Source organism: Meles meles, chromosome 3 (assembly GCF_922984935.1).
Source record: "Meles meles chromosome 3, mMelMel3.1 paternal haplotype, whole genome shotgun sequence".
NCBI lineage: Eukaryota > Metazoa > Chordata > Mammalia > Carnivora > Mustelidae > Meles > Meles meles.
This window is the reverse complement of record NC_060068.1, coordinates 101,323,612-101,467,790: the sequence shown is the minus strand read 5'-3', so window position 1 is coordinate 101,467,790 and position 144,179 is coordinate 101,323,612. Positions and strand designations below refer to the sequence as shown.

Genomic DNA, 144,179 nt, shown 5'->3' with positions numbered 1-144,179 from the left:
GTTCTGTGTATTTAATTCTGTTCATTTTTTGTTTCCTTCCTTGTTCCGTTCTTTAGATTTCACATATAAGTGAAATCATGTGGTATATGTCTGTCTCTGAGTGACTTATTTCACTAGTATAATACTTTCAAGGTCCATTCATGTTGTCAGAAATGGCAAGATACCATTTTTTATAAGGTTGCGTAACATTCCATTATAAAGATACAGATTATATAGATAGATCTTACATCTTCTTTCATTTATTGATGGACACATAGGTTGCTTTTTTTCTAGGCTATTCTGAATAATGCCGTAATCAACATGGGTGCATATGTTTTTCAATAGAGTTTTCATTTTCTTTGGATAATTACCCATTAGCGCAGTTAGTAGGTCATATAGCAGTTCTATTTTTCCATTTTTGAGAATCCTTCATACAATTTCCCACAGTGGTTGCACTAATTTATATTCCCAACAGCAGTACACAAAGGTTCCATCTTCTCCATATCCTCGTGAACAGTTGCTACTTCTTGTCCTTTTGGTACTAGCTATTGTGATTAGTGTGAGGTGGTATCTCATTGTGGTTTTGATTTGCATTTCCCTGATGATAAGTGATGTTGAGCATCTTATCCTATGTCTGTTGGCCATCTGTATGTCTCACCTGGGAAGATTTCTATTCAGGTGGTTTGCCTATTTTTTATAATTAGATTATTTGTGGCTTGATTTTGAGTTACATAAGTTCTTCATGAATTTTGGATATTAACCCCTTATCAGGTATATCATTTGCAAATATCTTTCCTCATTAAGGAGGTTGCCTTTTTTTCATGTGTTGATGGGTTCTCTTTGCTGTGCAAAAGCTTATTTTGGTGTAGTCTAATAGTTTATTTTTTATTTTATTTCCCTTGCCTCAAGAGACAGATAAGTATCAGTGCTTAGGCCAATGTCCAAGAGATAATTGCCTGTTTTTCCTTGTAGGAGTTTTATGGTTTCAGGTCTCACATTTAGGTTTTTAATCCATTTTTAGTTTATTTTTATTTATGGAGAAAGAAAATGGTTTATTTTCATTTGCATGTAGCTGTCCAGATTTCCCAACATCATTTATTGAAAAGACTGTTTTCTTCTCCTTTGTATACTCTTGCCTTGTTTATTACAGAATAATTGACCCTATAGACATGGTTTTAGGCTTTCTATTCTGTTTCATTAATCTCTATATCTGTTTTTGTGCCAGTACCATACTTTTTGATTACTGCAGATTTGTAGTTTATCTTGAAATTTGAGAATGTGATGCCTCCAGGTTTGTTGTTCTTTTTTAGGTGCTTTGGTTATTCAAGGTCTTTTGTGGTTCCATACACATTTTAGGATTCTTTGCTCTTGTTCTTTGAAAAATAGTACTGGTATTTTGATAGAGATTGCATTGAATCTGTAGATCGATTAGGTAGTATAGATATTTTCTCTGAAGAATTAGTAGTAATTTTTCCATTCCATAAGCATGGTATATTTTTCTAATAGTGTTATCTTCAATTTCTTTTTTTATAGTTTTTAAAAATTTTTTAAATTTAAATTTATTATTCGTGTGTTCTAAAATTCATTGTTTATGCACCACACCCAGTGCTCCATACAATCTGTGCCCTCCTTAATACCCACCACCAGTCTCATCCAACACCCACTACCCTCTCCTTGAAAACCCTCAGTTTGTTTATCAGAGTCCACAATCTCTCATAGTTTGTCTCCCCCTCCAATTTCTCCCAACTCACTTCTCCTCTCCTTCTCCCAATGTCCTCCGTGTTATTCCTTATGCTCCACAAGTAAGTGAAACCATATAATTGACTCTCTCTGCTTGACTTATTTCACTCAGCATAATCTCCTTCAGTCCCGTCCATGTTGACACAAAAGTTGGGTATTCGTTCTTTCTGATGGAGGCATAATACTCCATGGTATATATGGACCATATCTTCTTTATCCATTTGTCTGTTGAAGGGCATCTTGGCTCTTTCCACAGTTTGGCAAATGTGGCCACTGCTGCTATGTACAGATGGCCCTTCTTTTCACTACGTCTGTATCATTGGGATAAATCCCCAGTAGTGCAATTGGAGGGTCATAGGGAAGCCCTATTTTTAATTTCTTAAGGAAACTCCACACTGTTTTCCAAAGTGGCTGCACCAACTTGCATTCCCACCAACAGTGTAAGAGGGTTCCCCTTTCTCCACATCCTCTCCAACACATGTTGTTTACTGTCTTGTTGATTTTGGTCATTCTAACTGGTGTAAGGTGGTATTTCAATATGGTTTTAATTTGAATCTCCCTGATGGCTAATGATGATGAACATTTTTTCATGTATCATCTTCAATTTCTTTCATCAATATCTTACACTTGATAGGTCTTTCAGCTCCTTAAATTTATTCATAAGTATTTTATTATTTTTGGTACAGTTGTGAATGGAATTCCTTCTCTTTTTGCTACTTTGTTACTAGTGCACATCAATGCAATAAATACCTATATATTAATTTTGTTTCCTGAAACTTTACTGAATTTATCGGTTTGAATAGTTTTTTGATGGAGTCCTAGAGTTTTCTATGTATAGTGACATGTCATCTACAAATAATGACAGTTTAACTTCTTCCTTACCACTTTGGATTCTTTTATTTCTTTTTCTTGTCTTACTGCTGCAGCTAGGACTTGCAGTACTATGTGAAATTAAAGTGATGAGTGGTAATGTTTGTTTTTTTCCTGATCTAAGAGGAAAATCTCTCAGTTCTTCACTGTTGAATATGAGGTTAGTTGTGGGTTTTCCATGTACAACTGTTAATATGTTGAGGTATGTTCTCTCTAAACCCATATTGTTGAGAGTTGATGTCATGAATAGGTGTTCTATTTTGTGAAGCACTTTATCTGCATTTGAGATGATTAGACAGTTTTATCTTTTCTCTTGTTGATGTGATATATCATATTAATTGATTTGTGAATATTGAACCAGCCTTGAATCCAAGGAATAAATCCCCCTTGATCATGGTGAATGACTGTTTAAGATATTGTTGAATATGTATTGTTAATATTTTGTTAAGGATTTTTGCATTTATATTCATCAGAGATACTGGCCTGTAGTTTTCTTTTCTTGTAGTGTTTTTGTCTGCTCTTAGTAACAGGGTAATACTGGCCTTAGAGAATAAATTTGGAGGTTTTTGTTGCTCTTCTTCCCCCCCCCCCACTTTGGAATAGATTAAGAATAGGTATTAACTCTTATTTAAATATTTGGTAGAATTTACCTGTGAAGGCATCTGGCCTGGACTTTTGTTTGTTGGGAGATTTTTTTATTCCTAATTCAATTTTGTTACTAGTAATTGGTCTGTTCAAATTTTGTATTTCTTATTGATTCACTTTTGGAAGATTTTATATTTCTAGGAATTTATCCATTTCTTCTAGGTTGTCTAATTTGTTGGCATATAATTTAAAATAATATTCTCTTATAATCCTTTGTATTTTTGTGTTGTCAAAGTCAGTTATTCATCCTTCATTTTGATTTTATTTATTTGGGCTCCCCCCATTTGATAAGTCAGCATAAAGATTTATTTTTATTTATCTTTTAAAAGACCCAGCTCTGGATTTCATTCATCTCTTCTATGTTTTGTTTTTTTTTTTAATCTGTGTTGTATTTATTTCTGCTCTAATCTTTATTTTTATTCCTTTTTCTGGTTAGCTTTGGGCTTTGTTTTCTTCTTTTTCTTTTACTTAGATGTAAGTTTAGATTGAGAATTTTTTCTAGTTTCTTGAGACAGGTCTCTATCCCTATAAATTTCCAACTTAGAATTGCTCTTGCTGTGTCCCAAAGATTCTGGACTACTGTGTTTTTTTTATTTGCCTGCATGTATTGCTTCATTTCCTCTTTGATTTGTTAACGCTTTCATTGCTTAATAGCATGTTTTTTGTAGCCTCCATGTGTTTGTGCTTTTCCCTTTTCTTACAATTGATTTCTAATTTTAGAGAATCAAAGGCAGAAATGATGCTTGATATGATATTAATCTTCTTAAATTCATTAAGACCTGTTTTGTGGTCTAAAATGTGATCTATCCTGGCGAATGTTCCATGTGTACTTTAAAAGAATGTGTGTTATTTTGGGATGAATATTCTGTGCATATCTGTTAGGCCCACTTAGTCTGATGTATCATTCAAAGCCAATATTTCTTGTTGATTTTCTGTCTGGATGATCTATCCATTGATGTAGGTAGGATTTTAAAGTCCCCTCCTATTGTATTATTGTCAATATGTCTTTTAAATCTGTTAATATTTGCTTTATATATTTAGGTATTCCTATCTTGGGTGTATAGATGTTTACAATTGTTACATCCTCTTGTTGGTTTGATCTCTTTATCATCATGTAATGCCTTCCTTTATCTCTTGCTGCAGGCTTTATTTTAAAGTCGTTTCATCTGATAATAAGCATTGCTACCCTGGTGCTTTTTTTCTTTTTTCTTTCTTTGTTTGGTTGCTGTTGTTCTTGTTGTTGTTGTTTTTGGCTATCATTTGCATGAAATATCTTTTTCAATCTGTTCACTTTCAGTCATGTGTTTTTAGGTCTGAAATAAATTTCTCCAGTATACAGAAGGATCTTCTTTTGTTTTTTGTTTGTTTGTTTGTTTGTTTTTAATCTATTCAGTCACCCTATGTCTTTTTAAATTTATTTATTTATTCATTTCTTCAGCATAACAGTATTCATTGTTTTTGCACCACACCCAGTGCTCCATGCAATGCGTGCCCTCCCTATTACCCACCACCTGGTTCCCCCAACCTTCCACCCCCGCCCCTTCAAAACCCTCAGGTTGTTTTTCAGAGTCCATAGTCTCTTATGGTTTTCCTCCCCTTCCAATTTCCCTCAACTTCCTTCTCCTCTCCATCTCCCAATGTCCTCCATGTCATTTGTTATGCTCCACTAATAAGTAAAACCATATGATAATTGACTCTCTCTGCTTGACTTATTTCACTCAGCATAATCACTTCCAGTCCTGTCCATGTTGCAACAAAAGTTGGGTATTCATCCTTTCTTTTCTTTCTTTCTTTCTTTTTTTTTATAAACATATAATGTATTTTTATCCCCGGGGTACAGGTCTGTGAATCACCAGGTTTACACACTTCACAGCACTCACCATAGCACATACCCTCCCCAATGTCCATAACCCCCTCCCCCTCTCCCAACCCCACCTCCCTCCAGCAACCCACAGTTTGTTTTGTGAGATTAAGAGTCATTTATGGTTTGTCTCCCTCCCAATCCCATCTTGTTTAATTTATTCTTCACCTATCCCCCTAAGCCCCATGTTGCATCCCCATGTCCTCATATCAGGGAGATCATATGATAGTTGTCTTTCTCCGATTGACTTATTTCACTAAGCATGATACCTTCTAGTTCCATCCATGTCGTCACAAATGGCAAGATTTCATTTCTTTTGATGGCTGCATAGTATTCCATTGTGTATATATTACCACTTCTTCTTTATCCATTCATCTCTTGATGGACATCTAGGCTCTTTCCATAGTTTGGCTATTGTAGACATTGCTGCTATAAACATTCGGTTACACGTGCCCCTTTGGATCACTGCGTTTGTATCTTTAGGGTAAATACCAAGTAGTGCAATTGCTGGGTCATAGGGTAGCTCTATTTTCAACATTTTGAGGAACCTCCATGCTGTTTTCCAGAGTGGTTGCACCAGCTTGCATTCCCACCAACAGTGGAGAAGGGTTCCCCTTTCTCCGCATCCTCGCAAGCATCTCTCATTTCCTGACTTGTTAATTTTAGCCATTCTGAGTGTGTGAGGTGATATCTCATTGTGGTTTTGATTTGTATTTCCCTGATGCCGAGTGACGTGGAGCACTTTTTCATGTGTCTGTTGGCCATCTGGATGTCTTCTTTGCAGAAATGTCTGTTCATGTCCTCTGCCCATTTCTTGATTGGATTGTTTGTTCTTTGGGTGTTGAGTTTGCTAAGTTCCTTATAGATTTTGGAGACTAGCCCTTTATCTGATATGTCATTTGCAAATATCTTCTCCCATCCTGTCAGTTGTCTTTTGGTTTTGTTAACTGTTTCCTTTGCTGTGCAAAAGCTTTTGATCTTGATGAAATCCCAATAGTTCATTTTTGCCCTTGCTTCCCTTGCCTTTGCCGTTGTTCCTAGGAAGACGTTGCTACGGCTGAGGTCAAAGAGGTTGCTGCCTGCATTCTCCTCAAGGATTTTGATGGATTCCTTTCTCACATTGAGGTCCTTCATCCATTTGGAGTCTATTTTCGTGTGTGGTGTAAGGAAGTGGTCCAATTTCATTTTTCTGCATGTGGCTGTCCAATTTTCCCAGTACCATTTATTGAAGAGGCTGTCTTTTTTCCACTGGACATTCTTTCCTGCTTTGTCGAAGATTAGTTGACCATAGAATTGAGGGTCTATTTCTGGGCTCTCTATTCTGTTCCATTGATCTATATGTCTGTTTTTGTGCCAGTACCATGCTGTTTTGATGATGACAGCTTTGTAATAGAGCTTGAAGTCCGGAATTGTGATGCCACCCACTTTGGCTTTCTTTTTCAATATTCCTTTGGCTATTCGAGGTCTTTTCTGGTTCCATATAAATTTTAGGATTATTTGTTCCATGTCTTTGAAAAAAATGGATGGTATTTTGATAGGGATTGCATTAAATGTGTAGATTGCTTTAGGTAGCATAGACATTTTCACAATATTTATTCTTCCAATCCAGGAGCATGGAACATTTTTCCATTTCTTTGTGTCTTCCTCAATTTCTTTCATGAGTACTTTATAATTTTCTGCGTATAGATTCTTAGCCTCTTTGGTTAGGTTTATTCCTAGGTATCTTATAGTTTTGGGTGCAATTGTAAATGGGATTGAGTCCTTAATTTCTCTTTCTTCTGTCTTGTTGTTGGTGTAGAGAAATGCAACTGATTTCTGTGTATTGATTTTATATCCTGACACTTTACTGAATTCCTGTACAAGTTCTAGCAGTTTTGAAGTGGAGTCTTTTGGGTTTTCCACATATAGTATCATATCATCTGCAAAGATTGATAGTTTGACTTCTTTGCCGATTTGGATGTCTTTAATTTCTTTTTGTTGTCTGATTGCTGAGGCTAGGACTTCTAGTACTATGTTGAATAGCAGTGGTGATAATGGACATCCCTTTTTCAGCATCTATGAAGAGTATCATATGGTTCTTGTTCTTTCTTTTATTAATGTGTTGTATCACATTGATTGATTTGCGGATGTTGAACCAACCCTGCAGCCCTGGAATAAATCCCACTTGATCGTGGTGAGTAATCCTTTTAATGTACTGTTGAATCCTATTGGCTAGTATTTTGGCGAGAATTTTTGCATCTGTGTTCATCAAGGATTTGGTCTGTAGTTCTCTTTTTTGGTGGGATCCTTGTCTGGTTTTGGGATCAAGGTGATGCTGGCCTCATAAAATGAGTTTGGAAGTTTTCCTTCCCTTTCTATTTTTTGGAACAGTTTCAGGAGAATAGGAATTAGTTCTTTTTAAATGTTTGGTAGAATTCCCCTGGGAAGCCGTTTGGCCCTGGGCTTTTGTTTGTTTGGAGATTGTTGATGACTGTTTCTATCTCCTTACTGGTTATGGGCCTGTTCAGGTTTTCTATTTCTTCCTGGTTCAGTTGTGGTAGTTTATATGTCTCTAGGAATGCATCCATTTCTTCCAGGTTGTCCAATTTGTTGGCGTAGAGTTGCTCATAGTATGTTCTTATAATTGTCTGTATTTCTTTGGTGTTAGTTGTGATCTCTCCTCTTTCATTCATGATTTTATTTATTTGGGTCCTTTCTCTTTTCTTTTTGATAAGTCTGGCCAGGGGTTTATCAATCTTATTGATTCTTTCAAAGAACCACCTCCTAGTTTCATTGATTTTTTCTGTTGTTGTTGTTGTTTTTTTTTTTTTTTTGGTTTCTATTTCATTGATTTCTGCTCTGATCTTTATGATTTCTCTTCTCCTGCTGGGTTTAGGGTATCTTTCTTGTTCTTTCTCCAGCTCCTTTAGGTGTAGGGTTAGGTTGTGTACTTGAGACCTTTCTTGTTTCTTGAGAAAGGCTTGTACCACTATATATTTTCCTCTCAGGACTGCCTTTGCTGTGTCCCACAGATTTTGAACCGTTGTGTTTTCATTATCATTTGTTTCCTTGAATTTTTTCAATTCTTCTTTAATTTCCTGGTTGACCCATTCATTCTTTAGAAGGGTGCTGTTTAGTCTCCATGTATTTGGGTTCTTTCCAGCTTTCCTCTTGTGATTCAGTTCTAGCTTCACAGCATTGTGGTCTGAAAATATGCAGGGAATGATCCCAATCTTTTGATACTGGTTGAGACCTGATTTGTGACCCAGGATGTGATCTATTCTGGAGAAGGTTCCATGTGCACTAGAGAAGAAGGTATATTCTGTTGCTTTGGGATGAAATGTTCTGAATAGATCTGTGATGTCCATCTGGTCCAGTGTGTCATTTAAGGCCTTTATTTCCTTGTTGATCTTTTGCTTGGATGATCTGTCCATTTCAGTGAGGGGAGTGTTAAAGTCCCCTACTATTATTGTATTATTATTGATGTGTTTCTTTGATTTTGTTATTAATTGGTTGGTATAGTTGGCTGCTCCTACGTTAGGGGCATAGATATTTAAAATTGTTAGACCTTCTTGTTGGACAGACACTTTGAGTAGGATATAGTGTCCTTCCTCATTTCTTATTATAGTCTTTGGCTTAAAATCTAATTGATCTGATATAAAGATTGCCACCCCAGCTTTCTTCTGATGCCCATTAGCATGGTACATTGTCTTCCACCCCCTCACTTTAAATCTGAAGGTGTCCTCATATCTAAAATGAGTTTCTTGTAGGCAACATATTGATGGGTTTTGTTTTTTTATCCATTCTGATACCCTGTGTCTTTTGATTATGGCATTTAGCCCATTAACATTCATGGTAACTATTGAGAGATATGATTTTAGTGCCATTATTAGCCTGTAAGGTGACTGTTACTGTATATTGTCTCTGTACCTTTCTGAGCTACAACTTTTAGGCTCTCTCTTTGCTTAGAGGACCCCTTTCAATATTTCCTGTAGAGCTGGTTTGGTGTTTGCAAATTCTTTCAGTTTTTATTTGTCCTGGAAGCTTTTTCTCTCTCCTTCTATTTTCAATGATAGCCTAGCTGGATATAGTATTCTTGGCTGCATGTTTTTCTCGTTTAGTGCTCGTAATATATCATGCCAGCTCTTTCTGGCCTGCCAGGTCTCTGTGGATAAGTCTGCTGCCAATCTAATATTTTTCCCATTGTATGTTACAGACTTCTTTTCCTGGGCTGCTTTCAGGATTTTCTCTTTGTCACTAAGACTTGTAAATTTTACTATTAGGTGACAGGGTGTGGACCCATTCTTGTTGACTTGAGGGGGTTTCTCTGCACCTCCTGGATTTTGATGCTTGTTCCCTTTGCCATATTAGGAAAATTCTCTCCAATAGACCTTCTGCTCCCCTCTCTCTTTCTTCTTCTTCTGGAATCCCAATTATTCTAATGTTGTTTCGTCTTATGGTGTCACTTATCTCTCGAATTCTCCCCTCGTGGTCCAGTAGCTGTTTGTCCCTCTTTTGCTTGGCTTCTTTATTCTCTGTCATTTGGTCTTCTATATCACTAATTCTTTCTTCTGCCTCATTGATCCTAGCAGTGAGAGCCTCCATTTTTGATTGCACCTCATTAATAGCTTTTTTGATTTCAGCTTGGTTAGATTTTAGTTCTTTTATTTCTCCAGAAAGGGCATTTATATCTCCAGAGAGGGTTTCTCTAATATCTTCCATGCCTTTCTTGAGCCCGGCTAGAACATACAGAATCGTCATTCTGAACTCTTGATCTGACATAATACCAATGTCTGTGTTGATTAGGTCCCTAGCCTTCGGTATTACCTCTTGTTCTTTTTTTTGTGGTGATTTTTTCCACCTTGTCTTTTTGTCCAGATAAGAGGATATGAAGGAGCAAATAAAATACTAAAGGGGTGGCAAAGACCCCAGAAAAATGCACTGTAACCAAATCAGAAGAGACCCCAAATTTTGTGTGTGGGGGGGGAGGGGATAAAAAGAGGTTCAAAAAAAAAAAAAAAGAAATTTAAAAAATAAAACAAAGAAAAAATATAAAAAAGAAAGAATATATATATATATATATTAGATAAACTAGTTAAAAAACGTTAAAAAAGAAAAGGGTAAACGTTTCAAAAAATTTAGCAGAAGAAGAAAAAAGAAAGAGAAGTTTTGAAAAAAAAAATTGAATAAACCGCAAGACTAAAGAATCGTGGGGAGAAAGCCATGAGGTCCGTGCTTTGCTTTCTCCTCCTCTGGAATTCCGCTGCTGTCTTAGGTATTGAACCTGCTTTCTTTGATAGATGAACTTCGTCCTGGCTGGATATTTTGTTGATCTTCTGGGGGAGGGGCCTGTTGTAGTGACTCTCAAGTGTGTTTGCCCGAGGCGGAATTGCACCGCCCTTATCGAGGGTCGGACTAAGTAATCGGCTCGGGTTCACTTTTGGGAGCTTCTGTTCCCTGAACGCTTTCCGTAGAGTTCCGGAGGACGGGAATGGAAATGGCGGCCTCCTAGTCTCTGGCCCGGAGGAGCTGAGAGCCCAGGGCCCCACTCCTCATTGTGCCCCCAGAGGACAGCGCCCAATCACTCCCGTATCCCCAGCCTCCAGCCGCACTCTGAGCTCACCCAGCCCGCGACCAGCTCAAGGTAATGCCGAGCTGAGAGTTCAGTCCTCGTCTCTGTCTCTGTAGCCGGCTTCTCCATTCTAACACCTGTAAGCTCTGCGACACTCTGATACCCCCGATCCTTCTGTGACCCTGCGGGACCTGGGGCCACGCTGACCCCACGTGGGCTTCACCTCGGTTCAGCCTCTGGAGCAATGTCCCTCAGTGGAACAGACTTTTAAAAGTCCTGATTTGTGCTCCGTTGCTCCGCCGCTTGCCGGGAGCTGGCCCCTCCCCCCCGCGGTCTATCTTCCATCGTTTTAGATTCACTTCTCTGCCAGTCCTACCTTTCAGAAAGTGGTTGATTTTCTGATTCTGTTTCTAGAATTGCTGTTCTTCTCTTCTATCTCCCATTGGATTTGTAGGTGTTTGCAATGTTTAGATAAGCTATCGAGCTGATCTCCTGCTACCTGATGTAGTCTCAGCCTGCTACTTCTCCGCCATCTTCACCCTATGTTTTTGATTAGAGTATTTTGTCCATTTGCATTTAAAGTACTTATTGGGGGGTGCCTGGGTGACTCCGGTGGTTAAGTGGCCTATGCTTGATTTTGGCTGAGGTCACAATCTTGTGGTCCTGGAATCAAGCTCTTGACTCAGCCAGGAGTCTGCTTTGGGATCCTCTCTCTCCTTCAGTACTCCCCCCCCCCAAAATCAATCAATCACTCTTTTAAAAAAAGTACTTATTTGGGGGTGCCTGGGTGGCTCAGTGAGTTAAAGCCTCTGCCTTCGGCTCAGGTCATGATCTCAGGGTCCTGGGATTGAGCCCCGCATCAGGCTCTCTGCTCAGAGGGGAGCCTGCTTCCCCCTCCCTCTCTCTCTGCCTGCCTCTCTGCCTACTTGTGATCTCTCTCTGTCAAATAAATAAATAAAATTATTTTAAAATAAAAGTACTTATTTGCAGTTATGTACTTACTGCCATTTTGCTAATTGTATTCAATTTGATTTTATGGTTCTTTCTGCTGCTTCTTCTCATGCTTGTTTTCTTCCCTTATGATTTGATGACTTTGTTTAGTATTATGTTTGCTTTCTCTTGGTTTTGTGTGTGTGTGTGTGTGTGTGTGTGTGTGTGTGTGTCTATTGCTGGTCTTAGATTTGTGGTTACTTCTGGATTCATATATAACATGCTATGTGTGTTGTAGTGTATATTAACTGGATGGTTGCTGAAGTCTGTACGTATTTTGTGTGTACTAAATACTACTCCCCCTTCCACATTTTATATATATAATGTCTTAATTTACATATTTTTTGTATCCCTTGACTGTTTGTAAATATAATTGATTTTTAGGGCCACCTGTGTGGCTCAGTGGGTTAAAGCCTCTGCTTTTGGCTCGGGTCATGATCCCAGGGTCCTGGGACTGAGACCTGCGTTGGGCTCTCTGCTCAGTGTGGAGCCTGCTTCCTCTCTCTCTCTCTGCCTGCCTCTCTGCCTACTTGTGATCTCTTTCTATCAAATAGATAAATAAAATATTTTTAAAAATAAAAAAATTGAGTTTTATTATTGTTTTTATGTTTTAAGGTACATATTATTTTAAACTGGTTTTTCTACTACCTTTTGTATATGTTTGCTTTTACAGATGAGTTTTGTTCCTTTCATAATTTTCTTTTTCCATGGCCTTTTCTTTCCACTTAATGAGTTCCATATACCATTTTCTATAAGGGTGATACAGTGGTGATGAAATTCTTTAACTTTTCCTTCTCCAAAAACTTTTCCTCTCTCCCTGTGTTTGGATGATAATCTTTCCTGATAGAGTATTCTTTGTTGTTGGTTTGCTTTTTTTCCTTCCTTTCAGCACTTTGAATATATCATGCCATGCACATCTAACCTGCAACGTTTCTGCTGAGAAATGAACTGATAGCTTAAGGGGTTTCCCTTGTATGTAACTGTCTTTTCTCTTGCTGTTTTAAAAATTCTCTATCATTACTTTTTGCCATTTTAATTAACATGTGTCTTGATGCAGGCCTCCTTGGGTTTATCTTGTTAGAAATTCTCTATCCTTTTGGACTATCATTTCTTCAAATAAGTTTCCAGCCCTCTTCTCTCTCTTCTCCTTTTAGGATCCTTATAATGCAAATGTTATTACACTCGATGAAATTGCGAAGTTCCCTTAACCTATTCTATTGATTGATGGATGGATGTTCAGTTTGTTTGCTCTCCAGTACCCTGTCTTCTAGATTGCTGATCCATTGTCTGCATTGTCTTATCTACTGTTAATTCCCTCTAGCTTATTTTTCATTTATTGAATACTTCAACTCTGACTGGCTCTTTTTGATATTTTCTCTTTGTTGAAGTTCTCAGTTCATTAGCTCTTTTTTTCTAGTCTATTGTGTATCTTTATGAGCAGTACTCTGAACTCTTTTTCCTGTATATTACTTGCCTCATTTCATTTAGCTCTTTTCCTGTAATTTTTTCTTATTTATTTTTAAGGGAGATATTCCTCTCCTAATTTTATCTAACAATCTGGGGTTTTGTGTGTGTATTAGGTAGGTCAACTAAACCTCTTGGTCTTGGAAGTACTGACCTTGTGTAGAAGAGATGTCATATTACAGTGCTTCCTGGTAACATGAAGAAGAACCAGGTACATGGAGAGTGTCAGTACTGACTTTCTTAAGTATCCAGTTCTTTAGGATGAGGGAGGGAAAAAGAAATGACACCCACAAGCACTTTTTTTTTCTGGAGAAAACTCCTGCAGCTTTCTGCCTCTCCAGCATACATTCTAAGATTGGTTAATAAGTCTCCTTCACAGATACCCCAGGTGTTTTACAAAGTGATGCTCCTCTCCTGTGTGTTGGGCTGAGTTATTTAGTATGCTAGCTCTTTAAGGGTAGGGTCTTGGCTTTGTGTCACCCTCTAGCTCTCCTGAAATTAAGCTAACTGGTTTTTAAACTCCCAGAGTTAGGCCCCACTGATTTTCAAAGCCAAAAGTTATGGGGACTCTTCCCAGTATAGTTCACCAGGACCAGAGATGCCCAGTGTGGGGGTCTCATCACATGTTCCTTTCTGCTAGTGATATCCCTCCTTTCCATGATTAGCTGCACCAGAAATTTGATTCTCAACCATGTCGCTGTCTCTCCTACCCATTTTGATGTGGCCTTCTTTCTATAACTGACTTTGGATGATCTGTTCTGCCAGTTCAGGTCATTTTCAGAGTTTGTTATATAGATGTAGTTGTTACCCCAGTGTGTTCATGTGACAAGGTGAGCTCAGGATCCACCTACTTTGCCATTTTCTGTTTCTCTAAGGCAATGCATTTAAAATATTTATCTGTGATGCAGAAGCATATCATCAACAATTAAATAGGGAAGTATATGAATATTTAATTAATAAATGAAATTTTAACTAATGTGTCCTTTTATTGAAAGGCAGATAATGCCTATAGTATGCCTGGTTTGATTGTCATTCAGTGTACCTCAGGTTAAACTTGTTCTGCTATTGGGACACCTGGGTGGCTTAGTCAGTTAAGTGTCTGCCTTTGGCTCAGGTCATGATCCCAGGGTCCTGGGAGGAATCCTGCATCAGGCTCCTTGCTCAGTGGGGAGCCTGCTTCTCCCTATGCCTGCCACTCCCCCTGCTTGTGTTCTTCCTCTCTGAGAAATAAGTAAAATCTTTTTTAAAAAAATTGTTCTGCTACACTAAGAAAATGCTCTAAATGCATATCTTGTGTCTTCCCAAGTAAGAAGGAAGTTGCACACTACAGAAGGCAAGCAGATGATAGAAATGCATGAAGCAGTGGAGATGCATGTCTAGTTGAAAAAGACCCTAACTCTGAGTTTTAGGGAATTACAGATGAGTTTTGCTCCTTTCATAATTGTAACCCAAAGATGTTAGATGTTCATCTTTGTCCTAAGGTTTTAATGTGAAATCATTAAAAAAAAAAAGTCCTTTATTAGACCAACCAAGACAGTCTACGGGTTACTAGTTTGACCCATGTATCTAAATTTTCAAACCAGGAAGGTATTATAGGTTAACGACTAGGAACCCAGACTTTTAACACAACCTAGTTTGAATCTTTCCTCCATGCTTATTTATTAAGTGATCTTGGGAATTTACTAAAATTCTCTGAGCCTCAATTACCTCAATTGTGAAAAGAATATAGTCCTTAAGTTTTAGGGGTGCTTGGGTGGCTCAGTTGGTTAAATGTCTGCTTTCAGCTCAGGTCATGATCCCAGGGTCTTGAGATGTAGACCCACATTGGGCTCCCTGCTACTCCTTCTCCCTTTCCACCTCTCCCTCACCTCAGGCATTCTCTCTCTCTGTCAAATAAATAAAATCTTTTTAAAAATACCTAAGTTTTAGAGTTGTGAAAACTGAGATTACATATGTCAAGAGATAGTGGTGATCAACAAATGTAACTTCAAAATTCTTGATACTCTGATTGCTAGAGTTTTATCACCTCAATCCCAGCAGGCTGAGTGTTACAGTCTTTTGAAAAATATATACTGAACACATTCCACAAAGGGAATTGTACAAAGTCTTTGTATATGAATTCTCTATGCAGAGTTTATTCCTCTTAACTTTTAAATAGGTGCTACTCTAGTACCTGTTCACAGGTGAGAATATGGAGGCAAAGCTAAGCATTTTCCACAAACTTAAAAAAAAAAAAGGAGTTGCAATTCAAACCCAGTTTATCTGACTACAAAACAGAACTCCTACTCACAGCCTTATACATAAAGTATCCATATATTTTCGGCCTGTATAAAGAGGAAACAATAAGTGTGAAATTAGAGAATTTAGACATGAGAGAAGGATGAAGAAGAAAGTAGCAGACAGTAATTACCACAATTAAGGGACTTCGTTACTTCTGGCAAACAGTGTGATGGGCACAATATAAATGAGTTCGTTATTTCTAATATCCAAACTGAACATTTTAACTTCCTTTTGGGGACATGTGAAAAAATAAATCCTTATAGAAATTTATCTCTGTATATATCCTAAAACTCAAGACTTTTTTTTCTACAAAGAAACCACTCTATAGCCAGCTTATCCAGCAGAAATACCTGGCGAACAAGGAAATGCCCACCTGAAATGAAACTACAGGTCAAAGCATTCTGGCTAGCATAGCAGCTAGATGGGAAGTAGAAACAGTCAGATGGGATATACTGTAAAATTGCGCACACTGTATCTGGTTGCATGTAACATTACAGTGTATAGAGATTAGAGAGCTAAATTCATGGAGCTGTAAATTCCTTGAAGAACTTGGCAGGATTAGGTTTAGTTGTGGGTGTAAGTTAATGCACCAGAACAGTGAACAGACCTTGGAGGCAGCCACAGTCACTGAAAAGAGATTTTGATGGATGTCTCAGTTCTGGATGCATGGTGTTCAGAGGTGCTCATGCACTTCGGAAACAGAATCGGGCCAGAAGCTCAGCACATTCCAGGTACTGTGTGGGTGTTCCCTGAGGAGATATTTATTAGGAGTGGAGAAGGAACCAGGACTTGGAAAAGCTGACGGGAGAGGTTAAGAAAAATGTTGGTGTTTTTTTTCCTGTAATGACTGGAGCAGGAGGTAGACATGATGCACGAGTGTTTTTCTATGGTAGAAGCTAATTCCTGTTCCAAGAATGACCACGATGTTGATGGGAATCAGGAAGAACCAAGAAGACTTCCTGTTCCCCTGTCCTTCTTGAGCCTGTTTTGATACCCAAATCTCTTACTGTTGCCTTTATTATTCTTAGCTAATCTGTAGCGAGAATTCTTTTTTTTTTTAAGATTTTATTTATTTATTTGACAGACAGAGATCACAAGTAGGCAGAGAGGCAGGCAGAGAGAGAGAAAGGAAGAAGCAGGCTCCCCACTGAGCAGAGAGCCAGATGTGGGGCTTGATCCCAGGACCCTGAGATCACGACCTGAGCCAAAGGCAGAGGCTTTAATCCACTGAGCCACCCAGGCACCCCTGTAGCAAGAATTCTTAATGTGGCAAATGCTATGTTAAGGATATTACATTCTTTATTTCACATTTTTACAGAATCCTTGTGAGGTACACCCACAAAGTTAGGTGAGAAAATGAAGAGTCTGAAAGGTGGTCATTTGCTCAGGGCTCCCATCCAAGTGGCAAACCTGAGAGTGAAATCCAGAATGATTTTACCTCAACCTTCCTGTTATTTGCAGTCCCTTATGTTGTACTTGATTTTCTTAAGAGAAATAGATCTTTGAAATCTTTGAGATCTGTGACATGATCACAGATGATCAGAGATGGCATGTGTTGTAGAAAGAGCATTAGCTGGGAGGTAGAACATAGGTTATGTATTTTTCTTCCTTCGTTTAGCCCTTCCCTTATTGAGCTGTGGAATCTGAGGTCTCAGTTTTCTTCTCAATAAAAAAGACTTAAAGTAGGTAACATTATAGTTTACCCCAATTCTGACTTCTCCAGTCCTCTCTATAGTGTACAGGTCAGTAAATGGTGGGAGATATCAAGATGTGAAAATAAGAGGATACATTAATTTTAAAACATTTTTATTATTTAATATTAATGATGTTAAATCCCATTTTAAGTATGATAAAACATTATCTATTTTTACTCCATAAATTTCCTGTGCCATAAGTATATTAGCACTATATTGCCAGTTAGGAAGCTGAATGATAGGCAGGTTACCTTTTCCCAAGTCTGTACTGGATAAACTAGTGCTCAGGTCTTGGTCCTTCTGATTCCAAACTTCGTCATGTTTAGAACCGAACGATAGCTTTCCGTTTCTATTTGTAGGCATAACAGTGATGATCCTTGTAACTAATCATTTTATCCTGGCAAAAGTAAAAATATATCCTGAGAAATATACTTGGTAATGGAAAAAGCACATTGTTTTTAGAGCTTCAAGGACAAATCCTAATGAAGAGAAAGCTCAACTTGGAATAATAGGGCACAGCCTTTTCTTCAATTATTTGTTATTATTTTGATTTTGTTGATTCCATTTTGGGGGCCCAGGAAGGAAAATGATGGCCAGTCATTGAGAAATCAATCATTTCACACCACGGTTAGTTAAGTTGTTCTAAAATTAGCTCATAACCAAACAGAACACAGTCAGTTTGATTGATAAAGTGACAGTCAAAACTTGATTATGGCCTCCTCTCTGTGGCAAAATAAATAGAGTCCAGCCTCAGATTCAGTGTTGGAGGCTTTTTTATAGCATCTGGTTGGATCAACTGCTTATTACTAATTATTCCTAAATTATTGCTTGCCTTAATCTCTCTACAATCTCAGACTGTTATTTATAGTACTTGATAAATTGCATGGCAAAGACTATATTAACTCATGAAGCTACTCAGTTCATTTTTGGTAACCAGTTTTGATGAGTGTGGAGTTTTCCAGAATGAACTGAAAGCTATCTCCCTATCTCTCATAGGGACCATATGGAATCTTTACCCCTTCTTCTTCAGAAATGAATTACAATTTTTTGGTGATTTTTTAAAAATTGTCTTTAAAATTGAGGCTATGTTGTCTTACAGTTTGTTAGATCACTACTGGTTCCTATTTTTCCTTTTAGACCTGGTACCTACAGAAATATACATTAGGAGGATGATTATTTCATTTTGTCTGCTGAAATAAATATTTGTGTTTTTACCCCCAAGCCAGGAATTCCCAAATACATTACAGGAATTTTCAGAACAACCTTGTGATTTGCCGGTATTATTTGCCTTCTCCAGGTAAACAAACCTGCAAGTCACACAACTAATAATAAAATGTTATGGCATTCACATCCAAGTGCGTAGAATTCCATGGAAATTGTGGGCTTTATGCGCTGCATGTTCTGCTTTCTTCCAGACTGTGAGCCTCTTAAAGGCAGGTCGGTGTTTATTGATCACAATATCCCAATAGTTAATAAATCATCATGTCATGTCATTTGGCACAAATGTCTATTTAATTAAACTGGACTCTAAATTTCAAAAGTATCTATTTGGTTCTTATCTTATAAATGTTTAAATCAGTGAATTCAATTAGATTCTTTGCTATTATCAGTGTTCAGTTATATCAATGTTGAGATATATTACTTCCTTAATCTCCCTCTTTTTTGTTCTCTGTAGAATATTTTGGAACACTTGGGGATTTTTATAAGACATTTATTTGGGAGATATTTTGAAATAAATAAATATTTTGCAGTACTTGGGATATTTTTGCAAGCCTCAGGTCATACAGGGTCATAGCTTCTTTTTACATGCCACTTTCCTATATTTGTTCTTGCTAAGTCCTTTCTAGTTCCTTGAGTACAGGTCCTTTACCTCTTTGGTTAGGTTTATTCCTAGGTATCTTATGGTTCTTGGTGCTATAGTAAATGGAATCGATTCTCTAATTTCCCTTTCTGTATTTTCATTGTTAGTGTATAAGAAAGCACTGATTTCTGTACATTGACTTTGTATCCTGCCACGTTACTGAATTGCTGTATGAGTTCTAGTAGTTTGGGGGTGGAGTCTTTGGGGTTTTCCATATAAAGAATCATGTCATCTGCGAAGAGAGAGAGTTTGACTTCTTCCTTGCCAATTTGGATACCTTTTATTCCTCTTTGTTGTCTGACTGCCGTTGCTAGAACTTCTAATACTATGTTGAACAAGAGTGGTGAGAGTGGGCATCCTTGTCGTGTTCCTGATCTCAACGGGAAGGCTGCAAGCTTTTTCCCATTGAGGATGATATTTGCTGTGGGTCTTTCATAGATAGATTTTATGAAGTTCAGGAATGTTCCCTCCATCCCTATACTTTGAAGCGTTTTCATCAGGAACGGATGCTGGATTTTGTCAAATGCTTTTTCTGCATCAATTGAGAGGACCATGTGGTTCTTCTCTCTTCTCTTATTGATTTGTTCTATCACATTGATTGATTTGCGAATGTTGAACCAACCTTGCAACCCAGGAATGAATCCCACCTGGTCGTGGTGGATAATCTTTTGAATGTGCTGCTGGATCCTGTTTGCTAGGATCTTGTTGAGAATCTTTGCATCCATATTCATCAGTGATATTGGTCTGAAATTCTCCTTTTTGGTAGGGTCTTTGCCTGGTTTGGGGATCAGGGTAATGCTGGCTTCATAAAAAGAGTCTGGAAGTTTTCCTTCTGCTTCAATTTTTTGGAACAGCTTCAGGAGAATTGGTGTTATTTCTTTGAAAGTTTGGTAGAATTCCCCAGGGAATCCGTCAGGTCCTGGGGTCTTGTTTTTTGGAGGTTTTTGATCACTGCTTCAATCTCATTACTAGATATCGGGCTATTCAGGTTGTCAATTTCTTCCTGGTTCAATTTTGAGAGTTTGTAGTTTTCCAGGAATGCATCCATTTCATCTAGGTTGCTTAGCTTATTGGCATATAACTGTTGGTAATAATTTCTGATGATTGTTTCTATTTCCTTGGTGTTAGTTGTGATCTCTCCCTTTTCATTCATAATTTTATTAATTTGGGCTTTCTCTCTTTTCTTTTGGAGCTAAGTCCTTTCTAGAATTGGAGCATATTGCAATTATGACGTGAGAAAGGAAATATATTTATTTAAGAGTTTCCCTAAAAGGATTATAGGCTTTGGCAATTTTTTCCCCTAAAATCACTGTCCTTTCACCAAAACTCTTCATAAGGTAATAAAAAAAATGCTTATTATCATCATCAAAAATAACTTCATTAAAATAGAAAACAAACATCTATAACCCCATGGTAGAGCAGCCACATGAGAAGGAATTAGCTGTTTAAAAGCTATTGTGTAATATAGGTATCATACGAATTATGTATATGTTTTGTACTTTTGAAATAGGTTTCCCTAACCAACATGCATTGGATATGATGGTAGGCAGGTCCATTTGGAATAACCACAATATGATTTCTTATTGATGTTCTAGAGTCATGGACATAAATTCCTTTGTACTAATATTGATGATTCTTATAAGAAGGCATTATAACATTTTTTCCTTTTAATTAAGGCAAATATCTCTTCATAGATTGTGTTTGCACTCATTTATCAGTTTTTATATTAAAACCTACACTGTATCAGGCAGTCTTCTAGGTATTGAAGATACCAGAAAGAAAGAACTTGGTCCTTAGGAAGTCTACAGTTTGGCAGACAGACAGCACATTATAATACAAAATGATAGTTGCTACAATGTAGCTACTTACAGTGTGGATGAGATTGTAAGGACTATGTCCCAAAATTTGGACAAGGTAAAAGAAAGCTTCACAGACGCAGTAAGTTTTAAGACACAAAAATTAAGAAAACACACTCAATTACTTGGAAGCATAAAAGAGCTCAGCATCTTTGAAGATCAGCACAAGAATTGATAAAAGTGTAATGTAAGGAAAAGGAACGAGGTCAGAAAACTAGACTGTGGCTGAATCTTGGGGGAGCCAAAGATCTTTCCAAGGAAATTGTATTTAATCCTGTGAGCAACAAGAAACGGCTGCAGAATTTTGAGCAGAGGAATGACTTAATTAGATGTGAGTGCTCAATGCCACATTCATTTCAGAGAAATGACAATTGTGCTATTGACAATAAGTCAATCCTAGCTCAGTTCTAGCATCTCATGAGGCTTAATGTCCAGGGTTCCCTGGTTCCATGTCTTATGTTCTGTAACCAGGACTGGACTGACCAAAAAAAATTTTTTTTATCTAGAAGGAGGCATGGGTATCACTGTAGCTGTTACGCAATATGTAGGTGGTAGTTCTTGGGGCCTTCTGTGAGCACATTCTCCTTAGATTGTCATGCAACATGATTGTTATTTTCTCTGAGTAGTTCATGGAAGTGTGGGTGCCTACACGTTGTCCATTCCATGCCAGAGTGCTGATGTTTGAAGACAGAGAGGTAGACAGCTAATTCTCATCTTGATCTGTCTAGAATCCTGATTACTGTTTGCTTTAAAGAAGACCATTGTGAATGCCTGGGGGAGATATGTCAGATGTGAAGCAGTAGCAATAAATTAAAGCAACATTCCACATGTCAAAAGAACACAGTAAATAAATTTGAGAATGTCATGACATGCACCGTTTTATTGGTACCCATGAACTTGAGGTTCCACTTTCAAGCTGAGCTCCAGAGCCCATTTTCCAAATGTTCTCTTTTTTTAAGAAAACCTTTTATGTTGAATTCATTTCAGACTCTAAAGAAGTTGAAAAAATAGCCCAGAAAGTTTCTATGAGCCCTTCTCCCGGGTTCCTCTAATGTTATCTTCTGTAATTATAATACTTCATCAAAACCAGAAAACAGACACTGGTACAACACTACAAACTGAACCATGGATCTTACTCAGATTTCTTTAAGGTTTCAATCACCAAAATTCACCCACATTTTTTTCCCCTCAATTCTTCACGTGTTTCCTAATCCTTTCTGCTTTAAAACCTCACACATGCTGTTCCATCTGCTTTGGGTACTTCTTCCTGTTTTGACTACTCAACTCCCATGGATATTGAATCAATTTTCTAATTTGGATATCTGCGTCTTCTTTCAGTTTCAGTTCATATATCATTTCTTAAGGGAAGCTTTCCAGAGCCCCCCCCCCCTAAGGTGTATCTGCCTGTGGTGTGTCCTCATAGCTCTCTGTCCTTCTCCTTCTTGCCATTTATTATAATTAAAAACAAATAGTTCTCTAATTATTTCCATGGCAATATGTCAAGTTTGTGATGGTTAATTTACAAGGCAACTTGACTGGGTAATGAATGCCCAAATAGTTGGTAAAATATTCCTGCACTTAGGTGTCTCTGGAAGAGGTTAGCATCTGAATCCATAAACTAAATTAAGAAGGTCATCCTCAGCAGTATGGGTGGGCATCACCCAATTCATTGAAAGCCCTAGTAGAACAAAAAGTAGGAAGAAGGGTGATTTTGCTTTCTCTGCTTGAATAGAGACATTCATCTTTTCCTGTCCTTACACATTGATGTTCATGGTTCTTGGGCTTTTGGACTTGGACAGACACCATCAACTCCCCTAGTTGTTCGAGTTCATACTCAGACTGGATTACATCACTGGCTTTCCTGGTTCCCCAGCTTGCAGATGGCAGATCATGGGACCTCTCAGCCTCTGTAACCATGTAAGTCAATCCCTATAATACATTTCTTCACATCTATATATCTGTATCTAGATATAGCTCCTCTTGGTTCTGTTGCTCAGGAGAACCCTGATTAATGCACAGATGGAAAAATTATGTCTTGTTTAAGGGGCTTTTAGTTTATCATGAAAGAGTAGGATGTTTCCTTACTCTCCAAGGGAAGTGGGCAGGGCCCTCCTGGTACTTACTGATTTCAAGTCAGCTCTCCCCTGAAAATCTATAAATACATTGGAACACAACTGGATCAACTATAGAGGTTGACTCATAGTGTTTAATGTCTTTGGTAAAGAAAATGTTTCATTACTTTCTTTGACCTGAAAGCCCCTTAAATACAAAGGAATCTCTCTTTATTCAACATTTAGAATTTCTGTAACATTACTGGAGAACATGGAATAAATACACATGGAAGGATATTTGTTCTCATTCAATTTCTACTGATGAAGTAAAGAGAAGGCAAGTGAATGAAATTAACAAATGCATTATTCATTCTTGTATTCACCCATCCATCTGTATTCAGCAAATCCTGTTACAGCAGAAGTTTTGGTTTGTGTGTTCCAAGGAATATATGAATAAAGTAAAACTCATGGCCACGTAGAACTTACAACATAGAAAGAATATAAAAAATCATGTGGAGTGATGGGAAGGTGAGTAGCACTGGAACCACTAGGAATTTAAAAGTACACGTAAAAGTTATCATCACACATACACATACACACATCTGTGACTATGTATAGTGATGGATATTAACTAGATTTCTTGTGACTGTTTCCAAATAAATACAGATATTGACTCACTGTGTTGTACACCTGAAACTAACATACTGTTATATGTCAAAAACACCTAAATTGAAGAAAATGAAATCATAGCCAAAAAAAAAAAAAAAAAAAAAAAAAGCAAGCTTGTGAATACAGGTTGGTTGCCAGGGGCACAAGTGTTAGTGGAATGGGTGAAGGGTGTTAAAAAGTACAAACCTGCAGTTCCGAATAAGACATGGAGATGCCATGTATGGCAGGGTGACTCTAGTTACTGATATTGTACTGTGCATTTGAAAGTTGCTGAGAGAGTAGATTTTAAGTTTTCATCGCAAGAAAAAAATTGTAGCTGTGAGGCAACAGAGGTGAACTTCCTATGGTGCTCATTTCACAATATATACAAATATCATGTCACTGTTGTACACCTGAAACTAACTTAATGTTATATGTGGATTATATCTAAATTTTTTACAAGGGAGGAAAAGGGGACAGAAGGTACATATTTGGGAGTTAGACATACCTTTTCTCGTATCTTGGCTCTGCCTCTCTCACTTTAAATGAAACCCTCTGAGCTTTGGTCTCCTCTTCCACTAAATGGACTTATTCATATAACTTAACGGTGGGGTCGTGAGGCTCCAATAAGATCGGAAATATAAAGCGCTTTTTTTGTGTGGTGCTAGGCAGACAGTAAAAACCTAATGCTACCCCAAAGACACAGATGTAGTGAAAAGAAGGGCCATCTGTACCCCAATGTTTATAACAGCAATGGCCACGGTCACCAAACTGTGGAAAGAACCAAGATGCCTTTCAACGGACGAATGGATAAGGAAGATGTGGTACATATACACGATGGAGTATTATGCCTCCATCAGAAAGGATGAATACCCAACTTTTGTAGCAACATGGACGGGACTGGAAGAGATTATGCTGAGTGAAATAAGTCAAGCAGAGAGAGTCAATTATCATATGGTTTCACTTATTTGTGGAGCATAAGGAATAACATGGAGGGCATGGGGAGATGGAGAGGAGAAGGGAGTTGAGGGAAATTGGAAAGGGAGATGAACCATGAGAGACTATGGACTCTGAAAAACAACCTGAGGGTTTTGAAGGGGTGGGGGGTGGGAGGTTGGGGGAACCAGGTGGTGGGTAATAGGGAGGGCACGTATTGCATGGAGCACTGGGTGTGGTGCAAAAAACAATGAACACTGTTATGCTGAAAAGAAATTTTAAAAAAATAATAAAATAAGTTTTGGGAAAAAAAAAAACCCTAACGCTATCTTTTGTTATTATTTCTCCTGAGTCTCACTATTGTCGAAACTTTTCTACGAATAGCCTGACACCCCCAGTTCATTACTACTACAGTTTTCACTAAAATGTTCTTAGTGGCTTCAACAAAAATAAACAATTTTGATCTTACACAAATGGCAAATGAGAACAGCAGAGCTGTATCGAGGGGAGATGCTGGGTGTTTGTCCCGCCTCTTGTATTCGCTTTCTTTTACCCTAGCTCAGAGCAAGTGTGATTTAACTTCCTAACACAATGGTATGACAAATTTTACAAATCATGGAGCTTTCAGGGTCACTTAGGAAGAGTTGAAACTGAAAATGTTATGTTCACAACAATGCCAAGGATCTGTTTGCACATAATTACATGTAACTCCAGCACACAAGTGATAAATGCCAGTCAAGGGAACTGACTGATCAGGTGTGCAGGGAGTCAGAGGAGGGAAAGATTGCGTTTTCAGAAGCTGTTCAAGGCTGCAGCAAGAATGTCCTTCTCAGAAAGCACATATTTATCTCTTACCATTTGAGGACTGAACTCACTTCTAATGGAACTGGTTTGAGTCCTCAGAGTTGTATGAAATAGAAACTTGTAAGGTAAAGTTGTTTGTCTTTTGGTTTCTGGTGGCCCAAGAGAAGCGGCGAAACCTCTCTAAGAAGCAGATTTGAATAGCAAACAGCCATCACTGTCTACTAGCCAAACAGTACTAGTGAGAATTAGCATGTTCTGGATACTTACTATCCCAAAGTGTGGTATCCCAGCCTTTTGCATTACACGACCCACTACAACTAAAGATAAATTAATGAGTTTTCCCCAAGGAGCATTTCCAAGATTTTAATTTTATCACAGAAATGTGTAATTTGTTAAAGCTACAATTACTATTGCTGTCAACTTTTTTTTTTAAAGCAGGAAGAACATAATCTGTATAAATAAAATGAAGTCATTCTTTATATGCCATTTAATGCATTGCACACATGTAAGCATACGGGTTTTCAGAATATGAGGAGTATATGTGTAGGACAATCTGATTTAAAGTATAGACTGGTGTCATTGATGTTGGGAGAGTGGGGGTGCCCCTCAAAGAAACAGATGCCTCCTGAGCACATGAACCCGAGCCTACAGGAGACACCTTCCTGATGGCTGGTGGAAAGACACAGGCCTTGCATTCTGAGATTGTCAATGCCTCAGAGAGAGAAAACAGCACTGATTTAAATAGGAACCCCAGATTGAAGCCAGAAGGGCAGATGTTCTAAATTACAGGCCTTGATTACAGTCGTGATTTTTCTCAGGGTATGTAGCCTGCTGTAAGCTAGGTGTAGCAGCATTTTATTTAGTCAATGGTGGTTAAAGATTTTCTCAAGTATTTCATGGGAGGATGGCTGCTATCAGAATAAAGGACAGTTTTTATTAAATCGCCAAATTTGGATTATGAAAATTTTGCTACTTTGACTTTATTTTTCTCATGATCTTGAGGACCAGAGAAAAATTTCTGAAACACTCTGCACTGGTTCTTGGAGGGAACTGGACAGCAGACACCTCTTCAGAACCATGGAGGCCTAGAACCCACGCCTCACGGGGCCTGATTGAAATGGTCGTGAAAGGTGTCTATGCTTCACAATTTCTAAAATGTTCTCCTTATGAGTATATAACGCAGCCGGGGTTGAGAACCACAGGTCTATAGTAGTGCAACATTTCTCTCCCTCTTTCACTGTTTCCATCTAGAAACTGTCCACTGCTCAAAGCTGTGTCTTACATGAGTGCACCTGGACGCTTCCTTTCCCAAGCAGCGTGCGTATTTAGTGCCACACCGTCTTAGACTTGAAGAATGTCTCCAAAATAAATTCAGTAGTCTCTTTCTTGTTTGCCTGGCTGTTCACTGAGGCAAGAGAGAATTTTCTATGGGGCAATGAGAGAGCCACTTCCCACACTGTGTAAGTAGACAGATGACTGTTACCCAAAGGGTTAAAATATGTCCCAAATGACTACTGGCCATACTCCCTTCAAAGCCGGCAGCTGGACGAGACTTAAGAGGCAGCCAAGGCATTATGTTCGCAGTAATTTAGAGCTCCCCATTTGAAAACAGGACATCAATGGCTGCAGTGTGAATCTGCTGAAAGAATAACAGAAAAAAACTTAACATCTGGCATGTTTTCCAGAAGCTATAAAATGGAAACATCATTACCAGAAAATATGATAGAGCTTGGCAGGTAAAAGGAGTATAAAAAATCTGAAAAGGAGAAAAAAGGATAGGAAATGAATCAGTAAATTCTATAAATTGAGGATGGTGATGATGATGATGATGATAGTGGTGATGACATTCTTTTTAATTTATTATTGACATACAGTTGACACACGCTGTTTCTTTATTTTCAGGTGTATAGCATTCTGACTTGATAATTCTATACACTACTCAGTGCTCACCACTGTAAGCGTAGTCACCATCTGTCACCATACAATGTTATTAGAGAATTACTGAATATATTCCCTATGCTGTATTTTTTCATTTTTGTGACTTATTTTGAAACCGGAATTCTGTATCTCTTAATGCCTTTCACATATTTCTCCCCTTTTCCTCACCCACCTCCTCTCTGGCAACCACCAGCTTATTCTCTGTATTTAAGGGTATGTTTGTTCTTTTGTTTTTGTTGTTGTTTTTTATTTTTTAGACTCCACTTGTAATTCGAATCATAGGGTATATGTCTATCTCTGTCTGACTTATTTCACTTATTAGTACCCTCTAGGTCTATCCATGTTTTCACAGGTGGCAAGATTTCATTCTTTTTTATGGCTGAGTAACAGTCTATCACTATGATATGATATGACTATTACATATATATGAGTAAAGAAGATGTGGGGTGTGTGTATTTGTATGCCTGTGTACATATGCACACAACAGACTATATGATATATATTAATAGATAATATATATTTATATAGATAAGTAGTATAAATGTGTATATATATATACACAATAGAATATATGGTATATGTTCTGAATAAATAAGGTGTGTGTGTATGTGTGTGTGTGTGTGTTGAAATATATAGTATATCTTCTTTATCCATTCATTTATGAATGGATATTTGGGCTGCTTCAGTGTCTTGGCTGTTGTAAATAATGTTGCATATGTTCATGGCAGGTGCATATATCATTTCAAAATAGTGTTTTTGTTTTATTTGCACAAATAGTGGAACTACTGAGTCATAAGGTATTTCTTTTTTTCATTTTTTAAGGGAAACTTTATAGTATTCTCTATAGTGGCTGCACACGTTTGCATTCCCACCAATAGTGTATAAGAGTTTCCTTTTCTCCATATCCCTGCCAACTCTTGTTATTTCTTGTCTTTTTGATCCTAGCCATTCTGACAGGTATGAGGTGATATTTCATTGTAGTTAGATTTGCATTTCCCTGATGATGAGTGATGTTGAGCATCTTGTCATGTGTCTCTTGGCCGTCTATATGTCTCTCCTGGAAAAATGTCTATTCAGGTCCTTTGCCCATTTTCTAATGAGATGGTGTTTTTGTTTCATTTTGTTTTGTTTTGTCTAAGTTCTATCTATACTTCAGATATTAACCCCTTATGAGATACATTATTTGCAAATATTTTGTTCCATTCTATAGGTTGCCTTTTTGTTGTTGTTTGTTCCCTCTCCTGTGCAACAATCTATTATTTTGATACAGTCCTAGTAGTTTATTTTTGCTTTCATTTCCCTTGCCTGAGCAGACATACCTTAAAAAAGGCTGCTAAAGGGGCACCTGGGTGGCTCAGTGGTTTAAGCCTCTGCCTTCAGCTCACGTCATGATCCCAGGGTCCTGGGACTGAGCCTGGCATCAGGCTCTCTGCTCAGTGGGAAGCCTGCTTCCCCCACCCGGCTCCCCGTGCTTGCCTCTCAGCCTACTTGTGATCTCTGTCTGTCAAATAAATAAATAAAATCTTAAAAAAAAAAAAAAAAGCTGCTGCAGTTGATGTCCAAGAGATTACTGCCTATGTTTCCTTTCGGGAGTTACATGGTTGCAAGCCTCACATTTAGGTCTTTGATGCATTTTGAGTTTATTTTTGTGTTATGGTACAGGAAAGTGGTCTAGGTTTATTCTTTTGCCCAGAGCTGCCCCGTTTTCCCAACACCAATTTTTGAAGAGACTCTCTTTGTCCTACTGTATATTCTTACCTCCTTTATCATACATTAATTAACCACATAGGTGTGGGTCTATTTCTGGGTTCTCCTTCCCATTGATTTACATGTCTATTTTTGGGCCAGTACCATATTGTTTTGATTACTCTAGTTTTGTAATGTATCTTGAAATCTGGTACTATGATACCTCCAGCTTTGTCCTTTCTCAAGATTGTTTTGGCTGTTTGAGGTGTTAGTGGTTCCATAAAAATTTTGGGATTATTTCAGTTCTCTGAAAAAATGATATTGGTATTTTGATAAGGATTGCATTGAATATTGTGATTGGTTTGGGTAATAGGACCATTTTAACAATATTAATTCTTCCAGACTATGAGAGTGGTATACTTTCCATTTATTTGTATCATCTTCAATTTCCTTCATCAGTGGTTTATCAGAAGACAGGCCTTTCACCACCTTGGTTAAATTTATTTCTAGGTATTTTATTCTTTTTGGTACAATTATAAATGGGATTATTTTCTTAATTTCTCTTATTTCTACTTCATTAGTAGGGTACAGAAATGTGACTGCTATCTCTATATTCATTTTATATCCTGAAACTTTACTAAATTTGTTTATCAGTTCTAATAGTTTTTTGATGGAATCTTTAGGGATTTTTTTTAAAGATTTTATTTATTTATTTGATAGAGAGAGATCACAAGTAGATAGAGAGGCAGGCAGAGAGAGAGAGAGGGGGAAGCAGGCTCGCTGCTGAGCAGAGAGCCCGATGCGGGACTCGATCCCAGGACCCTGAGATCATGACCTGAGCCGAAGGCAGCGGCTTAACCCACTGAGCCACCCAGGCGCTCCTCTTTAGGGATTTTTAAAAATATATTGTATTACATCATCTGCAAATAGTTACAGTCTAATTTCTTCCTTATCAATTTGGATGCATTTTATTTCTTTTTCTTATCTGTTTGCTTTGACTAGGACTTCTCGTACTATGTTAAATAAGAATGGTGAGAATGGACATCCTTGTCTTGTTCCTGATCTGAGAGCAAAAAATCTCAGTTTTTCAGCATTGGGTAGGATATTAGCTGTGGGTTTTCATATATGGCCTTCGTTATTGAGATGTTTCTTCTAAACCCACTTGGTCAAGAGTTTTTATTACAAATGGATATTGTATTTTCTCAAATGAATTTTCTGTTTCTGTTGAATGATTATATGGTTTTTATCCTTTCTCTTGTTAATGTGATGTATCATGTTGGTTGATTTGTGACTCTATAGAACTACCTTGCCTTCCTGGAATAAATCCCACTTGATCGTGGTGGTGAGTGATCCTTTTAATGTATTGTTGAATTTGGTTTGCTAACATTTTGTTGAGGATTTCCACTTCTATATTCATTGGGTATATTGGCCTGTAGTTTTCTCTTTTTGTAGTGTCTTTGTCTGCTCGCACTGTCAGTGTAATGCTAGTGTCACAGAATGAATTTGAACATTTTCCTTCCTTTTCCATTTTTTCGAATAGTTTGAGAGAAATAAGTATTCCCTCTTTTTTAAACATTTGGTAGAATTCACCAGTAAAGTGATCTGTTCCTGGACTTTTGTTTGTTGAAAGTGTTTTGATTACCAATTCAAATTTTGTGCTATTAATAGATCTGTCCAAATTTTCTATTTCTGTCTTATTTTGTGGTTAGTATATTCAAATAACAGTAAAGTCAGTATTTGTGAGTTCCTTTGATATAGGATTTACCTATTTTTATTCACTCATTCCTGGATATAGGAATGCACCAGGTAATAAAGATAAGCTTGACTTAATCAAGCTTATATTCCAATTTGGGAAATTACTAATTAAATTCAACTTTTATGATGTAGCCGCAAAGTAAGAATCAATCGATCACCCCGATTTAATAGGAATTTAAAGCTCAAGAAGGTTGTTACCATACTCTAATTGATTAATACCTATCATCTTGATGAATCAGGACATGTCAGAGGAATTATTATTTGCAGCGTTAGGCATATATCTCTTTATTGTAAAAGGAAAAGGGAGAGAGGACAGGGACTTTCTCACATTTGAGACCATTTGCATGAGCCTAAAGACCTAGATTCAGATGTTCTCTTGCCCATTAATACGTGCCATCGTCTTGAGCAGATTCTTTCCTTTTCTGAGTTTCAGTTTCATAGAAACAAAGTGAGGCAGTTGGACTAGATACTTGTTCTCAAAATGTAGTCATTAGATAAGCAACCTTACCACTACCTGGGAATTTATTTGTAATGCAAATTATCATGGTAAATCCCATATCTACTGAATCAGGTCCCCCAAGTGATTCTGATATACTAAGTTTGAGGACCACTGGACTGAAGATAAAATATAAGGATTAAAATTTAAGAGCCAAACAAACCGGGGTATGATCCAAGCTCCACCACTGCTAGCTCCATGAGTATTGGAAAGTCACTGAACCACTGAGAGCCTCTGTTTTCTGAACTATCAAATGGGAGCAATAATAGCATCTTTCCTTTTTTTTTTTTAAATACTTTATTTATTCATTTGACAGACAGAGATCACAAGTAGGCAGAGAGGCAGGCAGAGAGAAAGGGGGAAGCAGGCTTCCTGCTGAGCAGAGAGCCAGATGCTGTGGGGCTTGATCCCAGGACTCTGAGATCATGACCTGAGCTGAAGGCAGAGGCTTAACCCACTGATACACCCAGGCACCCCTAGTATCTTTCCTATTGGTCTGTTATGAATGAGATAACACACATAAACTACACCAGGAAATGCTTGACATTTAAGTGATAATCAACATCATCACTTTTGTGATATTAAACATTTTGACACTAATATTCTAAGATTCTGTCATATTTGAAGATGGCATCAAGGATACTGACTAGTCCAAAATAATGCCCAGGTGATTAAAAAAGAAAGAAAAAGTTCCCTTTTTAACAACCTAAGTGTAGACTAAAACTCTCAAATTGCAGCTACAAATGATTCTGCTGCAAGAGGTAGTAAGCATTATTATAAACAGATGTTTCATTTTGCATCCAGAGCATTAGCAAGCCATGTCTGTCTGTGTCAAAGCAGCCTGGTCACATCATGAGATCCATTGACTTGCTATCTAGACAAATGGAACCTTGGGTGTAAATCCAGACATGTATTAGGCTGGTGATGATAAATGAATTGAACAAAAGGAGAAGAATATCAATCCAGTCAGCAGATAGAAACTGAAGGAGAGATGCCATTTGAAATGTGTGGATGTGGCACCCTCCTCTCCCCTACTACCTTTTCCTTGTATCCCCTGAACTCTGCAGGCAGCAAGATCTAAAAGAGAACTTTAGGTTCTTCACAAAAGATGTTAAGCCACTGGGAATGGGAATGGGAAGAGATGAATGGTGACCTGCCACCCACAAGTAATTGTAAGGTGGGTTTAATGTGGTATAAATCCACCTACCCCCAATAAAGGAGTCAAGTTGAAGTTTAAGTCCAGAAGAAGTGAATTCTCCAAGATGTTTTATTTTCTGAGCAAGCCTAATTATAGTAGCTCCCTACACCCAAAAATTTTAGAGATGATACACAGCACTGACTAAGATCTCAGTCCTTGGAGTTAGATAGCCAAGCACTGAATCTCAACTTTGCTATTTACAAGCTGGATGATCTTGGGCAAGTTTCTTAATAATTCTCAGCCTCATTTTTTCCTACCTCAGTTTTGATGAAATCTTTGTGTATCTATGGGTTGCGCATGAAACTGTACCGAGCCAACATGTGGATTCACTAGTTCACAAGACTGAGAACTCCTGAAGTAGATGGTATTTCAGGCATGACTGGCTTCAAAGCTCACACAATAGCTTCAGGTCTTGAATTCTGCCATGATAGCTTTAAGCTTGGTCCCCAAGAATAGGCAAGATGTCTACAGGACCCCCACATCGATAACTCTCACTATAGCAGAAGACAAACCACTTCTTGCATTGGGTCTGGGGGGTCCGGTGCTTTTCTCTGATTGGTTCAAGCTGTCCAAAGCAGGTCCAATCATCGCACACAGCAGGAATCTGGTGTGTTGATTGGCTTGGTGTTATAACACACGATCACCCCATGGGTGGCAGACAGTGCCACCAGGGACCAGGGTCCCAGAGTGAGGGATGGGTGAATGGGCGCTAGAAAAATTGGCGCTGTTGCAGTGCCGGAGAATAATATGTAGAGAGTCCAATCCTACCCCCCCCCCTTTTTTTCCCCACTCAGTTCTTTTGTTCTGCATGCATGTTTAGTCCCTGACTTCGAGGCATTACTGAACTCCAGGTAAGTTTTTCATAAAATGTCGCTAGTGGACAACTTAAATCAGAATTTTCCATAGTGTTGTTAAAATGAACCCGCCACCTGAGAATTATGTCCACACATCTGCCTTTTTAATAAGTTCCAAAGTGATTCTTAAAAATACTAAAGTTTGAGAATCATTGAAACAGATAATGAAGATAATTTCTCCTATAATAAAGCATTGATTTAATATATTACATTTTATTGTCACTTCCTTATGTCTGTCTGTAGAGACAATAATATATGACCTCAGCTATCTCAAAGAGCTCTTTGAGAATCAATAATTTCTTTAATGTAAATTTTTTTCTGGTTCCTTAGAAATAGTGGTAAAATACGTTTTATTAATTTAGCATGCTAATGATACTAAAGTGATCTCTTAAATAGAGAAGTAATGCATGTCATTTTTTAAAATTACGATATTGAGTTGATAAAATCTGTGTCTAAGTTTACTCATCCATAGAAAGGGAAAAAAATCTCAAAAAAATCATATTTTAATGAGAATAAAATAATTCACATAAAATCCTTGGGATTTTGACCCACAGTAATGGTTCAATTGATAGTCCCTTACTGTGTATTTTCTCACTTAATCCTCATATATCCTGGTATTTATTACTGAATCTATTTACAAATGAGACTGAAGGCTCAGAGAGGTTTGTTCACTTGTTCAAGATCACAGAGCTGGTATGGCAATTAAGTCAAAATATAATTGAAATTCACAAGTATTTAGTGGATGCCTTTTAAAAACTACCCCTGATAAATTCATGATTTCTGAGTCATTTATGGGTGTTACAATTTTATTGTGTGAAAGGACCAACCAGTAGAGTACTCTGGCTGGAATGTAGACCATAAGTCTTTGTTACATCTGAGCATATAATACTACTACTATTACTTTCTATTGTCCATCCTACCAGACTAAGAAAACAATACTGAAACTTCTGATACATAATCTTGACAGGGTATCCATGAGAATTACTTTCTTCAAGACTTAGCTCTCCGAGTTAGGGAGTGAAAGTTACCTAAATTACTCCTAAAGACTCATTTACACAACAGGAAAATTAAGCTCAATATGTTGTTTATTTTTTGCAGGGGAGTTTGTTTATTCTCAGTTGTATTTTTTGTCAAGATTTATTTGTAGACTGTTTCCATTTTTTTATCTAACTAAAATTACTGGCCCAGCTATATTTAAAATATAAGAAATGTGAGCACTTGATAAGCCTAAGATAACATCTGCTCTTAAGAGTAGGGGTTTTGTTTGTGTGCCTGCTCCCCATCTTGACCCTGTGTGCTCAGATAATCACGGATTTCATCTCACCATAATGTGTCATCTTTATCCATGCCGGTTTCCTCGCAGTCTTCCACACAAGTTCACTTTACCTGTAAACTTGCCCATGCTGCTCCCCCTCCTGGAACGCTAGTCCTCCTCTGCTGCTGGCAGCTCAGCCCCTCCCTCCTAGCTCTGCTTGGGTCTGACCTTCTGTGAGACTCGTTTCTTGACTGCTGCACCCTAAAGTGATCATTCTTCTTTCTCTTATCTTTACTTTCACTTTTTCATAACTTGTGGTTCTCCTGAGAAATTGCTTGGAATTGAGCTGGAAGACCCTGTGCATGGGGTGAATCAACAGGTTGTTTCCTTGAACTGCCTGCTGGGAAGCTTAGGAACAACTCTCAGGGCTGCCCAGAGCAAGGGAAAAGCCTTCAGAGTAAGCATTCTTACCTGAGCACGTGTCCCCCCCCCCCCCACACACGCACACACATCCGACCCTTTCTTAATCATATTGGCCTAAATCTCTGTTTCATTTTTGCATTCTCTGTAATTTACTAAGCCTCCTTATGTAATTGTTCCAGGGTGAGTGCAAATTGAAATACAAATGGACAGCCACAAGAGAGATGTCAGAAGTGTTTGTGTTGCAAGTGACAAAACGTTACCCATCTTAAACTGGCTCAGCTGATAAAGAAAATTTGTTGGTTCATCATGAAAAAAAAAATCTAGAGGCTTTAGCTGAAACTTGATCTAGAAGTTCAAATTTTGTTACCCAGTGCTTGGCCACCTTGTGAGTTACTGTTCTCTGCTTCCTGCAGCATGGGCTTTCTTTTCAGACCTCACCATCATGGCTCTGAGAGGTTCCAACCTCTCTCTCCCCTGGGGAGCAAAATGAAACTAAGCATCCCAAACATCCAAACCTCTAAATTCATAGGAGGAAGGAAGGTTTCTTAGGATTATTTCTGTAGGATAGATAGGATGATTTTCTCTTAAGAAATGAAGGTGTCTTATCTCTTCATTTCAGATTGGGGCATTCATCTTTTCTTGAGCAGATCATTTACCTCCAGGAGTATATAGGAAGTGTTACAATCACTGATTGAAAGAAATCTTGTTTAAAGTGGGGGAAGGGTGACTTTAAAAAGGAATTTTGGGGGGGCACGTGGGTGGCTCAGTGGGTTAAGCCTCTGCCTTAAGTTTGGGTCATGTCCCAGGGTCCTGGGATCAGCCCTGAATCAGGCTCTCTGCTCAGCAGGGAGCCTGCTTCCTCCCCTCTCTCTCTGCCTGCTTCTCTGCCTACCTGTGATCTCTGTCCGTCAAATAAATAAATAAAATCTTTTAAAAAAATAAAATAAAAAGGAATTTGGGGATACTGTCAGGAAGTTGGAGTTAGAAGCCTAGGTGCCAGAAACTTGACAAATATTCTCTACATAAAAAGTTTTGGAGTTTTCCCCGTAATTGTTTTAATGATGTCTAGGTGCTAGCACGTCTTCTGCAAGGTGATGGCAAGATCCTTAAGTGTGGGGACGGTCTTGGGCTTTTCTCATAGTTTTCACAGTAGCCAGCATAAAATCAGGCTCCCAGCTGGTACCCAGCCCACCTCCCTGTGGCCTTAGGTGTAATTTATATTGTAGTTCACTTGTACAGCTGGGCTCTACATTGTATCTCATCACCATGAAAAGAGAGCTGGAGGAATTATCCTTGGGGATGAATTTATGCCGTGGGGGAACAGGCCCAATACAATGTTGACTGTCCCAGGGACCCTTCAGTACTTGGCAGTTCTGGATGGAGATACAATTCATCAGAGCTCGGTTAGAAGATAAACGGTGTTCTCCTTATACTTTGTCATAATTTCACTAGGACTATTTTCTCTTTTCTCTCTCTCTCTATCCAGAACCGTGAACTCAGGGATGGGGGATCGAACAACTGAGACGAGAACTGAATTAAGGCCTCTTCCTGCTTTCACCATGCGGATATCCTGCACAGCATCAGAAACAGGTAATGTTGCCAGATTTAGCACACCCAGTTGCATTTGAATTTCGGATAATCCACAAATTAATGTTTTTAATACAAGTGTGGCCCATGCAATATTTATAGCAGCGATACTAGTAGTGCTAAATCAGGCAGATTAGTCAAGACTGCCACTGAGTTTTGATGTATCTCACTTGGCACGATGGCTAGCAGTTTTCGTGGTACATCAGTGTTTGTGCGAATCAGGTGTGGGGTGGAGTTCCGTTTCCATTGCTTACAGGCTACGTTACCTTATGTAAATTTCCTAAGTTCTTTGCTCTACAGCTTTATTATCCCCCAAATAGAGAAAATAATTGCCCCTACCTCACAGAGTGGTTGTGAGGATTAAGTACCTTGGAAATGTAAAAGTTCAATTTAGGGCCTGGCATACAGTCAGCCCTGCGTAAGTAATAGGCAGCAAGTGTGAAGGTGTGTGTTTGCAGCGCTCAAACAAATCTTTTGAATTCTGCATAGTAATTCATTTCCCTACTGGCGCAACGTGGAACAAAAGGATATTGATGCTTAATGAGTAAACGTTTAACTCATGCTCTGTTACTCACTCCATGAGTATTCACTTAGGGCTTGCTTAGAACACAGCAAGCATGATGGCATGCTGGTAATAGGGGTAAAAGTGTGCACTCGGCCACTGTTCTCTTGCAGCTTTAGTTAAGGGGGAGGGAATATACAGAAAGATAGGCCATGCCTGTGGGATTTAAAGATTCCAGACAGAGGGTGAGTTCACATAAACTTTCACAGATGATCTGCCTCCAAATAAACTGGTATCTTCTGAGAGAGCATTTTCTCTTCAGTGGCCTTCACTACACATGGCATATAGAGGGATTCAATAAATATTTGCTAAAACAGAAGTAGTATTAAATGAGAATTGTTTTCCATCCCTTGGTAGGCAGGGGAAAGATTGTGTAGCTTCCAAAGCAAGTAGAAATCCAGAGAATCAGCGTCTGTCTCCTATTAAAAGTTCACCCACATCATTTTTCATCCAAATGGAGACCCTTCTAGAAAAGTGAAATAGGTTGCTGGTAACAACTGGACAGAACAACCAGCATAAAAGCGGGGCTTTCACAGGCAAGGAAGGATATATGTTCACCCTACTACAAACATCACCTAGCAGCCAGTGGCTGAAAAATGTGAAGGGTTTCAGGTAAAAAAAAAAAAATGTATTCTCCCTTTGAACAAATACATAATTCTGATATGAACAGAGAATGTGGTTTCCTAGGTATATTTTTTGCCATGGTCTAAGCCATGCCTAGAATTGATATTTAATTGCTTAATTTTTTTTCTGGTTGAGAATCACTAAATCGTCTTCAGATAAGGTACTGGGATGGCAACATATAATCTTCAGCCATCATTTCTGGAAAGAGCCTAGAGGTCACACGATCTCATGGTTTCCAAGGATGTAGTGTAACGAGGGTGAAGCAGCTGGGATAGAGTGAAAAGAATACCGGACTTTATAAAAAAACTGTTTTCAGTATTTGCCAATTATACCTTTAAAAAGCTGAAGAAAAAAAAAAGGCAGCATATAAATCTGTCTGCATACAAATTTATAAATCATATAAAGTCTCTGATCCAAGTGCCAAACTCTGGCCCAAGAGACAAACGCTGCCCAATACTTGTAACTAGAATCTAATCGGAACACACCCGTTCATCCTTGTATTATAGGTGACCACTTGATTAGACGACAATGGCAGAATTGAGTATTTGAGAGAGAACCAAAAAACCTACAGTATTTACATTTACTATCTGACCGACAGCATATAAATCTGTCTGTGTAACTCCTTGCCCTAATCTAATGATACTGGTCTACCTCATGCCCTACCTCATTGTCTTCTGATTCCTCCTTCTCTTCCTTTTAGTGGCTAGTCACTGAATGCCGCACAACAAACAGCAGACTAAGTGCCCCACATGCATGCATGGGTTTGCTAAATTGCTCCAAACTCCTGAAAGGATAGAGCTATGCCTGGTAGTCGTTAGCACAGACTCTTGAAGCTGACTGTATGCTTTGCATCCCAGTTCCATCACTAGCCAGCTCCAAGAACTTTATCTTGTTATTTAATCTGCCCACAACGTCATTGATTTTCATCTTAAACCTCTAAAAAGTATGTTCCCTAATTAGCCCATATTTCACAGCTGAGAACATTGAGGCTCCCTGAGGTTAAGTTTCAGACCCTGGATGTCCAAGCAGTCTGACTTCAGAGCATAAGCTTTTAAACCATGCTATATTGTCAGTATAAAGCTAAAAGAATACACTAGACATTAAATGCCATTTCAAAACACAACAAACAGTGCCAACATGAGAAGCACACTGTGGTTATTCCTTCATAATTATTATTGTTCTACACTCTACAGTTAGGGAAGTCCCACATTTTGGGATTGATTCCCAGCCAAATTAACTCATGATCTTGGGTCATTGTTCATTGTTGCTCAATATCAGGTATTGATGACAATAATGGTAATTAGTGTGACTTGCGTCTAGCTCACACTCTTCTTCCTGTCGACCTAATTTGGTTATGTACTTTCCAAGTTGGTTTTCCATCTGCATCTCTTTGCTCTGCCATGAGCCCCTTCCTTGCCTGACTCGGATTAATTTCACCAAGTAGAAAAAGTAATCTTCCTTGCATTGCTTCAAATTAGCTTCGCACAGCATTTGGATAACACTAATTGGTACAATTATTTATAATAAGAGTGGATGGAGAAGCCACTGAATTTGTTTACCTGTTGGAGAATAATTATGTCATTTACCTTCCCTTAGACCACACTTTGTGAATAATAGGTATCTTGGTTTTAATGATACCCTCTTTTTACTAAATAGATCTTGGTATTTGGGTCAGGGAATTGTAGTTTACGCTGGAAGTAAATCACTAGACACTTTGATCAATCACTTTCCCCCTGGGTGCATAAGAGTAGCTTTCCTTAATTGCAATATGCTGGCACACCTGAGGTGGAGGCTACATATTGCTCGCCTTCTGCCAACAATCATCACCGAAATTAAAAATGGAAAAGAACCATGCCATGCCTAATCATTTCCTCTATCCTCTTGTTGAAACAACATGTTTCTGGAGGCTAGTCTTCTGTTTCTTCTTGAATAAAGGAAACTACCAATTCAGTGGGAAAATAAAATTGTTGAGCTTATGAAAACATTGAGCAATTGAGTAAATTTTATAGTTTTCAACTCATCATTTTGGGTCAAGAACCTACAACCCAAGGTTGAATCATCATTATGACAAATAATTTGTAGATAGAGAAGCATGTAGAGTGTTACTAAAAACGAGTTTTCCAGCTGAACTTTAAACTTGCATGCCTTATACTTAGTAAAAGATACAAGAGTATGCAAATATATTCCACTTTGTTCTTACTCATCTCTCCCTTGAAGCCTCAGCCTCTTTGAAAGTTTACTTCTTTGTCCTTAATTCAGTAACGCATCTCTGCCCTGCTTAGAATGCCTCTCCCTACACAAGGGTCAGGAAAAATGTTTCTAAGAAGTTACCTGGGGTCCTCGGGGCGCCTGGGTGGCTCAGTGGGTTAAAGCCTCTGCCTTCGGCTCAGGTCATGGTCCCAGGGTCCTGGGATCGAGCCCCACATTGGGCTCTCTGCCTGGCGGGGAGCCTGCTTCCTCTTCTCTCTCTGCCTGCCTCTCTGCCTACTTGTAATCTCTGTCTGTCAAATAAATAAATAAAATCTTAAAAAAAAAAAAAAGTTACCTGGGGTCCTCAAAGGGCTCATTTTATGTATTGACCTTATTTCAAGGAATTCCTAATGGCTAATATTTTAGAACAGTTACTTCATATATATTGTCCACTTTTTTAGCTTTTTATGGTAGAAAGATTAAAAAAAAAACAACCCAAAGTTCAGTATCCCTCATAAGTATAGATCCAGAGATAGTTAACAAAACATTAGCAAATTAAGGTCACCTATATGTGCAAAAAATATTACATCATGGCCAAAAAAATTATCCCCAGAATGCATGGTTGGTTTAAAACACAAAAGTTCCTCAGTGTAGCTGACCATATTAAGGGGATAACAGAGAAAAATATATGTTAACATTTAATATCTTTTTATTATGAAAAAATTCTCAGCTAATTAGGAACTGAAAGAACTTCCTCAGTCTGATAAAGGACAACTCAAAAAATCTAATTCTATACTTTATGGTTAAAACAGGGAAGGTTGCCAGTACTCCTTACTTCTGTTGAAATGTTATTGGATGCCCCAGACAGAACAGTAAGACAAGGGGAAAATTATGTATATATATATACGTGTATATATATATATATATACACGTATATATATATATACATAATTTAGATATATATATACACACACACACGATAGATATATAATAGGTATTTAAATATTAGCATATATTAGTTAAAATATATATAATTAAGATATATCTTAGATAGACAGACAGACAGACATAGAGATTGTGACCACGGCTGAGTGTATACTTAGTGATACATGATTATCTCAGTTAGAGGCAATAAAATGCAAGAGAAAAATGCAGAGAAACAAAATGAGAGAGGATTTTGAAGAATTCCCGTAGTTGGCAGGATATGCCCACTCTAGAAAACTGGAAGTAATCATTGCCTCTTCCTCTTGTTTCAGGTATATAACTAATTAGAGTAGCAGGGGCCTGGCAATACAATTTTTCCCCCCTGGCAATGCCATTTTTAAATTGCCCTAATTTGTTCACTTTTCTCCATCCCCACTGCAGTCTCCCCACCTGGAATTTCCATCTTCTTTTGCCTTGAGAATTGGAACAGTAGTCTTCAGTGTGATGCCATTCCCACATTCACATATCTATTACATATAATTCAGCCTAATCACTCTTTCTAAAAGAAAATATAATCCTATTAATTAATTTTAAGCCCTTTAATAGTTCTCACTTCCCTTTAAGTAGCACCAAACACCTCTGTAACTTTTAGAGCTCTTCAGAACTTGATCTTATTCTCAAGCTCCTCCGGTATCTCTTGCCCCTTTCCTGCTAGCACACTACTCCCCCCTCCCTCTTAGCTCTTTCAATTCCTTCCTAGTCCCCTGCACTCCAAAGAGCACTCTCCCTCAAATCCTGTCATGCATCCAGTTTACTTTCCAAATTTATCCTAACCATTGCAGTATCAGCTCAATATGACTTCCTCTGAGACACCATCCCTGATCGCTGAAGTATGGGGCAGGCTTTCCTATCCTGTGTTCTTATAACATTCTGTAGACTTCCCTCCTCCTTCAAAGGTACTTTTCACACCATAAGTGATTGTTTCATTGATACTTTCTACACTGCCACTGAAAACAGGCATTGTCTTTCCTGTTCAGCACAGTGCTTGGTACAGAGAATATACTAGTTAAGTAAATGTTAACAGTTGAGAGAATAAACAGAAAGAGAAGTTAGTGAAGGGGTGTTTGGAAAACGAGAACCTAAATCAGTAAAGTAAAAGAAGTGGCCCTTTATAACATTCATATTTGTGAAATTCTTTAAAAATATATAAATTATTTTTCCATGCTTCTTTTTTGATTTGCAGAACATTTTCATGCTATGAAGTGTCTAGTGTTTACTGTCTCCAGTATACAAATGTTGGAAATAGTTTCTTATCATAACCTATGCCCAGCTGTGGTATACCTCGGATTAGAAACACATTTTGATTCTAAATTGATGTGTTCTAGCGAGGGTAAGAAATGCTAGCTGCTGTAACAAACAACTCAGAAGTATAGTGCTTTATACAATAAAGGTTTCTTTCTTTTAATGTTGAAGAATCAAGTGTAGGTGGAGGTATAGGAGGGCTCTGTGACATACGTGCTTCGGGGACCTAGACTTTCCATGCTGTGCCTCTTCCATTTTTAGGAAATGACTTCAGTAATATGATGATATATAGGCGTCATCCATTTGGCAGGGTTAAGGGAAAGGTAAGCGATAAGAGCAGAGGATAGGTAAATTGATCATAGCTACTTAAACCATACTGTAAAGTACATTTTCCATTTAAATGCCATTGATGAGAACTAGTCATATGAACCCCTAAAAGCCAGCCAGGTTGGGAAGTGAAGAGTGTGTACTTGGGAAGAGAAGATGGGTTTTAGGAGTAAAAAAAGGGGGGGGGATTATCTGGTCAGTTGCAGCCAAAATAAGATAATTAGTTCATTAATTTTTTCACACATATATATATTTTTTAATCATTAAAATATGGAATTATTTCAAAATACAGAGAAACATTGGTGAAGAAAACAATCTCAAACCTCTTGAAACTTGTATCCTAATGAAGATATACAGACTTAAAAAAAAAAAGGAAAAAATATTTTCTTTAGAGAAAAGCAGTATACAAGGAGGGAGGTGTTATTTATACAGAATAGCCACAGAAAGTATCTCTTAGTAGCTGATATTTGCAGGTGAAGCTGAAGAAAGTAAAGGAACAAGAAAGGTGGTTATAGGAAGATAAGTATCTTGGCAGAGAACAGGAATTGCAAAGGCCCCATAGTGCTGGGTGTGTTTGAAGATCAGTAAGGTGGCTCCTCTGGCTAGAGGCGTGAAAGAAGGAGAGGGTGGTAGAAGATGAGGTCAGCAAAGCACTGGTTTTGCAGTTCGGGTAGGTTCTATAGACCTGAGCTGGGAAGACATTGGAGGAGTAAAATGATAGGACACATTTTCAAAGTGTCACTTAGAGGAAAATAATTAGGCAGCTAGAGAACAGCCTAATGGTTCTTTGAACCGTAGTGGCTTGTAATCTCTCACCTTTTTTACTTAAAAAAAAAAAAAAAATGGACGTATAATGTACATAGAGGAATACTCATTGTTTCTGGAGTAGAGTTCTGTGAGTTTGGACGAGCACACCTAGTCATGTAACCACCACTAAAATCGTTACCCACCCACCCCCAATTCCCTTATAGAAAACTCCTTCTCCATCCCCATGGCCTAGCAATCATGGATTTATTTTGTGTCCCTGTGGTGTCGTCTTTTCCAGAAGATCCTCTCAGCGGGATCAGAGTGTGCCATCTTTTGAGCCCGACTTCTTTATTTAACATTATGTGTTTAAGATTCATCTCTGGTATTGTGTGCTTCAATATTTTGTTCTTTTCCATTGCTCTGTAGCATGCTACTAAATGGAGGTACCACAATTTGTTCCCACTCACCAGAATTTTTGTTTCAGTGTTGAGCAGTTATAAGTAAATCCTCTAAAAACATTAATTTTTCTGTGTGTGTTAATATAAGTTTTCATTTGCCTTGGGTAAACATCAAAGTTAGGGTAATTTACTTTTAAAGATCCAGTATAACTAAGCATTAAACAACACAGTACAGTAAAGTCATTTTAGTTAACTGAACGCACATGAAGGGTGTTCCTGCACAAAGTATGAAAGCTACCACAGTGATGATGCCAGGCAAAGTCCTCTTCTCTGCATAATATGGAGACACAGATCTGCCTACAATATATCAGGCATTGTTCTAGGCGCTAGAAACACAACAAAGGACAAAATTGAATTACCTTTTTCTGTTATATCAGCAAAGTAATAATCAAGAGAAGAACAAGCCGTGATAGGTACCAAAAACTTAAATTTAATTTAAATTGGTAGTGGGGAAGAGGGTACCTTTATCAGAGGAGATGTCTCATGTAGACAGATGCTGGAAAGATAAGGAAAAGCCATCAGTCCTAAGATCTGGAACAAGAGTATGTAGGGCAGTGGAACAGTTAGGACAGAGACCTTAGTGTGGGAACAGGCAATGGATATTTAAGAACTGGAGTAATTGACAGGTATTAGTGTGGGAACAGGCAATGGATATTTAAGAATTGGAGTAATTGACAGGTATTAAGCAACCGGATGTCAGTCAAAATGCTAAGTTATTAACTTGTGTTCCAAGTTTTAGCGTAGGCTTCATTTGAATAGAAAACCTGAATTGCTGGTAAAAATGTTAACCTGTATAATACGGAGTAACAATTAGACCTTATAAGGAAGAACGTCCAGGTATCCACGTATCAAGTCTCTCCTAGCGTGGGGATCACCACTGCTTTTCTATGCTAGAAATAAAGCTGAATGAGGTAGTAGGAGGAAGCCCACTACATGGCTGTCTGCACATACAGTGGGTATAATTTAACAGTGGTGCCTCAGTGCCTTTCACAATGGCATCTCACTTACTCTAACAAAAAAAAGGAAAAAAAAAAAAAAGAAAATGGAATAGATAGCAAGCCAGAGGTCTCAAGCAGTATGTCAAGATACTTTATAGAGCCAAAGAAAAGCTATAAAACAAAGCAAACCAACAACCAAAAACTCACTGACAGCTAAAAGAAATAGGCTGCTTCAAGCTGCATTTTCTCTGGTTCTGTGATTCAGTGTCCTTCCTTCCCCAATGTACATTTTTTTTTCTGAGATATTAAAGCCTCATGGAGAAGATGCATGGCATTTTCATTTCGGCACAACTTTGTACCAGCCTTCATGATATTTCATTATGTCTATTTGTTGTTAGTTTATATAGATGTGGCAATTGTGGGTATAACTTTATAATAGTAGGTTAGAAAAGTCCATCCAGAATGAGAACTTACTTTGGATCAGTCCCATTATCTTAGCGCTCGGAGACATAAGTGACCACAACTCAAAACACTTGTCTAAACATTGCCACCTATTTTCTACCATTTAACTACATGAAGATCAGAATGAAAATTCTGCGTGATATAGTGATATTTCAGAGTTGCAATCAACCTGAGAACAGAGTCATCAAATACAGGGTTAGGACTTAGGCCAGGAGTATCTTTAAATTTATGGATGTTGGTGGGTTTAGAGGTTGGTGTATGTAATGTATATATGATGTGAATGGGGAGATATATTGAAATTGGGACATGGGGCTTTAGACTGCTAACAGGGATTTATAATTGCATGTTTAATCTTCTCAGTTACTGAACATGTGAACGGATGATGTAGAATTGGATTAAAGGAGCTTTGGTCAAGTGAGGCAGATTGAATCTACATGTATGTTTATGCTCGTTACCTCTCAAAACACCAGTGGGGAAAAAAAGTAGAAGTTAAAAGACAAATAAAGATAAAAAGTCTACAAAGAAAAACTAAGAGTGACAGAGAAGAGCCTGGATGAGAGAAAATTGGCCACAGTTCAGTGTTAGCCCCAGAACCTCAGAAACGTTCCAGATTTGGAGCTGTGGTATAATTCTCCAGAAAAGGGAGAGACAAAAGGCTGAATTACAAGGACTGAGAAACGATGTGAGATAGAGTTACCTCCCCGTTCCACCTCCCCCCCCGCAGAGGCTCCTCCCTCCATCCTCACACACAGGCCGCCACTCTTGGCTTACCCTCAGAGGATAAGGGTTTCATTTGCTGAGTAAGTTGAAGCAGATACCTTTGGATTGGTACCAGACCACATGACTACAACTTTCTGTCACATTTATTTGTGTATATTTATTTGTTTTCATGGCTGCTGATTATAATGCTACACAGATGAACCATATTTATCTTTTCTTTTTTCAGTATTATGAAGATAGTTACCTTAAGGTTTGAAATATTTGTTTATAATTGAGAACTAGGGGCAAACTTTCTTTGAAGTAACTATTAGAGTTTCTCTCCCATTTTGCAGCTCTCCTCAACATAAGCACTTACGCTTGGGGTTGTCATGAGTGTTAAATGAGAAAATGTGAACAGTGTACGTAAAGTCACAGCAAATGCTACATAACTACTTGTGTCTATTGTTTCTTTTAAATTTTCTTCCTTCTCCCTTATAATGGGCATCTTACTTTATGCTTACAGTATCTAGTCCCCCATTTTTATGGTAAAAATACCCATAATTTTCTTATGGGTATCTCTCTACTTAATTGGTAATACTGTGGTTTGAAAAGCGCAGACTTCATGCAGCCACCAAAAGGTAGAGCTAAGACCTAAATCTAGCTATTCTACCCTCACAGTAAATGGTTACTGAGCTATACACAGCACAGGCCAAGCTGATCAGAGCCAATACATAGAGTTTACAAGAACTATTGAGGAAGAGAAGTCCCTTCCACAAGCATTGCTAGACAATGTGAGAGGCAAGCTTAGAGTCACTGGTGACCACTGTAACTGGGGAGCTTGACAAGGAGACTGCAGAACTGGGAGTTAGAGCTTAACTGAAACCAAATGATGGCATAAATCACCCTGATGGAGCTATGCCTAAACTTTGCAGTTAGGTTAGCGAAGAAACCTCCCCCACTTCTTTCCTAATTCAGGTTGAATTGAGTGTATGGCACTTCAAATGGAAGCATGGGACACAATTGCATTCTCATATCCACTCTGTCCTTTTAAGATACACTTGTCTCTTAAATCTCTCTCCTTGCCCTTTGTACATCTTTCACTACCCTCCTGCTTTTTTACTGAATTATATATTTTATTCAGTTATTATTTGCCATATTTAAAGTTTTCCATTTCTGCAGACCTATACACTCTTAAATACAGCTAATAAGGTAAGGAAATGACTAGTTCTGTGACAAATCTTAGTTGTATGATTTGGGAAAATTCCTAATCATTCATAAATCCACTCTAATTAGAATTTTCTGATTATCATTACAATGAATGTTCTCTTGTCAAGGTCGCCGATACCATCCACATTGTTAATTCCCAGGTTTGACAAATCTCATCATTTCCTCCTCACTGAAAGTGTTTCTTTCACCTGTCATCCAAGAATCCACAATTCCTGGTTTTCCTTCTATGTCTCTGGCTGCTCCATGTCAGTCTCTTTTGTTGGTGACTCATCTTCCGGTTGTAAATGTTGGAGGGCTTAGTTCTTATACCACTTCCCCATGTTCATTTACTCCCTTAGTGCTCTTTGCCTGTCTAATGGCTGTTAGTGCATCCATTCTTGCACATTCATTACCTTCTCTAAACCCAGACTTGGGGGGCACCTGGGTGGCTCAGTCAGTTAAGCATCTGCCTTCGGCTCAGGTCTTGATCCCAGGGTCCTGGAATTGACTCCTGCATCAGGCTCCTGGCTCCCCTTGCTCCAGGCAAGGGGAGCTTGCTTCTCCCTCTGCCTCCTGCTCTCTCAAATTCTGACAAATAAAATCTAAAAAATAAAAATAAAACAATAATAAATAAACCAAAAAAATGAACCCAGACTTGGGGCACCTGGGTGGCTCATCGGTTAAGTGTCTGACTTTAGCTCAGGTCATGATCCCAGGGTCCTGGGATTGAGCCCAGTGTTGGGCTCCCTGCTAAGCAGGGAGTATGCTTCTCCCTCTGCCCCTCCCTCTGCTCATGCTCTCTCTCTCTCTCTCAAATAAATAAATAAAATCTTAAAACAAAACAAAACAAAACAACTTTATCTAAACCCAGACTTAGCTATCTAACTGGCTACTTGGTATATCCTCTGAACATCTAATAAATTTCTTAACCTTGCCCTGTTGAAAGTGAATTCCTGACTGTCCCATCAAATGGATATAACCTACATCTTTCCCCTTTCAGATTATAGCAACTCTTTCAGTTACTAAGCAAAATTAAAGTTATCCCATACTCCTTTCTCACTCACATAAGCACTCTCCCACCCCAAGGTCTTTGTACTTGCTCTTCCCTCTACTGGAAACGTCATTTTCTCAGATACCTGCATGCCTCCCTTTTTTGCCTTGTTGGAAGTCTCTGTTCACAGGTCAGCTATGCAAGATCGTCTTTCCTGACCATGATACTGACTAAGCATAGTCTCTAGGACCACACAGCCCAGCTCTGGATGGTGGCTCTGCCATTTCTTCTATGAAACCACCCCCCTCAGGGGCTCTGCCCATAGGTACGTTTCTGATCAGTGGAGAGCGCCTGTTCTTTCCTTCCAACTCAGCAATTGAGGAATTACTCCTACAGGAAAAAGATAAAATCAGAATGATCTTATGATATGCAGCACAGGTGACAACAGTTTCATTTTCATCTTCTAGAAATAGCTGCTGTAATTAAGGAAAGCTCTGCCATGAAAGTGAGCTACCCAAGATGCACACATTATTTATTTAAGCTGTAATTTTCTGTCTGTTTCACAAGGAAACATACCATGCTGCTTCTTAGTGACACAGGAGCCATGTCTTTAAAACTCCAAAGTGGGGCACCTGGGTGGCTCAGCGGGTTAAAGCCTCTGCCTTCGGCTCGGGTCATGATTCCAGGGTCCTGGGATCGAGCCCCACATCGGGCTCTCTGCTCAGCGGGGAGCCTGCTTCCTCCTCTCTCTCTGCCTTCCTCTCTACCTACTTGAGATCTCTGTCTGTAAAATAAATAAATAAAATCTTAAGAAAAAAAAAACAAACAAACTCCAAAGTAATTACTGACAAAAGAACACCAGTGGATTTTATCTCACAACGAAACAAATAGTGGTTTAGGCAATTTCTAGTCACAAAGTTGATTAAATAAATTTGGCTCTATTCTCTTTTACTTTCCTATTTGGCATTATAGAACTAAAAGAGGGGAAGGAAAGGGCTAACTTCCAAATAACCCTTAATTTCTATTTTTTATTTTTAAAAATAATTTTAACACACACAGACATGCATTTGGAAAACTGTATAGAAAGTTCATCATGAAAACATAATCTTGAAAGCTGAATTGTTTTTATTATTTATTAACTATGTAACAGGGGTCAGGGACAATTTTGATGAAAAATGGATATCAAACCAGAGCAGAAGCCAATTTTGTGATTTTAATGTTGAACACAATGGGAGGATGGAGCCGTGTGGAACGGTGAGGGAACAGCTCCAACTGCAAATTTGCATCATTTATAATGTCCATCTATTTGACACAGTTGTGTTTATTTTATTTAGTGTGTGCATGGTATCATGCTGCAGAGAAATGAGTGGTTTTTCTAGCTCCTTTCTAGGCCAGGCAGGCCATATCCTGCTCTAAATGTGTTCTTTGCCCGGGAACTCCCCCCCCCACCTACAGATTCCAAAACTACTGACCTCCTTAGACCTGTCAGAGAGTAATCTCCTTTGCTGAGCAGTGCCATTTTGTAAAAAATAGAAACTATCATTTATTTAATGGCTTTCATTTATTATTGAAAACATAGATGAAAAGTTTCCTAAATAAGAAAATAGCCCTTTCTATAGAATGTTTTATTTTAACCTTCTTTGTCTCTCGGCATTTATTTCAGTTCTTTAAAATTATAAATATTATTTTTCCATCTAGAGATGAAGAAACTTAGACACAGTAATTCAATAGTGACTAATTATTTTTTTAAGAGAGAAAGAGGCCAGGGGCGGAGGTGGGGCAAAGGGAGAGGGAGAGAGAGAGAATCTCAAGTAGGCTCCATGCTCAGTGCAGAGCCCCATGTGGGAATCAGTCTCGTGACCCTGGGATCATGACCTGAGCCAAAATCAAGAGTCAGACTCAACTAAGTCACCCAGGCGCCCCAATAGTGATGAATTCTTTTTTTTTTTTTTTTAAAGATTTTATTTATTTGACAGACAGATCACAAGTAGGGAGAGAGGCAGGCAGAGAGAGAGGAGGAAGCAGGCTCCCCACTGAGCAGAGAGCCCAACGCAGGTCTCAGTCCCAGGACCCTGGGATCATGACCCGAGCCAAAAGCAGAGGCTTAACCCACTGAGCCACCCAGGCGCCCCAATAGTGACGAATTCTTAAAGCCAAACTCTGAGACATGTACTGTTGTATCTCGATATTTGTCCTTAGAAAAAAATTTTAATTTAAAAACCCTGTCTTAGAGGGTTTGAACCTCCTTTATGTAGTTCCCTTTGAAAGTTCACCCCTATATCTGGCCTTGTTGTTGATTTTGGTTGTAGCGAGTTTTGATGCCTACTTTTAATTTATTCTATTATTTAACAGATGCTTTGAACATCAACTTTGCTTCCACAGAAGTTTGAACATCAACTTTGCACAAGACACTGTACTCAACATCTAGAGGGCTTTTTATAAAGCAGTAAAACATGGGCCTTTATGAGCTGTTTCCCTTCTGGTGGTTTATACTATGTATGTGTTCAAATAGGGAGACTCTGTTTGATCTACTTTAAACCCCTTAGAATAATAAGCTGGGATTGTGGGTTGTACAGACCTAGAAGGCAGGCTACATGCCAGGTATCCATTCACTTAATACATAGTTCAGAGTACCTGCTATGTGCTATACAGTGTTGTAGACAATGAGAATGCACAGATAAAGTCCTAAAACGCCTTGTGGAATTCACATCACAGTTCGTATTAGCTTCTGCTCCAAATGGACCTGACAGGTGGGTTCTGACCTACAGTCTGCACAGAAGCCGTAGATAAACATTCTCAAACTAGGAAGCTGAATAAAGCTCAGCTCCTTTCACTCCAGTTTATGAACTCAAATGTACTTAAAGAGCAGAGTCTGCAGTTAGAAAGCTTATTTTTTTTAAAGATTTTATTTATTTGACAGAGATCATAAGTAGGCAAAGAGGCAGACAGAGAGAGGAAGGGAAGCAGGCTCCCTGCTGAGCAGAGAGCCGGATGCTGGCTTGATCCCAGGACCTTGAGATCATGACCCGAGCCAAAGGCAGAGGCTTTAACCCACTGAGCCACCCAGGCACCCCTGCTTTAGAAAGCTTAATAACTTCCAGAGTAATGGTAAAAAATAATCAAGATCTCAACTAGAATTTAACTAATCAGTTATGCCCGAGTATTGACTTTTAAAACATTTTCTCTTCTGTCTTAAACATCAGTTAGTACGATACTCCATTGGATCTATTTTTACTACACAATTTTTTGTCTTTACTCCAGAACTTCTCAAATATTTAGTAAAGATGGTAGCAGTGGAATTCGTGCATGTTAATGTTTTTCTTTCATTGTAATATGGTAATTATGTTTGCTCAAGTCACAAACTGGGCCTTGTTGAAGCAGTGAAATGTGGAAGACCTTAACAACAGGTGTTGAAACTCCGCGGTATGTGCAGAAGGAGACTTGGTAATGTTTCAACATGATACCATTACATCACTAGAATAAATGATGTTTGGTTGGGTTGCCTGAGTTGCTCAGTCGGTTAAGCATGACCTGCCTTCAGGCTCCCTGCTTAGTGCGGAGTCTGCTTCTCCCTTTCCCTGTATCCTTCCTCTTCCCTTGTGTGCTTTCTCTCCTCTCTCTCTTTCAAATAAATAAAATCTTAAAAAAATTTTTGTTTAAATATTTTATTTATTTGATGGAGAGAAATCACAACTAGGCAGAAAGGCAGGCAGAGAGAGAGGAGGAAGCACCCTGGGGAGCAGAGAGCCCGATGCGGGGCTTGATCCCAGGACCCTGGGATCATGACCTGAGCCGAAGGCAGAGGCTTTAACCCACTGAACCACCCAGGCACCCCCAAAATTTTTTTTTTAATTTAAAAGAGAATGATGTTAGGTGGATTCTATTTTTAAATTCTGTTTTATAGGGACATCTGAGTGGTGCAGTCTGTTTAGGATCCAACTCTTGGTTTCAGCTCAGGCTGTGATCTCAGGGTCATGGGATCAAGTCACCTGTCAGGCTCCACGCTCAGTGGGGAGTCCACTTGAGTTTCTCTCTCCCTGTACTCCACCCTCCCCCACTCTCACACATGCTTGCATGCTCTCACTCTTTCAAATAAAGAAATCTTAAAAAGTTCTATTTTATAAATAAAAAAGATTGATTAGGTGACATTATCAAAGTCCTAAATACTCAAAATGGAAAGGCCAGATCCAATCCTGCACCTTTCTAAAATTAACCATGATAAGTATTTCCTGAGCACTTATTATATGCTTAGTGCAGAGATGAGATGCTTTTTATTAATGAACTTCATTCTCCCTATAATAGTTTAGGAAAATTAACATACCTCTCCCAGTTTTATATTCTTAGAACCTGAAACTCAAAGAGATTAACTAATTTTCATAATCTTACAGATCTGATAAAAAGTAGGGGGAATTTAAACTTGGAGTCTGACGCAGAAGTCCTTGCTTTCAAACATTATGATATATTGATCCCCATAATTACTGAGAAATATATCTGGGCCCAGTACTTAATAGCCTGTGGTCCCAGACAGCTATAAATAGTGGTACTACAAATTGAGAGTAGGGTTTTGTTTTTGTTCACTATAGAGCAGTGCTCGTGAGATAGCAAAGGAAGAGAACCAGTTTGAGGAGGAAGGAGATTATGTACTCATTCTGGGATGTGATGAATGAGAAGTAGCTGTGACACTTAGGAAAAATGTTGGATAGGAAGTTGGACAGATGGAATGCAACCCAGAGGAGGGGAGAAGTGTGGGAAATGTCCTCAGAAGTGAAGCCAAGGTCATAAGTGGTACCACGTAGGAAAAAAATGGAGAGTAAGAAAAGAAGAGTCAGGACCAAACCTTAAAGAGTCCACCTTTAAAGTCCTGGGAGAGGAGGCTGAACCAGCAGTGCCTCTGGGTCCTGTCATGAATATTGGTTCCCGTTTAAATAAAACGGAAGGGAGGGAGGGAGGTTTGGCTAACCATGCAAGTATTATTCCTATTTTTAAGATAAGACAGTGGAGGCTCTGAGAGTTGAAGTTATTTTCCTGAAGGAAGAACTAATAACTGGTACAGATAGATTTGTGATCCAGCCCATTTATGTCTAAAGCATATACTATTCCTAATCATGCAGAAAGAGCTGATATTTGTAAAAGTGCTTTGTAAGCTGTCAAAAGCTACACAAATACAGATCGCGGTTACAGTAAATTAGTTATTTTAACCATAGCCTATAAAGTTGATAGTATCTTTACTTCCCGACAATAATGTTAAAATGGAAGTCTGATGTAACAGTGCAGCAAAATTAACGGCACACGCTAGCTTAGCAAATAGATCTTGTTCGCTAAATCCTGGGTACATCTTTTACCATAACCCACTGAGAATCTTCCCTTCTTGCCAATTAATAGGCTTTTGATGAGACCATTTTAGATACATCCAGAGACGTATTATAAATTTTAATTTGTTCTGTTTATTGAATGAAAGTTACTGAGACTGATTCTCATTTTCTTGCAAGTGAAAACAAAAAAAAGGATCTCCGTTTAATTAAAATTAATGACCTTACATTAACAAAGATTCTTGAGTTCAGAGATGAGATTTAAGATTTAGTGGAAAAGGGTTTCCCAGCACAAGTGTAATAAATTGGAAGCCCATTTTGGCAGTATGATGATCATTTTCTTGGCAAATTTCAGTCTTTTATCCCTAGAAGCAGTGAGGAGAGACTGTAGTATGCTAACACAGAATATGGGACTCTTTGTAGCCAGTGACACTGCTTTGGTTTTGGTCTCCTGCCTCATTTATGCCTAATCATAATATATTTCTTATTTCGAAATCTTCGCCTTAATGTGAATGGGTAAAAGAGGAGGGGAATATGGAATTTAAATACCATAAAATCCACCCTTAATATTGTGTCATTTTGCGCACAGTCAAGCTTTGGATATTAATGGGAAAATTAAATTAAAAGTTTTAATATAAAATCAGAAGATTAAGCAAACAGCAAAATATATTTTCCTGTGCATGCCTTTTGAGTATACCCCTCGCATAAAGCCTCCCTGGCATCCTTAAAGCTCTATGTATAATTTATTAGAAAAGCAAAAGTAAAATCCCCTTAGTGTTAAATTGCAGAAATTACTTTTCCTTAAAGTCAATGGACACAGTAAGATTTTTTTTTTTTTTTAAGATAGCTGAGATTCCAGGACAAATCCGTTGAAGCCTCTCTTCTAATCTAAGGTCAAATTTCACTTAACAGATACCATAAAAATTAAAAGGCAAACAAGTGAGAGCAGCCACTGTTGTTTTTTTGTTGTTGTTTTTTTGTGTTTTTTTTTCCTAAAATACGAGGTCACCTGGTTTGGCAGGCTGCAAGGCAGGCCTCGGTCTATGTTCCAGTCCAATACAGCAGTTTTGTTTGTAAAGAAATACTCTGCCTAGAAGTGGCAGACGAGGGAAAATACCCACAACGTGAAGTCAGAGACCATATTTCCCAAGAACTTCATCCACTTGGCTCTTAGGTGGTTTGAAAATAAGAATTAAAAAAAAAAAAAAATTACGGCAATGCAGGAAGAAGAATGATCTGTTGAAGAAATATAATACCTGTTCAGTCAGGAAATACCGCTTTAAAGGGACTCTCTGGGGAAGTCCCCTGGGAGGAGTGGGTGATTTCTTGCTCCAGAGTGCAGAAAGAGGGAAAGGGGCAGTTTCTGTTCTCCCTTGTCTGTTGGGCATGGTATTTGAGCCTCATTGTCATGGTGGTGGTGTTGGACCAGGACACAGAAAGGTGGATTGGCCCAAAGCTGACTGGTTTTATTCACAAGCAGCAAGTTTTATTTAAAAGAATTTGTTTTTTTAAGAATGTCTGAGATAATGCTTCGGGGGGTGGGGGGGAGCGGTGAGGGAGGGCTGTACTGAGAGTAATCACACACCAAAGCTTGCCAAAGCTGCCAACATTTAGGGAGCTCTGCGACAGGGATGACAAGCCGACAACAGTATCCAGGCTTGTTTTGATCTTCTAGGACTCATCAGGCTTTGCAGCTGTGCTTTCTCAGAAGCCCTCGGACAGGAGAGAATAATTAATTTACCCTGAGCACACGAGTCGGGTTCAGCAAGCAACAGTGGAAAGGCTAAGGGCAGGGCTCCTGGGTTACTGGTTCCTCCCATGCTGCCCCAAGGGCCCCTTCGAAAGCAGGAAAATCGCACGTGGTGTTGCTGTGTGTGCTCAGAGTGACTGTGGAAAGAAAAGGCTCACTTGCTATGAAAGCTCTAGTTCGTATTCACGTAGTTCTTAATCCAGCCTTTTCCTGGAGGACAGAATGAGGAGTGTATAATTATTTCTTTGGAAAAAAGAAAAGACTTAACACTAGGTGAAAGGTAAGTTTTGAAATACCATTGCCAGATGGTAGTAGAGGCTTGGTAAGTCTTAGAGCTTCCTGGCAGGACTTCACTCTAGACAGACAGAGTATCAAAAGCATCTCCTGTGAAGAGCTGGGAAACTCCAGATACCTTGCATACGGCTTGTTCTAACATTCTATACTATGCTCTAGAGAGAACGTATCACCAGTCACTAACACCATGCACTAGACACCAGGCACTGTGCTTGGCTTGTGAGAAATAGCAAAAAACAAATGTGTAGAGTCCTTGCCCTTGATAAGATTAATTTAGGGTGTTCTGCAAGACATCAGACAATAACATGCCTGTCCGTGTCAGTAAACACAAAATATGATAGGGCCTCTGAATGAAAACTACGAGTGCAGTGACTGATGATTGCAGGGACACCTGATTTAGCTGAGGAAGGGTCCTTTCGGCAGAGACAGAAACATAAGGAAGAGTGGACAAGGCCCAGACTATACAGAGTAGCCCAGGTAATATGAGGAGCCTAAGGAGAGGGGAGACTTCATGACCCCTAGAACCAAGAGGAAACAGAAACGATGTAAGAGCAAGAAGTTAAAGGGAAAGGCGAAAGGTGTTAGCGTGGCTTATGGGATCTAATAAGCGGAGGATGGAAGGGAGGAATTAATAAGAAAAGTTTCCTCAGATCTCCCTTTCCTGTGACATGGGAACAGAGGAAGCAGGCCAGGGGAGATGTAGACTTCATCACTCTGATGCCAAAGGAGCTCAAACTCTAAAATAATGGTTGAAACGATTGCCCATGTGGATTTACCTTGTGTAGTGATTCCATTTCTCTGTGCCCTGATTGACCTTAAGGCGTCACAGTTAATCAGTAGTCATATTTCTAATACATGTGTCTCCATCTTGGACCTATCTATCCTGAATCACTTGGACACATCTCACAGTTGACTGTTTGAAAGACTTGGCACAAATGACCCTTTTGAGACACAAATCAAATAGAACTTACCTGTTACTGTCATTCCTTAATTGATACATTCTCTCTAGAGCATAGTATAGAATGTTAGAACAAGCAGTATGCAAGGTATCTGGAGTTTCCCAGCTCTTCACAGGAGTTGCTTTTGATACTCTGTCTGCCTAGAGTGAAGTCCTGCCAGGAAGCTCTAAGACTTACCAAGCCTCTACTACCATCTGGCAATGGTATTTCAAAACTTACCTTTCACATGGTGTTAAGTAGATCTCATACCTAGGGTCTTGGTAAAGTTCCTTAGGAGCACAAATGTGTTTTTGACATGTTTTTGAGCGTTACACAAGTCCAGTTCCATAGTAATAGACTGCAGGCAGGTGCAGTCAGCTCTCCACAAGACCTGAGAAGGGCCGAATATGGTGGACCAGAATGGGGCTTGCCATCATCACTTCTTGTGGGAACAGACAGAAAAATGTACTCAGCCAGCTTTTCAAAAAGTCTTTGTCGGCTCTCCTAGTTGAAAAATGTGCAAAATAGGTATTGCTTGATTCTGAACTCAAACTTGACCGCATATCTCAATTAATGTTTCCTCTAATTTCCTAGCCTTCTGGTAGGAAAAGGACTATAGCAGTTTCAAACCTCCTGTCATCCATCTACAAAGCCCTGAAAAATATGGAAGGTTTCTTTTAACTCATATTATGGTAAAGAAGAATTTTTCTTTCTCAGGATTTTTAGTGTTTCTGTTGACATTTTTAGGGGTGCCTGGGTGGTTCAGTCAGTTAAGCATCTGTCTTTGGCTCAGGTCCTGATCCCAGGGTCATGGGATTGAGCCCTGCAATGGGCTCCCTGCTCAGCTGGGAATCTGCTTCTCCTACTCCCTCTGCCTCCTTCCCCCATTCATGCTATGTCTCTGTCTCTCAAATAAATGAAATCTCAAAGAAAAGGGAAAGAAAACAAGTATTTTTATAGATGGGGAAAAAAATAAGAAGAAGAAATGAAAGAAATGCTGGAGAAGCAAAAAATGTCTGCTTCATTCCCGTTCTAACTCTGTCAAAGAAGGAGGTTGATTTCTTGTTTGTTATTTCTGAGGGGTGAAGTGTAGCAGAGATGCTAAATGGAATAAAAGTCATTCTGCTGCTTCCTAGTTTGGAATTTGGGCTACTTTACTTGTTACATCTTCTCTCTCTCTGCCCCCATGGTCTTCTCTGTCTTGGATATGTGGCCTCCAGAATTCAGCCAAAAAAGGAAATCGGAAGTGGGGTGCCTGGATGGCTCAGTGGTTAAAGCCTCTGCCTTCAGCTCAGGTCATGATCTCAGGGTCCTGAGATCGAGCCCCGCATTGGACTCTCTGCTTGGCAGGGAGCCTGCTTCCCCCCTCTCTCTCTGCCTGCTTCTCTGCCTACTTGTGATCTTTGTCTGTCAAATAAATAAATAAAATCTTAAAAAAAAAAAAAAAAGGAAATCGGAAGTTAGGTCCCCATTAGCAGGAAGACATGTGTATCTACTTCCTGATCCTGGTCAGAATTCCATAAGTCCACTTGTATGACACAGGCTAGCTAGAGATACCCATTCAATATGGCTGCCAGTCTTTTTATCCATTGGATGGTCTGGGTAGGAAATTAAGTAATAGATCGGCAGGGCTGTGAGGTGTAAGGGTTTTCTGGCCATAATGAGTGCCCTGGCAGGCCTGAGAGTACACAGGGAGATTCAGAGGGAGAGAGAAGACACCAAGAATCAATATACTTTCTAAGGCAGTAACTTCCTTCTTACCTCCTATAAAGCATGTCTTCTCTTAGGGATATTCTTAAGGATTGTGGACCAAGAATTTTCTCTGGTTATAAAATCCAGTAATTAAACCAAGGGATGGATAAATATATAGAGCTTCTATAATTTGTCCCAAGGTTATCTTCTGGTGATTGCTGATACAATACCAACTTGTCTCCTCAAAAGATGTCTTACAATATTGTAAAATCTCTGCATGAACATTTCCCCCCTCCATAACTACCATCTTTAACTACCTATTTTCAACTAGTTTTTCAAGAGTAAAATCATTTTCTCCTTCCTTCTAGAATCCTATTGATAATACTGAATCTCTTCTTATGGAAAGAGATTGGGGGTGCCTTGATGGCTCAGTCGGTTAAGTGTCTGACCATTGATTTCAGCTTAGGTCATGATCTCAGGGTCATGGAATCGAACCCTAGTCAGACTCTATGCTAAGCAGGGAGTCTGCCTGAGAATCTCTCTTCCTAACCCTCTGCCCCTTTCCCTGATCTGGTGCGCATGCTGTCTCTCTCAAATACATAAATCAGTCTATGAAAAAAGAAAGAGAAAAGAAACTAGACTAGACAGTGTAAAGCAGAATAGTTTAAATTTCAAACTCTGCTACCAGACCATGGTTCTGGTCTTTCTGAACAACTTGCAAGCTCATATCCTTAAGCAAGTTACTTAATGTTCCTGAGTGTTAGCCTTTTTTTTTTTTTTTTTTGGCAAGTGTTAGTTTTTTTTTACCCATAAATAAAAATAATTATAAGCTCATTACCAAAGGACTGTTGTGAGAGTTTTAAAAGATTTGTGTAGCCTCTAGTCTGTGATATATGCTCAAAATATGTTAGCTGTTATTAACTTTGTGTCTTCAGTGGCAGCAAGCACAGGACCAGAAAAATACATACGTATTTGATTGTGTAGGACCAAGTACGAGATCTGCAGCTGTCTAGATATTTAGAACACAATGCAAGGAAAGCATCAAGAAGCAAGTAAACCACTGCACTCAGACAACATGTTTTTTTTTTTTTTTTTTTTTTTTTTTAAATACTTTTTATTTATTTGACAGAGAGAAATCACAACTAGGCAGAGAGGCAGGCAGAGAGAGAGGAGGAAGCAGGCTCCCTGCAGAGCAGAGAGCCCGATGTGGGGCTTGATCCCAGGACTCTGGGATCATGACCTGAGCTGAAGGCAGAGGCTTTAACCCACTGAGCCACCCAGGCGCCCCCAGACAACATGTTTTAAAAAAGATGTGTCCCTAGAGAAACTTTCACATCTTCAACTAGTCATGAAGAAGTGTGGTCTTTCCTTCGGCCATTCCCTTGACTAGCTCCTTTTCCTCATCTGCACTGGTTTCTGTGAATGCTTAGGAAATCTCTAGACATTTTCTTTTCCTGTGTAAATGTGCTAAATTTCTTTGAATAAAATCCATTCTCTTTTGTCTGTTTCCTTTATGTTTTACAGAAAAACCTATAGGATTTTGTGGCTCAACCATGGTATCTGTTTAATTTGGGAGGAGAGGGATGTATTTTATTTCTGTCGTGGCTTGTTAGAATAATGAAAGAGTGCTAAGTGTGGATTGCACATCCTTTATTCCCTAATTGCTAGAGAGAAAACAGTTAAGGACAAGCAGAAAATTTCCTTAGACTCACCCTGCTGCTGCTCAGAATCCACATGGGCCTCATGCCCTTGTGCTCACTGTTGTGGGGGATGAAGAACGTCATCAGCCTTTGACCATGGTCCTAGCCTGTTCAGTCAGTCACAAACTTTACAAAATGATAGGAAATGATAAAGTCAAATTAGAGGAGAGGAAGAGAGAGAAAGGAAGAGAGATAGGGACAGAGACAGGGAGGGAGGAGGGAGAGAGAGAGAGACAGAGACAGGGAGGGAGGGGGAAAGAGAGAGAGAGACACACAAATCCAGCAAACTTTTATTTCCACATTTTGTCTACTCTTGAAGCTTATTTTATTTGGACTTCAGTTGCATCAGTCTTCATTTTTAATTACTTTGTAGAAGATAGTCAATTTTTTTTTCATGGTCCAGGTGATAAATCTTCACAGTCTGTTGGGTTTTGCAAAGTTGTAAATGGCTAATTTATTTTACATTTATTTTTCTGCCAGAGTTGAAGGGCCATATCTGACTTTGCATTTGGCACGAACTTTTAGCGCCTTTTCTGCGACAGCATTTATGCTCCTCACTGACGTTGATTCCCTCAGAAAGCTCATGAATCTTAAAAGCTAGCATCTGGTAGTTGACTTTATCTTCTTGTGTCGTATGTGCAGAGATACACCTCCCCAGCCCTCTGTGAGAACTGAGGACTTCCCCCAGATGCTGAGGATATTGGCGGCTCACGGCACTTAGCAGAATCCCTCTGTGGGTGATGTTAGCAGCTGGAGTTTCTTCCAAGGGGAGGTCAAGCCCTCTGTCTACCATCTAGACACACCCTACCCTGATCAGCATGGGCTTGTGAAAGCGAGGTCCTTTGCATCAAAGGGAATGCTTTAGAAGAACATCCCATTTCTGTGGGGTTGACTGAGGCCTTTCTTGGGATTAAATATTTCTTTCTTTTTTTTTTTTTTTAAAGATTTTGTTTATTTATTTGACAGAGAGATATCACAAGTAGGCAGAGAGGCAGGCAGAGAGAGAGAGGAGAAAGCAGGCTCCCTGCCGAGCAGAGAGCCAGATGCGGGGCTCGATCCCAGGACCCTGGGATCATGACCTGAGCCGAAGGCAGAGGCTTAACCCACTGAGCCACCCAGGCGCCCCTGAGATTAAATATTTCTATCTCTTTTTCAAATGTGTTGATGTTGAGAGCGTTCTTCAAGGAACTACTGTATTTATAGGTTGTATTATTATTTAGGTGTGAAGGAGATGATTGCCACTGAGAAGATAGTTACTCAGTTCTCAAGAATAGGGGCCCCACCACACAATGGTGGGCAGCACAGGGAGGCACTGGGGTCCGTCAGGAGGCAGCGGGAGAGGGAGGTCCTATGAGGAAGAAGGGTTAATGGGATTTTCAAGCAAAGGGACAAATGAAGTAAGTTTTGTAAAAAAAAATGTCTACTCACTGCTACAGAGGCTGCCCTTACTTGCCCGGTACCTGGCCCTGGGGTGGTGAGGACAGGTGGTTGGGGGTGTGGACTCTGGATTGTTAGGTTTGCCTTTAAAAAGCACACTTGTGGGGACACCCGGATGGCTCAGTGGGTTGAGCCTCTGTCTTCAGCTCAGGTCATGATCTCAGGGTCCTGGGATCGAGCCCTGCATGGATCGGGCTTTCTGCTCAGCAGGGAGCCTGCTTCCCCCTCTCTCTATTTGCCTGCCTCTCTGTCAAATAAAATTTAAAAAAAGATCTTTAAAAAGCACACTTGTAGTCAGAGTAGTTACTATCTCTAGAAATTGGGCAGCCCCCCTAGTGTTGGCCAGGCCTCAAATGGCAAAGCATCGGAGTGCAGAAAATGAAAGTCAGGTCTGAGACAACTTCCTACGCAGATATCTTCATCTCAGATTCTGTCTCCCCGGGAACCATATCTAGGGTGTCTTTCATCTTGATACCCACAATGCATGATGCATAGGCTCATAGTCCTCTGAATGTTGTAAGGGCAAATGCTTAATAACTGAGTTTTCAAAAGGAAAAAAAAAAAAAGCCTTAATCAGTGGCAGTTGCCAGTTTGCATGGTGTAATGCTTCTGTCATGGGTGATTTCAAGCCATTATTGATGTCTCTGCGAGTGGAGCTGGGAAGAGACACATTCAGTCGGTCCTGGGGAGCCCGAGGGAGCTGGCTTCAGCGTCTCACTGGCACATCCTCAGAGAGAAGGAAGACGTTTTTATGAAGCATTTTCACCAGCTAGGTGATAGCAAAACGCTACATCACTAGGACTTCATGAGTTTTCCTACTAATTCTTTACATACCGTTTCCCACCTGTTGTAGGTTTACAACCCAGTTTTCTCCACGGTTTGTTCTAACATAATTTGGAAACTGTTTTTGTGAAGGCCGTACTTTATTTAATGCTTAATGAGAAAAGACAATGTAATTTGTTTTCACGTATTTCTTTAGAAGTCTGCACTCAAAAATCATGAAGAGTAAGAAAGACTCTTAAATCACTAAAGCTTTAAATATACCTTACACAATCTTGTTTGTATAAAAATGCAAGTTAAATATAAACATAAAGCAATCATGGTAATTTTATTCAAATCTGTTTCATGTGATCTCCAGTTCTATATAAAAGTTTCTCAGTTCTGTTATTTGTGAGGAGATCAGTACCAGATTGAATTACTATCTCTTGGCATTGGGCCCTTAAAAGCTTAGTTCAACATTAATCTTTCACACGATTAAATGCATTTCCTAATTAGAGGTTACCTAAATGTTGGAGAAAACAAATGAGAAGGGCAGAATGTTCATAAACCAACAAAGAGCGTGACTGTAACGTATCATAGAACATAAATACATCTGTAGAGTAAGCGTGTATTACATACACACATGGATGCCTGCTTACACGTGAGCCCATACCCCACGAGTGCTCACATATCTAGTCATAAAGCAAGGCCTAATGGGATACAGTTTCTGGATCATTCTTTTAGTTGTGAATTTTTTCCTCCCTTGCCATCCTCCCCCTCTTGAAGACAGTAAGGAGAAGACGATGACCAAATTCTTCAAGGTATCTTTTTCTCAAGTGTAGTCAGTTTCTCTGCCATGTCCTGTGTCAAGATAATCAGCCTTTTCTGGGCCTATATTGGAATCAGAACCTGCATCCTTGAAGACATTAATCCCAAGGTTATGCAGTACCTGAAGGGAAAATTCAAGAGGTGCCTTGTTAATTTCTGGAGCAGAGCTCCACCAGCACCAAAGGAAATACTTTAATACACCATTTTTTGGCTTTGGCTTTGGTTTATACCTTGTACAATCTCATATGAGGTCTATCTGTACCATCCCTTTGACTAACTCTAGGATGACATAGCAGCAGCTTGTTGCCCTTTGAATTCTCAGTAACTGGGAATTTCTTACCTAAAATATCTATACTCTTTAATATAGTGTTAAGAGGATTTCCAGAAGCAGGTCTCATTATTAGTGATGCCTCTGTACAGTTTGATACCATTAAATGCCTTAGATCTTCATCCCCTATTGTCTCACACTATATTATAAATGGTACAGCTATCCCTGACTACAAATACAGGCACCAATGAGAGCTATGTTACTCTGTGCAAAAGCATCTTTGTCATGGTCTTTCCCTCAAGCTGCTGTGATACTCTTCTCTGCCAATGGAACAGAATAGCCTGGAACAGGATCTTTTGTTCCATATTTTTAATTAGAGCAATCCCTGCTACTATATGTGTTCTTGTGCAGTGAATCAAGTGAGCAGGTGCTCCAAGCTGGTGATGTCTTGGAAAGGGACTCCTCTGTAGCCAAAACCCTGTAACTTGTATACCATCTAGGTGATCATAATTTTCTAAGAAATATTTTACCAATATTGTCTTTTTCTGTCTAGAATTTGTAGCCACTGTGACTGGATACCAGGACTGAACAAGAACAGTCTAAATCCACCTTGTAAGCCAGTAACACTCTGACTCTGTGTTTTCTACTATGAAGAGAATATTTCGTCTGGCAGTGGCAGAACCCTCAGGAACAACTTTTATTTCTCTTGGAAGATGTCTGTCATGTTTCTTAAGAATGTAGTTCCATCCCTTTTCATTAAAGACACCATCTTGGGGCACCTGGGTGGCTCAGTAGGTTAAGCCTCTGCCTTCGGCTCAGGTCATGATCTCCTGGTCCTAGGATCGAGTCCCGCATTGGGCTCTCTGCTTGGCAGGAAGCCCGCTTTCCCCTCTCTCTCTCTCTGCCTGCCTTTCTGCCTACTTGTGATCTCTCTCTGTCAAATAAATAAATAAAATCTTTTTAAAAATAAAAAAATAAAGACACCATATTGGAAAGTTCACTAATCTTTTATTTTGCAGTATCTCTTCTGCTGTGCATCCTACCTGGTGAAATTTTTATTTCAGACTCCGTCCTTTTCACTTCTGCAAGTATGATTGGGTCTCTTTTAGATCTCCTGAGCTTGTACTTAACTCAGTCTTTCTTCCAGCTTGTTGAGTGGATCATCTGGAGCACTGTCCGTGTTTTATCTTACTCTGGGTGGTGGATACACGGTGTCTTCTTTATATTACATGTATTGTATTATATTACGTTGGTAAATTTTACATTTCTATTTGATGCACTTTTCTGCATGTGTATTGTATTTCAAAATGAAGTGTTAGATGGTTCAAGAAATCATACAAGCTCCACATTTGAAACATCCCCAATTCAGATATTTCTCATCATTTCCACCATTTCTATCCCCATTCAACCCTTCATCGTTCATTAACCTGATGATAGTCAGCACCATCCCACTGGACTTGCTTCTTCTGCCCTTGCCCCTCCAGTCTACTTTGAGCTCATAGGCTAATGATATTGTTTTCAAATCCAAGTTGGATCATGTCATTCCTCTGCTCAAACCCCAAGAGCCTCCCATCTAATTAGAGTCAAAGTCAAAGACTTTTTATATCTTCTATAGCATTAAAAAATGATGATTTCTATAGCAAAAAAATGATCCGACATCCCCTTGTCTCGAACTTTTTTCTTCTAACTTTTTCCCTCTACATTAGTTACACTAGCCTCCCTTGTGTACTCCTAAATTCCTGTTTGCTCACCTTCCTCAGAGGCTTTGCACCCCAAATAGCCTATGTCCTGAATACTCTTCCCATGTGGCTCCCTTCCATATCCCCATCAACTCTGTATTCACATTTTATCTTCTTTGTAAGACTATCCTCATTTCCTGAGTTAAATTAGTGTCCTCTCAATAGGCACCCATATTCGGTTCTCTATTTTTTCTTTTTTTTTTTTTTGCATAATACTTGCCACCATCAGTCATACTGTGTATTTTATACTCATTTGTTCTTTGCTTCCTCAACCTGAACATAAACTTTGTAAGGGAAATGATTTTGATCACTTTTAAAAAATTAATAGCTTGATGCTTTAGGGCCTATATCATGGTCTCATGTGAAGTACGTACTCAGTAAGTATGTGTTGAATGAATACTCTTAAATCATTATTCTCTACTTTCAGGTAATTTGTCTTCTTTGAAATTAAAAAAAAAGCCTCTATTGTTTATTTCAGTGGCTTGTACATAATGTGCAATTAATAGCTGTTTGTTGAATGAATGACTCCTTGCCTAGCTAGTGGCAATGTAGTCCTGTTTTCCTAATGGTTACAGATGGGGAGTAGGAGTATGCACTCTGATGTTCTATTCTTGGCTTTTTCTCTGACTGCATTCAATATGCATGAATATTCATTAGCTGTTTATTTTGGGACTGAAAGATCAAACACTCATTTAGTAAACATGTTGGTATGGAAAACACTGGACAAGCCACTGCCGATTAAAACAAAGACTACATATTCTTGCAGGCTCCCAGAATATGCCTATAAAATGAAATGTGTCCCTGCATTCTAGGGCATGCTGCTAAATGTGCATTTGCATATGCAGATACCAGATTCTGCCCACAGATCAGTTAATTGCCAATACAAAGCAGCCGCTGAGGACATATTTGCTTCTCTTGTAAAGGCCAATACAGTTGTGTGGGCCACAAATGAAATGCATGCTGTTGGATCTGCAGGAATAGTTTCAGAGACTGGACACAATGACCTCTTTGTCAGAATAAATTAGGGAGCTGTTGGTGTCAGTTCTAAAATCCCCCTGATTTCTCAAACAGGAAATACTGCTTGTTCTCCACGAAAATAGGCTGCTGGCCAGAGAAAAGCCTAAAAACTACCTTTGTACCTCAACCCTGGCACATTTGGAATGACAGCCATCATTCACCTGTCTTCATTTGTGCCTGCAAGAGCCACCATGTGATCTTGCTGCCGGGTTGCAGTGGTCCATGGCAGCGGTACTGGCCAGCCTTGACCCTGCTCCACGTCGGGAAAAATCTCTCTGAAATGCAATGGCCGGCCCTACAAAGAGGACTTAGAAGCCGACCGATCAGTACCGACGGTCATAGAACTCTTTCCTATTTGTGAGGATCTACTTAAAATATTTAGGAAATGTTAGAGTAGGCGTCTGATCTACCATCATCAGCAGGCCCAGAAAAGTGAAGGAAGGGACTTGTCCAAAGCCACAGAACTAGTTACTCAAAGGGTGGGATTAAAACCCAGGTCATCTGACTTCTCTTACTATGGTCTTTCCATTATGTTACTGTCACAGTCAGGGGCCTGCCTGTTAACCACCCTGGCTCTCTGATGTTCACATTTTTAAGAAGTCACCCAAGAAACAAATTAAAAATGTAGATCTTTGGGACTTGCCTTTCAGGAACTCTAATTTGGAAAGTCAGAGGTAGAGCTTGAACATGTTTGAACATCTACCCTGGGTGAATTTAGTGTAGGTAATATCAGGCCATAACTTGAGAAATTCTGGTACCTGGCAGAATATCATCAGGGAAGATAGATGGTGCATAGATTTGGACCTGTGTTTATCATCTTGGCCTTGCCACTTCCTGACCAGGTGTATTCAAATGGTTTTATTTCACAGCCTCTCTGAGTCTCAGTTACCTGACCTGTAAAATGAAAATTCACTAGGCTCTTGGGAGAGTTGTATACATATACGTATGTGTGTGTATGTGTAAAAAACGGTGTGCCTTGTGCATAGTATGTGCTTAATAGATGCTAGTTACTGTTGTTATTCAGTTTTAAGTATTCTTTAAGTAGCAAGTGGTATTATTGGTATTTTGGGAGAGCAACTAAATCATTTGACAATTTCATTTACACATGTAAGTAATAGAGTATATGTAAAAATATAATATAAATATATTTCCCTTTGGCTCTACCCTAGTCTCTATGGCTTCTCCCTCTGCCCCACCAAATCTATAAAAGAAAATACCTGTGTGGGAGAGCAGTTATGATATCAACGAGATTGTTCATCTGTTCTTAAAAATGTTATGTTCTCTTTCCTTCCAGTGGGTCCCTAACTAGAATGGCCAATGGCATTCAACAGGCCTGGTGAGAACTCTCACTTCTGATGGAGAGGAGATATGTTTAAGTAATTTAGACATTTCAGCGTGTTTATTCCCACCTACGCTGGAGGTCTTTCGGTCCAGCGAGCTTGTCAAGTGCAGTGAAAATAGACTCAACCTAGGTTTTCATTTCTATGTATAAGCCTACAGGATCCTGAAAAAGTCGACCAAGAGAGAAAGTAAATAAGGGCCTCAGATCATCCAAAATAGTGACTTGAGTGCTACTTTATCATCAGTTTTCTAAAATAACTTGATTGCAAAGAGTCTGAGGCTAGACGGTAGAAATAAACTCAAGTGGGACATGACATGTATGCCAGGGAAAGTGGAGATGGATGTCTGAGAATTTTGAGCAACTTTGGGGCTCTCTGAGTGCTTTGATAGCACACATCACCTGGGCATCAGACACTCTGTGACTGACCTTCCACTGTTTTTTAAAAAGTCTGGGGAGAGGGGCGCCTGGGTGGCTCAGTAGGTTAAGCCTCTGCCTTCGGCTCAGGTCATGAGCTCAGCATCCTGGGATCGAGCCCCGCATCGGGCTCTCTGCTCAGCGGGGAGCCTGCTTCCCCCTCTCTCTCTGCCTGCCTCTCTGCCTACTTGTGATCTCTCTCTCTCCCCATCAAATAAATTTAAAAAAAAAAGTCTGGGGAGAAGCTTGGCTAGAGGGATGCATATTATTACTGAAAATGCACTCCAAAGATCCCGTTCTGGCTGATGCTGATAGTAGTGGTGATTTCAGCATTTGCAGAACATGAAAGGGTCTCCTTTTTTTCTTCTAAAAATCCAGGTAGGGAGCAGAGCAGGGGAATGCGGGACCATAGAGTTGAAGAAGGCCGGGATTTCAATACAGTTCTATACTTTCCCGATGTGTGAAGTGGGGCAGGATTCTTGTAATTTTGAAGGTTCAGTTTCCTCATCTGTAAAACAAGAGTCAGTCACTGTCCTTAAAGGGTGGCTTAGAATAATGTATGAAATACATATATTTAAATATATGTTTATCTATATATGTATATACATATATTACATATACATATATGTAAATTATTTAAGTGTAATTTAATTATATAAAGCACCTGAATCATAGGAGATGATCATCAGTAAATGCTTTCTGCCTCACAGCAGGATCACTGGTAATAAAAGTATCAGAAGAAGCAGGGCACTTTTCGTAACGATGTGGCCTAATTCTACTTTAATCTTCTGTCTAAACTTAATATCTAGGTTGTTTGAATGATAGCCTGCTCAAAAATGCATTTTCCCAACAGAAATAAATAAATAAATAAATGATGAAAATGTCAAGGAGAAGGAAGAGATTCAAAATAGTCGAGGATATTTTAAACACATGAAGACCAACAGAACTAACAGGCCAGAGTATATGCAATCTATGCACGTGCCTCAGACCTCTAGTCATTATTACACTTTTTGGTCAGTAGGTAGGGTCTCCATCTGAATCTGCTTTAAAAACAGATAATAAACCGCAAATGCTTTTATCCATTGCTAGAACTGTCAGATGCCAAGGCCCTGGGCAAAGTGCTTAGATGACTAGATTGCTATTATTCTCTTCCCAGATGGGGGTAGGATAGAGACGAGTTCCAGGTTTCCACGGGCCAGCTGAGCCTTCCTGAGTGCACTTCACCCTCCTCTCAGGGGCCCAGTTGTCCTATTGTTCATCCTTCTTTGGACCCATCAAACGTTGCTTGCTGGAAGGACATAAAAAGCTTAGGGTCTAAGTGTCTGATGCAATTTTGTACATCTTCTCAGTTCAGTATTTTTGCGAGATTGAAGAAGAGTAAATCTCTGTACATTTAACACTCAGGCTTAAGTAATGAAGAATTTAGTGCATACAGTTTCAAAATTTTTAAAATAAGTAGCCATTTTCACGTGCACACCCAAAACTGCTACACTGTATACTTATTTGTAAACTGCTCTTACATTTTGAGCATATTCATTTCATTATATTTTTACATCGTAATTTTAATAGCTATAAGTTATTATATCATGTTACCCTTCTGAACTTGGGTCTCCTAGTTGGAAAGGTAATTGTTCCTAAGACTTGGCTTCTGAGAGCTAAATAGAGATTAATATTTTCATAGAGTAATACTTTGAGAATTTCATGACAAATTTCTTTTTTTTTTTAAAGATTTTATTTATTTATTTGACAGAGATTCCAAGTAGGCAGAGAGGCAGGCAGAGAGAGGAAGAGAAGCAGGCTCCCTGCTGAGCAGAGAGCCCGATGCAGCGCTCGATCCCAGGGCCCTGGGATCATGACCTGAACTGCAGGTAGAGGCTTAACCCACTGAGCCGCCCAGGCGCCCCTCATGACAAATTTCTTAACGTTACAGAAGTAAAATTTCCAGTTCATACAGTATGCAAATTTTTAAGAAATGGTGACGTATTATCAAAGTGAAGATTCCCGTCCAAGTTAAAGAGAATGAACACTTTCCCACTGTTACTATCACGGGGTATCATTATTAAAAGCAATCTAGAGGACATGTGGACTCACAGCACGTTTTTTACCCGATTATGTGGCTGATCCGTGGTAATGATAGCATATCATTGCCTACTCTGTTGAAAGGCTGTTTTGTCCTCTGTTTTGTTACCAGTGCTGCCCCTCTCCCAGCTAGAGTCGGCAGCTGTGGATATCTGCAAGCTTGATAAGAGTGCTGTGAGAGTGTGGTGAAGGAAGCAGGCTTCTCTTTCCCTCCGTACTAACAAAGACATAATTTAACAGTTTCTGAGGGCCAATGCAGTGACGCAACCCCAGTGGGTTTCCTTTAAGAAGGAAACTGCGTGTGTTCACGTCTTTCTATTTTAACAGCGCAATAAACACTTACAAATAATGCTGCGATGCTGCTAGAAATAGAAGGATTCAAAGATAGGGCCTGTACCAAATGTCAGTGTGTACAAAAAATCCAATCACCATTATGATCAGATAAGGCCTCTTTCTCCCTGTGGGCAATAGGTTGTTTTTCAAGATACCTTTTTTTTTTTTTTAAAGCTATGAAAAGCAAAATCAATTCTTGCTTTATTTTTATCTGAAATACTTACAAAACCATTTTTCCCTTCTGTAATCTGAAGTGGGAAAACCAAACTGAAATTGCCTTTTTTTTTTTTTTAATGGAAGTGCATATAATTAACAGTTGCCCCAGGTGGTCCTGTAACTTGGAGATACATGGTTTGCTTCTGAGGCCTCCGTTTTTACAGAAACGATCTGACAGGGGTAATTAGATACAAACTCTAAAATCATTTCCTCATGAAGTAATAGGAAAATAAGACAAAAATCATCTAAGTATTGAAGGCATTCAGTCTCCATCCTAGGCTTTTGTCTCTTCATACGCGGAACGCTCTTCCTTAACCATCTCCGTCCCACACACTGCTTCAGTCGCCATGGATTTGACAATGACTGCAACTGTGTATCTCTCAAGCAGAAATTCTCTTTTTAGCTCCCCATAAATCTTAACGTGTCATCTGGTAGTTCCCTAGTGCCCACAGAACATGACAAGTCTGAAATCCATAAGTTTCTCCCTTAAAATGAAATCCATAAGTTTCTCCTACCCTGCCTGAGTGTAGGCAAAGAGCAGTAGCCACCCCATCAGGAAATCTCATCCTTTTCTCTGTCTACATCTCTTAAATGCATCCATTTCTTCACGGCCGGCCCTTCTCTGGATTCAGCTGCTTCTTCTTGTACCTGCACGGGCCTCCTCCCTACAAGCCACAAGCCACCGTGGTTAGTACCCTTGAGTCCCAGCCTCCCTCCCCTGCCCCTTCCTTGCCCTTTCAAAGGTCTTCTCCTAAGACCAGTGGGAGTGGTCTTCTTAGAGCTCAAACATGATCACGTCACTTCCAACTTAAAGTGTTCTAAGGAATTCTCATTCATTGGTATTACTGAAAAATGTCTTGACAAGACCTGCTCAGGCATGGGCTTTTCTGCCTATTTTACCATTCTTATTTTTCACTATTCTCTGTTCATTTCTTGTGCTAAAGCCATACTCTCATTCTTTTGGTTTCTTGATTGCATCATGCTGCAAACTGACAGAGGTCTTTGCGTACCTGCCACACACCCCCTGCAAACACCCCTCCCACCAACCCAGGACATGCTTTTCTTACTTTCTCTTCCATTTATTTCTTGTCACTTTTCATCTCTCACCTCCAGCATCACTTCCTTGGGAAAACTTCGTCCAGCCGTTCTAGGAAAGATTTCTCTAGTCTCTGCTTTCACAGAATTGCATTTCCTTCCCTCATATTACTTAGGCCAATTTTATAATTACACACCTGTTATTTGGAATTATTTGATTAATGTCTGCCTATGAGACAGAAGCTCTGTGAGAAGGTAGCCTATACTAGTTTACTAGGGCCTCTGTAACAAGTTAACACCAAATGAGTGGCTTAAGCAACAGATGCTCATTGTCTCACTGTTCCAGAGGCTAGAAGTCTGAAATCAAGGCATTGGTAAGGCTGGTTCTTTCTGAACTCTGTGATGACAGGACCCCTTCCTGGCCTCTGTCCTTGGCTTAAAGTTGGCCACCTTCTCCTTGTGTCTTCATGTCATCTTCCCTCTGTGTATATCTGTCCAATGTCCAAATTTCTCCTTTCTGTGAGGATACCGGTTATATTTGATTAAAACTTACCTTAATGACCTCATCTTAACTAATTACATATGCAGCAGCCCTATTTCTTTTTTTTTTTCTTCTTAAAGATTTTATTTATTTATTTGACAGATCACAAGTAGGCATAGAGGCAGGCAGAGAAAGAGAGGAGGAAGCAGGCTCCCTGCTGAGCAGAGAGCCCGATGGGGGGCTCCATCCCAGGACCCTGGGATCATGACCTGAGCTGAAGGCAGAGGCTTTAACCCACTGAGCCACCCACGCGCCCCAGCGGCCCTATTTCTAAATAAGGTCACACTCTGATGTACTGGGGATTAGGACTTCAGTACCTACATTTTGGGAGACGGAACTCAACCAGCAGCAGGGGCCACGTCTGTCTTGTCCAACTGCGTGTCCCTAGTGCTCAGCAGTGTCAGAATCATAAGTGAACAGACAAAGGGTATTTCTTAGCATTCATGCAGTGACAGTTATCAGAAGCAGGGATTAGATCCTTAACATGGCAGGATAATTCCTGTATTATTTCTCCTCTTCTATCTTTACCATAAATTTTTCTTTAAAAAAAAAATAGAGAGCAGGGATACAGTCAAAGACAGTTGTTTCGTACAACATCATGTAGCTAAGATGGTTCCCTGAACTCAGTGATGTGACTGTACCAGAGAGACTGGCCCTTTGTGGGAACTCAGTACATTTTTAGGTAAGAGAAATGGGGTGGATGGAGACAAAGGTGGAGATAGGGAGGAGACACTATTCCCAGTGGCTTTATGGACTTGAAAACACAGCCTGGAGAATGACCAGAGATGCCTGCTGCCCTTCATGCCTGAGACACCAAATGTGACATCACCTTTTCCAAAGATAGCCACTGCGAATCTCCCTCCCTGAGCTCTTCGGCACTGTGGTGTTGTCATTCCCCACAGGCAGTCTGTCACTCCATACCATGGAAACTGGGCAGGCCTGTGACTACCTTGAACAACACAATGTCGCCAGATGGACACTGTGCCAGTTTGTGCCCTCACCTGGCCCAGCAGTTTTCGTTATTTTCTCTTGACAGTCAAGCACATGTAAGAAGTGTGACTCTCCTAAGGTCACCTGTTGTCAGAAGACCAAGCCTCATGGAGAGGCCCCTGGAAGAGGCCAGACTATGTGGAGAGAGGGAAGGAGGACAGGAACGGTGGGAGGGCCAGATCTGAGTAATGGGGCCATTGTAGATTCCAGCCTCACTGAGCCTGCCCCATGACTCCAACCCCAGCTGCTGTCTGACTGAAACCATGGGGGCAAACACCCCTGCTGACCCTAGTCTACCCTCAGGGCTGGGGCACAGAATAATACATTGTCAGTTTTCGGATGGTTTGTTATGCAGCACTAAGTAAGCAAAAGTGTCCAGTAAATATAAAAGCCTTGCATATAGCAGGTCCTAAGTGCCTTCTTTTTGGTGAACACATGCATTTGTCTCCAGGGTCCAAAGAGAATGGAAGGAAAGGAAACAGAGAAAGGGATCTTTTGTGCAAGATGTGAAAAACCTCCTAGTGCAAGTTTCCTGTCAGAATGTTTTTTCTTTGAAAAGCCTCCTCCACTGGAAAGCTTTCAAGACACTAAGAGAGCCGACCTTAAATGTTTCTTTCCACTGTTAGGTCAGGCAACCAGCTCAGACCTCGGGGACTGCAGAGTCTTTATGAGGGAGTTCTGGATAGTGAGAACGAGAGGTGTGAGATAATTTCTTGGTTGGCAGCTGGAAACTGAGAATTTTATTCCTAGAAAGTGTTAAGATTTGAAGAGAAGACATTTAGGCACTTGAATTCAGTGTCTCATTAAAGTGGTACCCTCTTCATCGCTCCGCCCCTACCCGAAACCAAACCTCCATCTGGATCGTTTCGGTAAGTGCAGTGTTTTTATATAACTAATCTGAGTGATGAACAATCTGTAGTTGGAGACTGACCGCTGGCAAATGAGTCAGCCTCGAGTTGTCTTAATTTTCACTTGCCGAAAAGGCTGGGGTGATAAAGAGAGGTAGTCATTCCTTTATTGATCAGTTTTACATAGGATTAAGAGAGCTTTATGAATCAAAGCAGGCCCTTGCTTGGAGAAATAAGCAAATCTCAGATTTTAAAATTAAATAAAACAAAACCAAAAAACCTACTTTCACACCTAAATGCATAATTGTCCAGGTATGGGAAAAATCGTTAGGTTGGAGCTCTCAAAATATAATGCTCCATACTTATGTGTATGGATACACCACCACAACTTTATTGTACATCCGTACCCTTACTCATACCCTATGCACACACACATACACACACAAGTGCACATATACACACATCTTTTAGAGGTTAGACCTCAACTTTTCTAACAACCCTCACATAATCCACTTCCAATCTCTTTTTTGTCTTTTAAAAATTAGATCAGCGGGGCCTGGGTGGCTCATTGGGTTGAAGCCTCTGTTTTTGGCTTGGGTCATGATCCCGGGGTCCTGGGATCGAGTCCTGCATCTGGCTCTCTGCTCACTGGGGAGCCTGCATCCCCCTCTCTCTGCCTGCCTCTCTGCCTACTTGTGATCTCTGTCTGTCAAATAAATAAATAAAATCTTTTTAAAAAATAAATAAATAAAATGAAAATTAGACCAGTACACCTGTTGGTAGTCAAGAGTCATGTAATTTACATTATTTACATCCAGACTGGGTAGTTTTCAAAGGCGATACCACACGTAAACATTTACAGGATTATGTCCGGAGAAGTGTAGAAGAGCTTGTAATTTCACACACACACACACACACACACACACACACATTTTACTTTTGAAAACCTCGTAGACTGAGCATAAGCTGTTCAACCATAGTCCTTTATAATCTAAGCCTCGTCGTCAACCAGACCATTTTATTGCTGTCGTTTGTATCTCAGAAATCACCAACATGCAAATGTCTACCCTAGAACAATACTTAGAATTGTCTGATGTTTCTTCACTATAAACGTGTAATCCTTTAAACTTTTTGGACTAGTGGAACACCAAGGCCCAACGGGAGTTCTGTCATACCACATGTGAGTGATTAAGAAAATGAGCTTATTTAAAAGACATAATGATTTTTAGTGGACAAATCAGTGGAGGTTTCATAGGCAGGTATTCTGCAAACTCTCCACCTGCATCTTTCTATGGCTGAATATACTTCTATTTTAACTCATAACCTTGGGATATATATTCTCTTTACTCTAAGTAGTACATCAGCAAAATGTACATACATACATATGTGTGTACACATATACATATTACTATCTATATTACTAATATTATATTACTACACATATTACTATATATTACTATATTAATCTATTACTATTACTATACATATACATATATATGTATAGTAACCTTTGCAACACATTCTTGGTCATTTTCTGGTACTCTCGTTGCCAAGATTTAGAAGTACTTTTTCTTTGTGCCTTAGACATTAGGTGATTCTGGACTCTAAGGGGTATGAGGAGTACTGAGAAGACCGTCTATAGAAATATTAGACATTACAACCCACCTGTCTGGGAAAGTTTTGTTCTAAGATTGTCCCATGTTCCTCATCTGCATTTCTTGCATTCCAGTACTCTGTAAACTAACCTGGGCTGCACCATGCATTCTGAGGGACCTGGTGCCTGGGCAGTTTCCTGTTACACTTAGCTATGTAAATAATCCATCTCAGACATGACAGTCAAGGAGAAGACTTATGACCAAACCACTGAAAATAAAACCTCTTCGTCAGAGGCTCCCAGGCAGTTACAGAAGATGGAGCGGTCTCTAAGAGGTCTTCCTGTTGTTGTCTTTCAAAGAGAGTGGGAAACAGAGGGTGGTCTAGCCCAAGAGTGTAACTGTGGCATCCAGCATCGCCGGTAGGAGGGTGGGAGGCCTTGGCTAGATAGGTACGGTGCTCTGCACCTTTGTCATTTTCATGAAGGAAACAGATCTCAGTGCTGCAGACCTGAACAAACAGGAACTCTCATCCTATATCGGTCAAGCCCTCTTCTCCTTCTGACCATTGGTTGGCCCTGGTAAATGTATCCAAAAGAAGTTTATGGATTTAAATTCTAGAAAGTTGTTCTTGGTTTTACATTCCTTAACTTCCCTGGGCACATCACCTTAATGAGATAGTAGAGAGGAAGCTGTGAGTTTTGACATCAAAGAGAGTAAGATTTGAATCTCAACTGTGTCCTACTTGCAAAATATGGATAATAATGTTTTCCCTAAAGTAATGTGCTTTTTGGACTGAAAGTGATGATACCCAGAGGGCTCAGCACATATTATAGTTTATTGAATTACTGGAATTGTTGATTTTCACTGGTCTTACTATTGTAGGGCTTACAATGTTCTTGTAACAGAAGAAGATATTTCTATGGTATCAGCAGCACCAAATTACCTGTAAAAACATAAAAATTTCAGTAATAGATATTACTTTAAAAAAAAAAAGAAGTAAAACTACAGTTTTTCCAAATATAAAAGTCTGTATTGTTTTCTAATTATAAAGCTAATATGTGCTCATCATAAAATTTAAAATGATAAACAGTTAATATGGTAGAAAGTAAACATCTCTTAATTTTATACCTTCCAGACTTGGGTTTAATCGGGGCTCCTGGGTGGCTCAGTGGTTTAAGCTGCTGCCTTCGGCTCAGGTCATGATCTCAGGGTCCTGGGATCGAGTCCCGCGTCAGGCTCTCTGCTCTGAAGGGAGCCTGCTTCCCTCTCACTCTCTCTGCCTGCCTCTCTGCCTACTTGTGATCTCTCTCTGATAAATAAATAAAATTTAAAAAAAAAGACTTGGGTTTAATCTTTCTGATTTATGTAAATGTACATTCACATATACATGCAGGTATGCGAACAGAGAGTTTTTACTCTCCTTCAGCTGACCCAGTTTGGCTCTACAGTATGACCTAGAGATTTTTATATGTCCTCACACATAGCTCATTATTCTTAAATCCTGCATAGTCTTCCAATAATTTGATAAACTATAATTTCATATATTATAATGCTAGACATGAAGATTATTTCAAATTTGTAGCAATCAGAAATTATGATAAAATGAAAGGTACATGCTAGAGAATGGCTACCAGTTTTTCTAATCTTGTAGCAAAATTAATAAAGTAGTTTCAGCTGGATTGATATTAAAATTCTTTTTATATTAATAATGAACAAGATAGCATTTTAAACATCTTAAAGCCACTTAAATGCTAACACATATTTTAAAGGCCAGAGTGTTCTTTGCCCACATCACAGCAAAAGTTTAAGCACATATTTGCAGGATATATCTTGAAAGAGAGAAATGTGTCAAAATGAGATAAACGAAGATATTTCAATGACATTTACCATCAGATGAAGTAGACATTACCGTGCCTGTAGGAAAAATGGAGGCACTTGAGGCATATATTTTGGGGATTTGAGGAGAAAAAGTGACTCTAGCCAGTCTTAGTGATAATCAAAAGAAGAATGTGGTATGAGAGGGTCACAAGTAAAAATGAGTTGCATTGTGAGAAATGGTTTTATTTGCTTTTAATTCTCACAAATAGTGAAATACATTTCGGAATGCATGACAAATCTTACAGAACAGACAAGGTATCAGAAACTGACTATAGATAAATACTGTGCCAGTTTTCATTTTAAAAAATAATGACTTTAAAAACTATAAATTAGCAAACCTGATTCTGATCACAAAGAAAAATTCATGGGTAGCTTACTTACTGCCAGACTCATGAGTGTATGGAAAACAAAATGGTGCCCACTAGTCACCCATGGGCTCCCATAATGAGCAAATCATATTATTAATAGTTTAGTTTTTAAGTTTTTCCAAATAGGCAGATGATAGGGATTTCATCAGTACAGCTTAGCAGAAATATCGCCAGAAAGTTTTGACAAAGTCATGCTTGCTCTACTGTGGGTAAGATGATGTGTGAATGACCAGATATTTAAGCTCTTTAGAAGAATGACTCTAAAGTTATTCCTTAATGGCTTTTCTTTATAAAGCTTTCATCAGTTACTTGGATAAAACCAAAAGTGAGCTCTATTTTTTTCAGATGACTCAAGGCTAGGGAGAACAAATGGGTGCAGAAACAAAACTTTTACAGAGTGATTTGAAACATGATTAGGAATTAAAAGCAAAAATCATAACCTTGAAATCTCACAGTTGACTCTTACAGCCAACTTCCCCTTGCTTCTATCATGCTGTTGAATTCAATGAAGGACATAGTTCCTGTCCATATGATCACACAAGATTTGAAATAACTGGGCTACAGTTTTAAATCCATTAAAAATAAACTGTTCAGCCTTGGGCAGATTAATTAATAATTTATCTTGGAAATAAGATTGAATTCCCAGTAATACTGTTTATATAAAGTAAAATGCTGACTTCTCTTCATTTTTCTTCTCCCTTGTTCCCATCAGAGTATTTATTGAAAGCCAACTTTAAGACGGGTGCTATGCCAGATGCTATAGATATATTTTTCAAAAGATAAGTTAGACGGGTGCCCTGCCACCAAAGTTTAGAATTACATAATTTTGATGACATGGTGTACTGTATAGATGAAAGACTTAAGCATAAAAGAAGATTTTTTATTTTCCATTTTTCTACTTCCCCTAACTGAGGTCTTTTTGGTAAGTTACTGAGACTGTTTTGTTTTGAAGATTTATTTATTTTATAGAGACAGAATGAGAGAGAGAAATGATTTTTAATTCTTTCATCTCCGTTCTTCTAGTTATAACTTTGTATCATGGAAATTTTCAAACATACACAGAAATAGACAAATAGTACAATAAACTCTTATGAGTCAACAATTATCAACAGGTTTTGCTTGTAAGTAATTCTTGTTGGTTTCCTTAGTTTGTTTATATTACCATTGTTTTCCCCTCTAAATACTTTTATGCCTTTGATTATGTCTTTGACCCAAAAACTACTGAGGAGAGACAGAATAGTAAAGTGGTTAAACACACACACACACACCCCACCACCCACCAACTCACCCACCCCTCTCCCCTCCACACGCACATTGTAATTAGACAGCTTGGTTTAAATCCCACATGTACAAATTACTAGCTGAGTAGCTTGGCACATCTTATGTAATCTCTTTCTTGCCATAAGCTTATTCGCCTGTAAAATGGTAATAATAACAGTATCTATTTAATAAAGATTTTGTAAGGATTAAATGAGCTGATTAAGACAAAAATCTCAGCATGCTGCAAGTATGTAGTAAACATTCAGTAAATGTTAGCTATTATTATTCTGATTTCTAAGTTGTTTGAATTGATTTGTTTGTGCTGGTGTTATTAATTTGTGGCTTTATAGCATTGATTGTGGAGAAAGTAGGCTGCAGCATGACTTTTCTTGATTCTTGATTTATTGATTGAAATTATGCTTCTGGAATAACACAAGGCAGTGTTTTGCAAATATTCTATGGATCCCTGAAAAGAGGGTCTATTCTTGGTTTATAGAGTAGAGAAATTCACTGGATAGCTATAAATCAGCCTTATTAATTATTTTATTTCCTACTTCCACATTTATTTACAGCCTATTTGATCTTTAAAAAATTGAAGAGTCTTGGGACACCTGGGTGGCGCAGTGGGTTAAAGCCTCTCTCTTCTGCTCAGGTCATGATCCCAGAGTCCTGGGATTGAGCTCCGCCTCAGGCCCTCTGCTCCGTGGGGAGCCTGCTTCCTCCGTTCTCTCTCTCTGCCTGCCTCTCTGCCAACTTGTGATCTCTGTCTGTCAAATAAATAAATAAAATCTTCAAAAAAAAAAATTGAAGAGTCTTTTAAAGTCTCCCCTAATATACTTCATATACCTTTTGACACCAGCTTTCTTTTTTCACGTAACCAACTAAAGTATCTCAAGGGTGAAGACAAGTCACTTTTCTGTGTGCCCTGTTCTTATCTGTTGGGTGGCACTGGTTACACCCCGCAGGGATTTGCCAATGCCATTCTGTTCATCCGAAGCTCCCTTCCCACTTCCCTCCTCCTGGATAAAGGCGACCCATCCTTAAAGTCTTAAGTTCCCCGTCGCCCTCATATATTAGGTCTTGGTTTTTTGTTTTTTTTTTTTTAAAGATTTTATGTATTTATTTGACAGAGAGAGATCACAAGTAGGCAGAGAGACAGGCAGAGAGAGTGAGAGGGAAGCAGGCTCCCCGCTGAGCAGAGAGCCCGATGTGGGACTTGATCCCAGGACCCTGAGATCATGACCCGAGCCGAAGGCAGCGGCTTAAACCACTGAGCCACCCAGGCGCCCCTTAGGTCTTGGTTTTAAGTGTTCCCCGTAGCATCCTGTTCTTTCCTGTCTTATCACTTCTATGATTATAGTTCTATAGTTCTTATTGATGACATGTAGTACCTCCAAGTACTGTAAGTTCATGAATGTTGGCGTTGTCTCTCTTGTTCCATGTGAAGCACTCTGCACAGAATCTAGCCACGGAAGTTTCGCACCCTGGCTTTGAGGCTGAACAGCGGCGTCAGAATTCCTCTGTTTAAATACTAACTTTGCCATTTGCTAGCTGTGTGTCCTTGGGCAAGGCAGTTAGCTTTTCTGACATTGGTTTTCTTACATATAAAATGGAGATGGGTAACAATCATCTTATGGGATCGTTATGAAGGTTGGAAGAGATGCATTTATAAAACAAAGCACTGGCAGCCGTGTTCCTAGGTCCTGGGGATATGGTGATAGATGAGATGGAAGAGGTCTTTGCTATCATATGTTTATATCCCAAGGGGCGAGTCAACAGAGGGAAAAAATAAGACAAATATTCAAGTTAAGGAGTGGTAAATGAAATCAAAAGGAGAAAGCAAAGAAGAGGAAGAAGAAAAGAAAAAGTTAGTGTGTCAAGAGCCCAGTGGGTTTAGATCGGCGGTTAACATACATTGAATATTTGGGGATGTCCTCTCTGCAGATCTGGTATTTAAGCTAAGATTTGAATGACAAAAAGGAACTAGTTATGTGAAAAATTGAGGGAAGAACATTCTAGTCAGAGGGTTCAGTAAGCCTCTGCCATAGAAATGAGCTTTGGGTACCTGGGGACAGCAAGAAAGCTGGTATAAAGGGAGTACAATAAGCCAAGGGGAAATTATCATCAATTTTGCACTGTAAACACTACAGTGGGCAAGAGAGGGGAGGCACTTAAAATCCTGACCTGCCCATAGCAGGCACTCAGCAAATGGGAGCTGCTAGTGTTGTCCTGGTCACGGTTTTAGTTGCTGCGAACAACAAACAATGTCTGAATGAATGAATGAACGTTTGAATGGAAATGAGTATGATTGCTCTCAGGGAGGATGAAAAAACTGGGGGCACAGGATCATTAAGGGACTTAACAAAGCCCAGGGACCCTCTGCCTATTGCAAACAGGTCGAGCTTAGGGATAGAAAGGTCAACCTGATTTTGCTTTGAGGAACCAGCAGTGAACCATCACATGAAGTCAGAAGAGCCACCTGCTTTGAAGGAAGTACAGCTAAAAGGGTGCATTTGTTGAGTGGAAGCAGGATGTATTATTAGTCATTGAAGTTCACTGTAATCATTTCTAGTGGAAGTTTGTTGGGATAGCCTAGCTGTTAACAGTCTTCATCTCTTCTCTGTTGGGTAACATACCCTGCTTTTCTTTGGAGTTACCCTCATTCTGTACTCAGAATACTTGTGATGTTAGTGGGACAGTGTCTGGCCAGGATCTGGCCAGGGTCTGGCCATTTCACGCATTTGCCTGTCTTATGGACAAGGTCAAAGATTATATGATACAAACTTATTTATCATAAGTCAATTCTGGACCTTTAGATGCAACATTTGAGGGAAACATTCTTTTCCACTGGATATTGTTAAAGTTTTGTGTCCCCTTACAGCCTGCTATTCTTGGTCCCGAGGCTTGGAGGAATGAAGAGATGGATAAGACGAAGAGGGGTGGGCAGCAAAGCAAAGTCTATTGCGCAAGAGTACAAAGCTCCCAGAGAGGGATGGGGCCCAAATGGGTTGCCCCCAGAGTTTCTAAGCTTAGGGGTTTTTATGAGCTCTTTTTGCAGAACTTTCTTAAGCAATCAGGGTGTGCTGATTCGTGCCCATGAGGGCTCTGGTCACGTATCTGTCTACCTATTAGGTCAATGTCCACAAGCTGATGGTCTTTTTTTTTTTCCCTTGCTGGCTCCAGGAGCTTAGGTCTTAACTGCTCCCCTGGCCCATGATATTGACAAATGCTTTTGTGATGGATTGTCTTATTTTAGGACTTTTTGAAGAAGTCATTTCTGCAAAGGCTACAAAGTAGAATGTCAGCACAGTCCTGTCTTAAGCTGCAAAACAGGAGGATGTCAGTGCCTTTTTATTTTAGCTTCCCGACTCCGTATTTCCTTGTTGGGGACCTGGTCCCCAACCTAACCATTCAACTAATTCCTAACAATATGATCTAATCCTGAAATTGGCAACGACTCTGTGGCCTCAAAAGGAGCTTCATCTAAAAATGGTGGCAGGAATGAAGTCAGAGCCTAAACACGGAAGGACCACTGAACACGTTGGTGAGCGCCTATGTACCACCTTGCCTAAATGCCCCTGAACACTCATATATTATTGATACAATAAATTCCACTTAATTTCTTCTGTCACTTACAACAGAACAAGTGTCTGTTGGAAGAGAGGTTTTAAAAGATGGGTAATATTCAGACATTGAAACCATGGTTAGGGAAAGTGTGAAAAATACCTAAATCATGCTAAATGCTAAACAAATGTAGAATGGCTTTTTATATAACCTGTCAGATGTGGCTTTCCATATATGGGCTTTGGGAGTTGATTATTAGTTTTTCTTAACATAAAAGGTATGAGTGGGCCTTCTACAAATTAACTCTTACATCCTTTCCTTAAGCGCTTTTCCTTAATACGCCTCTCTGCTTACCCTAGTCACTTAAAAACTTCAACAGATCTTGTGATACAGGGAAATTTATAAGGGAATACATAAGAATACAATTTATTTCTTATATTCAAAAAGAAAAAAAAAAAACTTCAACAGATCATGTCAACGTAAAACTTGCATCCAACTGAAACAGGCAAGGTAGGCTTTATTCAAGCTGATTGTATTAGGTGGGAGAGGACAGAGCTGGGTTTGAAATAAACTCTGCTCAAACAAAACAGAAGGGTTTTGAAAACTAGGATGGGGGGTGTGGTTGTTTTAGGCCATCTGCATTTGCTAATTGGCCTTACCAGAGGAGAAGTAAACATGATTGTATCTTCACGTATCTTTTAAGCTAGGAACAGGGGTGCGTCACAGTTGGACCCCTCCCAGACCAGGGACACTCCCCAGATGCACAAGCAAATTCCCTCAATGTTTACATTTCAAAGGCTCCTAGGTCCTTGTGAAAAACAGTCTCAAATGGCAGCATACAAAAGCTTTGTCTCTTGAAGTAACAAAGAAAGAATTACAAGTTTTCTAAAGAAAATGCTTCAGGAAAAGGGAGGTCAGCAAGAAAACGCCTGTTTGATTGAGCTGAGGGAAATGTTCAGGCAGTCTTGGTCCACTCAAATGAGATGCCCTAAACATTTCCCCTGAGCAGTATCTTTGTGTGCTCAGCTAAAGCAGCTGCATAAATGAATTTAGCATCTTTTTGGATTTGCTTACTTTTAAAGCTATTGAAACTGGTTCCATTTCCCCCGGAACATAAATTGAGCCCCATCCTGGATGCAGCTCTCTTGCAGAATTAGACTGGTAACAGAGACATTTTGTCCTCCCTGGACATAAATTTCCATACCATCCCTACCTGTGACATTGAGAAAGTAACTATTTTGCGTTGCAATTGCAAGGACAAGAAAAAAATAAATAAAAACATGCGCAGCCCCTCCCCCCACACACACGTGTATAAAACACCTGACAGTAACTGACAGCTAGTAGATAGTGATTATTTATTTTAAAGAGTTACATTTTGAAATTAAAGAGTATAAAGAACTGTGTGATTACTGAAGCAGAGGTTAGGTTAGCTACGGAGGTCCCTGGGCTGAATTTTGCTTTGCTTATTGTGTGGATGCATGTTTTTTGGTTTTATTGATTTAGATTAGTTGATAATATTTTTAAATTAGAGGATTCCACAATCTAAATTGAGCTATTTGCTTTTTGATGGATGTTTAGATTGTCTCCACATTTTTGTTAATGTAAACAGTACTTAAACATGACTTCCTTTAAAGACCATTGAGTGTCTCTTGGGTAGATTCTGTGATGTCAACTGCTAGAAGGCAGGGAACAAGCATTTAACATTTTAAGGGATATGACCAAATTGCCCTCCAAAGCACTTGAACTGATCTACAGTCCCACCAGCTCATGTGATGGTTCCTAGTTCCTTGTAACTCCTTTTAGGTTTTATAGTATTTTTTCCCAATTTAATATATTAAAGTTTTATTTTGTTGCTTTGTTTTATACTTTCTTGAGGACTTGTGAGGTGCACCTCTCTACTTAAACTTTTTGGTGGTTCGTGTCTCCTTTTCCGTGAATTCCCTGAATCTATTCTTCTTCAACCTTTCTGTGGAAAACTCCAGATTTTTGAAATGCTCTTCTCTTGTGAAATATTCCCCATCTTCCCACCTAGGTCCTTCCCAACATGGTCATTAATGACTTACATTGTTGTTTTAGTCAGTTTCTTCCCTAGATCTGTAAGGGTCTATTTAGCCAGAGTGGCCCCACCTCAGTTGAACAGCGATTTTGTTGTTTGTGCTAACTTGATCCTGCCTCCCCCCACAACTTACAAGCAAGTCTGGGAAACTAGTCCCAGGTAACAAAGCCCAAATACAAGGGTGGGTCAGGTCAGGTGGAGATAACAGCCGGAATGCAGGGATGAGTCAGGTCTGGTGGAGACATCCAATCAGTAGAGCACGCATACTGTCTCCCCAGCTACCAAGGAGTGTGGGCCCCGCCTTTTGGGCGCCAATTCTCGCCAAGGTGATAGGCTAGTTCAAATGTCTACTATAGGGTAAATTGTAATTCAATTGGTCACTTATGTGTGACCTAGCATGACTGTGCAGCTTTCTCTGTGCGTTACAATCTCATTCGCGGCCTGTGTGTGGCCAGGCCCAACCACATGGCCTTTGCTCTATAAAAGTTAGTCTGTGAGGCGGGGAGGGGTCCCGCTCTTTGTAAGAGGCGTGGCCCTGGCGGGTTGGTTTGATTCTCAATGCTTGGCACGGAAATAAAGCTTTGCTTGACCTTCGCTTTGTATCGGTCTTGCTCCTTTAATCACGGACCCATTATTGGGGGACCTAACATTGGGGACCCAACAGATCCACACGGTGGAATCTGTTTCATCCTTAACACATTTATCAGATGACTTTCATAAATGTCAGTGACACCTGCCAGCACAAGAATGCCAAAAAGAATGAAGTTCCTGGATTTGAGGGACTAGGTTAATAAAACAGAAGAGGGGGGGATATGTGGGAAAGAAACATTGCTGTCCTCTCCATTTTGAGGAGAATAAATCTGAGGTATAGTAAATGTTTGTTCAGTGACTGAGTACAGGGCAGCTTTGGATAATGGATTATTACAAATGTAATCAGTCCACATTCTTGTATGCCTCTAATCAAATCTGCCCTTAATGACAATGAGCTGATTCCAGGGGCCTGCTTGCTCTCATTCTGTTAATCCTCTAGGAGAACGTGTATTTGATGGAGCACTTCGAAGTATTTTTTGTAAGCGTTTTCCTTGGTCACCCTTAATGCCTTGGCTGATGAAATGAGGGAGGGGGGGCTTGGCTTGCTTGCTTTTAGTTTGTTAGTTTGTTTGGTTTTCCACCTCCATTCCCAAGCCAAGCCAGTTATTTTCCTTTCCCCATTTTGCACTTTCCAATTCAAAGAGAAGAGAGGGAAAAAATAGAATATCGAGTTGTCAGCAAACACTCTGTCTTAAATAATTGAATAACAAGCACTATTATCCCAAAATACCTCCAAAAAAAGATGTGCAGCCGATAAAGAAGAGAACAAAATCTCTGCCTTCTACAGGGCAAACTAGGTGACAGCCTGAAACTTCACATTCATGACAACGTGCAAAGCACAAATCCACATCCATGCTTTATATGTGCTTATTTAACACCCATGGCAGGTGCAAAATAGACCATCGTTTCAGAGATGCTTCATGTCTGTGTTCAACTAATAGGCCTGGAGAATACATGAGAGCATAGCACAAACCTATCTGTCTTTCATCCCCGGATTTAATATTTTCCATTGTTTATTCAGTTGGAAACTAAGTCAATTTACAAAGTGAGGGGAAAGAAATAGCCCATCCTTGAGTGGATAGCTCTGGTTTAAGTGAGAATTGTTTACCCTGGGTTATCCAAATGCTCTGTTCCGCCCTATTTTAAATAACTTTCTGCGGCTTCTCCTGGACAGCATGCCAGTTTCAAGACTTGCCTATTAGGAAAACCTTGCTGATATTCAGCCTAAGTCAACAATTTCTCTTCTTCTCTAATTGTTCCTTCTCTCTCTCTCTCTCTCTCTCTCTCTCTCTCTCTCGGGCTCCTTGACGACCCACAGCGAGTGCAAACCAGCACAGCTTCTGCTCCCTTTCACTTTCCACCACTTCCGGTCTGTTGATTTCCATCTGAAGAGTCACCCTTCTTCCCATGAAACTGTCCTTTCCTCGTGAGATGTCTCATAACATATACTCTCTTATTAATGTCTTTAGAACTACAGAATGGTAGTGTGGGAAAGCCCTCGAAAGACTTGCGGATCTCCCCTTTTCTATTGGTAAATGAGAGAGAAGTAGTCCAGGTATTCCACATGACTGACCAGCCACGGGAGTAGCTGGTGAGAGGAGAGCAAGAGCTGAAGCCTGAAACCCTGGGCTAGAACCAAAAAAATGCCCACAGGGTTCAGACATGTCGTATAAATAAGTGAAGTGAGTTGGGCTATAACCATAGTTGTGGGGTTGGGGGTGAAGAAGGGATGGCCTGGAGAGCTATGCCCTGTGTGAAGGAGGAGTCAAAAATCACTTTTGTCAAGTATTCTGAGCCTGCAGGAGAAAGCTGGATTCGGGATTGTTGTGTGAAACACCCTGACTTTAAAAATATTTTCAACTAATTAAGATCACATTTGACCCTGAACAACATGGATTTGAACTGAGTGGGTCCACTTACATGTAGATGTTTTTCAGTAAATATACATACAGTATTGTGAATGGATTTTTCTCTCCTTATGATTTTTTTTTCTTTTTTAAAGATTTTATTTATTTATTTGTCAGAGAGAGAGAGAGAGTGCACAAGCAGGCAGAGCAGCAGGCAGAGGCAGAGAGAGAAGCAGGCTCCCTGCAGAGCAAGGAGCCGGATGTGGGGCCCAATCCCAGGACCCTGGGATCATGACCTGAGCCAAAGGCAGCAGCTTAACCAACTGAGCCACTCAGGCATCCCTAATTTTCTTTTCTTTTTTTTTTTTTTTTTTAATATTTTATTTATTTGACAGACAGAAATCACAAGCAGGCAGAGAGGCAGGCAGAGAGGCAGGCAGAGAGAGAGGAAGAAGCAGGCCCCCTGCGGAGCAGAGAGCCCGATGCGGGGCTCGATCCCAGGACCCTGAGATCATGACCTGAGCCGAAGGCAGAGGCTTTAACCCACTGAGCCACCCAGGCGCCCCCCTAATTTTCTTAATAATGTTTTCTCCATATACTTTATCATAAGAATACCATATGTAATATGTACACAAAACATATGTTAATCGACTATTTATGCTATCAGTAAGTCTCCCAGTCATCAATAGGCCAGTAGTAGTTATGTTTTGGGGGAGTAAAAAATTACGTGCAGATTTTCGTCTGTGCAGAGGGTTGGTGCCCCTAGCTCCTGCCGTTGTTCATGGTCAAACGTACTTTAAAATACTCTGCAGATAAAGTAAGTTGATTGAATCCAGCCTGCAGAGCAGTAGTTTACAAATAGTACTATAGAATTTCATAGGATTTCTACATTTGCAGAATGACATTAAGAACTAGAAGCATCCTGATACTTACAAAATCCACCTATCTGAGTTTATGGCTGTGGAAATTAAGAACAAAAGGAAAAATATAATAGCTTAAATTATTGGTCTTCCAATCCCATGTTATGGCCATGTAGTGACAAAGTAGACTTCCCTCCCCCCTCACTTTAGCCTTGGTTCGTGTTCTGCTTTAGCTGATTATTTGTCAGGCAGACATGACACTGTCCGAACTGGAAAGAGCTTGTGTGATTGAGCCTGGTGTTTTGCACTGCAACTGTTGGCAATGGGTAAGATGTGCCTTAGCTAACCCTGGCTCAGGGAGGATGAGTGACCTCTGGAACAGACCTAGACTCACACAGTAGCTTAGAGCCAAACCTAGGTGAAGTCAGCCAAGATCAGCCAAACCCCAGCCAACTGCTCGGACGTGTTCTTAAGGAAGAAAGAAATACTTGTTTTAATCTATTATAAGTGTATGGTTTTGTATCACATGGTAAATAGCTAAGTCATAGATTCTCAGTAACTCATTACACAGTTGAAGATGCACAGTAAGTAGATGGCAGAATCAGAATTAGGTCAGGGCTCCAGAATATGGATCCAGTGTATTTTCTACTCTGATCTTTGATCTTTCTACTCTTAAACTCTCTCATCTCTCTGTCACTTCCTCCGTATTTCCTACAGTCTATTTGTCACACTAAAGCTGGCAAAATGGGGCTGATCTTTGAGTCATCTTTGCACAATTTTCTTGCAGGAATGATTTCAGTCTTTGTGTACACCTACCAGAGCTTTGAATGGAGTTTTGAGATTTCCAGAGAGATAAATGAAAATAATCTAGCTTGAATGATCTAGACAATTAAGTTTTGCACAACCAGAATTTGAATTTACATGAAATTAAACCGATCTCTGTGCGAGATGGAGTAGTTTAGAATTACCACTAATTTAATTGAGGTTGCTTAAATGGCTTGTAATCGGTATGATTATTGCCAATTGCTTGCATCTTCAGCAAGGTAATCAGAACCCACTCAGCAATTTCTACCTCCAAATCAATTAAACTGTAAAGCATATTCCTTTCATTTTAAGAAAGTTTTATGGTTTTGATTTTACTTTATTTACAGTTAAGTTTTTATTGCATTCTAATTTACTTGCCTAGAAACATTCATATAGTTTTTTTTTTTTCTTTTCAACTCTTCATTCATTTTTTCCCAATAACAGATTCTGTGAAGAATATGCCCTTTTTTGGGCTACCAAAAATAATACCGGCCTCTTAGGGTTGTGACTAGGTATAAATTGTTAGACAAACATATACTCACAACAACAGTAGGCATATTGTGAAAGCTCACTATTAGCAACATTTTTTTCTTGCTGTTGTTATAATCTGCTATTAGGCTTACCTTTCTGGTTCCACCCACCTGTCTTGAAAGTAGCATTGAGGAGAGCCTGGGTAGCTCAGCTGGTTAACCGTCTGCCTTTGGCTCTGGTAGTGAATCCAGATTCTTGCGATCAAGCCCCATGCTTAGTGGGGCGGCTAAGCAGGGCCATCAAGGCTCCCTGCTTAGTGGGACGGCTGCTTCTTTAACTCTGCCATTCCCCTTCTTGTGTGCTCTGTTTCTCTCTCTCTGTCAAATAAATTTTAAAAATCCAAAAAAAAAAAAAAAACTTTACTAAGATTTAATAAAGATGGGCTTGGGTACATGGCAGTGGAATAAATTTCCTACTATCACCCCTCATCGATGCCAAAAACCACATGGGCATGAAAAGCTCCTTGACTGTGATTCTAAGTGACACCCGTGGCCCCTGAAATGTAAGTGATGACATTTATGTATCAGAGGTGATATGAGTGACAAGAAAGTTCCATGAGAATTACAAGATTCTCTTTTGAAGAACTTGAGAAATAAAATATTCCCCTGAGAGAGCTTAATATTGTTCAGGACAGTGCTTCTCAGACTTGGATGTGCATGCAAACTCTCTGATGATCTTGTCAAAGTGCAGGTTCTGAGTCAATTTTTTGCAATGGGGCTCGAGAGTCTTCATTTCTAACAAGTTCTGATGATGCCAATGCTGATGGTCTGTGGACCACGTTTTAAACCCCAGCGTGCATAAAAATCACCAGGGGCTGGGGCGCCTGGGTGGCTCAGTGGGTTAAAGCCTCTGCCTTCGGCTCGGGTCATGATCCCAGGGTCCTGGGATTGAGCCCCGCATCGGGCTCTCTGCTCGGCAAGGGAGCCTGCTTCCTCCTCTCTGCCTGCCTCTCTGCCTACTTGTGATCTCTTTCTGTCAAGTAAATAAATAAAATCTTTAAAAAAAAAAAATCACCAGGGGCACTCATCAAATGCAAATTTCCTGGACTCTCCCCCAAGGACTTTTACACGGTGGATCTAGGAATTTGCATATCGAGCAAGTCCCTGAGCTCAGAGAACACATTCTGAGAAATGGTCTCAAGGCCTTGAATCTGTGGAGGGGCAGGTGCCTCCAGGATTGTCACCTTCTAAGTCCTGAGGTTGATTTTCAGAAGAATGCTTTTACAGATGGCTAATCTGTTGTACTAAATTAACAAAAAGAGGGGGAGAAAGAGAGAGAGAGTGGGGAATTGTGGTTTCATGTGTAAGCAGTTTTAGAACACCAAGTCAGTCGTGTGAAAATCTCTCTTTACTGCAAGCCTTTCAGCCTCTCGCATGTGATCGTGTATATAAAGACATTCCCCACTTGTTATTTCTGAGATGCCAAACATCATTTCCCAGAAGAGTGTTTTTAGAAACATGACTTGGGAAGTGCCACCCTTAACTGGTTTGGCTTTGCTGCTCCTTCCTGAAGGGAGAATAAAATGAGCAGTGGCTGTTCAAATGCTGGGCTTCAAATCTGGGAAGATTCCTGGCCTGCAGAGTTGCTGCTGCAATGAAACGATTTTCTTTCGGGGAAGTGGACTCTCCCGGACAGGGTTCTCCAGAACACTCTCAGCTTTCTCAAGAATATTGTTGAGGACGTTTGTGTTGTACATTGATGTTTAAATTAATAATCTAGAAGATGTTTTCCTAGGTGGGGCCCTGTGTATTCCTCTTAGTGTCAAATAGGCATATCAAATCAGATAATGTCAACAGGAGAGGACAGAGACTATTTGAATGTACAGGGTTCCATGTGGGTAAGCAACTTTTTAAATGATTTCTAAATCAGAATTTATAAAGATTCAGCGGATTTATTTATATACCTATCTAGTAGCACCCACACACTTACTCCACCTTCCGCTTGTTAACAAGGTGATGTCTCCATGCTTCATTCTAAAGCTAATCCCTTTACTATGTACTAGACTCCAGCCCTGTGACCTCCTCGAGGGCGGAGTTCCAGAAATTGTCCTCTCTCATTCCTACATCATTGTTTTCATTGGCATTGTTATTTCTGTTACCTTGAAAAACAAAAACTTATTTTCTGTTTCCCTGTGTTTTAAAACATTCCTAAAAAGTCACCTATACTACCTCTGTCTCCAGCGTCTTTCCTCAATTGTTTACTAAGCTCACTCTAACTGTGCTTTTCCTCACCTTGCAGCTGAAGCTACTTTTACCAAGATCACCACTGGTCTACACCTTGCTAATGACAGCAGACAGTCATATTCTCATCTTATTTATCAGGAGCATTGGATATGTTTGATTGCTCTCCACTTCTTGATGTAGTGTTCAGAACATCACATTCTGGATTTACCTCCTGTTCCATTGGTGACTTACTTGCAGTTCCGTGGAGAATTTTTCTCCTTTTTCTAATCATTTTAATGTTGAGTGTCGAAAATCTAACATTCCCTTCTTCTTTCTCTCTTCGTTTCCTTTTTCTCAGCTTCCCTTCTCTTTCCTTTCATTCCTTTCCTCCTCTTCTGTATATATGCTCTCTCGGTGATTCTTACCCTGTCTCACAACTTCCAGTATTTTTGGTATATTGCCATTGTCAAAATTATATCTCTGTCCCATACCTTTCTCTTCAATTTCTCATGCTTGTATCTAATTGCTCATCATCTACATACTGTCACATAGTTCAACCTATCAAACCGAATGCATCCCAAACTTAACACCTCATCATCCCCTTCAAATCCACTCCACCCACAGCCAGCCACATCTTAATTGCCTCCAGTGGCTTCTGCCAAAATGCTTGATGAATCTTGACTCCTTTTCTGCCTCTCATACCCAGCATCCACTCCCCCAGAAAATCCTAATGGCTCTAACTTAAAAATATCCACAAAATGGCTACTTCTCCACACTCTCATTCTCTCTCACCGACAGTATCTCTTTAAGCTCCTAACTGGTCTCCTTGCTTCCCTCATTGTCTCTTACAGTCTAGATTCAACACAGCAGCTACAATTATACTAATCTGTAAATCAACTTGTGTAGCTCCTGTGTTTAAAATTTTCCAGTAGCTTCTGATTTTACAGAGTAAAATGAAATGGACTGAAAGACTCTATGTGGTCTCATTCCCACATTATTCTTTTCTGAACTGATCTCATAATGCTGGCACTTTGGACTTCTTAGTATCCTTCAAACACACTGCACATATATCTGTCTTAAAGTTGCGACACCAGCTCTTTCCTCGGTCTGGAACATCCTTGTCCTAGTTAGCCACAAAACTAACTTCCTCGTGTATATTACGTCTTTACTAAAAGATTGCTTTGTTATTAAGAACATCGTTTAATAGTAATAATAATATTACAATAAACACTCTGTTTATTGTTGCAAAGCATTCACCATCTATGGGACTCTTGGTCAACCTTAGCATTACATACTTTGCCTTATTTCTATTCCATTCATCACCTTATGCTGTACAATCTAATTCTTATTCATTGTTTTATTATTTTTTAAAGATTTTATTTATTTATTTATTTATTTATTTATTTATTTGACAGAGAGAGAGAGCGAGCACACAAATAGGCAGAGAGGCAGGCAGAGAGAGAGGGGGAAGCAGACCCCTGGCTGAGCAGAGAGCCCAATGTGGGGCTCAATCCCAGGACCCCGGGATCATCACCTCAACCGAAGGCAGACGCTTAACCATCTCAGCCACCCAGGTGCCCCTTATTCATTGTTTTAAATCAGCATTATTGAGTTATAATTTCCATACAAAAAAAATAACCATTTTAGTGTGCGTGTTAATGAGTTGAAACAAATGTATACGTGCATTCTTATATATATATACATGCATTATGTATATACCATCTCTGTCAGATTTAAAACTCTTCATGTTTCCCCCCCAACGTTCTCTTTGCCTTTTCCCAATTTCATCTCTTATCTCCCACCAGAGTCAATGTTTGATCTGTTTGATAGAGTTGATTTTGTTTTTTCTATAGTTTAATATAAATGGAATAGCACAATATGTGGTCTTTTGTGTCTAGCTTCTTTCATTCACCATGATGTTTATGAGAAGTATTCATGTTTTGTATATCAGTAGTTTATTCATTTATGCTATTGAGTAATATTCCATTGTGTGAATTTTTAATAGTTTATTTATACATTCATTTGTTGTCCACCATTTGGATTGTTGTCAGGTCAAAGCTATTATGAATAAAACTGCTATGAACATTTTTGTACAAGACTTTCTATAGCGGTACATTTGCATTTCTCTTGTGAAAATGCCAAGTATTGGAATGCTGGTTCATAATATAAGTACTTTTTTTTTTTTTTTTTTTTTAAGAAACTGCCAAGTTGTTTCAAAAGTGGTTAGACCATTTTATATTACTACCGGCAATGTACAAGAGTTCTAGTTGCTCTGTATTTTCACCTTTACTTGATATTATCATTTATTATCACTACCATTTTGTTACTCTAATGGTATGCAGGGATATCTGTGGCTTTAATTTGCATTCTCCTTCTAACTAATGATGTTGAACATCTTTCCATGTGCTTAGTGTGTATTCATTTATCTTCTCATATGGGGTGTTCAAGTCTTCTGTCCATTTTTTAAATTAGGTTGTTTGTCTTTGAGCTGTAAGAGCTATTTATAAATCTTGGGTGCAAGCCCTCTGCCAGACAGATACATTTGTCATTATTTTCTCCTAGAAATGAGTTGGAAGGCAGCTGAATGGCTCAATCTGTTAAGCGTTTGCCTTCAATTTAGGTGATGATTCCAGGGTCCTGAGATTGAGCCCTGCCTTGGGGGGGTCCCTGGTCAGTGGTAGTCTGCTTCTCTCTCTCCCTCTGCCCTCTGGCTCATGTATCTCCCCCTTGCTCTGTATCTCAAATAAATAAATAAAATCTTAAAAAAAAATAAACGGGAAGAGTAATGCAGTCTGGGATAGAATTGAAACATAAGCTGACTATCTTAAACTAAAGACCTATGATCTTGAAGCCTTTCCTTGAGTGTTGAGTTTTAAAAACCAATATTTTACTTCCCTGGCATAAAGCCTTGTTCATTTGTTTGCTCGTTTTGGCCACTTTGATTCTTCTGCTCAGCAAGGCAATATGTAATTATGTCAGTGCAAGTCTGCTGGTGATGGCTTCAAGCCAGTCCACCCTAATATCCCCTTACAAAGCCTCTTCATTAAAAAGTAAGTTATCTCAGAGATGATGGTGTCTCCTCAGGGTGTAGAATATCCATCTTCTTTTAACTTCTGCAAAATTGCAGAATAAGGAAGAAATCTTCAGGACAGTGAATCCATTTCATAAAATGGCTCCCACAGTACCTTCCCTTCAGAGGCTCTAGGCAATGTCAGCATTCCATGGAGGCTCCAGGTCACTGGCAGTATCCCCAGTGGGACATGATTCTCCACCGAATGAATGTGGAAATAGACTGCAGCCAAACCATACTGAGTTTGTCTCCATACGAGAGTGACATACGATATTTGCTTTCTAAGTTGAATTTCTTCAGTTGGATTGAGTTGTCAGAGTGGAAAAGGAAGGAAAAGATAAAATTCAAAAGTTAGTGAAAAGAGAGTAACTTCTAATTATAGCATTGAACAAAAACAATAGTAAATGCAGAGAACATGCCAGCTCTGTATCACTATATTCAAAACTAAAGACAGTGCCAAATAATTAGTAGATACGTATATAATGTTTGTTGAATGTCATCAAGCTAAATTTCGACTAGGCACCAGTCACTGTAGGATCTTTACAGATACTATTCCATTTAGTTCTTACTCCCCTGAACGAAGCATGCATTAGGCAATGTTACTTTAGTTTTACAAATAAGAAACTTGAAGTTCATAAGGTCAAATTACCTGCCCTAGTTCACATAGCTGTAGAGTTGAAATCAAAACCCAGACTCTCTAACGTGTATAACCACCGTGCAAAATTACCCAAAAAGTGAAAGGGTAACATTAACGTTTTTATTTACTGCACTTAACAGGAATTCTAAACACTTATAAGTGCATATACACACAAGGTGCCTGGGTGGCTCAGTTTGTTAATAAGCAGCTGCCTTTGGCTCAGGTCATGATTCCAGGGTCCTGGCATCAAGCCCACATCAGGTTCCATGCTCAGCAGGGAGCCTGCTTCTCTCTCTCTCTCTCTGCCTGCCTCTCTGCCTACTTGTGATCTCTATCTCTCTGTCAAAATAAATAAATAAAAATCTTTTTTTAAAAAGTGCATATACACATAACACAGCACTATTAATTTTTGTACATAAAACCTGTAAAGTACCTAACTTTCTGAGTTTCTTTGTATACAGTCCAACTTAACAAGTGGTAAGAGCATATTTTGAATCATGAGTCAGTCAAAAACGTTTATTAAGTACCTATTTTACTCTTTGCTTTTGGAGCAGCTATTAGAAGGAATGTATATATGTAGATATATATACACATACAGAGATACAAGGTCTGCTACACCCAGAATGACATTTTCATATTACATGCTTAGGGTCTGGCTTCTTTCTTGGCACATTGTAGTGCCCAATAACTTATAGCTACCACAGTTTTATTGTTTTGTTAATGATTTTGTTACATATTACTAATGCATTGTGATAACTCAGTACCATTACATTTATATTACATTATTATTATATATACATTATAATACATATTATTATATACATTACATGTATATGTGCATGAATTTGTTTGGGGGGCACAAAATAGCTAAAAATCTCTGATTTCCAGTACCTTACATTATAGTTGGGGAAGAAGATAACATACAGAATGAATTAGTAGATCAGATAGCATTTTTACATGAGTAAAATAAAAGGACTGGGACTATATAAGAAGTAATGAAGAGGAGGGTTCCATTTTAGTCCAAGGTCAGAGAAGACCTTACTAAGAAAGTGATGTTTCAAGATTTAAAAGAGATGAGAAAAGAAATGGTATGCATTCATCAGAAAGCAACATCCCAGACGGAGGAATTCAGACTTCAAAAAAGAGGTCCCTCTGGTGATAAATGCTTGAAATTGTCAGCATATAAACAGTATTTAAAACCAAAGGATGGAATGAGGTTGAACAAGAAATGAGTGAGATGGAGAAGTCCAAGGACAGCCATGGGGGCTTTCCAATGTCAAAAGGGCCTGAGGACACAGCAGCAGGAGTGGCCAGTGAGAGAGGTGGAAAATTAAGTGACAATGGTGGCCTGGAATCCACAGAACAAAGTGGTTTGGGGAGGAAGAGATGATGGAACACGGTTACTGTGTCTCCAATCTCCCCTTTCCAACCCATTCTCCGTAATGCGGTGAGAATGGTCTTCTTAAGTGAAAGTCTTATTGTATTACATTCCTTCTTAAAATACTCTGGGAATCCACATTGCCTATAAAATAAGGTTTAGTCTTCCTAACCTGGCTTATAAAGAGCTTCAGAAACCCAATTCATTACTTCTCCGCTTTCGTCTCTTTAATTTGTTCATTCAGCAAACTTTCTAAGTACCTCTTATATTCTAAGCACTCTTCTGGATACTAGGCAGAGAATAATATGGAAGGCAGACAGGATCTCTACCCACATGGAATGGACATTTTATAGGGTGTGGGATGAACAGATAGTAAATAAATGAGTAAATGAGGTAGATGGTATCCTCCATGAGAACAGAAATGGGATTTGTTTTGTTCCCTGCTCTCTCCCCAACAGCAGTGGAGCTTGAGAAGTTGACCAAAGTGCTCAGTTGGTATTTGTTGAATGAATGGCTGAATAAAGGTGATTTCAGATGGCAGTTGGTACTATAAAGGAATTTGGTAGGGAAATTCATTGGCGACTGAGAGCAGGCTACTCAGTATGATCATAGAAGACATAAGACCTCTTATTTTAATCTCTAGCCATATGGAACTTCTTTCAGTTTGTTGAAGATACCCATGTTCTGTTCAGTCCCTGGGGTTTTGAAGATCCTATTCTTTTTGTCAAGGAATGCTCTTTCCCCCCTTGTTCTCATAGCTGGTCTTTGCCCAGTTAAATTCTGACCTTTTCTAGTTGAACATTAAGCTTATAACTCCTCTAAAAGGGATTTCTGTATCCATCAACTCCTTAAACTAGGTTAGGTGCTTCTTGCAATTGCTTGAAGCATTTGGTCCTTAACTTGATGGTAGCTCTTAACTTGCTGTATTTTCACTGATATCCACGCATAACAGGAAATTGTAGAGAGGGAAGGAAACTGCTATGATTAATTATGGCAAGCTTTTGGATGTGGTGCTTTTCTATGGTTTCTGACAGCAGAAAAGTCAATGCATGCTGGTTTCTGTTGTGCAGTCTTATTCCTTTCATGGTACTTTGTGTATTGGAGGATTTTTTTTTTCCCCTTAACTGCCAATCACAGGCAACTAATTTATCTATTGGCTTCTTCTGTTTGTTTACTTGTTTATAGCTGGCTTTATTCCAAATGATCTCTGACATAGAACAAGCATCAATGCCCATCAGTACCTATCAAAGCAGAAGTGTAACATTAGTACACCTAGGATTTACATTTTGATTTTAGAGAAGGAAAATCCTTAATCTTTTGTCTTTCCAAGTGCTTTTTAACTTGTATAGGACCATGAGACCTGTTTGTTTTGTTTTGTTTTAAATCTGATGGAATTCTTCTCCCTAAAAGAAAAAAATGCCTATTTCCCTCTTTCCACACAAAATTTTATATGCAAGTTTTAGGGATTTACCGACCCCAGAAGCTGTTTATGTTTAAGATCCCCTGATAGATCTCAACCTTTAAGCATGAAAGGCAAGGAAACTTGGTTTTGCAAATTAGGGTCATTAAAGAAGGAACAGACTTTCGAACTGAAAGGTCATGCTGTCATTCTGGTTTGGGGAAGGAGATGGACATCCCAGCTCTACCTGAATGGTAGAACCCGTGAGTTATGTATGTACTAACGGAGCCTGTCCTCACGTCCTCTAGTGGGAGGAAAGATAAAATTGGTTCTCTGCAGAAGAAGACAAGGGGTCTCATCCATCCAGCTGCTGAAAGACAGGCGAGGTGATGCGGGCTGTAACCGGAAGTGCAGTTTCCAGGACCCTCTGGGAGTTCAGCCAGTAAAGACAAGTTGATTTGACTGCTGACCCACTTGCGGTATCAAACCACCCAGATTCATTCAGGCAGCTCATGAGATAATGAAGTGTGAGTTTAAAATAGCCTGAAATACATGAGAACCTGACACTACATTTACTAATGGAGATGATTTATGGTGTCACATTTAGCAATGTTTTGGTCCTGACAGCACCGTTTATATTCATCTTCTTAGCATAAGAAGATCAGAGAGCAGGTATGTAACTAGAACCTCAAGTATTCTGAATCTTTGCATTTGTCTGTGGTTGAGATTTTTGAAGTGGCTTGCCTCTGAGAAGCAGGAGAAATGTGCTTTTTATTAAGATTTTTGGCAAATAATTGCATTATAGGAGCACAGTCTTTTAGGGTCAGCACTTTGTATCCAATTACCAGTGAACATAACGGATGGTTCCTCTGACTTGTCATTTCTGCTCTGCAGGCACTTAAGATAATCCTCTGTAACTTTTCCGGTTAAAGTGAATTTATTGCTGGCAAAAATATTCCTGGAATTGGATGCTGTCTCTGAAGGAAGAACACAGTGAACATGCCCACCGGAAATTGGCTTTTCCCAAACTACTTATTTATGAAGGAGCGCTCTCCATAGCAGGAGAGGCCCTTAAACAAACAAACAAACAAACACGCTTCATCAGCATAAGTTTTATCTTTTTGCCCCATCAGTGACAAAAATGACTGGATTGGATTTGAGGCTTGTAACTGCCAGATGTGTTTCTGCTACTGTCTTAATGGATTCCCCATGGAGAGTCATTTAAACCTCTTTGGGCTTTCTTGCTTCAGTTCAGATGCCCACTCTGTCTCTTACTGGGGCAGACAAGTCAGTCTGAGCCTCAGTTAGATTGTCTGTAAGAAGGAAATGCCATTTCTCTCGAAATGCTGTGAGAGCTTAAATGAATCATGTGGTAAAGTACTTAGAACTGAGCTCAGCACGAAGCGGGGACTCAGCTGATTACTGTTATTACTATTATCTCTAAGAAATGAATATATGGAGAAGTAGATGAATTGACCAAAGAAGAGATAAGTTGAAATGTTACTTGATTTTTATGATTGAAGTCCTGAAAACTTGGTGTTGGAACACATTCCATGTCAAAATAGGATTTTTTTTCTTTGACTTGATTTTTTTAATGAAGGAATATTCCCATGAAAGACTATTGGGCTTAAATTTCAATATTTCATTTATGATAAATTATTCTCCTTTCGTGTTTTATGTTGTAAACATATAATGGGAATTGTTTCCTCTAATTAAATTAAGTTGGAGGAGCTAAGCAGCAAGGATCACAACTTTAGCCCTGGAGCAGAAAGAGTTCTAACTAATGTGGTAATAAGAAAAAAAATGCTCCCCCCCAAATTGTGGCCACAGGTATCCTGTCCTAGTTTCCAGAAACTGGGAATATGCAAAGTTCCATGGCAGAGAGAAATTAAGAATACATAGGGAGTTAAGATTGCTAATCGACTGATAAGGAATTTTTCCTGAATTATCTCAGTTGGTCCAGTGTAATCACTAGGGTCCTTGAAAGTAGGGAAAGGAAGTGGGTGTGGAGATTCATGGAATATGTGGAAGACTGGACTCACCTCTGCAGGCTCTGACGATACAAGAAGGGAGCCACAGACCAAGGAACGCAGAATAGCTCCAGAATCTGGGGAAGTACAAGAAACTGATTTTCCCCAGAAAATCCTTTCTTCCAGAAAGGAATACAGCTTTGAGGACACCTTGATTTAAGCCCAGCGAGACCTCTATTAGATTTCTGAACCTTCAGAATTGTAAGAAAATAGATTAGTGTTGTGTAAGTCACCATTTGCTGGCATTTGTTAAATCAGTAAGAGAAGACGGTTAAAATTCACAACAGTAATTATGTCTGATTTATAAAAAACAGAGTGGTCTATGACTTCTATGTGTAAGTCTTTAAACATGATTTCATATATTTTTGAATACGGGAAGATCGTTGGTCTTTGACCTCATTGACCACATTGCACAGAGCAGTGGTCCAGAGCCATGAGGATGTTCTTAGAGTAACTAAGGCAACAAATGAAGGTGGCTTGACTTTGAGTTCTGTAGTCTGAATGTTGCTGTCACCGTAAAATTCATGTTGGCATCTTTTTTTTTTCTAAAGATTTTATTTATTCATTTGCCAGAGAGAGAGAGAGAGACAGAGAGAGAGAGAGAGAGAGAGAGAGAGAGAGAATACAAGCAGGGGGACCAGCAGCAGAGTGAGAGGGAGGAGCAGGCTTGATCCCAGGAACCCGGGATCATGACCTGAGCTGAAGGCAACCGCTTAACGAACTGAGCCCCCCAGACGTCTCTTCGTGTAGGATCCTTAACACCCAGTGTGATGGTGTTAGAAGGTGGGGCCCTTGGGAGGTACATGGGTCATGAAGGTAGGCCGCCCATGAACGGGATTGGTGCTGCTACAAAAAAGATGCCGTCAGCTCTCTCGCCCCTTACGCCACATGCAGATACGTTGAGGAATGAGCAGCCCTTGACCCTGCCGGCACTCGCATCTCAGACTTCTAACTTCTAGAACTCTAAGGAATAACTGTCTGTTGGGTCTGAGCTTCCCAGTCTGTTGTATTTTGTTCTAGGAGCTTAAATGGATTAAGACACTAGGCCAGTGGAAGTAATAAGAATGGATCAGATTCTAGATTTATTTTGAAGTTGCAGCTTTCACTTTTGGTGGGCAGATAAAAGGTGGGCCTGAGACAAAGGAAGATCAAATGTGACTGCAGTATTTTGGACTTGACCTTCAACTGAGTTACTGGGGTGGAGCAGCTTTCTGAAGTAGAGAGAAGTAGAAGAATTAACGTAATTTACTTCATTTTCATTTTTATTTCTATGAATTTCATTTTACTTCTGTTAGCCAGTAAGAAGCTACGAAGGTTTTATTTTATTCTTATTTTTTATTGCAGTAGAGTTGAGATGAATTTTTATACTAGATTCAGGTGTACAAACATAGTGATTTGACAATTACATACATTATAAAATGCTTACTGCAGTACGTGTAGTTACCATCTGTCACCGTACAGTTATTACAATATCGTTGGCTATGTTCCCTAGCCTGTACTTTTAAAACTGCAACCTATTTATTGTACAGCTGGATCCTAATCCCCTTTACCAATTTTGCAATCTCTCAACCCCCTGCCCCTCTGTATCTACGAGTCTGTTTCTTTTTTTGTTGGTTGGTTGGTTGGTTGGTTGCTTGGATGGTTACTTGCTTTTGATTTTTAGGTTCCATATATATAAGTGAAATCATCGGGTGTTTTGGTTTGTTTGACTTATTTCACTTAGCATAATACCCCTGGGTCCATCATGTTGTCACAAATGGCAAGATCTCATTCCTTTTATGGTTCATTAATATTCCATTGTGTATAAATACCACATCTTCATTATCCATTTATCTGTTGATGGACACTTGCATTGCTTCCATAATTTGGCTGTTGTAAATAATGTTACAGTAAACATAGGGATACCTTTGTCTTCTCCAATTAGACTTTTCATTTTCCTGAAGTAAATACCCATATTGGTATTATCTGTTACTTTTAATTTTTTTAAAGATTTTATTTATTTATTTGACAGACAGAGATCACAAGTAGGCAGAGAGATAGGCAGAGAGAGAGGGGTAAGCGGGCTCCCCGCTGAGCAGAGAGCCTGATGCGGGGCTCGATCGCAGGACCCTGAGATCATGACCTGAACTGAAGGCACAGGCTTAACCTACTGAGCCACCCAGGTGCCCCTATCTTTAATATTTTTGAGGAAAGTCTATACTGTTTTCCATAGTGGCCGTACCAGTTTACACTCCCACCAATGGTGCCTGAGAGTTCCCTTTTTTCCACATCCTCACCAACATTTGTTATTTCTTATATTTTTGGTACTAGCCATTCTGACTGGTGTAAGGTGACATCTCATTATAGTTTAGATTTACATTTCCCTGATGATTAGTGATGTTGAACCGCTTTTCATGTGTCTGTTGGCCATTGCATGTCTTCTTTGGAAAAATGTCTATCCAGGTCCTCTGCTCATTTTTAACTGGATTACTGGGGGATTTTTTTGGCATTTTGTGAATTGTTTATTTGTTTTGGATATTAACCACTTATATATATGATGTGCACATATCTTCTCACATTTAGCAGGTTGCCTTTCCATTTTGTTATGGTTTCCTTTGCTCTGCAGAAGCTTTTTAGTTTGATGTAATCCTAGTTTATTTTTGTTTTTGTTTACCTTGCCTAGAGAGACATATCCATAAGTATGTTGCTAAGGGGAATATCCAGTAGAGTATTGTCTGTATTTTTCTTTAGGAGTTTTATGATTTCTAGTCTCAAATTTGGGTCTTTAATCCATTTTGAGTTTATTTTTGTATAAAAGTAAAAAAGTGGTCCACTTTCACCCTTTTGCACGTAGCTGTCCATTTTCCCAGTGCTATGTATTAAAATGACTGTTCTCTCCCCATTGTATACTCCTACCTTTGTTGTCATAAATGACTTATTTAAGTAAGAGGAGGATGGTAATTATACCACATTTGCTCAACGAGTTCGTATTGAGTACCTCTGGAGTGGTTCTTACTGCCTAGCTCTGTTCCAAGCGCTTGAGAATATAGTAGTACATAAAATAGAAAAATAAATCCCACCCTCCGGATGCTTCCATTCTAGTAGAAGAGGCAACAAATTAAGATAGGTCATGGTCTTAGTCTGTCTGGGTTGCTGTAACAGAATACCATAAACTAGAATGGCTCATGAACAATAGAACTGTATTTCTCACAATTCTGAGGAGGGGTAGTCCAAAATCAAAGCACTGGTTGATTCATTGTCTGGAGAATAATCAAGCATGGGTTTATTTCTGGGATCTCAATTCTGTTCTTTTGATCTATGTGTCTTTGTTTGTGCTACTACTATACTGTATAGATGACTATAGTTTTTTATTACAGTTTAAAATACGGAATTGTTATACCTCCATCTTTGTTCTCCAATTGTCCATTAAACCAGTGGGCCTTTTGGTCTGGTTTGATTTGGTTTGTTTGTTTGTTTGTTTGTTGTTGTTGTTGTTGTTTTTGGTTTTTAGTTTTTTATTCCACCCCAGGTTGGCCAGATCTTTCCGGGGCCCTCAGTGCTCTCCCTCCCAACTACAATTTATAACAGTGGAGTGGGGTTTCCATCATTCCTGTGTCTCCATTTCTCCTGCCATTCTCTATCTAGTTCTATCCTTTGCTGTGCAAACATAGGTGTAGGTTTTGTATGTCCATGAAAGGAGGTGAGTTTAGATCTTTTTTCACTCCTGTCTTGGGTCTCTCCTCTAGAAATATAATTTTAGAATTATTGGGCTTGAAATATCTAATAAGACCATAATAGAGAGTCAAGTGGCAGTTGGTTATGCATGTCCGGAGTTCTAAGTCTGAAATAGTATGGACTTGGGAGTGTATAACATGTTGTTAATGTTTTAAGTCCTAAGACTAGATTACCTAGGAAGTAGGTAATGCAAAAAGATTCCAGAATTGATTCCTGAATCATAACAACCTTAAAAGGTCTGAGAAATAAGGAGAAATAGCCAAGGAGACTCAGAAAGTTTGCTGAAAGAGATAAAAGAATAAGCAGGAAGGTGTGTGATCCCTGAATCCAAGTGAAGACAGTGGTGATTCTTTTTCTTATACACCACTTATAAGTCAAGAGAACTACTTGTAGACTCAGGTATGATTCTTCGATAACAGTGTTTCTCTACCAAACCTCTACTGACATTTTGGACTAGGTAACTTTTTTTTAATAATTTTTTACTTTTTTATTAACATATAATGTATTATTAGTCCCAGGAGGACTAGGTAACTTTTTGTTGGGGGGGGGGGTTATCCTGTGCACTGTAGAATGTGTAGCAGAATCGCAGGTCACTATGTACTAGATATCAGTAGCACACCCCAGGCTGTGACAACCAAGGACGTCTGCAGACATTGCTTGTTAACTTTTCCAGACCAAGTTCATCCCAGTTGAGAACCACTGTCATACATCATACATTCTAACTTAGATTATTCTCATTTATTATCCCTTGCCAAGTTGAAAGCCTAGCAGGCTACAGAGGAAAATCTTGGGGTTAAGGCAGAGCTGATTCTCTATCAGAAACATTGCAAATCATCAACAGAAAGCCAGCAGCCTTTACTCTAGACAGAAGGGCAGACCATCCATTTCATGGCTGAATTGCCTTTCAATGATAGCTTGATTAGCATTATTTTCTACCAGGGCATCTTGGAAGCACTTCTCACAGTCACTAACTCGACCAACCTTCAGGGTAAAATGGAAATCCTCTGGCTTGATTTTTCATGCAATTGTCTAGACTCCGAAGTGCCTAATTAACTTTGTCTTCTTGGTGTTTCTGTGCCTGGAGGACCAGAAACAGAAGCAGCTTTGCACCCTAAAGAAGAAATTTCTAGTACATAATTAGAACTACTACTATCATACCAGTGACCACCAAGGTAGAAAAAAACTGAGGACACAGAAGCTCTTAAGGATTGTGGTTAACCCATTTCTGAAAAGGATAACCTCTAAAATGGAAAGAGAAGCACGTATATAATAAGGAGGGAAGCACCACATAGCTGCACAGCAAAGAAAAGTTCTCATCTGCATAGGATAAAATGAATGTGAGGAGGAGGAGGAGGAGGATGGTAATTGTACCACATTTCCTCAACGAGTTCATACTGAGTACCTCCTGGAGTGGTTGTTACTGCCTAGCTCTGTTCCAGGCATTTGAGAATATAGTAGTGCATAAAATGGAAAAATAAATCCCGCCCTCAGGATGCTTTCATTCTAGTAGAAGAGGCAACAAATAAGATAGGTCATGGTCTTAGTCTGTTTGGTTGCTGGAACAGAATACCATAAACTAGATGGCGCAGGAACAAGAGAACTGTATTTCTCACAGTTCTGGAGGAGGGGTAGCCCCAAATCAAAGCACTGGTAGATTCATTGTCTGGTGAGTCTGCTTTAAAAATGGGTATGTTCTCACTGTGTCTTCTCCTAGCAAAAGGAGTGAGGGATCTCTGTGAGATCTATTTTATGAGGGCACTAATCCCATTCATGTGTGCTCCACCCTCTTGACCTCAGTGCCTCCCCCAAGCCCCACCTATAAACACCATCACATTTGGCATTAGGTTTCAACATATTAATGTTGAGGCCACACAAATATTCAGACCAGAACAGTTATAGACTGATAATGCTAAAGAAAAAAATCAGTCAGTGTGGGAAAATATCAAATATTGAAGGAGTTGATATTTTAGTGAGGATTATCAAAAGGGTTAGGGGATAGCGTTTTTGCGGCTGAAGGAATAGCGAGTCCCCACATGAGCATGCCTAGGATGGTGGAGGAAGAACAGGAAAAGCAGAGTTGTTGAAGAGAAAAATCGACAAAAGTCAATAGAACATGAAATAAAGTCAGAAAGTTAGTGGGAGGCTAGGTAATGTAAAGCTTGAAGCTCTTGGTACTTCACGGTAAGAACAGGAGCTTTCATGCTGAATGAGATGGGAAGCCAACAAAAGGTAGTGAGCAAAGCAGTGACCTGATTAGGTTTATATATTTTTTTAAAATTTTAAAATTTTATATATTTTTAAAGTAGTCTCCATTCTGGGCGTGGAGCACAACATGGAGCTTGAACTCCTGACCCTGAGATCAGGACCTCAGCTGAGATCAAAAGCCAGATGCTTAACCACTTGAGCCACCCAGGGGCCCCTTGGTTTATATTTTAACAAAATAGTTCTGACAGTTGTTTTGAGAATAGACGCCCAAGGAAAGGGCAGAAGTGAAGAGATTAATTGGGACGAGTCCAGGAAAGAGATGGTGGTGCCTTGAATCAGCCTGATGGTGGGGGGATGGTATGAAGTGGTCAGTGCTGTGTATATCTGAAGGTACAATAAATATGTTTTGCTGTAGGAAGATACATAGATTTGGGTAAAAGGAGGTAAGGATGATGTCAAGTATTTGAAAAATTGGGCTCTGTTCTAGACCGGTAAAGAAAGAAAAATTTCAAGTAACCAGTAAGATAAAGGGGTCTGAAGTTCAGTGGACATGTCTGAGCTGAAAATAAGATTTGAGAATCGTCAGTATACAATGATGATGAGAAATACAGGGTTTTTCTTCTTCACATTTTGACCTCTTTAGGCTTAAGCTACTGTGCCGGGCAGGTAGCACAGTAGCCAAAAACCCAGGCTACTTCCAGAATGGGAAACAAGTACAGGACAAAAGAAGCAGCTTCTCCAGTAAATTAATAGCATTAGAAAAGGGAGAGTTCTGTATATGAAAGGAAAAAGCTTCTAAGACGGAATAATCAAATGTGACCTATGGAAGTTGTTGAGACGCTGAACAGAGCAAACCAACTGCTAAAAACAGGCATTTTTGAGAAGATTTTTTGGGGATTTGGAAAGTGGACTGAGTATTTGGTGATTTATGGAATTATTGCATATGTGGTTATACTTGGTTTATTATGTGTATCTGTGCACAGATATGATCCATAGTCCCATCCAACTTACAGAACACAAATTCAAAAACCAAAATATTATTAAGAATTTGAAGATAGTGACTGAAAGCATTAAACCCTAGGAGCGGGAGGCGTCTGGACGTGGGCCCTATGTGTCGTCTCAGCTCAGGAAGCAGACCCTGCTCACATGTTCTAGAGCTTATGCTGACATGTCTGGCTCTCTGAGCCTGGGCTAGACCTCCATTTTCTCATTTGTCACACGGACGCAGAGCCCAGCACTGACCCAGGCCCTGTACTCAACAAGGACCATGTGGATTTAACAAGCCGAAGTGAGAAACTGTCAGTTTTTGAAGGAGGAAGTAAGTAATCAGCAGGCTTTAAACTTGTAACCAGCACTGGACTGCTCAATGTCTAGAACTTTGTACATTAATATCAGGACAAAAACCCTGTAATTATAAATAATATATCACCTCAGGGTCTTAATGATGTTGAAGTGTTAATTTAAGTATAAATATTTGAAGTACGTCAGACTTCTGTCTTTGTTTTGGGACTGCCTAAGCTTCTGTTATCCTCCAGGAAGATCTGAAGGGAGGAATTCCTATTGACCCTTCCTAGCTGGGACAGTATTAGCATCTGGTATTCACTGAGCATCTACTGTGTGCCAAGCCCAGCATGCGCTCACTTCCACGGGTGTCCTCTCACCCACCCTGTGCATGGCTGTTTCAAATATTGTGGTTCTGTTCTTTCTTTAAGTCCAAGTGAGAGTTGCCAGATGAGCTCTATATGGGATGTATTTTACTGAATATAGGCTGTACCTTTACACTAAGACAATTGCTTATTGTTTATCTCAAACTCAAATCCAATTAGGCATCCTCCTCCCAGTACAGTGCCCACTGTACTTCCCAGACAAGAGTAAAGGCATTTTTCTTCCCTGCAGATTCATCCTTTCCGTAAGAGTTTATCACCCATTTATATACAGGTGTGTGGATATGTGTTCATGTGCGTGTATGTTGAAAGAAGAGAGAAATAGAGCATAACATCTTACAATGTTTTATATACCAGTCATGCTGCATAAGAGTATCAGAACACTTTTCATTTTATTAAAATGGCTTCATTTTTTCCAAATGATTGCATAGAGTCTACCGCTAACATCAATTGTGTATCAAAAAGATCACCAAAATTGCTAGAAAGAAAAGTAATTTTCTCTATTGCCTCTGCCGGCATCATTGCAAAGTAAGGCAATGTAACTAACCTCCGAGGCTGTTTAGCAACCTTCCATGAAGTTATATTATTTGTTCTTAGAATCTTTATGGAGAAATAACTGTATAAAAAACATAAGCTTGAAGCGAAGGGTCCTATCCCAGGAATGGACATCTGACATGTCAAGGAGCTTACTTTCCTGACAAATCTTTTTTTCTTTTTTTTTAATTTTACTTATTTATTTGAGAGAGAATGAGTTTGAGCAAGGGGAGGGATGGAGTTGGGGGGAGAGATCATGTCAAGCAGATTTCCCTGTGAGTGTGAAGCCTGATGCCAGGCTTGATCTTAAGACCCTGAGATCACGACTTGACCTGGAACCAAGAGTCAGACCCTTAGCCAACTAGGCTACACAGGTCCCCTAACCAATTTCCTATTTGAAAAGGGCTGTAGCAGGACCACAGACCATCTCCCAGTTGAAGAGAGGTTCAGGTCAACTCACTTATTTAATTAATCTGGTATGTTAAAAAAAAATTGAAGAAATCCCAAAATAGAGTTTCACAAATTGCAATTAAATATTTACATTTTACAATTTAACCCTGAAAATGATAACTTGATATCATTGCATTATTCCCCACTCAAAAATGCAGGATGTATTTTTACAACATTAATTCATATTTTATGAATATGAATTCTGAGGTCCTGGAGAGTAAAAGTGCTCATCTGGCCCTGATACCTGAAATTTCCAGCTTGAACTCTGATGTGAACTGGTAACATAGAGTCCCCTTCTCTGCTAGCACTTTAGTAAATCCCCTATTCCTTGGGGTGATGGGGAGAGCATACCCTGGGTCATCAGGGGATTGGAGCAAGATGATGAGAGAGTACAGATGGGTGTGAGATTGCCTCCAGATGAGCCTTTTCGTCCTTGGACCACGTGCTAATGGCATCTAATGAGCCATCCTGAAACTAGCATTCTATTGACTTTGGTGCAAGAAATTTCCCACAGTCATCCTTAAAAAGAAACAGATAATAACCATTTATCTTTCAAATATTCCTATGTTTTCTGTCTCGCTGACTTGATTAATAACAAAAGTGGAATAATTAGCAAGAATTGTTAGGCCACTACTGTGTTCCAGGGTGCACTGTGTAGTGCCTTATCGTAATCTCTTTAATTTTCACAAAAAACTCCACTGGTGGCTGGTTAATGAATGAATCTTGTGACTTCAAGAGTTACAGGTTTAATCCTGATAAGCTGATCTTTCATTTTTATTTGATTAAACATATTTAGAAGATGAAACTCTTTGCTTTAGTTCCTGAAAACCTAGTTGAATTAAGCTACTGATCTGGATTCATGAGATCAGTTCTCAAGGGTGACATTGGGGTGTTGCTGTCACTGTTTGTTTTATCTTATTTCTGATTTTTGTGAGGTTGTAGAAAGCCGCTGATCATGTGCTTAGTAAGCTAGTTCACCATCCATGTTTCATCAGCCCTCAGGCACCTCCAGGTCATTTTCTATACACACACACGCACATGCACACGCACACACGCACACACACACACACACACACACCCCTACCTTACATAAGACACCCCTTGCAGAATCTCATAGGTTTCATAGAACAGGAAATGCAAATGTAGAATCACACTGTAACTCCTTGAATACTTTTCCTTAATAACTAACCTTACAGACTGTCAGACTCCAGAGTGGCATGGACCCTACAGGAAGATCATTCTTCCTGAAATACTTAGTGTTTTTGACTAAGCTACCCAAGACAGATTGACAAGTAGCTCTCTCCAGGCCATTCCAGGGTCTAGTTTCCTTGGTTTTATTAAAGGTCTTTCACATGTTTCCCTAGGTTCCTGACCAACAGGAGTAGCAGAATCTTTCATTACTAGGTATGCAGAAATAACACCAGTGTGCCAGGAATTACAGACCAAAGACCTACTCGCCAGATTTGACCTCCAGATAGACTTTTTTTTTAGTTATTTTGACTTGCAAAGTGACTTTTGAAAATGAATTGGGATCTAAACATCAGGTGGTATCACACAGACACAAATGCATGTATGGTTGGATGAATAAATGGGTTTGGATTTCTGCTTCTCTTGATTGAATTAGAGGTTTTGGCATTCGGGGGTTTGCTTTCTGGCTTACCAGCAGTTGATGAGAACTCATGAGTTGGATCCACTTTATCCTGGGCAGGCTTTCTCTATTTTCCACAGTCCTCCATCTTTCTTGTCCCTTGGCACTGGGGCCAAGTGTCAGCTACCAGATATCGCAGTACTAACATGCTTCCTTTGTCTTCCAATATACCCAAGTGTTTGTATATCTGTGGCTCCAACTTTTATTTAATAATATTAGGTATTTACTCATGCCAGATACAGATAATGATAAAAAGACTCCTCTTCCCCCATCAAAGCTCTCAGTCCTTTGGGACAGATTACATACATAAATACTTCAGTTATGATAACACATGATCTGTCTTCAGTTAAAACTCATTTAAAGAGATGCGAGACTTTGTCCTGGACACAGAGGTGATTTGGGGAGGGCTACACAGAGTTGGTGGTATTTGAACAAGATTTTATAGAAGAAGTAAGACAGCAAATGAAGAAGGCGAGATAATGAAGTGGGAGAGCTAGGTTCTCTTCTCACAGAGTCCAAGAATGAATCCCACAGACAAAGGGGAGTGAGTAAAGCGATCGAGTTTTATTAAGCAGGAATATGGAAAAAAAGCTCTGAGAATTGAGAGGAGTCCCGACAGGGTTGCCAACATGGGCCTCCCCTGATAGTCTTTTATTTGGGACTGATCAGGGAGCTTGTGGCCTTCACATTCTTGTGATGTCTTGGTTTGACTAGTGATCAAATCTTTAATAGTCACCGACACAGGTGACTATCAAAAAAAAAAAAAGACTACCCCTGTCCCCCACCAACATCTAGGGCAGGGTGGTCTGGTTTGTTCCCTTGTCTCTGGTTTCCTTACACTTCTGCATTTCTGGGATTTCTGTGAGCCTGATCACTTAGCCTACCCCTATCTGTCTCTCCCTACCTAGCCCCACCTGTCCTTTTTCCACTAACACAGTTTGCATAAAAAAGTCAGACATGGAAGAGCATTTGTGACCCAGATGTTTGCTGGGGCGCTTACAGGAGGCTGAAAGGAATATTGAATAGTAAAGTAATGGGATTAGATTTTGAATGCCATGCTCAATAATTTTTGAATTGCTGTCAACCATTACCAGGGAAGTTACTGTTAATAAGTAAAATCTTCTATGCTTCAATATGCATCCATTTCTCTATCTTTTGGTTTCCAAGGATTTTTCTTTTTTTTTTTTAAAGATTTTATTTATTTATTTGACAGACAGAGATCACAAGTAGGCAGAGAAGTAGGCAGAGAGAGGAGGAAGCAGGCTCCCTGCTGAGCAGAGAGCCCGATTCGGGGCTGGATCCCAGGACCCTGGAATCATTACCTGAGCAAAAGGCAGAGGCTTTAACCCACTGAGCCACCCAGGCGCCCCTCCAAGGATTTTTCTTCCCTAAAAGATCTTTTTGTGCTTAAAAGCATTAATTTAGACAAAACTTTTCTTCTTCAAGATAAATAACATTAATTGTATTTAACATTTTTCTTTTAAGACCACTCTTCTATCACTTAAAGCTCTTTTGTTCATTAGTGGTTCTGTGTATTCAAAAGACTGGCTAATATTTCTCTATAATATTGTATTTATCACCCAGCTTACAGAGTCAACAGTCCTTAGCCCCAGTGTATGACCTTAGGAAAATTTGCCTTGGTTTCCTCCCTTAGAACTTAATATATTATCTCCCCTGCAGAATTGGAAGAATTAAATATGATAGCTACAAAGCACTTACCATAGTGCCTAGGACTCACTGAAAATTAGTGCTTATCGTTAAAGAATTTTTAGAGTAGAGATACATCCAATTTTTAGTAATATCCATACCCTAAGTGACTCTAACCACTGTAACTTCAGAATATTTTTCTACTTCTAAATTGTCTCCCTCATTTTTAAACTCTACTTATTAATTTTTTTAAAGATTTTATTTATTTATTTGACAGATAGAGATCACAAGCAGGCAGAGAGGCAGGAGAGAGAGAGGGGGAAGCAGGCTCCCCGCCTGAGCAAGGAGCCTGATGTAGGGCTCCATCCCATGACCCTGGGATCATGACCTGAGCTGAAGACAGAGGCCTTAATCCACTGAGCCACCCAGGTGCCCCTCTACTTATTAATTTTTTAAGATGACTTCTTAGTTTTGAAATTTTTTTTAAAAGATTTTATTTATTTGACAAAGAGAGAGATCACAAGGAGGCAGAGAGGCAGGCAAAGAGAGAGAGGAGGAAGCAGGCTCTCTGCTGAGCAGAGAGCCCAATGCAGGGCTCAATCCCAGGACTCTGGGATCATGACCTGAGCCGAAGGCAGAGGCTTAACCCACTGAGCCACCCCTGTGCCCCTTGAAATTTTCTTAATGTCTTCTCAAACTATATCTATCAGACTCCTTATTTACATATTTTATTTAACTTTAAAAAATAATAGCATATTCAGAATATGGACAGAGTTTATATTAATTAATAAGACAGACACTCCAGTAGAAAAGTGGACAAAAAAAAAAACCTCAAACATATAGTTCATAATTCACAAAGAGAAAAATCCCAGTAGTCAATAAAAATGTGAAAATGAAAATGTGGTCACCTTTTGTTAGTCATCAGAGAAATGTAAATGAGAGACAAAATGCAATACTTTCCTGAACACACACAAGAATGACAAATGAAAAAGACAAAAAACACCAATTATTGGACATGGAATGTCCAGAGTGTTCATAAACTTTTGGTGGGAGTGTAAATTGGTACAACAACTTGAAAAAACTATTAAGCTGTATCCACTAATGCTAAACATACACATAACTTGACCAGCAGTTCCACACCTATGTATGTATCTAACACGAATGTGTAAAGACAAGAATTTTCAGCAGAACACATGAATACACTGTACTAGTGTACAGTTTACAATACCGCAAACTGGAAGTTACCTAAATGTCTATCAACCTAAAATGAGCAAATACGTTTTGGTGGTGGAACAACAAGTTGTTATATAACATTCAGCAAATAACAATGAGGATCAACTAATTGTGGAGGGCAGGGGTGTGGCTGGGGGGCCAGGGGGTGGAGTTCCAGAAGGATGAAGTAAGGAGCTGGATGGAACCTATCCCAGCAAAACAACGATTTAATTAATGAAGCATTTTAAAAACAAGCAATCATTTAAAGTCTTGGGGAAATGTGCAAGGACACACAGTAAATGGAAAAACAAAATCCATTCATGAGGATCTACAAACTCTCAAAACAATCAGAGCCTTTGGCATTTAAGCCTTTTTTTTTACACAGCTCTCCAGCTAGTATTGAGGAAGCTACCCCAGGTGCTCTATTTCAGGCAGGTGGAGCCTAGAAAACCTGAGTTTCCTTTCCTCCTCCCAGCCTTGTTGGTCCCCATCAGTGCTCCATTGCAGAAGCTCTGTTATAGGTCAACATGGCAGCGGTGGTCGGGTCTTACCCAACCCAAGTCTCACTTATAGGACATAAGCTCTACTCAGCACAGCAGGTCAAGAATAATGGGACCTGATTGTCCTATCCCAACTTGCTTACAGGATAAATGTTCTGTGATGGGAGGTAGAAGGTGAGACGCTTAGGGGCTGCCATCCACCTATGGTGTTCGCACACAGAGTAGAGGGTCATTCCAAGAAAGCAAGTCCCCGCCCGCAGCTCTAGTGCATGGGGACAGGTTTCTGCCCAGGGAAAAAGTCAGACCCTAAGGAAGAAGAGCTCCTCGGTTCTCCTTTGGGAACTGACTTTACTAGGAATGAAATGAGAACTCCATGAATAAGTGTGTTATCAACAAACATATAATTTTGGCAGAAAGTAATTAAGAGGATGATGTTGGCTTCACGATACAAGCAAAACAGTAGGACATTCAGAAGTGTCACGAAGCAAACCAGGGAAAGGTAAAGCTAAGAAGACCCCATGGATCATAGCAACTGTAGGGGTCAGGGAGGATGTCCTGGAAGGCACGAGGCTGCATGCACACAGGAGCATTAATATCAGGATGTGGCCAGATTTGAAAGCTGCCCATAAACTCATTGAAACTGAATAGAAATATTAACTGTCAGGCTGGGCTTAAACCTCTGACCAAACACTGACTGAACTATAAGCTACACTAACCCAGGGGCAACTTCTAGAAATCCAGGCTTAAAAACAAAATCACACTCATCCTTGTGATTCTGGAAGACTGTGTCCATGTCCAAGGCTGTACCCTCTCAAGAAAGATCAGAGAGGAAACCTTCAAGCTACTAATCCCTGGCTGAACCCGGAGCAAAACAATGCATACTTCATGACTGTGAAGACAGCTGCTAAGTCACAGAGACCTCGAATGGCAAAGGGTGAAAATCCAGCTGTTTAAGGGAGTGTGACTTATTTGACCAATAAGTGGCTTAAAGTGACCCAGGGGTAACCCCAGGCTCTCAGACTAAAAGAAAGCAAGGAAAGAGTAGTCTAAGTGCATACACTATGAAGAATATGAAAAAAAGACCCCTCAAGAGGGGAGAAAATATTTGTTCATGACATAGCTCATTTCAGTATCCTCTTATAACACATTAAAAAAGGCCAAAAAAAAAAAAAATTCCGATTCAAATGCAGGCAATGTATTTAACAAGCATTTCTTTAAAAAAAAGAAAAAAAAAGACATATAACTGGCCAATAAGCCCCTTAAGGGATGTTCAATGTTACTAGTCATTAAAGAAATGCAGATCAAAATTACAAAAGATCCTGCTTCACACCCACTAGGAGGACTATACTACTAATAAAAAAAATCGTTGCTGGTAAAGATGAAGAAAAGTCAGAACTCTCCCACTTCGCTGGTGCTAAGATAAAATGCTACAGTCACTTGGTGAAAATGCTGGCAGTCCCTCAAAAGATTCAACATAAAGTTATTATATGACACAGCAATTTTTTCTCTAGTTGCATATCCAAGAAAATTGAAAACATACATCCACACAAAATCTCGTGTGAGGTTGTTCACAGTAGCATTATTGATAAGAGCCAAAAAGTTGGAAACAAGCAAATGTTCATCGAAGAATAAAGTGATATCGTGTGGAATTTCCATACAGTAGAAAATTTGGCACCAAAAAGGAGTGCTAAAGTAACCAGTCACAAATGATTCTATTTTTATGGAATTTACTTACTGGGTCTATATCTGTCTCTAGAAACAAAAAGTATGTTAATGTTTCCATAGGTGTAATCGGTGAGATGTGGAGGGGAACGAGAAGCAATTGCTGATGGGTATAGGATTTCTTCTTAAAAGTACACGTATGCTCTAAAGATAGTCGTTGAAGTATATTCTTTATATCAGTGAATTATGTAGTGTGTGAATTATGTCTCAGTAAATGTTTTTAAAGAGGTAGAGGATATGGGCGCCTGGGTGGCTCAGTGGGTTAAAGCCTCTACCTTCGGCTCAGGTCATGATCCCAGGGTCCTGGGATTGAGCCCGGCATTGGGCTCTCTGCTCAGTGGGGAGCCTGCTTCCTCCTCTCTCTCTGCCTGCTTCTCTGCCTACTTGTGATTTCCGTCTGTCAAATTAAAAAAAAAAAAATCTTAAAAAAAAAAAAGGTAAAGGATAGTTATGTTATTAAATATTAAAACAGTGATGGTGAGAGAAAAAAAAAAGCCAGACATACTGAAAATGTAGACAGAATAATTCCTTCTATAGGAAAAAAAAAAAAAAAAAAAAAAAAAAAAGAAAGCAAGAAATAATAGACAAACCTGAGAAATATGGTTAGAAGTCAGGATAGAGGTGGTTCTTTCAGGCGTAGGGTAGTACCTAAATGGACATGGGAAGGATGCCTCTGGAAGACTGACAATGTTTTTACTTTTTTTTTTTTAAGATTTTATTTATTTATTCAACAGACAGAGATCGCAAGTAGGCAGAGAGGCAGGCAGAGAGAGAGGAGGAAGCAGGCTCCCTGCTGAGCAGAGATCTCCATGCTGGGCTCAATCCCAGAACCCTGAGATCATGACCAGAGCCAAAGGCAGAGGCTTTAACCCACTGAGCCACCCAGGCGCCCCAATATTTTTACTTTTTTATCTGGATGCTAGTTAGAATCTGCTCCACTCAGGACAGTTCATCAGGGGACACATTTATGATATGTACATTTTATGTTTGCACAATGCACTTTAAAAAAAAACTTTGTTTTAAATTATGGAGCTGTAATAATTTAAAAGAATAGAAGCCAACTGTTACTGTACTATGAATTTTCACTTCTGTAATTTTAACCAAAGAAATACTGGTCTGTGGTCCAAATCATTCCATTTCATTCATTGTATTTTTATATTCTTTCTTTGCTTCATTCCCTCAGCAAACACCTGTTGAATGCATGTGCAGTGCAAGGCCCTGGGGAAATAGCCACCTCTTGGTTCCTCTGCCCACATGAGATTTATGATACATCAGGCTGGAAGACAATAAAAATTAATTGCATGTATAATGAATATCAACAAAAAAGGTGTCAGACATGATGAGAATAGATAACAGAATCCTTGCTTTGTTTGGGAGTTCCAGGCAGAGTTATTTGAAAGAATGACTTCTGAGAGTGATAAGGATCAGGAGCTTCCCAAGTTGAGAGGGAGAAAAATATTCCAGCGGAGAGTAGACCTTGCACCAGGGCCCTAGAGCAGGAAAGAGGCTGGCACTTCACAGAAAGTAAGTCATTTTAAGATTTTTTAAAAATTTATTTGACAAAGAGAGAGATCACAAGTAGGCAGAGAGGCAGGCAGAGAGAGAGGAGGAAGCAGGCTCCCTGCTGAGCAGAGAACCTGATGCAGGGCTCCATCCCAGGACCCTGAGATCATGACCTGAGCTGAAGGCAGAGGCTTAACCCTCTGAGCCACCCAGTGCCCCAGAAAGTAAGTCATTTAAATGTTGAATGGTAGGGGGATTCACAAGAAAACTTCAGAGGGAATCTAAAAAATGATTTCTAGACATTTATCAGGAATAAGGGACTCAAGCAAAAAAGTCTATTGAACTTGCTCTCTGTCCCAAATCTTGTTTAATTTCTGTAGTAAATTTTCTGTAGTGTAACCAGAATAGTCTTCAGGAAATAAAAATCTAACTACATAATGCTTCACCTCAAATTCTTAATGACTGGTCCTTAACAACTCCCTATTAGCCTCTCTTCTCACTTCTTTCCTTACTAGGTACTTTCCAGAAGTATCTTTACATCTTCAAAGGCACTCTGCTCTGCCTTGGATTTATGTCTCTGTACATGCTGTTCTCTCTGCTTCCAGTGCTCCCCATAATCCCTTTTTTCTGCTTATCTTTAATCAATCTTGGTGCACCTCAACCGTGCAGGTGACCCTGGTTTCTTAAGTCCGTGGCTAGGCATCCATCCTCGTTGATCCCAAAGTACTTAGTAAAATGTAACACAATGGTCTCTTTAGTTGGCTTTTTTTCTGAATATATTGTAAAGTCCTTGATAGCATGGATCTGCCTTCCATATTCATCAATGACTCCAGTTCTTTCCTCAGTGCTTAGCGCGTACAAATGGTGATACAATTTTGTTTCATTAATGGACCACTGTCACAATGTAGTATCAGTCTTGCCCAGAAAGTACAAAACATGAGTGAATAAATATTTGGGCAGTTTTTCCAAGTAAACAGAAAGTGAAAACAAAACAAATTGGTATCTTGAATTTGTTGGGTAGGTCGAATAATGCTCTTTACCCCCAAAATATCCATATCCTAATCCTCAGCCCTGTGACTGTTATCTTCCATAGTAAAGGAGACTTTGCAGATAAAATGAAATTCATGGGCTTTGTGTGGGGAGATGATCCTGCATTATTTGTGCAGGTCCAAGAGGATTTGTAAGAGGAGCTAAATGGTTCAAGTCAAAGAAGTTTACATGATGACAGGCGAATCGGAGATGAAGTTACGGCAGTGGAAACAGAAGAAAGAGAGACAGAGACAGAAAAACAATGACTGGGAGAAAGACAGACATTGCAAGATGCTCTGCTCTGGGGTTTGAAGATGGAGGGAGGACACATGAGCCAGGCAGTATGGGCAGTGTCTTGAAGCTGAGAAGGGCTGGGTAATAGATTCTTCCTTAGGGCCTCTGCTTATATAATAAAACCCTACTGACACCTTGATTTTAGGACTTCTGACCCCTGGAATTAATAAGATAATACATTTGCATCTTTTTACCCCACTAAATTTGTAATAATTTATTATAGTCACAGTAGGGAACAAATACAATGTACTTTAGTGTTTCTCATATAATGGGTATTTTAGAAAATTGTGGATGAGGACAGAAAGAGGATATGGATGAATGTAATTCCTATTTGGGATCTTATGTGCTTCTTACTGAGTTCATTTTATTTAATTAATTTATTAAGATTTTATTTATTTATTTGAGAGAGAGAGAGTGAGCACAAGAAGGGGAGGTACACAGGGAGAAGCAGACTCCCTGCTGAGCAGAGAGCTCAATGCGGGACTCAATCCCAGGACCCTGGGATCATGACCTGAGCCAAAGGCAGACACTTAACCAACTGAGCCACTCAGAGGCCCCACTGAGTTCATTTTAAATACATCTATCTCAAATCAGGGAGATCATATGATAGTTGTGTTTCTCTGATTGACTTATTTCACTAAGCATGAGGATGTGGAGATGCAACATGGGGGGGTAGGGGGATAGGAGAAGAATAAATGAAACAAGATGGGATTGGGAGGGAGACAAACCATAAGTGACTCTTAATCTCACAAAACAAACTGGGGGTTGCTGGGGGGAGGTGGGGTTGGGAAAGGGGGAGGGGGTTATGGACATTGGGGAGGGTATGTGCTATCGTGAGTGCTGTGAAGTGTGTGAACCTAGTGATTCACAGACCTGTACCCCTGGGGATAAAAATACATTATATGTTTATTAAAAAAAAAAAAAAAAAAGGATGAATACCCAACTTTTGTAGCAACATGGACGGGACTAGAAGTGATTATGCTGAGTGAAATAAGTCAAGCACAGACAGTCAAGTATCATATGGTCTCACTTATTTGTGGAGCACAACAAATGACATGGAGGACATTGGGAGATGGAGAGGAGAAGGAAGTTGAGGGAAATTGGAAGGGGAGGCGAACCATAAGAGACAATGGACTCTGAAAAACAACCTGAGGGTTTTGAAGGGGCGGGGGTGGGAGGTTGGGGGAACCAGGTGGTGGGTAGTAGAGAGGGCACGTATTGCATGGAGCACTGGGTGTTCTGCAAAAACAATGAATACTGTTATGCTGAAAAAAAAGTAATTAATTAATTAAAAAAATAAATAAATACATCTATCTCCGTAGTTCATTGGAAGAGTCATTTCAAACAACATCTTGCCTGAGCATACATTTTTTTCTGGAGCAGGACAAAACTGGAGTAATTACATGCCATTGAATATACGAACTTTTCCTCTCTTTTTTTCTATTGCAATATAGTCAACAGTCATTACATTCATTGCAGGTGAACAGCATAGTGATTCAGCAGTTCTGTATGTCACACTCATCATAGTTGTAGCTACTATCTATCTCCATATAACCTTATTATGGGGTCATTGACTTGATTCCCAATGCTGCCTCTTTCATCCCTGTGAGTTATTCATTCCATAACTGAAAGGCTGTACCCGCTCCTCCTCTTTCGCTTGTTTCTCACCACCATGAGCTCCTTGTATTTATGGATCTCATTCTGCTTTTTGTTTGTTTTGTTCTTTAGACTCCACATAGAAGTGAAATTGTATGGTGTTTGTCTTTGTCTGTCTGTCTGTCTTATTTCACTTAGCATAATACCCTCTAGGTTCCATCTGCGTTGTCACAGATGGCACGATCCCATTCTTCTTATGGCTGGATAAAACCCCATTGTATATGGATACCATGTCTTCTTTATCCATTCATTTAGTTTTTAGATGCATGTGTTGCTTCTGTGTCTCAGCTATTACAAATAATGCTGCAATAAACATGGAGGTGCATTTATCCTTTCAAATTAGAGTTTTATCTTCTTGGGCAAATATTCAGTAGTAGAATGACTGGATCACCTGATATTTCTATTTTCAACTCTTTGAGGAAACCTCATACTGTTTTCCATAGTGGCTGCACCAATTTACAGTTCCACCAGAAGTACACAAGTGTTCCCTTTTCTCCACATCCTTACCAACGCTTGTGACTTTGTCATTTTGATACTAGCCATTCTGACTGGTATAAGATGATACCATTGTGGTTTGATTTGCATTTCCCTGATGATTCGTGATATTGAGCATCTTTACAAGTGTCTGTCAACCATAGTATGTCTTCTTTGAAAAAATATCTGTTCAGGTGCTTTGCTGATTTTTTAACTGGATTTTTGTGCGTGTATTGAGTTGTATAATTTTTTAATACATTTTGGATTTTAGCTACTTACCCGATGTATCATTTCCAAATATTTGTTTTGTTTTGTTTTGTTTTTGTTTGTTTATTTTCAGAGTAACAGTGTTCATTGTTTTTGCACCACACCCAGTGCTCCATGCAACACATGCCCTCCCTATTACCCACCACCTGGTTCCTCAACCTCCCACTCCCACCCCTTCAAAACCCTCTGGATGTTTTTCAGAGTCCATAGTCTCTCATGGTTCATCTCCCCTTCCAGTTTCCCTCAACTCCCTCTCCTCTCCATCTCCCCATGTCCACCGTGTACTTTGTTATGCTCCACAAATTAGTGAGACCATACGATACTTGACTCTCTCTGCTTGACTTATTTCACTCAGCATAATCTCTTCCAGTCCCGTCCATGTTGCTACAAAAGTTGAGTATTCATCCTTTCTGATGGAGGCATAATACTCCATTGTGTATATGGACCACATCTTCCTTATCCATTCATCCGTTGAAGGGCATCTTGGTTCTTTCCACAGTTTGGCGACCGTGGCCATTGCTGCTATAAACATTGGGGTACAGATGGCTCTTCTTTTCACTACATCTGTATCTTTGGGGTAAATACCCAGCAGTGCAATTGCAGGGTCATAGGGAAGCTCTATTTTTAATTTCTTGAGGAATCTCCACACTATTCTCCAGAGTGGCTGCACCAACTTGCATTCCCACCAACAGTGTAAGAGGGTTCCCTTTTCTCCACATCCTCTCCAACACACGTTGTTTCCTGTCTTGCTAATTTTGGCCATTCTAACTGGTGTCAGGTGGTATCTCAATGTGGTTTTAATTTGAATCTCCCTGATGGCTAGTGATGAGGAACATTTTTTCATGTGTCTGATAGCCATTTGTATGTCTTCATTGGAGAAGTGTCTGTTCATATCTTCTCCTGCTGAGAAGGTTGCCTTTTTATGTTGTTGATGGTTCCTTTCACCGTGCTAACGCTTTTTATTGTGGTGTAGTCCCTACTACACCACAATAAAAAGTTTTGGTTTTGGTTTCAGTAGCCTGAGGTGACATATCTAGTGAAGTATGGCTAAGGACAATGTCAAAGAGATTTTGGCTTACATTTTTTTTTCTAGGAGTTTTATGGTTTTATGTCTTAAGTTTAGATCATTGATCCATTTTGAGTTTGTTTTTAAGTATGGTATGAGAAAGTGTAGCTGTGTCATGTAGCTGCCAAGGTTTTTGGTACCATTTATTGAAGAGACTGTCTTTCCCCACTCTGTGTTCGTGCCTCTTGCCATGAATCTGTTTGCCATACAAGCATGGGTTGATTTCCGCGCTGTTTTGTTCCTTTGATCTTTGTGTCTCTCTCTTTGCCAGTACCATACTGTTTTGATTATTATTGCTTTATTGCATGTGAGATACAGAATATCTTGAAATTCTCTTGAAATCTGGGATTGTAATACCTTCAGCTGTGTTCTTTTTTCTCAAAATTTCTTTGGCGTTTGGGTCCTTGGTGGTTCCATGCAAATTTTAGGGTTGTTGTAATTCTATGAAAAATACTACTGGTAGTATAAAAGTTTTATATACCATAATTCTTCTTATAGCATCATTTATATAGGATGAAAACGAATTATGTGCACAAAGAGATTATATTGTTGCAAGGATAGCATTGGGACAAGTTGGGCCCAAGTTTCTCATTTTGATTGTATGAATTTGTGTCAGGTATAGTCTAGGGAAATCAAGAGGAAGACTGAAGCAGTTAGTAGTATCATCAGAATTTCATGTAAATGGTAGTTGACATCAACGTACCATTTATTTATAAGTTAATTGCATAGTTCCATGAGTCCAACTGGCATCAGTCCAACTGAAAAAGCATAGAAAAATAAGATCAATCACTGTCAGATTCCTCAAACTAAGTAACATTTTTGATCTCTTCTTCTCTTGGCAGCAACATTTGATCATTTGCAAAAAAAAAAAAAAATTAAACCTTGAAATTCTGTTGACTTCCTCTTATTCAGCTGTACACTACCAGCATCAATAGACACTACTTTACTCCAGCCACCTTGTCCTTTTTTAGATTTATAAGGTATTTTAAGTCAACATGTAACATGCCTATTTTAATAAAGCGTGTTAGGTCACCATTGGAATTTTCTAATAGCTCCTACACTTTTCTTGCCATCAGCTATTCACTAAATACACCATTAAATCTCATGTTACATTTCATTATTAAAACCCCTAATAATGCTTTTTGTTAAAAACCAGAATGTGTTGTGCTCTGCCCAAAAGTAACCTAGTATTATTTCCCATAATAACTTTAATTGGATTTTAGCTCTTTACTTTTTATGTTTCACTGTAGATTTTATTGGGTTTAATTACAAATCCATATGTATTTGCTAAGAAGTGCTGGTTTGATATTTTCCAGTGACAACTACATTTTATTCAAAGAAAAAAGGTATTAGAATAAAAATTGCAAGAGACTAACCAATTGTATGAGATGATTAATTGAATTCCAGATATATATGCATTTTTGATGAATGATTTCCCATAGCAAAATGACTTGAATGGTGTGTCAGGGCACCATTATTCATTTTAATAGGTTTGCACAAAGTGCATATCACCATTATTATAGATCAACTGTGAAGATGTGGATTTCATTCCACCTTCATCCATTTTTAAGTCTGACAAACTTTGTTCTATAAACTTGGAGAAAGAAAAAATTATCCTGAGACTGTGAAGTCCTGAGATTGGCTTCACCTGCTCTATGAAAGGAAAATTTTTGATGCATAATTCTCACAAATACTATGTTCAGTCAGTATTAGATACTTATTTATCCAGATTTAGCTAATGATGACTGTTGGTGGTAATGAAAGTTACAGTGAGGTGTCTCTCCTCCACACTCCACCCTAAATTAGAAATAATTCTTTAAAGTCATAAAAGTACTCTATTAGTTCAGTGATACGTTTGTGGCAGCAAATTAACATGATTGTGTCTAACAGTTTGAATAAATGTTTTCTGCATATTCCTAATTCCTAATTCAGGAATGTTAGGTAAAAGCAAATAATAGGGCGCCTGAGTGGCTCAGTGGATTAAGCTTCTGCCTTCAGCTCAAGTCATGATCTCAGGGTCCTGGGATCAAGTGCCGCATTGGGCTCTCTGCTCGGCAGGGAGCCTGCTTCCTCCTCTCTCTTTCTGCCTGCCTCTCTGCCTACTTATGATCTCTCCCTGTCAATAAATAAATAAAATCTTTTTTAAAAAAAGCAAATAATAATAAGAACAACAATAAAAATGCATCTATGACTTGGTCTGAAAAAGTAAATGAGATCAAAAGGAAGATTCGCCAGACATGAGGGATTATCAAGAAATCTTTCATCAATACCCACAATGAGCCCTGTCTGTAAAGTATGAGGCTAGGGAGGATACTTTATATTTACAGTTGACCCTTGAGCAATGCAGAGGTTAGGAACTCTGACATCTGCACAGTTGAAAATCTACATGTAATGTTTCACTCCCCAGAAATTAACGCTAATGGCCTATTGGTGACTGGAGGTCCTACAGATAACGTAAACAGTTGATTGACACATATTTTGTGTATGTATTATATACTGTATTTTTATGATAAAGTAGGCTGGAGGAGAAAATATTAAAATCATAAGGGAGAGAAAATACATTTACAGTAGTGTACTGTATTTATTGATACTAAACTTTACATCATTTGTTTACAAAATAAACTGTCAGTTCCTACATCAATATTGACTTACATGATATAAAACACTGTAGATTACACATATTAATAACAACACACAACAAAAATAAAAGATAATATGAAAAAGAAATTCATATTTGTTTATTTATGTAGTGATCCATGCATTGATAACAAAGAAGTAGCAATTTGATTGCCTTATGGTAGCCTAAGGGGACCAATACATGTGTTTCATGGTAGCCTAGCCTATACACTAATGAATGTATCATTATAAAATTTTTATGGCATATAATATTATAGTCATATTTATAATACAGTACTGGAAACATTGTTACATTTTAAAAAATCATTTGTGATGATAGCTTGATACCCAGTTGCTCCAATTACCACAGAGAGAGACATATTGTATGGTAATGTAATTCTTTGAAAGCAAAGTTCTAAAGCAGTAACAAAACTAGCACATATATAACACATACAACAATTTTATATTGACTGTCCTCATCTTATGCCTGTGTCTGGATAGGCTATCTACTTCCATCCAAGTCCTGCCCTTGATGTTCTACACACTGAATACTTAGGTGGCAATGTCCTATGGTTCTTGCAGTACAGTGAGTAGATTTCCACATGAAGTCTCTATGTTTATTAACTAAGTTCATTAACTGTACAGCCTGGTGATTATTTCCTATTCATTAAGTGGATATGGATCACCATAAAGGTCTTCATCCTTGTTGGTTTTATTTTCAGGAGGGGAAAGAAGAGGGGTGGGTCTTGCCATCTCAGGGTTGCGGAGGTGGAGGATGGAGAAGAGGAGGCAGGAGAGGCACTGAGTGTAACTTGGTGGAACTACCTTGTAATTTCTGCCTGACTTTTGCTTTTCATTTCTCTCAAAATGTTTCTGTAGAGTTCCAATCCTTCTTCCACTGTTTGTTTAGTTTCAGTGCCTGTATCATAAAAGGGTCCATGTCTTGGGGCACCTGGGTGGCTCAGTCAGTGGAGCCTTTGGCTCAGGTCATGATCCCAGGGTCCTGGGATCCAGCCCCTCATTGGGTTCCTTGCTCAGCGGGGAGTCTGCTTCTCCATCTCCCTCTGCCCTTCACCCCTGCTCGTGCTCGGTCTCTCTTGTGCCATCTCTCTCAAGTAAATAAAATCCTTAAGAAAAAAAAAAGTCCATGTCTTAAAAGAAGTCCAAGGTGGTTTGAATAATTGGAACTTTTCTACCGCTAATGTCAACTGCCAGTCTGCTTTCCTGGCACTGCTTCTTCTGTGTCTTCTTCCTCATTGTCTGGCACTGCTTCAGAAGCGCTCATCTCCAGCATATTCCTAATTCAGGACTAGAAAGTGTTAGGAAAAACAAGTCCGGCAAGTGTGTGATGTCTGTTAGCTCTTGAACTTCTGCAGGATCCATATCATGGAACCCCTTGCCGTCTTTTTCCCCCCTCATATCTGCAGTCTCTTTCCTAGTCTCCTTGATTGTGTCTGTTAAAAATCCTGTAAAGTCGTGCACAAAATCTAGACAGTTTTCTCCAACAGGAATTTATTGTATTGTGCTTGATGGCCTTCATGGCTTTTCTATAATACTGTTGGCATCTTCATTGGTGGAGGATTCCCAGACTTTCATGATGTTCTCACTGCCAGTGTTCTCTCCCATAATGTTGACAATCCCTTCCACAGAATGCCTTCTGTAGTAAGCCTTAACGGTTCTTGTGATCTGCTGATCTAGATGCTAAACTGCAGATACTGTTTTGGGGGCAAATAGACCAACACATTTGGTGTTGAACTAATGGGATTCTGATTGGTCAGGGACCATATGTGTGTGTGTATGTGTGTGTGTGTGCACACGTGCATGCACACACACACACACACACACTATAAAAGGTAGTTCCTTACTGACAAGGTACTTCCTGTCTCCAGGGACCAAAACATCAATGGAATCAATGCAGAGAAAGGTTTCTTGTTGTTTCTGCCTTCCCATTATACAACCAAAAGACTGGCAGTTGGTGTCTATCTCTTCCCATCAAACCTGGGCGCTTAGCAGCTTTGTAGATAAGGACAGCTCTGATCATAAACCCAACTGCCTTTGCACAAAACGGTAGAGTTAGCCTATCCTTTCCTGCCTTCAATCCTGTGCTTTCTTCTCTTCCTAATAAATGTCCTCTCTGGTATTTTTTTCCCCCAAATAGGGCACTTTCACTGCATTAAAAACCTGTTGCAGGCAGATATCCTTTCTCAGTGATTTTCTTTATGGCATCTGGGAACTTGTCTGCTGCCTCTTGGTCAGCAGAAACTGCTTTTCCTGCTATCTTGACATTTTTTTTAAGCCAACTCTTTTTCTAAAATTTCAAACCATCCTTTGCTAGCGTTAAATTCTCCAGCTTTAGATCCTACACTTTTCTCTTGATTTGAGCTGTCACATAAGGACCTGGCTTTTTCTCTAATCATATTAGACTCTAGGTATGCCTTTCTTGTAGCAATCCTGCACCCACATAAAAGCTACCTTTTCGATATGAGATAGAAAATATTTTGCACCGGGGTGCCTGGGTGGCTCAGTGGGTTGGGGCCTCTGCTTTCGGCGTGGGTCGTGATCCCAGGGTCCTGGGATCGAGCCCCGCATTGGGCTCTCTGCTTTGCAGGGAGCCTGCTTCCTCCTCTCTCTGCCTGCCTCTCTGCCTACTTGTGATCTCTGTCTGTCGAATGAATAAATGGAATCTTTAAAAGAAAAATATTTTGCACCAAGTGCAAGGATTTTGCATTTGCTGGAGTAGCTGCAGTGACACCTTCACAAATATCCTTTTCATTGTTTTTACAAGAAAAAGTCTTGATTCATTTATCTTGAGGTGGAGGACGAGTGCAACGTCAGACCTCATTGTTCCATACATAGCAAATGATTCCACTTGTAATGTCATAACTTTTCTCCGCTTCTTGGGAGCACCTCTAGCATCACTAGTGACACTTCGTATGGGTCTCACGGTATTATTCACAGTCTGCAGTATTATTGCATTAAACACAGTGAGAAATACACAAGAAGCACCGGACAACACTTTTTATGGTGATAGACCATTTACTGGAGAGACGAAATCCTCTGGCAGAGATGATTAGAGTCACACAATGCTTTGAGCAAATCCTTAGAACAGTTGAACCTACCACATTAGCAACAGGAGTACCTACAAAGTAGGTCCTGATTACAGTAGAACTACAGTTCTACCGATTACAGTAGAACTACTGTTGATTATATAGTTAGTTTTAGACATTTTTTATTTAACACCATGTGTGTACATTTGTCCTTATCCTTGACTATGGAGGACACCATATAGTTATGGTCTGTGCTGATACGTGTTAAGTGTTGATAAATTTCAACTTTTTATACCAGATGTGTACATATTTTATGATCGTAAATGACGAGTATCTACATGTATTTCACTCATTTGTGACATACCTTTTTCTTAATGTTAAAAAGATTTCTATGCTAAGCAGTTTGTCTGTGACTTTTGTCAAGTTGTTCTAAATCTCCAGAAACTTTCCTAGTATAGTTATTGAAAACAATCCATGTATAAGTGGATCCATGCCATTCACACCTATGTCTGGCTTTTTTGTGAAGGTTGTCCTTTAAGTAATTATATTGAATGTAGGGACCATTACCCACTATTACTATAAGAAGCTTTAAACATGAGGCAATTCTGACTCCATGCTCTCCAACCAATATTTTGATCATTTGGCTTCCCATGAAACTTGCCTATAGAAAAATTGTGCTGGTTAATCTAACTCATGCATTCTATTCCTCTTGTGGAAGTAGGGTTTTGAAAATAATATGTTACCACTTACTTCCTCCCCTCATTCTCAGACAGAAGCCATTTCACAAATTCAGAATCACTTGAATGAAAGGGAGTCCAAGATTCAGTATCCCAAATATTTCACCCATCCTTTGTCAAAGGACCTACAGCTATTTCCAAGGGAAAGGGAAACACGTATTTGAGGAATGATGACATATGGGCTTTGAGACTCTTTTAATCACTTAGGAATTAAACTTCCACTATGGTTCACCAAAAAGAATACTATCAAATTAGATAATAAAGTTTTTTCTTTAGTACATTTCCTAGAGGGCCAGATGGGTTTAGGAAGCCACACAGTGGTCATTTCTCAGTTACTGAACACATAGTAGGGACATACATACTTGATTGTTATATGAATCCCTGCTTTCACTTCCCGACATATGGGGTAAAACCTAGTATGGTAAAATGACCAATGGGAAGCTCTACAACTGCCCCACCACCCAGAAAACATGCATATATACAATCACAAAATAGTAAGCCAAAAGCAATATATTGCATTCCCAGAGAAATTACAGAGATTATTGGCAGTATCAAAGATACAAAATATGGAGTAGTGATACCTACAACATTTTGCTTACCATTTTGGCCTCTGGAGCAGATAAGTCTTAGAGAATTAGATTGGATTCTCATAGACTTAATCAGGTAGTGACTTCAACTTCAGCCACTATTCCAAATATCGTCTGTTTATTAGTGTAAATCAACAGAGACTCTAGCCTCTGGTTTGCAACTATTGATCTGGCAAATGCCTTTTTGCTTTATAGCAATTAGCAAAGTCAGTCAGGTATAGTTTTCTTCCACTTGATAGGGATAATAGTTTATTTCACTGTCTTAGTTCAATTTTATCTGTCTTTCTGTCAAAATCTAGCACGCAGGAATCTTACTCATTTTGCCATCCCACATGGCATCATATTGGTCTGCAAATGGATGACATAATGCCAATGAGATCTATTCAGCAGGAATAATATGGTAAGATACATGTGTGTCACAGAGTAAGAGATAAAAATCTAAAAATATTCAGGGTTCTTTGATCTCACTGAGATTTTTAGAGGTTCAGTGAGTATAGGGCATGGCTATGTATTCCCTCGAACCTGAAATATCATCTACACCTTTCGGTTCTATTAATAAGAAAGAGGCACGATACCCAGAGGATGTCTGTAGATCCTAGATCAAGAGCCACCATTTTGAAAGTGTTTCTTCAGTCCATTTATGAAATGATCTGTAGGATTGGCTGTTTAGAATGAAGTCCAGGGAAAGACAAGGGCCTTCAATTGGATCAGGCTTGGTGACTTAAGGTATTCAAGTGTGTGTTACTTATCAGGATGTATTCCTGAGCTTCTGGTAAACCCTGATAGGATAATCATAATACGGATACCTAGAGGTTGGAGAGAAACATCACAAAACTGTTTTTCTTTTGAGACCTCCTTCTTGCTAGTTACTAGAACTGGTAGAAAGGAATGTGTAATAGTTGGATAATTCTTGTAACTGATTCTGCAACCTAAGCAGACCTTCCAGTCATTAACTGGGTGTTTAGTGCTCATAGATTTGAGCATGCAGATAAGCTCTATTTTTTTTTTTTTTTTTGAGAAGCTCTATTTCTCATGACCCTGAAAGTAGTATTTGTAAGAAGCCACTCTGGTATATCCTTAAGGTACAAGCAAGTTATGTGAACTATTGACTCTGACTTTCTTTGCATTTACATCTACTACATTGCCATCTCTCCATTAACACACAGCCATGGCCTCATAGAGGTTTTCCTCCATCAGATTACTAAGGGAAAGAAATGGAGCCCCGTTACTGAGTATATGGCATGATATGCTGCCATTGGCTAGAGACACCCAGCTGTGGCATTAAAACCCCCCTCAGTGGTGGCCCTAAGCAATACTATGGAAAGGAATCATTTCCAGTGAGCAGAACATTGAAGAGTGCATTTTGTTGAGCACTTTTTCCAGAAAGAGAGATAGGCTGAAATGCAGTCTATAATGATACCTAAACAGTGGCTGACAGTTTGATAAGATGGTCAGAGACTTGGGAGAAACAGGATTGGGGAATAGTTTGTACATAGACCCCTTGAGACAGGCATAGAGTGTGAGAATATACACATCTCACCTGAGTGCTGATCAAAGGCTATGCCCTTCATGGACTCATCTCCATACTGTTGAAGATGTTGAAGATAACCGTCTCTGGATACCATGCATAGTCTTTTCCCAACCATTTAGTGCTTGATGGAGGGATTTATGAGTAAAGTGGCTAGGGCTCCATGGACAGAGATATTGCCTGGGATTTCCGTCACCGTGACTGAACTGGATGCCGGTGGTGCTGAGGGCCTAACCTGCCAGCAACAGAGACCAGGACTGATATATCACCGTTTATCTATTAACAGGTTGCTCACACAAGACCACTTTCATCGTGATTTTTCCCAACTGAAATAAACACATAGTATATGACTTTTTTTTTTCACGGTTAACAGTGTTTCTCCTAATCCGTAAGGGGATTTATTAACACTGTCCTCACCATCATGGCCTCATACAACATCATTGCTTCTAACAGGGGAACTTAAACTTTACAGCAAAAGGAAGTCAAACAATAAGCTCAGTGCTTGTGATTTACTTCTCTCTGTACCCCATCATCCAGAAACAACATACCTGAGGGCTCAGCTGTAGAGCTTTCTGGATAATGACACTTAGGAGTGAAGGAAAGCTGACCCTGTAAGTTGTGGAATATGCTTTGAACCAGTGACGGGTGCCTCTTAATCTTTTCCATCTAACCTAGAGGTTGAAATACAAGAAGTTCCTTTCAGTATTTTGCCTAAAGGACGATTTGCAAAACTTTTGCATTTTGTTCCTGCGTGCATGTTTCCATCCTTTGAGCTCTGTGGAAGAGTAGAGTGGTAAATGTTAATAGAGGGTCATAGTGACCTATCAGGGACATAATTTCAATGGAGGAGATCCTTGAGGAATGAAGCTTTGAATTGCCCCACATAAAAACAATCATGGGGTGGGGCGCCTGGGTGGCTCAGTGGATTAAGCCTCTGCCTTCAGCTCAGGTCATGATCTCAGGGCCCTGGGATCGAGCCCAACATCGGGCTCTCTGTTCAGCCGGGAGCCTGCTTCCTTCTCTCTCTGCCCACCTATCTCCCTACCTGTGATCTCTCTCTCGCTCTGTCAAATAAATAAATAAAAATCTTAAAAACAAAACAAAACAAAAAACAAAACAAAACAATCATGGGCAGCTAAGATGCTGGCTGTGGGTAAAAATGGGTAGTGAGAAAAGGAAGTTTTCATCTATAGTCGTTTCTGTTTTTCTCAATTGAATTCTTCTTATTAAAATGATTCTTTTTGATTTTTGACTTAAAATTTCGTAAGATAGGACACGCCCAGAAACACATGCAGAATACTGCCATATATACTAGTTTTTGTGTCCTTCACTGGTTCGCCATGTGAACTGTATAAAATGAGAGCAATAAGGATACTATCGCCTATTCCTGAACCCCAATCCTGTTTTCCTATCTGGAAAATGAGATATTTAGATTAGATTATGTCATATATTTTTGTGCAGCTTTAAGATTTTATAATATTTGAGGAGTATGAGGACAAAATCCAGTATAGTAAAGATGACTGTGTTTTCTTTTACCTCACATTAAATCCCCCTGGTACAATTTTCCCCTTAGTTCCTGAGGGAGTTTTCCAGTTTTTATCGAAGTTAGAATTTTCAGAGCTAGAATGCCGCCAGCTTCCTGAAACTAATTGGAATAAAACTAGATGGTTAAACTTTGAGGATAATACAAAGTGAATGAAATTCAGCACCTGTGTTCTAATCCAGCAACGTGCCTGACAAAGAAAGGTAAAGATTCAAACAACTGAGTAAATCCATTTAAAACAACGACCATTCATTTTTGCATCTTTATTAGCAACCAGTGCAGTAGGCTTCAGAATGGTTTGAAAGCTTCTTAAGTAGTTTTTTTTTTTTTAAGATTTTATTTATTTATTTGACAGAGAGAGAGATCACAAGTAGGCAGAGAGGCAGGCAGAGAGAGGAGGAAGCAGGCTCCCTGCAGAGCAGAGAGCCCGATGCGGGGCTCAATCCCAGAACCCTGAGATCATGACCTGAGCGGAAGGCAGAGGCTTAATCCACTGAGCCACCCAGGCGCCCCTTAAGTAGTTTTTATTAACTGTGGGTGAGCGTATGAATAAGAATGGAATTAGGCAGGATTGAATAAAGCCAAAGATCCAGTTCCTGAATATTTTTACTTAAACCAGAGCATGGAGCTCCTTAAATGTTGGTTAATTCGTTCGTTGACTGACTTGAGACTTGTCATATGAAAGCATCATAGGAAGGGAGGCTGTGGACAGAAGTGCACTTGTGTCCCCACTGTTTTTCTTTGGGTTTAGTACCCTGAAAACACAACTCTGTGATGCTCACTTTCCATATTTCTAAACAATTTCCACTCTGCGTTGTCAAGATTCAGTGAGATATTGCCACTCTTATAGTGTTGTAGTGCCTGGCATCTGACAGAGATCAGTTAATGGGGCGGGGGGAAGCTTCCTCACCAAGATTTCAAAACAAGCCCAAGAGTAGAAGAAATAAACTTGATTTGAGTTAGGAGAGAGTTTGAGCTGACCCTAAAGTGCACTTGTTTATGGTACCACTAACCGAGATGGTAGAAGTACAAATGAGGGCCAGTGGTAAATAAGTTAAAATTTAGTGCCCCCACTGGTGGGAAAAGAGCCAGATGGGATAACACCCAGATGCTCAAGTAGCCCTCAATTATCATGTAATGGTATGTTCATCTGCAAGTGGTCACAGAAAATACAGGATATTTTGGAAATAATTTTCAGGTTTTATTCATCAGTTTGGCATCATGTAGAGACTAGTCAAGCAAACTATAACCCTATTTAAAAATGAATACATTCCTGCTACAGCAATGAATAAATATTAGAAAAAAATGAAGGTCAGTATTTCTCCTTTTTTCTCCCCTTGATCCAGAGGGGATACTTGGAGATCTAGAGTCCTGCCAGTTAATTGGATATTAGCGGAGCATTGAGTTTGGAAATAATAGTCTTACACAACTATTCCTAGAATAATTTTTATTTTCTAATGTCCTAGAGGTTCTCTGGCTAGTTAACTAAGCTCAGCCAGTTATCCTGCACCCCTTTTTACCTCCACCCAGCCTGGATGGAAGGGGTAGTGTACTAATGTTCAATTATTTACGTCACTCTCCATAAAATCTAATTACGGCATGGCACTGTGAATTCAGACCTTCAGATAATTCCCATCAGCTCACGTTTGTTTCTGTTCATTTGATGAATAAAGTGGTTTCTAAGTAATTTCATTGTCTAGAGTAAAAAGGAAGTTTATCTTTAGCATCCTTGCCCACTTAGCGTTATTTACCTACCAAAAATATGAATTACCAATTACAGACTATTTTATTCTTTTCCTTACCAATTTTAATATAATTATATGTGTGTTTTCCAGGTTGGCTTTCTTGATTTGTTTAGAATTTGTGAACTCTAGAGCTTTAAAAAAAAAAGGCGGGGGCAGAGGGACTCTGAATCTCATCAAGGTTATAAATGTGGCATTGAGTAAGAATTGCTCTGTATGTATTAGCTGTAAATATATAGCTAAGTAACATCCGTACACATCTCAGGAATGCTTAAACTCATTAGCTGCGCGCCTGTGTGCACATGACCATCAGTATTAGCCATAGCCTCATTATACCACAATCAGTGAATCTGAGCAAACTAATTATAGACTCAGTAAAGTCAGACTAAATGGGAAAAACTGAAACAGTGTTTCATTTTTGCAAAAAAATAAAACACACACACACACACACACACACAAACCAGCCAATGTATATTCCTGTGAGGTAAATTGGTTTTACTTTGTTTCTGCATTCCTAGAATTCATTCAGGAAGGTAGACACAGAACCAATAATAAAGTACTGAGAACTCAAAAAAAAAAAAAAAAAGTTTTTTTTTTTGTTTTGTTTTGTTTTTTTTAAGTTTTGAGAATTGTCAGCAGACTTTCCAGGTAACTCTCTCTATATTCCTGAATAACCAGTCAGCTCTTGTGTGAAAAATGGGGTTTCTTGTATGCTTCAATTCTATGCCAGCACCCTGGGAAACAGACAAGACAGTGTTTATCAATTTAGTAGTTATTTTACAGGTACCTAGGCAAATATTCCGGTGTGATTGTAGGGTCTCCAAATAGTCATCAAATTATGTATCCTATATTCAACAACATGTATTAACAATATGTGTTACTACTTTACCTCTCAGAGCTGGGGGAATAGCCATGGTCAGTCAAATCAGACTGAATCCCTTCTCTAATGGGATTTAGATTCTAGTTGAGTAAAGAATTTAATTAGGTTAAATTGTGTTAGGTACTAAATTGTGTTAGGTACTACAGAGGAAGAAGCCAGACAATGTTGTTTAGCTTGAGAAGCCAGTGTGGATATTTGAGTAGATAAGCTACATTCAGTAAGTTGTGAGCCGTAGAGAGATCTAGGGAAAGACTTTCCCAACACAGGGTACAAAATATAAATGTCCTTACTGAGAACTACTTTGTATCTTCTCAAAACAGCAAGATGAGGTCTAAGAGTGGGTTTGAGCAGGTTATGTACCTAAGGACCTTGGATTTTGGTCTGATTCTAACAGGAATTCCCTGTGGTGTTTTAAACAGGAAATTTAAAAAAAACTAGGGAATTGAATGTAACATTTTTTCCCATTTTAATTGTTAAGGTATAGTCTACGCACAAATTTACCTTCTTGAAAAGTGTATAGTTCTGCTTATTTTGACATAACACAGGTGATCATGTCATTATCACCATAATCAAGATAGGCAGCCATTCCACCACCCAAAAGAAAGTACTGTTTCCCCTTGTAGTAACCGCCACCCCCTACTAAATCTTTGTATCGCCACTATTGTTTGGCCTTTTCAGAATGCCCTATTATGGCATTATATAGTATGTAGCCTTTGAGTCTGACGTCTTTCACCTAGCGTAATGCATTTGAAATTCATCCACATTGTTGAGAGCATCAGTAATTTGTTTATTACTGAATTGTATGCTGTTAAATACATGTATCACAATTTATCTGTTTCCCAGTTTTTCCCGAGTTTCCCCCCTATGTACCAAGTAATCTGCTGTAAGGATCCTCATACAGGTTTTTGTGTGAACATGTGCTTTCATTTCACTTGGGTGAATACAAAGATGTAGGATTACTAGTGTGAGCGACAAGTATATGTACAAATGGCGGAGTAGCGTCATCACTTTGCATTCTCATGAGCAACGCCTGAGTTCTAGGTGTTTTGCATTTTCATCCACACAGAGTGTTGTCCTTTTTTTCGGTTGTTGCCTTTCAGAATTTGTTTTTAACATATCACAGTAGTTGATGAATGGAAAATGACTATATTAAGTAAGGATGGAAGACAAAAAAGTGGTGAGGAGGTTTATTGCAATAGTCAAAATGATGGCTGGCAGGGTTGTGAATGAAGATGGCTGTGACGGAGATAGTAAGAAACACCAGAGTCTGCGGTTGTAAGTTGAAGGTGGATGTGAAAGGACTTGATACGCATTAGACATTAAGTGTGAGGGAAAAAGAGGAATGGGGCAAGGAGATAAATGGAATCCACAGATGAAGAACAGATTTGGAAATCAAGAGTCTCCTTTGGACGTGCTGTGTTTGCGATGCCTCTTAAACATGCATGACAAAATGTCAAGTAATTAGGTGACTACAAAACAAAGTTCAGAGCAGTGATCTGAGCCAGACATAGGAGTTGGAGACTTAAATTTAGGCATTACTGGGTCTTTGTGATATTTAATACCTTTGAATGGAGTACGATTGCCTAAAGAAAGTTTATGGAAAAGTAAACCCTGTGTCATCATAATGATTAGAACGGAGGAAGAGAAGAAGGAAATTGCCACAGTAACCAGTAGGAAGTGGTCGATGTCAGTAGAATTCCATTGTGCAATTTTATCATACAGTCCTTTTGGCCGTTGTCGAGTATGTAGACAAAACGTATACAAGTACAGATAGTGTGACATTATGTAGTTCTCAAGAACAGTCCTCAGATTTTGGTGGTGTGTGCTTGTGTGTCCTTCTTCATCCTCATCAGACAGTTGTTGAAGTTATTTTTAAAAATGAATGAAGAAATGGCTCAGTCACAGAATGAAAGTCAGTCAGTCTGAACTCCTACGGACTGAGCTCAAAAGCTTTTTAGTAGGATGACTAAAAGGCAGACCTGAGTAAGGAGGTTGACAGCTTCAACACCTGAATAAAGAAGACTTACTCATCCTCAGTGTTTCCACAGCACAGAGAACATCATAAAAGTAATTAAATTGTAAAAATGGAAGTATGTGGAAGATACCAGCTTTGGTGTTGGGCAGGTTGGATTCAAACACTCTGTCTGCCCCTCTAGAATTTCAGTAGAGCCCCAGGGTGATATTTTTATACTCGTCAGGTCATATCACTTTCCAATTCAGAATCCTTTGACTCTCCATCTCCATAAAATAAAAAGTCCTTACAAGGTCTGATAATACCTTTCCTAGTTGGTGTATTCCCATTACCTCTGATGTAGCCTACTGTAAGTTTCCCTTCTTTTAGATATCATACCACCTCAGATTCTTTGAAATGTTGTCCCTTCTCCCTGGAATGTTCTCCTCTGTGGCATCTTGATGACTCATGCCCTTACCTCATTTAGGTCTGCCCCAAGGAGTCTTCTCAGTGAGCCTCCTTCCTCTACCCTCTATAGGATTATAGCATTCCTCAACTCACTTTCTCTGTCTAACATCACATCAGCTGACACACTACATATATTTATAACCCAAATGTGCTTATGTGAATAAATACGAAAGACATAAAATTTAAATATGTATATACTATAAATATGTATATTTATATTTAATGTCTTTCATTACCCACTAATACATAAACTCCCTGATGGAATGAATTTCATTTGATTATTTACTGCAGTATCCTCATGAACCAGAAGAGAATTGGGCACATAATAACCATTCAGGAAATATGCATTGGATGAATGAGTTAAATAATATACATCAGTCACTACACACAGTGTCTACATTTAAGACTACTGCAAGTGGTAATGAGGCATTATTAGTGTTAGCATCATTAATAGTTTTTTTTTTTTTTTCGTCAAATTCCCTAAATGTCAACCGGAATCAAATTCTGCGACATCAGTGTACATCTGTCTTATCTGTCATTACTGGAAACTAAGTAGTGAGATTTTCAGTGTGGCTACCTTGAGGTCTAGGACATCTCTCAGACCTGGGAGTGGCTGTGGAGCTGGGAGCTGCATCTTCAGTGCACCATGAGCTGTGTTTCACATACCTGCTTCTGAAGGAGGGTGTTTCTCTCAATGTGCTGTAAATGAGTTAGGCTTGCAGAAAACAAACACACGTGTTTTGTATAAGACAACTAAAAAACCAGATGTGTTTCTAAGGCAATGAAATTGGATCCCAGAAACAGGCGTGTTATGTCCCAGCCTCTTGGCCATTGAACTTGGTTGTTTCCCCAGTCCCCTAGTTTTTAAGAGGTTCTAGCTTTCACACTTCAAGTGTTTCCCTTGCAAAGACTGGAGTGGGGGTGCCTGGGTGGCTCAGTCTGTTAAGCATCTGCCTTTAGCTCAGGTCATGATCTCAGAGTCCTGGGATGGAGTCCCACATCAGGTTCCCTGCTCAGTGGGGTGCCTGCTTCTCTCTCTACTCCATGCTCCTGCTCTCTCTCACTCTCTCTTGCTCTCTCAAATTGAAAAAAAGAAAAGAAAAGAAAAAAGACTGTAGTGGATAAACGTGCTGCTTAACAAAAACAAAAGCCTTGCCATGAAAGAAAGATAATAATGTAAAGGCTAGGATGTACAGTGAGCTAGGCATTCTGCTAGGGTCTTCTGATTGATCATATCTTGTCACTCTCAAAATCCCTCTATTATGGCCTGATTAGTGTCTTTTTATTTTTTTTTAAAGGTTTTTATTTACTTGACAGAGACACAAAGAGAGAAGGGACACAGGCAGGGGGAGTAGGAGAGGGAGAAACAGGCTCCCCGCTAAGCAGGGAGCTCTCTGAGGGGCCTGATCCCAGGACCCTGGGATCATGACCTGAGCGGAAGGCAGACACTTAACAACTGAGCCACCCAGGTGCCCTGATTAGTGTCCTTTTGAAATGTATTGGTTGAAGTCCTCACCGCCAGTACCGTAAAATGTGACTATATTCAGAGATAAGGTCTGTAAAGATGTGATTAATTTAAAATGGGTTCTTTAAGGTAGACCCAAATCCATTATGACTGATATTCTTATATGAAAAAACTGGGGCACATATCACCAGGAATACACACACACACACACACACACACACAAACACACACACACACACACACACACACACACACACACGAAAGACTATAAGGGGAACAGAGAAGACTGCCGGCTTACAAGCCAAAGAGGCCTTAGAAGAAAATCCTCCTAACAACTTGACCTTGAGCTTCTAGCTTCCAGAACTGCAACAAAATAAATTTCACTTGTTTAAACCATTTAGCCTATGGTGCTCTGTTACAGCAACCCTAGCAAACTGATACACCCTCGTTCAGATAAACACTATTATTAGCCCCCTTTTGAAGATGAAGAAACTGAGACCAGAATGGTTAAATGACTTACCTAAAGACACTCAGCTCGCAAGAAGTAAGGCCATGATTGGCAACCAGTATGTCTGGCAAGAGCCCAGATTAGGTGGGAAAGAGCCAAATATTGGCACAAACGCAACCTTGAGGCAAGAAGCAGCAGCAGAGGACTAGATTCTGAAGGCCAGTGTCTGACCAGATGAGATGATTGTGGTAACTTCCTGGCAAGATTTTAGGAGAGGTCCAGAAGCAAAGATCCAATGAATCTCTGCTTTTGCTGGTTACCTTCTACTTCTACTTGCAGTCATCTTCCGTCTCAAGCCCGTTTTCTCACAAGGGCAAAAGGAAAAATACATTAGAGTATATTTGTTTCTGGTTTTTTTTTTCCATTTTATTTATTTTTTCAGCATAACAGTATTCATTGTTTTTGCACAACACCCAGTGCTCCATGCAAAAGGTGCCCTCCCTATTACCCACCACCTGTTCCCCCAACCTCCCACCCCTGACTCTTCAAAACCCTCAGGTTGTTTTTCAGAGTCCATAGTCTCTTATGGTTCGCCTCCCCTTCCAAATTTTTTTTTTTTAATAAACATATAATGTATTTTTATCCCCAGGGGTACAGGTCTGTGAATCGCCAGGTTTTATTTGTTTTTGTTTTAATTTCCTATTGCTTCTGTAATAAATTACCACAATTACATTGAACAACTCAAATTTATTATCTTACAGTTCCAGAGGCCAGAAGTTCAAAATGAGTCTCATGGGGCTAAAGTCAAGGTGTCAGTGTGGCTTATTCCTTTGGGAGCTTCTAGGAGAGACTCTGCCTGTTTACTTTTCCCGGCACCTGGATGCCACCCCATTCCTTGACTTCTAAAACCAGCAGCGTAGCTTCTTCAAATGTCTCTCTAACTCTTCTGTCCCCGTCTTCTACTTTTATGGACTCTTGTGATTTCATGGGTCCCACTTGGATAATCCAGGACAATCCCCTTATCTCAAAGTCAGCTGGTAATGTAACCGTTCACCAGGTTCTAGAGATTAGGACATGAACATCTTTGGACGGTCTTTATTCTCTGGCTATAGCTTCTATCTAAAGGAAAAGGGCAATTTAGATATCAAAGTCACATAAGCATAAAAGGCATACATAGACAGGGTGCATTCTGGAGCTGATGGGATGGGAACTGAAACTGGCTGAGTAGAGTTCCCAGTAAGGTGGGGTGGCAGGTCAGGCTCACAGGGGAGGAGATACAATCAGAAAGGAGGAAGATGGCAGGGCCTTGGGAGCTGCCTGTGACTGTTTCCCCCCAACGCCCAACCGTACACACACTAAAGGCTCTATGTTTTCAGTGAAATTAATTACCTCTGTCTCTAGGCATGATAATACTACCCAAAATAAGTCAATTCGTACATAGCATTTTTTTGGTCACAGTGATCAGTTCGATGTTGGCCATTTGGCTAAGATGGTTAAGTCAGAGCAGAAGCCAGGACTTACGTTCAAAGGCTGGAGAAATAGAGAAAAAGTTTGGCATGGGCCAAGAAACATGGATCAGGTAGTCTCGGGAGCTCTTGGCATTCCCCTGATGAAAATGAGGGAAGTCAGTCTTAGGATGGTGCTAACTACAGAAGGGGAAGCCTAGACAGGAAAAAATGAAATAGGCCCTCATTGTAATTCTTGAAATGCTAAATCATACTCTTCCTGAGATTTTATCTTCTTATAGATATTTTTAAAATATGAAAAATTCCATTTTCTTTGTTCCTTAAGGCAGTTTGAGTTGGAAACTGATGTATATTCTTCTACAAAATGTCAGTGAACACATCATTTGGGAGATGAGATGGCACTGGGAGCATTTATGTGTAGATAGTTCTGAGAATTCATTTTGTTCAAGTTCGGATCTGAGGGTTTTTATCATATAGCATTAACAATATGTGGAAATCATCTCTGCATTCTACTAACGTACCTTTTGTTTCCATGTAACCTCGTATATTTAATATTTTAAGCCTAACTGTTAATAGGAAAATTGGGATCAATAGATTTTAACTTTCCTTTCAGAGTTTTTTACTCTAATTACCCTCTTTACCATGGCCATGTGATTTTTTTTTTCAGTTTCCCCTTATTTCTACATTGTTAATTAGGCCCTTCAGTAAAACTGTTTCAACAATTCATTGCTTATTTCTGCAAAGATTTATTGAACATCTAGTACATGACTCTTGTACCAAGCACTATTTATTCTATTATGGGTTCAGGGCAAATAAATCGGATAAGATTCCTACTTCTATGAAATTTCTATTCTAGTAATGGTAAAGACATATAAATAGGGGGAAAAAAGTAAATGAAAGTAACTTTATTTTTTTAAAGATTTTATTTATTTGACAGAGAGAGGGAACACAAGCAGGGGAGTGGGAGAGGGAGAAGAAGGCTTCCTGCTGAGCAAGGAGCCCCATGCAGGGCTCGATCCCAGAACCCTGGGATCATGATCTGAGCCAAAGGCAGACACTTAACTACTGAGCCACTCAGGCACCCATGAAAGTAACTTTAAAATGTAAGTGCTATGAAAAAATAACTTCCTAGTTTGTTGCAACAATAAAAATGTGCAGTAAATCAACCCAAAACTGAGTAGACTGTAGAGAATGTTTTTATCTGGGAGTGGTCTGGGGTTCAGGTAATTTGAATGGGTTCATTGTGATAGCTTGGCTTCAGGCTCTAGGGACCGGCATAGCTCTATCTTTCAATGCCAGAGGTACAAAAAAGGAAGTAAAAACAAGGGAGGTATTTTAGGTTTTGTATTTGGAAAGCACAAGCTCTTATACCCATATACTGTTGGCCAAAAAACCCATACGGACATGCCGAAGTCAAGGAGCAGAGAGAAATCCTGCCTGAAGATGAAGCTTTGGAAACAAAGAGGTGCAGGGAAGATGAATATTTGGGTCCAATATTTCAGTTTATCACACTCATATGATGGAAGATGACCGGAGTGAAGGGGGCTACTTTCGGGGGAGTATTTCAGTGAAGACATCTCTGAGATGAGGTATGAATGATGAGGAACCACGTGAAGAGATAAGTGTAGAACATTTTTGTTATAAATGACTATGAAATGGGAATAGTTCCAGAGTTGCCTAATGATGGTGTTACTGATCCATCTGTCACTGAGCTGCTAACTCAGGAAACAACAGGTGAGTCCTGGCAGTGTTGGGGCCCACTGCTCTGAATCGTGAATCCTGAGGGGACTGGACAAATCAGAAGCACGGCTCCTGGTTGGGTTTGCCAACATTGTTGCCCAATAAACTCAGATAAATTCATGGCAAGAACAGCTAGTAACTCAAGAGAGGAGGGTTTGGAAAAGAGAAAGGGAGAAATTTGTTCCTGCTGGGGGAGGTGACAGGCTCAAGTCTTAACAACCGTCCTCTCTACCAGCAAGATGGACACCTAAGTGTTCTAGGGAGAGGCTGGGGGAGGTACATGCAAGAGAGCAGGCAGGGAGCACGTGATCATGGGTGGAGGTCATATGTGTTCGGCCCATGATCATGAGCAGGGAAGGGGATGCGTGGCATGTGGTTGTCTGGGCATTCCATTGTTATCAGGGCTTTTCTGGCCTGGTGGTTCAAACGTTGTGGCATTGCAAAACATCTTCCTCTATGCCTCAAAAAAGTACAGTAAGAAATAAAAACAGTGGAGGCTTCTGGGTGGCTCAGATAGTGAAGTGTCTACCTTCAGCTCAGCTCATGATCTCAGCTTCCTGGGATCGAGTCCTGCTTGGGTTGCCTGTTCTGCAGGGAGTCTGCTTCTCCCTCTCCATCTACTGCTCCCCCTGCTTGTGCTCTCTTGATCTCTCTGTCAAATAAATAAAATAAAATATCTATTTTATTTTATTTATTTATTCATTATTTTTATTAACATAAAATATATTATTTGCCCCAGGGGTACAGATCTGTGAATTGTCTGGCTTACACACGTCACAGCACTCACCATTTCACATACCCTCCCCAATGACCCTAACCCAACCACCCTCTCCAACCATCCTCCCCCCTCCCCTCAACAACCCTCAGTTTGTTTTGTGAGATTAAGAGTCTTTTATGGTTTTATCTCCCTCCTGATCCCATTTTGTTTGATTTTTTTTCCTTCCCTAACCCACAAACCCCCCACTCTGCCTCTCAAATTCCTCATATCTGGGAGATCATATGATAATTGTCTTTCTCTGATTGACTTATTTCGCTCAGCATAATACCCTCTAGTTCCATCCACATCATTGCAAATGACAAGATTTCATTTCTTTTGATGACTGCATAGTATTTCATTGTATGTATGTATGTGTGTGTGTGTGTGTGTGTGTGTGTGTGTGTGTATACCACTCTTCTTTATCCATTCATTTGTTGATGGACATCTAGGTTCTTTCCATAGTTTGGCTGTTGTGGATATTACCGTTACGAACATTTGGGTGCACGTGTCCCTTCGGATCACTACATTTGTATCGTTAGAGTAAATACCCAGTAGGGTGATTGCTGGGTCATAGGGTAGCTCTATTTTCAACTTTTTGAGGAAACTTCATGCCGTATTCCAGAGTGGCTGCATTCCCACCAGCAGTGAAGGAGGGTTCCCCTTTCTCCGCATCCTCACCAACATCTGTCATTTCCTCACTTGTTAATTTTAGCCATTCTTTTTTTTTTTTAAAGATTTTATTTATTTATTTGATAGAGACAGATCACAAGTAAGCAGAGAGGCGGGCAGAGAGAGAGGAGGAAGCAGGCTCCCTGCTGAGCAGAGAGCCCTATGTAAGGCTCGATCCAAGGACCCTGAGATCACGACCTGAGCCTAAGGCAGAGGCTTTAACACACAAAGCCACCCAGGTGCCCCAATTTTAGACATTCTGACTGGTGTGAGGTGGTATCTCATTGTGGTTTCGATTGTATTTCCTTGATTCTGAGTGATTTGAGCATTTTTTCATGTGTCTGTTGGCCATCTAGATGTCTTCTTTGCAGAACTGTCTGTTCATGTCCTCTGCCGATTTCTTTTTTTCTCTTTTTTAAAAAATTTTTTATTTATTTCTTATTTTTTTTATAAACATATAATGTATTTTTATCCCCAGGGGTACAGGTCTGTGAATCGCCAGGTTTACATGCTTCAGAGCACTCTCCATAGCACATACCCTCCCCAATGTCCATAACCCCACTGCCCCTCTCCCAACCCCCCCCCCCCCCCAGCAACCCTCAGTTTGTTTTGAGAGATTAAGAGTCTCTTATGGTTTATCTCCCTCCCAATCCCATCTTGTTTCGTTTATTCTTCTCCTATCACCCTAACCCCCCATGTTGCATCTCCACGTCCTCATATCAGGGAGATCATATGATAGTTGTCTTTCTCTGAATGACTTATTTCACTAAGCATGATACCCTCTAGTTCCATCCACGCCATCGCAAATGGCGAGATTTCATTTCTTTTGATGGCTGCATAGTATTCCATTGTGTATATATACCACATCTTCTTTATCCATTCATCTGTTGATGGACATCTAGGCTCTTTCCATAGTTTGGCTATTGTAGACATTGCTGCTATAAACATTCGGGTACACATGCCCCTTTGGATCACTACGTTTGTATCTTTAGGGTAAATACCCAGTAGTGCAATTGCTGGGTCATAGGGTAGTTCTATTTTCAACATTTTGAGGAACCTCGATGCTGTTTTCCAGAGTGGTTGCACCAGCTTGCATTCCCACCAACAGTGGAGGAGGGTTCCCCTTTCTCCGCATCCTCGCCAGCATCTGTCATTTCCTGACTTGTTAATTTTAGCCATTCTGACTGGTGTGAGGTGATATCTCATTGTGGGTTTGATTTGTATTTCCCTGATGCCGAGTGAAGTGGAGCACTTTTTCATGTGTCTGTTGGCCATCTGGATGTCTTCTTTGCAGAAATGTCTGTTCATGTCCTCTGCCCATTTCTTGATTGGATTGTTTGTTCTTTGGGTGTTGAATTTGCTAAGTTCCCCATAGATTTTGGACACTAGCCCTTTATCTGATATGTCATTTGCAAATATCTTCTACCATTCTGTCAGTTGTCTTTTGGTTTTGTTGACTGTTTCCTTTGCTGTGCAAAAGTTTTGATCTTGATGAAATCCCGATAGTTCATTTTTGCCCTTGCTTCCCTTGCCTTTGCT

At 39.5% G+C, this 144,179-nt stretch overlaps 1 pseudogene; it reads right to left on the bottom strand.

Moving 5' to 3' along the window:
- Nucleotides 1–62,471: 62,471 nt before the first annotated feature.
- Nucleotides 62,472–129,608, bottom strand: LOC123939255 (annotated as a pseudogene).
- Nucleotides 129,609–144,179: the final 14,571 nt, after the last annotated feature.